Here is a 144,179-nt window from a genome sequence, read left to right on the forward strand (position 1 = left end):
GGTGCACTTGCCTAGTTAGACACTATGAGTCAGCAACTCCAATGTGGCTGTCATACATATAGGGCAATCCTTCTATACATCTTGTGTATATTTTATTTTTTTATTTTTCAAAACAGTTTCAAACTCTCTTTAGAACTTCCCTCATAACACATTTCTCCTTCACTTTTAGCTGATGACCTTGTCTCATATAACTAATCAAACAGAAGCTCTCCAAACTATAATAATCTATACACTTTCCTGGTGGCTCAGACAGTAACAGGTCTGCCTGTAATACAGGAGTTCCATGTTCAATCCCCAGTTTGGGAAGATCCCCTGAAGAAGGGATTGGCAACCCATTCAAGTATTCTTACCTGGAGAATCCCACGGATAGAGGAGCCTGGCAGGCTACAGTCCATGGACTCGCAAAGAGTTGGACATGACTGAGTGACTTTCACTCACACACTTCTGTAGCCAACTCTCTGGCTTGTTACTGTAGATGGAGTGTCCTTGAACATATCAATAGTCAAGCCCCTCAATTCATTGTAGTCTGAATCATAATTTTTCTTAATTAAAAAAAATTATTTATTTTTACAAATATTTATTTATTTTTAATTTATTGATGGTTTACAATATTGGTTTGATTTCTGTCATACATCAACATGAAATAGCCATAGGTGTACATATGTCCCCTCCCTCTTGAATCTCCCTCCCATCTCCCACCCATTCCCACCCCTCTAGGTTATTACAGAGCCCCAGTTTGACTTCCCGAGTCATAGAGCAAATTCCCATTGGCTCTCTATTTACATATGTTAGTGCATATGCATCCATGCTACTCTCTCCATTCATCTCACCCTCTCCCTCTTCTCCTCCACCCTTGTCCATGTGTCTGTTCTCTATGTATGCGTCTCCATCACTTCTCTACAAACAGATTCATTAATACCATCCTTTTAGATTCCACATGTATGTATTAATATAAAATATTTGTTTTTCTCTTTCTGACTTACTTCATTCTGTATAATAGGCTCTAGGGTCATCCCCCTCAGTAGAACTGACTCAAATGCGTTCTTTTTTATGACTGAGTAGTATTTTTAAAAAAATATTTTGGCTCCACCAGTTTTCCCTCTCTGTCTCTTGAATCTTCCGTACCTCTCAACTGGATGATTTCTGTCAAATATTCAGTGAAATTTCCCTTCCATCTTAAATATCCTGTCTCAAAACAGAAGAAAAACTCATTTCTCTGTGGCTATAGTTCCATTTCTCTGTTCACCTTTGGAACAAAATTTCTTCTAAATAGTTTATTTTTTCCACATGATATTTATATTCTCCCTTCAACCAACTCTCATTTGGCTTTTTACCCCTCAACTAAGTTGAGGTGGCTCCAATTAAAATTATGAAATGAACTCTGGGTTACCAATAGAATGGTTATTTCTCTGTTTTTATCTTTGTTGACCTCTCAACAGCATTCAGCATTGGTATGCTCCTAGGAACCTTCTCCTCTCTACTTTTTCTCCCCTGGTAATTTCATGCAGTCCCACTTAAGAAACAAAACAAAACAATCTACACGCCAATGACTCCTAAGTCTATGTCTTGAGTGTTGCTATTTCCCCTTAATTCTAGATTCAGTTATCCAGTAGCTACTGGAACTCTCCACATAGATGTCTAATTGATACTTTCAATTTAATATGACCAAACAGAATTTTTAATTCTGGTATAACTTAACTCCACTAATTTTCCTTTTTTTAGTCTTTCTCATGCTGATAAATGTTGTCACTGTCCCTTCAGTTGCTCAAGTAAAGAAACTAGGAGTTATCTCTAAGCTTATACTTTATCCTGCCTGCTGCATCCATTTTCCTCGTGAGCTTTGTTGATCATATCTCAGGTATATTGACCTCATTCATTTGTTTTCATTTCTACTTTTGCCTTCCTAGTCTAATCTACCATGATTATCATTTTACCTAGTGTATACCCCTGGAGAAGGAAATGGCAACCCGCTCCAGTTTTCATGCCTGGAAAACCCCATGGACCGAGGAGCCTGGGGGGGCTACAGTCCATGGGGTCGCAAAGAGTCGGACACGACTGAGTGACTTCAGCTTCAGCTTCAGCTTCATGAGTCTTCTCTGAGTCTCTGTGTTTCTACGTTTGTCTCCTGGGCTGGTGAACTGTCCTTTTGTTCTCTGAGCTCTTGTTCAGCTCTGTGCCTCAGAGAACTAAGTTTCCCAGCCTCCCTTGACCTCTGGTTTCTGAATAGATTGGGTCAGTGGAAGCCATTGGTGGGAGACTGCTTTTTGTGATCTCTCTCTCACGTTTTCTCTGTGACTCCAAATGCTGTCAGATAGTTCCACCTCCTTCTCTGGAAAGTCTTTCCATGCCAAGGTCAGCCGGGTGACTGCAGCCCCTGGGCCCTGTTCACACTACCCCTGTCCTTGGCTCCCTCAGTCCCAGAGGCGGCAGTGGCTGCACTGAGTCTCACATTGCTTCCTCATACCCTGTTCAAATTCTTAGGTCTTCTGTCAGTTATGTACCCAATTCCTAGAACTAAATATCCTTTGTTTAAAAGACCCTAAAGTGATTTTTAAAGCCTTTCTTTATTTAGCACTAATTAATATACTCCTACACAGTATAATTTCCACACAGCAGCCAGAGAAATAGTTTTAATAATGTAACTTAGATCCTGTCAAAAACATTTAAATCTTTCCAAAAACTTCTTATCACAATGAGAATGAAATGTAAACTTCTCATATTGGATGACAAAGTGTACCATGAGCTGGTTCCAGTTTGCGACTCTTATCTCATTTATACCATTTTAAGTTTCACTCATTAGGTTCCAGCCATGCTGGTCTTTGTTCTGCTCTTTGAATACACCAAGTTGTTCTAGCTTCAGTGATTTTGCACAAAATCATCCCTTTACCTGGAACACTCTTCTCTCTGACTCTCATGCTGTAGCTCTTTATCATTCAGATCTCAGCTTTAACATCAGCTCTTCATTCAAGACTTCTATGAGTCCCATTGTAAAGTGATTCCTCTTTGCTCTCTCACATTAATCTATGTTAATTCTTTGCATATCATTTCTTAATATGTAATCATTTTTATTTTCTCTCTGTCAATTTTCTGATTTATTCAGGCATTCATTTTGTCTCTATCTTCTAGGCAGAGACCCTAATCTGTCTGGTTCCAGTTTTTAGAACAATGTTTGGTACATACCAGGGCTTTCCCTGATAGCTCAGTTGGTAAAGAATCTGCCTGCAATGCAGGAGACCCCAGTCCAATTCCTGGGTCAGGAAGATCCCCTGGAGAAGGGATAGGCTACCCACTCCAGTATTCTTGGGTTTCTCTGTTGGTTCAGCTGGTAAAGAATCCACCCGCAATGCGGGAGACCTGGGTGTGATCCCTGGGTTGGGAAGATCCCCTGGAGAAGGAAAAGGCTACCCACTCACGCATTGTGGCCTGGAGAATTCCATGAACTGTATAGTCCATGGGATCACAAAGAGTCGGATATGACTGAGCAACTTTCACTTTCACTTTTCACTTGGTACATACAAACCACCAATAAATATTTGAATGGATACATGAATGAATGAAAATCAGACAATCTTAAAATCGGACAATCAGACAAAATCAACAAATCTTAGGACAAAGTTTAGGCAATGTTTGCATGGATAATCACTAGAATCCCTAAGTTAGGTAGCTAAATATTCACTTAGTGTTTAGAAGATAAACTGAAGAATGTTGCTAAGGTGCTAAGTACTATGTATAAAAGAAGACTGTAGCCTAATATAAAAGATGGTAAAATACTGTAGTCAAGTTCACTGCTCTGTGTCTGCAGGTGGGGTCACGAATATACTCTCATGCTTTTCATAGCTGAGTGGAAAGAGGTTAAAAAGAGTGGCTGCAGGCTTCATCTGCTAGGGACTTCAACTTCTGGTAATGGCTGATAAGGCAATTCAGTATAACTCTAATATTGAAAATAGCTTTAAAATGTGAAAAAAAATACTGAAAGTACTTGCTTTAAAGCATCGGTGTGCTAATAAGACAGTAAAAAACATTGTAGAGTCAAAATCTAAGGAAAAAGGGAGGTCAAGAGAAGCCAGCCCAGCATTTGGGTCAGTCTTTCCAGTTTTTCTTTAAGTATACCTGATGATTTTGACAGAGGTAGCAGAGAGACTGAAAAACACAGCAGGGCTTTTGACAGCTACATGGGACCAAGGGAACAAACTGGAAAGGTGAGCAAGTAATAGACTGAAAATACATTTACATTCAAAATGTGTAAGTCACTCCCACAAATCAATAAACTAAAGACAGACAATGAAATAGAAGCTGTTAAGACTCGACCAGGCCCTTGCAAAAGAGGATGTACAAATAGCCAACACCATGGAAAGTGTTCAGCTGTTTTAGCAGTAAGTTGACTGTAAAGTAAAACCTTAATGAATACAATTATACAGTCATCAGGAAAGACATAATCAAGTGTTGGTGAGGAGGTGGAGCAACCAGAACTCCCATATAACTGATGAGGCTGTAAATTAACAACAAATCTTAAGACAAAGTTTGACCTTATCTTCCAAAGTTGAAGTTATGCCACTCCCATAGCCGTGCATGACCTTGTGTATTGGGACATTTACAAGAATATTTATTTATGCCAATATATTCGTTACTTCAAATGTTTCTTCTCCTTTCCCTTTCTAGTATTCCAATTATGTATATATTATGCTTTTTGATATTGCCCCACTGTTCCTGCATACTCTATTCTGTTTGTTTTTTTTCTTTCACTGGTCATATCCAGTGCAGTGATGAGCCCATTGAAACAATCCTTCATTTCTGTTACAGTGTTTTCGACTTGTACCATTCTAAAAATTCTTGTAGTTTCCATACCTTTACTCACTTTACCTGTTTGTCCATGCATGCTGCCTAGTTTTTTCTAACATAAAAGGATAGAGTCCTTAAAGTACAGCTATTTTAAATTCCTTATCTGATAACTTTAACATGTATGGACTGCTTTGTCTCTTCAGATTGTTATTTATCCTTCCTTTTCATATATGCTGTAGTTTTTTTTTTTTTTTTTTGGTAGAAAGCAGGACATGTATCAGGTAATAGGAGCTAAGGCAAATGGACCTTTATGTGAAAACTTATGTCAGTCTGGCTAGGAATTGGGCTGTTTTTAACATTTGCTGTAGCTATAGGTGCTGTGCATGCATGCTCAGTCACTCAATCGTGTCTAAATCTTTGTGACCTACCATGGACTCCTCTGTCCATGGGATTCTCCAGGCAAGAATACTGAAGTGGATTGCCAGGTCCTCCTCCAGCTACAGGTTCTAGAGGCTTTGATTTCCTCCAATATCCTTATTCTTATCTCCCTTCTTCACTTTCCTCATTATTCCTTCTCAAAAAGAGACTGTGTCATGCAGCTTTTTCAAGTGTAATCCACTGTTATTATACTAGAGCCCTGTTGGTGAGGTGGTGGCATGTGGCAAAGGGAAAGTGTGATTAAATCTCAGATTTTCAGTGGACTATAGAGTCAGTACAGTAGGCAGACTTCTAGGATGGGTCTTCAACATTTTACACCTCCTAATTCCTGGAACCTGTGAATGTGATGAGCCGCATTTCCTTGACTGTGTAATGTTACATGGTATATTAATTTGCTACAACTGCCACAACAAAGCACCACAAATTATATGGCTTAAAACAACAATGTATTGCCTCACAGCTCTAGAAGCTAGCTATCTGAAAATAAGGTGTTGTCAGGACCATGCTCCCTCTGAGACTCTGGGTAGAATCCTTCCTTGCCTCTTCCTAGCTCCTGATGGGAGTAGATAATCCTTGCTGTTCACTTCCAGTTGCCTTAGTCTATCTCTACCTTTGCCTTTACATCACATGTTCCTTGTGTGTCTTCATATGATTTTCTGTCTGTGCCAGGCTCTATGTACAAATCTTCCCTTTTTATAAGGATGCTGGTTATATTCGATGAGGGGGCTTCCCAGGTGTCCTAGTGTTAAAGAACCCATCTGCCAATGCAGGATATGCAGGTTTGATTGCTGGGTTGAGAAGATACCTTGGAGGAGGAAATGGCAACCCACTATAGTGTTCTTATCTGAAAAAAATCCCATGGACAGAGGAGCCTGGGGAGCTACAGTCCATGGAGTCATAAAGAATCAGAAATGACTGAGTGACTGAACACACACATATATTGGATGAGGGTCTAACTTAATGACCTCATTTCAACTTGATTACCTCTTTAAAGACCCTGTTTCCAAATGAGGTCACATTGTGGGGTACTGTGGGATAGGACTTGAACATGCCTTTTTGGGAAGACACGAAGCCATAATATAAGATATAGTTGACTTTAGAACCTGGAAGATTACCTAGGTGGACCTAATATAATTGCATAAACCTTTAAAAGCAGAGAATTTTCTTTGCTGGGTGGCGGAAGAAGTGAGAGAGATTGAAGCAGAAGGGGAATTTGATGTGTTATTGCTGGTTTGAAGATGGAGAGGGCCAAGAATCAAGGAATATGAGCACCCTCTGAGATCTGTGGGTGGACTCTTGTTGGTAGTCACCAAGGAAAGGGACTTCAGGCATAGAGCTGGAAGGAGATGAGAGTTCTACCAGTAACGTGAAAGTGGATTCTTTTCCTGTGCCTTTAGATTAGTTAGTCAATAACTTGATTTTGGCCCCATGAGAATTTAGCTGAGTCCACTTGAACTTCTGATCTACAGAACAAATGGATATTGTTTTAAGTCACTAAGTTTATGGTAATTTTATATAGCAGTAAAAACTACCACAATAAGGTACAGAGTGCTATGAACTGGTCTCCAGATTTTATGCTAAGAGAGCCACACTGGGATACAGAACCATTATTATTTTTTTTTTAAAGCTTTTTATTTTATATTGAAGTATAGCTGATTAACCGTATTGTGATAGTGTCAATGGACAGCAAAGGGACTCAGCCATACATATACATGTATCCCTTCTCCCCCAAATTCCCCTCCCATCCAGGCTGCCACATAACATTGAGCAGAGTTTCCTGGACTATACAGTAGGTTCTTTTGGCTATCAATTTAAAATATAGCAGTGTATACATGTTGATTCCAAACTCCCTAACTATCCCTTCCCCCTGGCAACCATTCTTAAATGACAGTTTCCCCTTCCCTACAAGAGCTGCTGACACAACTGGATTTGGGGGAAAGACTATGACTAACATTGGAAGCAGATTTTGGAAGTTGTTGGGAGCTAAGGGACAATTCAGAAATTTGCTGTGTTGTTAAAGGGCAGCTGTGGTGACCAATGAACCCCGCTAAAGGCTGCTGGCAGTGCCAGCATAAATATATCAACAACAGCCATCCTTGGAAGTGGTGGAGACCATTTTAATTGGAAATTTCTAGTCTTTTGTATTAGTGGTTACTTCTAGTCTTTTATATTAGAAATGTGAAAGTACCACTGATTAGTTAAGCATAGCCCCAGAAAAGCAGGTGGGAATTAAATTTAAGAGTTAGTGGGGTACTGGGTATACACCCTCAGGAAACCATAGTTGAAAAAGACACGTGTACCATAATGTTCTTTTCAGCACTATTTACAATTTCTGGGAAATGGAAGCAACCTAGATGTCCATTGACAGACACATGGATAAATAAACTGTGCTACATAGATACAATGAAATATTACTCAGCTATTAAAAAGAATGCATTTGAATCAGTTCTAATGAGGTGGATGAACCTGGAGCCTATCATACAGAGTGAAGTAAGTCAGAAAGAGAAAGACAAATATTCTATATTAATGCATCTATATGGAATCTAGAAATAAGGTACTGATGATCCTATTTGCAGGGCAACAAAGGAGATGCAGATATAAAGAGCAGACTTATGGTCATCGTACGGGAAGGAAGAGCTTTGGGATGACCTGAAAAAGTAGAATTGAAACATACATTACTATACGTAAAGTGGATTGCTGGTAGGAGTTTTGCTGTATGATGCAGGGAACCCAAGGCTGGTGCTCTGTGATGACTTAGAGGGATGGGATGAGGAGGAAGGTGGAAGGGCAGCTTAGGAAGGGGGAACATATGTATACCTATGGCTGACTCATGTTGATGTATGGTGGAAATCATCACAATATGGTAGAGCAATTATCCTCCAATTAAAAATAAAAAAGAGTCAGTGGGGGAACTTGAGGAATAACTAGGAACCAGAGAAGTGCTATCACATGAACAGGGCACACACGCTGGGCTCACCCAATAACTGGTGGCTTGAGGATACACATATCTTCAAACACTTGGGAAGGCACACTTGGGACAAACTGGACAACATCCACAAGGCAACCACATTAGGGGTGGAGATAACGTTTCTATACATGGTGGGGTTTGCTGATTGACTAAAGGGCTGGGTTGAGCAAGCAGCATGGATATCTTCAGTCCTCATCCTTTGGCAGGAGTTCAGGCACGTGGGAGCTGACTGGATGTGGTTAGTGACCCAGAAATCCTGATGAAATCTCCCGTGAGTGCAGAATCCTTGAATTGAAACTGATATTCGTATTCTCAGCTTCTTAGGGTATTATTTGGGTTTGGAAAAGGAATACATACATGCCTATTTCCTTAGATCCTCTTATTTCTAAATCACTATTTTCCTTGGAGGATGCATTGTATCCCTTACTTAAGAAGGATCCAGTGTTACTGTTTCAATAGAAACACTTCATATTGAAGTGTTTCAACATGTTCTTTCATGAAATAGAATTTGGCTTTTTGTTTCCATCCAGTTTAAAATTATGCACCAGTAACTTATGAAGTCAACCTAATGTGAAGGAAACAATTTCTCAAGAACTGGGTGGTTTCAGTTTCTGTAATTCTTCATTCTTCTTTCCCTTCACTGGTGTCATTGGTCCCCTCAGCACCATGAGCCTGGTCCTAGCACATGGGCATAGCCTGACTATGGCTGAGTTAGGTTTAAGGGCTGATGACACAACCTCAAGTCACTGTTTCTGCTCAGCTGGCTTTGCCTTTGCTCTCCAGAATCTGCTTTTAGACTGTGTATCACCTCACCTCAGCAGATCAGTCCTGGTCCTGAGTGGCCCCAATCACCTACAGTCATCCAGACCAGGCTCTCTTCAGTTCTTCTGGGTATCTTCCCCTGGCCAGGGTGCAGAGACTGACTCCTACTTTGAATTTCCTTAGTATCCTTGATAACCTTAGTTATTCAACACTTAGCCTGAGCTACTTTGTAAAGTATTCATGTTTTTGCTTAATCTGAACTCATTGATAATTCAGAGGTAAGAGAGCTCCAAGCAAGCATTTATTCTAATATGCTCATTTTCAGAATCTGAAACTCGTCTTGAAGAGATTAAATATTAGGCTAAAATCATACTGAGAAAGAACCAAGACTGGAATGATAAGAAATTACATTCTTTGTCTTGTTATTTTTGCTGTACAATCAAGTAATATTTTATTTTGTATTCTCACCAGAGTATCAAACCCTCAATCGTTAAAGACCAATCTTTGTTTTCTCTACATTTATAGTAGATAAAATATTTTGATGTCATGAATGAGAAAGCTTACTGATAGGTATCTTAGCATCCTCCATGGCTATTTAAAGTTCATAATATTTTTAAATTATAATTTTATTTTTACTTATCTGTTAACTTTTGGCTGTGCTAGGTCTTTGTGGCGAGTAGGGGTTATTTTCTAGGTGCTGTGCTTGGGCTTCTCATTGCAGTGGCTTCTCTTGTTGTAGAACATGAGCTCTAGGGCATGAAGGCTACAGTAGTTACAGCAAGTGGGCACAGTAGTTGGAGCTTCCCAGGCTCTAGAGTAGTCATAATAGTTGTGGTGCATGAGATTTGTTGCTCAGGGTAATGTGGGATCTTCCTGGATCAGGGATCAAACCCATGTCTCTTGCATTGGCAGGCAGATTCTTTAGCATTGAGCCACCAGTGAAACTCCAAAGATTATAATGATTATGCCTGCCTTTATTTATACCATGAGGCTTGACATCAGTTACACAGTTGTTTCCTTTATGGACTTCATGAAGATATGGTCCAAATTTTAGCTTCTCTGTGAGTCAAATAGGAACCAGTCCTGTAGTAAGATTCCATATAGGTAATGAGCTTGACAGAAGAAAAAAAAAAAAACATTAACCCAAATACATTTCTTTAAAAGACAGGAGACACACTTAAAATATTATAAATTAGTCAATTTTATCAGTTTCACTTTCATTGAGAACACAGACATATTTGAACTAGAAAGGTTAACATAGATACTAGTGGTTTCTTGATGGGATATTTTTGTCTTGATATATATTGATTGTGAGGCATTGATGCCACATTTATTGTTGAATATAGTACACCATAATAATGTGCATGTAAAATGTTTTCTTAGTATTCATTAATCTAAAATATATATATTGCTATTTTTTGTAGTCTGCTAGTAAGGCCTAATAAACTCAGTCAGAAATCTAGATTTTATTGGCATACTTCAAATTGCTGGTGTTCCTTGATTAGAAAGGTTATTTCCAGGGTACCGTTGTTAAGATTAAAAAAATAACAAATTTGACATGCACATTTATTTAAAGGAATTTGAGTTACTTGTGCATGAATTGAACAGTTTTCTGGTAAATTATTAGCGTCTGTTCTGCATCAAGAGGCAGAATTTCACTCAGCAGTCCCTTTTCCCTCTTACCTTTTAAAAATGACTTACCTTTTAAAAATGCAACAGCTTACCGTAGGAAACATTGAACAATTGTTTGATATTCTTCACTGAATTTGGCAGCAGACATTCAAATGTTAAAGTGTTTATTTGTGATATTTTTACCAATCATCAGCTGGGACATGGAATGAAAGACTGAATAAAAAATTGCAGTAAATGGTAACCCAAAAGTAGCAGCTTGGATCAACCCTGGTACTTGATGGAGAGTAGGGTATAGTTTATGACGTGTCCTTCAAAGTCCTTGGTGTGTCTAACTGTGGAGTTAGGAGTCACAGGCTTGAAGAGCTAGGAGGAAACTACACAACCATGCCAATGATTCAGACAACTGGTGTGCAGTAGTCAGGATGCCTGCCCTGACCCCATGCCCCTCACCCCACAGCAAAACCACATCAATTGGCAAGTTTGGCAGTGATGCTGGGCAGCAGGATTTTTTTCTACTGATTCTCAACCTAATCTAAATCCACTGCTATTTTTTAATTTCCTGGAATTGACTTAATTAGCTATGTCATTTTTAAGTCAACTTATCCATTGAGTTAAACAGCCTTCAGTGAGGTGCAATAATCTCTTAGAAACTAGATGGCCCTTTCAGGTCTCTGGCCAGTACGCATAGCCAATGCATGCCCCACAGTGGGGTCTGCATATCCCCAAACCAGGATATTCGGGCAGTAGCTGTGGTTACCTCTCACCAGGGCGACCGTGGGGCAGCTTCTCCCTAAAGTCACAAAGGCGTTGGTGTCCCATGCAGCATAATTCTGTGGAAACAAAACCTGAAGTGTAAACATTTTTGGAAACTAGTCCATAACCATACATAAAAAACAGCAGAAGAACAGGAATTTCTTTCTAAGGAGGACACACATTTTTTAATTTTTTCTTTTTTTAGCCCAGTAATTAGGTTGCCCATATGAGAAATCTGTTGCAATTTACAAATGTAATAGTTATAACATGATGCCAAAGATCAAGTTATAAATAAACTCTACTGTTCTAGATAAAAAGAGAAGTGTATGGCTTGAAAGTGATCCATCTAAAGGAAGTTATGTGCTTGAGCTATTTGCTGGGGATTCTCTCAGGCTCCTGGCTTTGCTCTCCTTAGGCAGAATTGACTGCTGAGATTTTTCTTGGATGCGGTTTTGCTGTGACAGGAAGCCCTCCTTCTCGTCTTTAATACCCGTCCAGTCAGGTGAATGTTCAGTGCTGCTCCTTGCTCTTGACCCAGGAAGGCCACTGTGTGACTTAGGTTCTTTGATGGAATGATTGGTGGAGCATGAAGTAGATAACTTGGCAAATCATGACTTACAGCATACCTGTTGGACCTATGCTGGTAACGATAAGATCACTTGGTAACTTGCTTCTGAAAATCCTGGTTGTTTTCCAAATGTGACTCGTCAAAAGCTTGAAAATTAAAAACCCTACCTGTTTCCTTATTTTCTCTTGCTTCAAAAGAAAAAAAAAAAAGAACAAAAATAAAACAAAAAATTCCAACCAAACTTTACTTGAAAGCCTCTATTGAATAGGCCAAAATATTCTATGATGCTAAATAAAATAATTGGTGACAGGTGGCTAGTTAAGTTCAGCAGCTGTAATCATGAAGACAAAGAGAACTTTCATGGTCAAGTCCAGGGTCTTCAGCATACTTTTGATGTGAATGGAAGCTTTGTAAGGCTAAGGAATAAGAATACAACAGAATACTGTATCAGCTGAATGCTGCCAAATGCAAGGAAAACTAAAAAAATGGTCATTAAATTTAAAAAAGCACTTTACATTCCTCATAATAAATTCTTACTTTATTTCCCACTTTTTACTCATACATATAAGGATTTACATAGTTAGAGGAACCATTTTCTTTGCTAATCATGACATGATTGATAGCTAGAGTTAAGGCAAAATTATCTGGGAAAGCATAATTTGTTCTTATTTAAACGAATGATGAGTGTTGTTTAGTTCTTCTGTAATGTTTCTTTGAAAATACTGGATTAATTTTTTAATAAATCTATTTGAAGGCATCATTTACTTCTTAAAACCACATTAGAGACAATGAGGCCAAGTATTGATATTAAACTTGATAAATACTTCATTTACCAAGTTATACAGTTGCAGAGCTGGTGGAAATAGAAAACAGACCTTAAGCAAATCAGGCAGGTAAGTGCTGACTCCATGTTTTAAAATAAAGTCAGAATAGGAGTGCCCATAAGGACTTTGGTGGAATTTCCAAGTATTTAACTTAGTTTCTGTGTTATTAGCTTTCCCTGATAGCTCAGTTGGTAAAGAATCTGCCTGCAATGCAGGAGACCCCAATTTGATTCCTGGATCAGGAAGATCTGCTGGAGAAGGGATAGGCTACCCACTCCAGTATTCTTGGGCTTCCCTTGTGGCTCAGCTGGTAAAGAATCCCCCTGCAATGCAAGAGACCTGGGTTTGATCCCTGGGTTGGGAAGATCCCCTGGAGAAGGGAAAGGCTACCCACTTCAGTATTCTGGCCTGGAGAATTCCATGGGCTATATATTCCATGGGGTCACAAAGAGTCAGATACGACTGAGTGACTTTTACTTTCACTTCTGTGTTACTAGAATTTATGCTATAGCTCTCCATCAATTTCTCATTCTTCTCTTCTGTGCTGAGCATTGTTGTCGGGTGAAATCAAAGGAAAAATGTCTGCACTCATCTTCCTACTTCAGACAGTGCCCTATTTCCCTTCTTCGATGTATTGCTAAGCTTCTTCAGAGATTATTTTATTGTACTATATATGTACTGTTTTCTGAATCCTTCGAATCTTATGATGATAAATCATAACTGCAAATATTTACATAGAGCTGTACCAAGCAGTGGTTTCAACACTTTAAACACATTAACTCATGTGATTCTCATGTCAAGTCTCTGAAGTAGGTGCCTATCATTATCTCCATTTAATAGATATGGACATGGAGGCAGAGAGAGAATAAATAACCTGAGCAGCTTCATAGAGTGAGCAAAAGGTGCAGCTCGGATGCAAATGCAGGCAGTCCCACTGCAGAGTTAGCCAAGCTGCCTCCCATTCAAGGTTTCCGTGATCTCTTAATCACCGTATTGAATGACATTTTTTTTCTTTTTTAGTATCTGGTTGCTTAGCATCTTGATGTCACTCCGCAGTGCTAATCTTCCTCTTTCAATTCTCCCTTGGATTCTGTGACCATGAAGTCTTCTGGTTCTTGTAGTTATTTGCTTTATTTTTTTTTTTGTGGATTTTATTATGTTGTTTACATTTTTGTGGTTCTGTCCTGTATTTGTACACTTAACAAGGCGCTGTCCTCATTCTTGTTTATTTTCCCACTCTACTACCTTTCCTCTGGAAATCTTTTTATCCATCACTGCTTTGTTTGGATGATTCTCATGTATTATTGCCATCCACAACCTCTTGCCTGAAATATATGCTACATGTCTCTCTTCTGAAATGTTTCACAGGTACTGTAAAGACAGCACGTCTCCAGATTCATCATCTCCTAACTATCTTCTTCTTTCCCTTTGTTGCAGAAACAGTATGTATGTGGGGTCCAGCTGCTCGCCTCTCAAAAGCCAATAAACAGGCCAGGTTGGTGGAAAGGAAAGTTTGCCTTATTTTGGATGCTGGCAATCGGGAGTGGGAGAGGGTGGCAGACATCTGTCCAAAGGCCAATTCCTCCCACCCCGACAAGCAGAGGGTGAGAGCCTTTATAGACAGAGTAGGAGGTGCACATGCAGAAACAGCACAGTCATCTCCGACAGTCCTCTTCTAATGGGTTTTCAATGGTCTGACCAGCATCATCTTGATTTTTTTAGGTACAATTAATCTTCAGTTCCAGGATCCACTTGTTTCCATTTCTTTGTGGTCAGTTTTCAGAATTATGGCAGCTCTTGTCATGGGTACAGTCTGGTCATCATGCAGTTAAATTCTCCACTGGTATTTCGGTGGAGATATCTGTAAGATGGTGGTTATATCAGTAAGACAGCTCACTGGATATGGTTCAGAATATTATCTATACCCCTCGAGAAAGAATTAAAGGTCCTTGACTATGCTTAAAGACTATCGTTATTTAGTCCCCTTTGACTGTTTTTCTTTGTTTCAGCATTTCTCATTTTTCTGATTAAACTTATTTTTTGACTCAAGTTTTCCACAGGCCAAAGTCAGGCAGAGGACAAGGCTGGGGGAGCAGGGGCCAGGACCAGTGGTCCCGCTCTGCTTCACCTTCACCCTGTGTCTGCGTCTCAACTCACTTAATGGCACCACTTTCCTTCCCTCCATGTAGATTAGGCAGCATCAGAATTATCCTCAAAAGCTCTCTTCCTGTGACTCTTTTGGGTACAGTTAGTCATAAAGAATTTTCTGTAGAAAGATCACTTTGAGGAGAGGATAGTGATGTGACTATTCTCGGCATGTTAGGGGAATGGTAAGTGGCATAGTAGTTCAAAGGAAGAAAGGGTGAACCTAGGAAAGAAAGAATTAGAAGAGATTGAATGAGTATAGTTTATCAATCTTCAAATAGAAGTGTTCTGTGAGGCCAGAGTGTGTTCTTGATTGACTGGCTTTTCATCAGTAGGCGTCTCTTTTTTAGAGTACCCCAAGGAAGACACTGAGATCAGATCAGATCATTTCTGCAGATCCAGGACCTTGGCATTTACAGTGCTTCTAGAGGCCAAGAGACTCTGAGAGATGGGCTGACACCAAAGAAAACACTATCAGCTAGACATGGGGACTGAAAGTAGAAATTAAGCCTGGGAGAGGAGAACATCCTTTCCAGTGCTCATGTCCCCTATCCAGGACACTACCCCCAAGCATCAAGCCCCTTGGGAAGCCAATCCAGTAAACAAAACACCTTGTGAACCTGGAGAGAGTAAGGATAGAAAAATAGCCCAGAAGCAGGGACTGTGGTTTCTCCTCCATGTCTCTACTCTGAGAATTGATTGCTAGTGAGTAACATCCACTTACAAAGAAGGCAATGGCACCCCACTCCAGTACTCTTGCCTGGAAAATCCCATGGATGAAGGAGCCTGGTGGGCTGCAGTCCGTGGGGTCGCTATGAGTCAGACATGACTGAGCAACTTCACTTTCACTTTTCACTTTCATGCACTGGAGAAGGAAATGGCAACCCACTCCAGTGTTCTTGCCTGAAGAATCCCAGGGATGGGGGAGCCTGGTGGGCTGCCGTCTATGGAGTCACACGCAGTGCGACTGAAGCGACTTAGCAGCAGCAGCAGCATCCACTTAAGGTGGTGCTAGTGGTAAAGAATCCACCTGCCAATGCAGGAGTCACAAGAGGCATGGGTTTGATGCCTGGGTAGGGAAGATCCCTGGAGAAGAAAATGGCAACCCATCACTTCATGACAAATAGATGGGGAAACAGAGAAAACAGTGACTGACTTTACTTTTTTAGGCTCCAAAATCACTGCAGATGATGATTGCAGCCATGAAATTAAAAGACACTTACTCCTTGGAAGGTAAGTCATGACCAACCTAGATACATATTAAAAAGCAGAGACATTACTTTGTCAACAAAGGTCCTTCTAGTCAAGGCTATGGTTTTCCCAGTAGTCATGTGTGGATGTGAGAGTTGGACTATAAAGAAAGCTGAGTGCAGAAGAATTGATGCTTTTGAACTGCAGTGTTGGAGAAGACTCTTGAGAGTCCCTTGGACTGCAAGGAGATCCAACCAGTCCATCCTAAAGGAGACCAGTCCTGGGTGTTCATTGGAAGGTCTGATGTTGAAGCTGAAACTCCAATATTTTGGCCACCTGATGCGAAGAGCTGACTCATTTGAAAAGACCCTGATGTTGGGAAAGATTGAAAGCAGGAGGAGAAGGGGACGACAGAGGATGAGATGGTTAGATGGCATCACTGACTCAATGGACATGAGTTTGGGTAAACTCTGGGAGCTGGTGATGGACAGGGAGGCCTGGCGTGAAGCAGTTCGTGGGGTCACAAAGAGCCGGACATGACTGAGAGACTGAACTTAAGTGAACTGAACAGTATTTTTGCCTGGAAAATTCCATGGGCAGTGGAGCCTTACTGCTATGAATTCTATTCCAAATCTGTACTCCATCCATTGTCTTTCAAGCACACATTCTTAGATAGGTTGAAATAGCTAGAGGCAAGGGGACAATTCCTTAAGATATAGAAATCACTCCATCCCTTGTACTGTAAGATCGAGTCTTTTCTCATTTTAACGGGGTGGGATTTAGGCAGATAAATGATGTTTTAGTGAGTCAGAATAGATGAACCCTTTACCTTGAGCAGAGAATCTATGATCCTCAATTAGGGCAGTGATCTGGCCTCTGTGGGGGCCTCTGACTGATGTCAGACTGAACAGAGGGGAGTCTGGGGGACAGCCATGTCTGAGGAGCTGAAGGAGGGGGAGAGAACCTCAAAGACCCTTGCTTACTAGCTTTGTGAGATTCTGTTTGGGCACTCAGATACTAAGGCAGAATTGGGAGTTTCCTGGGGTTTTCTAATTTATGACATTTTCTTTTCATTTTGATGAAGTCAGAGTAAGAAAATTGTTCTTTAAAAATGCTTAGTAACCTATCAGTTCCTTTGCACTTCTTTCAGGAGACCGGTCTCTTTGTAAATTGAACAATCTCCCTTCACACTCACCGAACAGATACAGAAGACAGAACATCGTAGTAGTCCAGTCACCTCTGAGCCATTCTTGATCCCCTTGAGGTTCCAGGGGTTCACATCACAAAAGTCCAAAACAGATCATATCTCTGTGATGGGAGATAGTTTAATATAATTGTTTCCTTCTTTGGATTTCTTTGTTTTGATTTCCTCATTACAGTTACTTTACACTTAAGTCTGTTTTATAAATTAAGAGTTGGCAATTTGTCAATGAAAAGAAATCATAAACTGCTAAAAAAAAAAATGTAGGGAGAGGAAATAGAATTAGTGAAACATAGAAATCCGAACATATGGTCCCCTATATTCCCCACATGAAATATCATTATATACGGTCTGACAAGTGTGTATCTATTTAGAGACAAGATCACCGTATATATTGCTGTTCAGTTGCTAAGTCATGTCTGACTCTTTGTGGACTGTATATGGACTATATAGTCTATGGAATTCTCCAGGCCAGAATACTGGAATGGGTAGCCTTTCCCTTCTCCATGGGATCTTCCCAACCCAGTGATCAAACCCAGGTCTCCTGTATTGCAGGCAGATTCTTTGCCAGCTGAGCTTCCAGGGAAGTCCTTTGACTATATGGATATTTGTTAAAGTGATTTCTCTGTTTTTAATTCACTGTCTAGGTTTGTCATGGCTCTTCTTCCAAGGAGCAAGTGTCTTTTAATTTCATGGCAGCAGCCACCATCCACAGTGATTTTGGAGCCCAAGAAAATAAAATCTGTCATTGTTTACAGTTTTTCCCTATCCATTTGCCATGAAGTCATGGGACCGGATGCCATGATCTTAGTTTTTTGAATGTTGAGTTTTAAGTCAGCTTTTTCATTCTCCTCCTTCATCCTCGTCAAGAGGCTCTTTAGTTCCTCTTTGCTTCTGTCCGAAAATATATGACTCCACAAGTATTCCTGACAGCTTGGCTTTTATGATTTCTACAAGCCTTAGAATAAGGGATCTAGGTGGGCAGCTCCTGCTGCCAGCTGCAGAGAGCGCAAGTGGGTCCTTAGAGAGGCTCCATTCAAATCCTTTGTCTCCTCTTCTCAAGGCGCTATTGACAGAGGAGGGATATTTATTCCTCCGTTCCCGTGGAAGAGTCAGCAGGCTTTAAGTAGCAAAATCTCTTACCAAAGTTCAAATATTTCCTAGAACTGGCTTTTCTAATGTAAAAACTCCAGGAAAGCATCCATAAGGTTACAAAGCGCTCAAAAGCACATATCCTCTTTACAATGCATTAAAAATTGATTAAAATCAAGCTTGATTCTTAACTGCATCACTGTACTCTTTCTATATGATAAAGATTCATGCCGAGCTATACACTTAAAAGAACATGTGTGCTTTTCCACAAGTAAATTTCCTTTCAACTATAGGTTTACCGTGCCTTTCATGCTTTTGCATATTTGTGTACCTTTTGTGTTCCACTGGTTGAAAACATTTTTTTTGTGACACTAAAAAAGTTCTCCATAAAGAGCAATCTAGTAAAAGGACTCTTTTCTCTACTTTAATTTGCATGACAACTTGAGCTTTTATCCTGTCCATATTGGGTAAGTCTAGAGTGATACTGAATGATTAAGAATTGTGTATACATATATAGTTTAACCACATGCTTATATTCTTACTCAATTTTTGAAGACACTACAAGCTGTTAAAACACAGGAAAATATAGAATACTATGGAGATGGGACGCTTAGGTTTTGTGAATATGAAGTAAAATATTCCTTGATATGTCTTCTGTTGAACTGTCATCTGAAGTTCATTCCTGGGGGGAATGGTTTGGCTTTGATGTTTTAATAGGTCTGGAAGTCATTTTGCAAGTGCCAGCTTCCCCATTTTTTTTCTCCTTGATTGTATACCCTCCTGCAAAGTCATAACACTGATGGAAATTAAAAGACAACGTTGGTCCACGGGGAAGGAAAAGGCCTCTCCCACCCTTTGATCCCTGTCCTTCATTCCCCAATCTTCCTCAATAGGGGAGCGAGCATCTTATTTCTGCCACTTGATCTTATTATAAGGCAAAGAAGGGACATTAGTAATAAGATATAAGTCATCCCAAGCAAAAATGAGAAATTTTAAAGGACATATTGGTCTCCAGGGTGAGAAATTCATTTTACTTTTAACTCAGACAAGCCCCTGAGAGCTATTATAATTGGGAGAAAAGATTCAATTCCCACACCATAAGATGTTCCTGTTTTTAACCAAGATATTTCACATGCTCCCTGTCCCTTCACCCTCTGCCCATGCTTACAAATTCTTGTACCCTAGAAATTCCTTCTAGGTTTGGACCTCTAATGTCAAATACAACCCCAAGATGTGCTTACTGCCAGTAAGTGAATTGGTAGGTTGTAGTGTTCCTACTTCGTTTGTTACCAAGTAGTTAGACTTGTCCCCCCGGAGAAGGAAATAGCAACCTACTCCAGTATTCTTGCCTGGAGAATTCCATGGACAGAGGGAACCTGGCAGGCTATAGTCTATGGAGTTGCAGAGAGTCAGACATGACTGAGCGACTAAGCATACACAGTTAGACTTGGGGGCATTCCCTGGTGGCTCAACGGTAAAGAATCTGCCTGCGATGCAGGAGACATAGGATACGTGGGTTCGAGCCCCAGTTTGGGAAGATGCCCTGGAGGAGGGCATGGCAACCGCCTCCCGCCCAGCATTCTTGTCTGGAGAATCCCATAAACAGGATTTATGGTGGTCTATAGTCTGTACGGTTGCAGAGAGGGGGACACAGCTGAAGACACCGAGCACGCATGTACAAGTGCAGAGAGACTCGGGAGCCTTGTTTTGTTAAGCATCAGTGTCTGGGCTTATCTGAGAGAAGTGTTCTTTACTGTGCTCTGACAACTGTGCTCAAAGGTGAGCAATTGTCACTTTCGAATGGAGAGCTTCCAAAATGCCTCGCTCCCGTGTTGCCCTCTATTGTACTGTCTTCCAATGTCCTTCATAAAAATATTAGGACACAGATTCCCTTGGTCTTGTGTCTATTTTACCACTTTGTATTGCACCCTTGAGAAACTCTCAATGTAAAAATGGGTCTTCTCTTTGACTCAGAGGTTGGACTTATACAAAGAACATTGAGAATTCTGGCTGTGATGGTTAATTTTATGTGTCAAATTGACTTGGCTAAGGAATAAACCCAGGTAAGTGGTAAAACATTGTTTCTGGACGTGACTATGAGGGCATTTCAGGAAAAGATTAGCATATGAACCAGTAGACTGAGTAAAGAAGATGGCCCCTCCCAGTGCAGGCAGGATTTATCCAATTCACTGAGTGAGTAGAATGACAAGGCAGAGGAAGGGTGAATTTGGTCCCTGCTGTAGCTGGGACATCCATCCTCTTCTGCTTTTAGGCATTGGTGCTTCTGGTTCTTCCATCTTCAGACTCAGACTGAGACTTACACCACTGACTCCCCTGGTTCTCAGACCTTCAAGTTTGAACTGAAAACCATACCACTGGCTTCCCTGAGGCTTCAACTTGCAGATGCCAGGGACTTCTCCAGCTTTTATAATTGTGTAAGTCAAGCACTCATAATAAATATCTTTATTGATATTGAATATATATATTCAATATATCCCATTAGTTCTGCATCTCAGGATTACTGTAACTAACACATTTGTTAATGTCATAATGCAAGTTCAAGCTAGTCATGTGATTAAAGACCTGAATGAGCCTGTGTAGGACAGTAGTTAAGACAGGGTTCTGGAGTCAGGCTGCTGGAGTATGAATCTTGCCTTTGCTGCTCACATTACCTGTGTGTATGGGGGAAGTTATTTAACAGCTCTTTGTTTCAAACTTCTCAGCTTTTTTTTTTTTTTCCATTTATTTTTATTAGTTGGAGGCTAATTACTTTACATCATTGCAGTGGTTTTTGTCATACATTGAAATGAATTAGCCATGGATTTACATGTATTCCCCATCCCGGTCCCCCCTCCCACCTCCCTCTCCACCCGATCCCTCTGGGTCTTCCCAGTGCACCAGGCCCGAGCACTTGTCTCATGCACCCAACCTGGGCTGGTGATCTGTTTCACCCTAGATAATATACATGTTTCGATGCTGTTCTCTTGAAACATCCCACCCTCGCCTTCTCCCAGAGTCCACAAGTCTGTTCTATACATCTGGGTCTCTTTTTCTGTTTTGCATATAGGGTTATCGTTACCATCTTTCTAAATTCCATATATATGTGTTAGTATACTGTAATGGTCTTTATCTTTCTGGCTTACTTCACTCTGTATAATGGGCTCCAGTTTCATCCATCTCATTAGAACTGATTCAAATGAGCTTTAAGCTGGGAGCATGATTAATGCTTACCTAATAAAATCATTTGTAAGTACCTATAGGTGCTTACTTGCAAAACCTGCAACCCCAAAGTGTCTCCAGGGCATGCAGATTATTTAGAGATGGAAAGAATCAAGGCCCAGGAAGAAACCTTGACTTTTTCCATAACTATCTAAAATAATTTGTATAGAAGTCCTCTTCCCGGAGTAGAGCTTTGCAGAGATATCTGCCAAATATGGGCTAGGTGTAGTGGGGAAAACTCTGGAGACCAGGGTCCACTCTGTGTTTCATTTTCTCTGCAGGGCCCAGCAAACATTATTGACCAAACATACACTTTTCCATCCTCATGTGAATTGTCTTCTTCCTTTTTGAGATGGCAAACTGCTACCCCTGGCATCTTCCTTTGTCTTTAGTTGAAGATGCTATTAATATTTAAGGTGAGGATTTTGGCCATTTTGACAAATGACTCAGTTCTCTTGGGTCTCATCCATGCATATATGTTATTAAACTTTTGTTTGATTTAATCTGTTTCATGTCAATTTAATTCTTAAACTGGCCAGAAGAACCTGGAAAAGTAAAGGAAAACTTCTTCTTCCCCAACACCACATGAGCTGTACATGCGAGGTTTTTAGACTAGTCCTTATCATGTGTTATCCATTATTTAAAAATTTTCCACCTTCCCACTTGTTGCCATTTTTCCTTTCTGTCTTTGACTACATATGCAGGGCTATGATACTCCTGCCTGGGCAGGTCACATGAAAGTGAAAAGTGAAGTCGCTCAGTTACATTCGACTCTTTGTGACCCTGTGGACTGTAGCCCACCAGGCTTCTCTGTCCATGGGATTCTCCAGGCAAGAATGCTGGAGTGGGTTGCCATTTCCTTCTCCAGGGGAATCTTCCCAACCCAGGGATGGAACCCAGGTCTCCCAATTGCAGGCAGACGCTGTAACCTCTGAGCCACCAGGGAAGTCCATAGATATGTGATAATAAAGCGTTGTTCTCTGGACCCACCATTCCTCTTGCCTGGAGCTGAAAACCGTGTGCAATAGGTTTTCCACTTAATATATGACAAAATAATTACTCTTAAGATGTTAATGACTGAAAATATCTATGCATGTTCTTTCTTCCCTGCCTTTGTATTTAAACAGGGTAGAAGATCTTAATTCAAAGTGTGAATTCCTAAGGGGTAGGCTTTAAGATGAGGTATATTTCCGTTGGTGTTTACTGCTAGAATATTGATGACATCTTTCAAATCATAGATATAAGGCAGTGGTCATCTTTATTTTTTTTTTCCATTTATTTTTATTAGTTGGAGGCTAATTACTTTACATCATTGCAGTGGTTTTTGTCATACATTGAAATGAATTAGCCATGGATTTACATGTACTCCCCATCCTGGTCCCCCCTCCCACCTCCCTCTCCACCCGATCCCTCTGGGTCTTCCCAGTGCACCAGGCCCGAGCACTTGTCTCATGCATCCAACCTGGGCTGGTGATCTGTTTCACCCTAGATATACATGTTTCGATGCTGTTCTCTTGAAACATCCCACCCTCACCTTCTCCCAGAGTCCACAAGTCTGTTCTATACATCTGGGTCTCTTTTTCTGTTTTGCATATAGGGTTATCGTTACCATCTTTCTAAATTCCATATATATGTGTTAGTATACTGTAATGGTCTTTATCTTTCTGGCTTACTTCACTCTGTATAATGGGCTCCAGTTTCATCCATCTCATTACAACTGATTCAAATGAATTCTTTTTAATGCCTGAGTAATATTCCATGGTGTATATGTACCACAGCTTCTTCATCCATTCGTCTGCTGATGGGCATCTAGGTTGCTTCCATGTCCTGGCTATTATAAATAGTGCTGCGATGAACATTGGGGTGCATGTGTCTCTTTCAGATCTGGTTTCCTCAGTGTGTATGCCTAGAAGTGGTATTGCTGGGTCATATGGCAGATCTATTTCCAGCTTTTTAAGGAATCTCCACACTGTTTTCCATAGTGGCTGTACTAATTTGCATTCCCACCAACAGTGTAAGAGGGTTCCCTTTTCTCCACACCCTCTCCAGCATTTATTGCTTGTAGACTTTTGGATAGCAGCCATCCTGACTGGCGTGTAATGGTACCTCATTGTGGTTTTGATTTGCATTTCTCTGATAATGAGTGATGTTGAGCAACTTTTCATGTGTTTTTTTGCCATCTGTATGTCTTCCTTAGAGAAATGTCTGTTTAGTTCTTTGGCCCATTTTTTGATTGGGTCATTTATTTTTCTGGAGTTGAGCTGGAGGAGTTGCTTGTATATTTTTGAGATTAATCCTTTGTCTGTTGCTTCGTTTGCTATTATTTTCTCCCAATCTGAGGGCTGTCTTTTCACCTTGCTTATAGTTTCCTTTGTTGTGCAAAAGCTTTTAAGTTTCATTAGGTCCCATTTGTTTATTTTTGCTTTTGTTTCTAAAATTCTGGGATGTGGGTCATAGAGGATCCTGCTGTGATTTATGTCGGAGAGTGTTTTGCCTATGTTCTCCTCTAGGAGTTTTATAGTTTCTGTTCTTACATTTAGATCTTTAATCCATTTTGAGTTTATTTTTGTGTATGGTGTTAGAAAGTGTTCTAGTTTCATTCTTTTACAGGTGGTTGACCAGTTTTCCCAGCACCACTTGTTAAAGAGTTTGTCTTTTTTCCATTGTATATCCTTGCCTCCTTTGTCGAAGATAAGATGACCATAGGTTTGTGGATCTATCTCTGGGCTTTCTATTCTGTTCCATTGATCTATATTTCTGTTTTTGTGCCAGTACCATACTGTCTTGATGACTGTGGCAGTGGTCATCTTTAGTTGCTTAAAACCTAATAATCAAATTTCTTGCTCATTTGCAACTTGTCACTATCACATCCTCATTATTGTTGTTGTTGTCATTCGAATAAAAATAGTTATTTGAGCACTTTCCTTGGCATTTTACAAGATTATCTGAATCCTAAAAAGTCTATTCTAGGTAGGTATTACTACTCCCTATTTACATATAAGGGGCTTCCTTGGTGGCTCAGTGGTAAAGAATTTGCTGACCAATGCAGGAGACGTGGGTTTGATCCTTGTGTTGGGAAGATACCCTGGAGAAGGAGATGGCAACCCACTCCAGTTTTCTTGCCTGTGAAATCCCATGGACAGAGCAGCCTGGCAGGTTATAGTCCATGGGGTCGCAAAAGAACTGGACATGACAATAACTAAACAACAACAATATACATGTAAGAGGACCAAGATTTAAAGAGATTGACTTGGCAAAGGCACACAAATGGTGAATGCTTGCTGTTTGAGCTCAGTTTGTGCTCCATGCGTTGATCTCATTCTGAAGGTAACACTTTAGTACTGAAATGGACAGTCACCTAGTTTATATTCTTCCTTCTCTTGTGGACATCACAAGACAGCCTGCCTCTTCTCATGATGCCCTCAGAGGGTCCCATTATGTGTTTGTAGGAAGAATAAATAGATGATGTGTGAATGAATTTATAAAATCTGTACATTTTTCAAGGAATGAGATGTAACCAATGATTGTTGGTTGGCTTTGTTATTTTTCTTATAATGAATGGCTTAAGAAGTACCTGGAAAGTAAACTACTGCATCCACTATTCACAGACCATCTTAGTAACATAAGTAAATCAGAAAAACCAGGTATCTGAATCACATTCATTTGCACCTTACACAAACCAAACTGCCTACGGTCACAATATCTGACAATTACATGATTAATTTGACCAATAAGGAGAAGAGTTCCTAGATCCATCTTAAAATGTAAATGAGCTCAGTTAGACAATCCCTCTTGGCCAAGTTAACTGATCTCTCCTATCCTCTACTCTCTTTGTACTTTACCCACCCAACCACAAACAGTGTATTCTACTGTTTTCACTTGTACTGTATTCTGAATACAAGCCGACTAGCATCCATTTCAGCATGGTGGATCGAAACGTATTTCTCACTACCCTGTAAGTCTATTGCAAGTTGCATGGGGACATCTTGTAACGCTTGCTGTGCTGAAAATGTGTCTCATGGTGTCCTATATTTTACTGCCCTGTGAACCAAATTTCTGAGCCATATTGAAAATAGCAGTAACTGGAAGCATAGATCCAATGTCACTACAAATTCCTGCTCCAAGGATCAGCTTTCCACTTTGAAACAAAGAGGTTGCATACAGTGCATATCTAAGACAGTCACCTTAGATTTTTTTGACTTTCAAAATTTTTAAAGAACTCAAAAACATTATATAATATTAGCAATGTTCAACTACAGTGCATAGCTGGGACATTCAAAAAAGAATGCTGTTGTGTGTCTCTTGAGTGATTTCTAACTTCAAAACAATAAAACATATTAAAAAAGTGAAAGTCCCTCAGTTGTATCCAACTCTTTGTGACGCCATGGACTGTAGCCTGCCAGGCTCCTCTGTTCATGGAATTCTCCCGGCAAGAATACTGGAGTGGGGAGCCATTTCCTTCTCCAAGGGATCTTTCTGACCAAGGGATCGAACCCAGGTCTCTTGCATTGTAGTCAGGGTCTTTACCATGTGAGCCACCAGGGAAACCCAATAAAACATGTAACCATGGATTAAAACTTAAGGGTAAAAGCCAAAAATGTTTTATACCATGGCACAGTTTTTTAAAAATAAAGCACTTGTGTGGGATTCAAATAAATTGCAAAAGCAAGACCATAAGCTAATGATTTTTTAAGTCTATTTAGAATTCAAAAATATTTTCATCACTCTGAATTAGAATCGCATAAGAAGCAACTGATAATGTGTTCAATTGCTTAGAGATAAGCAGAAAAATGCAACCAAGTTAAAAAACATTAATATTGTTCAGAATTTGTATGGTATTTTGTTTCTTAGGTCTCTTTTCTTTCAGAAACTTTGTTGTTTTCCCAGTGAAATGATTCAAAAGCTTTTTTAGTAAGTAAGTCTTGTTGCATTCACATAACAAATGAAAATTACTCCGAGAAAAGCAGTTAAAGTCAGATAAATCTATAATCATCCAGTAAAAGTGAACACATTAAAACTGTATTTTCTTTTGCCGAGTGATTGGGAGAAAAAATTGCCATAACTTATTCTTTTTACTCCAAATGGTTAAAAAAAAAGTGCTTACTTTACTGGTCTCTGCTTTTGTGCACTGCTGACTGTGCTGATACACGAATTACTTTCCATATATTGATTTTCTGTTGAAATGAGAATCTGCAAGGTGCTCTAAAATGGATGGACAGGGTCTCAATGTCCATAAAACGGAGTGCTGGTACAGATAGATTCAGGGAAACTTCAGTTTTCAGACTTCATGTGCCACTTGGAAGGAAGTGGGTTTCTACTACACACTGGTGTTGATGGTGCCCAAAGGTTTTTATGAGTAACCTGGACAGCAGGTTACTCAACTTGGGCATTTCTAAGGTGAGGGGACACTACACAGGGGCTATGTATCTGTCACCAGTGTGATTGCTCAGGCCATCGAGATGCTGAGTTTGGTCCATTTATAATCCAACACAGGCACAGGTCACCACGATGTTTCTCATCAGCAAAGTAAAACCTAGGACCTCTTGGGTCAAGCCCTGGAAGAAAATCTCCAAAAAGGAGTTAGCATCCAGTGCCCTAACTGTTCTCGTTTATCTAAGAGTCCTCTCACTCTAATTCCTTGTACCATTAGGGATACACTCAATCTGTTAAAAGGACTTTGATTTTCTCAATGAATAGCAGAGATAGAGCAGACCTTTCAAAAAAGACTTTTTAAAATACCAAGAGTAAACAAAGGTATAAAATACAGTAATTACAGGCAGAAAATTACAGCCAGTATATATAATATTAGGATTTTCCTACTATGGCTAACCTTAGCTTTATTCCTAAAAGGACACTTTTAGCCAAATTCTTCATTTTCTAGCTTCCTGGTTGCATTTCATGTCTTTCTTTCAGAAAAAAAAAAAATGCCTTTATTCACCTGGTCTTTTTGCTACAAAGTCAAGAAAGGGTATTTAACTCCGATTCATTCATGAGGCTATCCAATTATTCCTGTTTTTTAACCTGAGTGACAAAACTTTATCCTAAAAGAATGCCAGTAAAGGACACATTTTTTAGGTGAAAATTGGCTGTATGTATAGGAAGTGGCTTTGTCTCTAGAGCCTCAAGCTACGATATTCCCTTAAACCCGCATCAAGTCGTATATATCACTTAGTTTCCTTTTGGTCAAGAGTTATAGAAACTTGACTTAACTGATTTAAATTTTGAGGAAATGTATAGGGTTATTTAACAGAAGCAGGGCAGGCATGAGGTTTAGTTAAGCCAGCATCTCAGGGTGCCATAAAGGATCCAGATTCTTTCCATTTCATCTGCTGCTCACAATGTAGACTTCATGCTAAACCTGGATCCTTGATAACCATAGAGGAACTACTAGTAGCAAATGAAGCTACCTTCTTATTTGGCCATTTTGGCACAAAAAAGAGAAAGAATTTCTTCCTGGAAATTGGCCTCTGATGTCTCATTGACCTGACTTGAGTCAGATGCCTATTCCTGAACTGATGTCTGTTTCCTGAAAAAGTACTGTGATTCATTGGCCTAGGCATGGCTTCTTGATGCTTGTGTGAATGAAGAAATTCCCATGATTGATATAGACTTAGTATCCACCCTGGAGTAGGGTCAGTTCCCTACATTACACTGATGATTCCCAGTGAGTAGTGGTAGAATTAACATGGGACAGTCAATTATGTGTGTATCTGCCTATAAAAATGAATTATCAACAAAGGATGATCAAGAGGTCACTCCATTATGCTCTATCTTTTTGAATGATAAAATTCTTGGCATCTTACCTTATTACTTACTCTTTATTGAGGGATTCAGTGAGCATTATAAATGACTGAGACATTGTGGAAATCTCTTTGGTCTAATGTCTCTCTTGGAACTCTGGGATGTTCAAGGATAGTTGGAGAAGAATCAGTTCAGTCACTCAATCATGTCTGACTCTTTGCAACTGCATGGACTGCAGCATGCCAAACTTCCCTGTCCATCACTAACTCATGGAGCTTGCTCAAACTCATTTCTATGGAGTTGGTGATGGCATCCAACCATCTCATCCTCTGTCGTCCCCCTTTCCTCTTGCTTTCAGTCTTTCCCAGCATCAGGGTCTTTTCCAATGAGTCAGTTCTTCGCATCAGGTGGCCAAAGTATGGGAATTTCAGCTTCAGTATCAGTCCTTCCAATGAATATTCAGGACTGATTTCCTTTAGGATTGACTGGTTTGATCTTCTTACTGTCCAAGGGACTCTCAAGAGTATTCTCCAACACCACAGTTCAAAAGCATCAAATCTCCAGCCCTCAGCTTTGTTTATGGTCCAACTCTCACATCCATACATGACTACTGGAAAATCCCTAGTTTTGCCTCTATGGACCTTTGTCAGTAAAGTAATGTCTCTGCTTTTTAATATGCTGTCTAGGAGGAGAATAGGGGTTCTATTTTTTCTCTCCTTAGTTTTACATACCTGTGTACCTGGAGTGGGAGCTCTTCAGCTGGATATGTTCTCTTTCAGCTAATATGTGTGCTTTCCGTTGCACCTTGACCACTTTACCAGATGTTGCATTTCTCAGACCCATGCTGTTCTGGCCTTATGAGTTTCTTGGGACAAGAGGATTTTACATAGATGTGAGGTCGATACAGACTGGGCAGAGCCTTGGAGCTCTGATGGATGTTGTTCATGCTGGCTGGTCAATAGCCACTGAACAATTCTAGCTGCTGTCAGGGCGCCATTCTACCTGAACTCCATCAAAGAGGATATTAGCTCTTTGGTGTAAGAACCACTCACAAGAGTGGAGACTGGGTGGTTTATGGGTTCTGTTTCTGAACATGTGTTAGCAATAGCCTGGACTTCTGGCTGGAGGCAGGGCCATCTCTGCATCCTGACTGGGCTCTGATCTGTGATCTCTTCACAGTGGAATCTCTTGTCCCAAGCTTCACCAATTCCCACACAATCTCTTTCTGCCTCCTCAACACAGACAAATGAATTCCATTTAGACATTGCTTATTACATGTTCCTTCAAGTCTATTGTTTATTTCTTGAGTTGTTCTTTCCTTCCTTAAGAGTTTTGTACTTTAAAAGCCAGGAACAGGCTCCTACTTTCAGCTCTCTGTTAATATATGCATATTGATTGAACTATTTGTCTAACCCTCTTCTCAGAATCTCACCAATTTCTGTGCCTTTAATTTCAAGTTAGTCTCACTATTTATTCTTCTTTAAAATTATATGCTCTCAGAGTCCTGAAGATTGGAATATCTTTTATAGGGTGAAGTAATAAATCACTATGATACTGTGGATCATTTATTTTACATTAATGGCTTTGAGCCAACTAGATAGTAGATGAGATGACTCTTGGAGAATCTATTTAACTTTCTGGAGATAAACATCTTATATAAACTTGCTTTAATGTTTAGAGAATTTCTAGAAATCAAAACCTTCTATGCCTAATTTGCAAGGATTATCTAATATAATCAGTTTATTTTTTATATCAGTAACCTTATTTCTAAGACATTATTGATGAACTTTTAATTCATAACATAATATTTATATATGTAATAATAATGTTAACTAGTATTGAGTACTTTGAAAGATTACAGGGTGCTTTCTTATTTTTTTAGCTCAATTGTTTTGAACCTATGATAGCAGATATAAACACTATTTCTATTTTACAGAAAGTTTAAGCAATAAGCTCAAGGTCATGTGTGTAAAGTGATGGAGCTGATATTTAGACAACTACAATCTAACTTCAAAACCTGCACTCTTTCTATTGGACCAAACTACTTGTATTTACCACTGGGAAAGCCCCTCTACTAAAATCAAAATGTTTCCTTAGCCTCTGTGACCTTGGAAAGAATCCATGGACACTAAGAAAACATTTTGATGCATCTGGATAACATAAAAAGTGATTTTATAATCTCAATGACAAGGAAGAAGGCTAAAAGGAATTAAAAAAAATTTTTTTTTGAAAGGACACCCACTGCTACCTAATATATAGCTTGTTGACTCAGGGAGTGATATAACTCATTTTTGTTAAAGGACAGCACTATTTCCTTAAACTTATAGGCTAATTAGTTTCTTAGCTGCTCCTTTTGAAAAGCAGCTCAATGCCAATTACCTAATTGACATACTGCAGACTTCGTTTTCCTAGGTCTATATTTTATGAGGAGAGAAGGAAAGGTTTAAATTGAGAAAGGAAAAAGTAGCCTTTGATACCTAGGACGTGGCCTGATACTATCGGCTAGGTGTTGGTGTTTTTAAAAGCCAACCTTAGGAAACTCACAGCAAGACCTTGTTGTCTGTTTCACAAAGTCCCAGCATTGTGCAAAGCCTCTCTGTGACCAATAAAGGACAGGAGACACAAAAGGAGACCACTCTGCAACGTCTATACACAAACAAACCAGGGCTATATACCAGCCACAAAACCCCACACAATCCCCATTCTTGCATAATCTGAGTGACTGCTGCTTCTTTCCTGACTCCAGCCTCACTCTACACTCCCTTTCTTCCCTAGAAGATAGGTTCTAGAATTTCTCCTTTTTCCTAAAACAATTGCTTTGCTTCCTGAAACTTCCCCAAAGTCACCTAACCCAAGTCTGATACCTGCAGTAAGTTCTTTCTGATATCCTCTTATTGAGACATCCCATGGTTCTTCGTGGTGTACGTCTCCCTTATTACAACAAGCAATAAATCCAGCTTGTTTAAATAGAGGTGTTCCTCCTGGTAGTTTTTAGCTGGAGGCCATTGATAAAGTTTAGTTATTCAGTAAGAGGAAAGATGTAAGGAAAGCGTATTCCATTAACCTCTTTAGTTACACATTTTATTACCTCAGAGAACTCTCCTGGGGGTAATAGAAGGTTATTTGTGGTTGTTCTCATACGAATAGTTTTTGGATTGTCAATATGGTCTCCATAGACACCATTCCCGCCCAGTTATTGACAGTTATTTAGAATTTGCACCTTAATGCAAGATCAGTATTGAAGATTTTGGATAGTTCTTATGCCCATGTCAATGGGTAAACCAGAGATATACCTTGAAGCTATTTTTAGTAGTCCACTTACTATTATTCCAGGAGACAGTGGAGGACAGGGAAACTTGGCATGCTATAGTCCATGGGGTTGCAGAGACACATGACTGAGCGACTGAACAACTAGCTGGGTGACTTTGGAAAAGGTGTTTGTTTAACTATGTGTGAGATGGAGATAATGATAGTATCAAATTCACAGGGATGTTGTGAGGATTGAGTGAGATAATTTGTCATGTATTAATCACTCAATGTATTTTAGCAATTATAATAATTTCACTATTGTCATGACTTAGGAGTGGTATGTTAGTTTGCTCAGGTTGACATAAAACAATACCGCAGACTGGGTGGCTTAAACAGCAGAAATTTATTTCTCAGTCTGGAGACTGAAAGTCTAAGATTAACATGCCAACGCAGTTGAGTTCTGGTGAGAATCCTCTTCCTGGCTTCCTTCTTGCTGAGTCCTCACATTGGGGTTTGTGAGGCAGAGGAAAGGAGAGAGACACAGAGGGATTGAAAGGGAGGGGGGGGAAATGTGAAGGAGCACAAGCTCCCTGGTCTCTTCTTACAAGGGCACTAATCCTATCATGGAGGTCCTACCCTCATGACTTCACCTAAACCTATTTATCTTCCAAAGGTCCATCTCCAAATACCATCACAATGGGGGTTAGGTCACCAGCATATGAATTTTGGGGGTACATAATTCAGTCCACTGCTAGTGGTCTTGTCTTTTAGCTCATGAAAGAGCTGCAAAATAACTATATTAAAACCTAAATAATAATTTTTGGTGGTCAATTCCCTCAATATTGATTTAGGGTTAATCATTCGCCATAGTAAAATCTGTAGGATATATCAAAAATTTATATGGCTCAAAGTTATGCTTTCTATGAGTCCTTGATGGAAATTTTTCATGACCTTTCCCATCTGTACCTCCTCCATCCTCTCTGGACTGAGGAAGAGTGGCTTTCTATTAGGACTGAAACACTTATCAGACTTCTCAGCTTTAGTTAGAGAGTGGCAGTTCCACCCACAGATAGACTGACTCAGAAAAAAAGTGGCTCTGGATTTAACTGAAAAGATAGAATATTGTACTCTAGGTACTCATGGGGTATTATCTCAAACTCTCTGACACTCTTACTGCGTATTAAAAGCTCAGTTTAAGAAACTAATACTTACATATTGTGATCCATTTATTCCTCCATGCTTTCTAAAATCCATGCTAAATTTAAGTCAGAGCTGAGGATAGTTGAGTCACTGTGCTGTATTATTTTGGCTCATGTAGGATTGCTTTTACAAATTGGATTTAGTTATTGTGCTGTTAGCCTGCATTACATGTCTCAAACTAAGATCTTTTGATTTTGATACTTACTGCTAAATCTGGTGAATGGCAGAGTGTCTAGAAAACTAGTTAAGTGTTCAGTGAATGAATGAAGAAACAAATATATAAACGATTACATTGGTATTTGGTATTCATTACTCTTCATTACCACTGGTTCAATCCCTGGGTTGGGAAGATCCCTTGGAGGAGGACGTGGAAACACACTCCAGTTTTCTTGCCTGGAGAATCCCATGGACAGAGCAGCCTGGCAGGCTACAGTCCAGAGGGCCACACAGAGTTGGACACAACTAAGGCGACTTACCACACATGCATGCTATATTAATCATTACACAACAATCATTAGAATGGGAGAAATTTCTCATGAAATTTAGTACCAAGACTAGAGGTATTTTACAAGTATTTTAAGAGCTTTTATTTTTAAATTAGCATATAGTAAAATTAACTTTTTGGGGAACATAGTCAGTAGAATGTAGTCAGTAGGTATACAGTAGAATTTTAAAATATATCTACTTTCAGGTAACCATCACCACAATAGGATACAGAACAGTTTAATCATCCACAAAAAATTCCCCTGTGCTTTCATTTTCATCGGGCTTCCCTAGAGGCTCAGATGGTAAACAATCTGCCTGCAATGTAGGAGACCTGGGTTCAATCCCTGGGTTGGGAAGATCCCCTGGAGGAGGGAATGACAACCCACTCCAGTTGCCATGGAAAATCCCATGGACAAAGAAGCCTGGCAGGCTAGAGTCATGAAGAATCACAAAGAGCGGTCACAAAGAGTTGGACACTACTGAGCAACTAACACTTTCCCTTCAGTTTGTAGTCAGACATCCCCCTCCCCCTAACCCCTAGTCACTGATTTATTGCCAATCACTACAGTTTTGTCTTTTTGACAATATCATAAAAATAGAATCATACAATATGTAACCTTATAAGACTGGCTTCTTTCGTTTAGCAGAATGCCTTTGAGGTCATCCAAGATGTCGTATCATTATGTCATTTTATTACTGGGTAGTATTCTATCATATGAATATAACATTATCTTCTCACCCACTGCAAAGTGTTTGGGTTATTTCAGATTTTAGTTATTATAAATAAAGTTGTTATGATCATCCATGTACTGTTGTGTGTGTGTGTGTGTATGTAAGTTTTTGTTACTCAGGGGAAATAACTAAAAGTAAGAATGTGGGATCATATGGTAAGTGTATGTCCAACTTTGTAATGACTTCCCCACTGGCACAGTGGTAAAGAATTCACCCACCAATGCAGGAGACACAAGAGACATGGGTTTGTTTCTTGGGTCTGGAAGATCTCCTGGAATAGGAAATGGCAACCCATTCCAGTATTCCTGCCTGGAAAATTCCATGGACAAAGGAGCCTGGAAGGCTATAGTCCAAGGGCTTGTAAAGAGCCGGAAGTGACTGAGCACATACACCTAAGGCAATAAACTGCCAAACTGCTTTCTAGAGCAACTGTACTGTTTTACATTCTCACGAGCCATGTATGAGAGTTCTGGTTACTCTGCATGCTTGCCAACACTTACTATTGTCCATAATTGTTGTTTTGGACATTCTAATAGTTATGCTATAGCATCTCATCAAAGCTTTAATTTGCATTTCCCTAATGGCTGAAGTGACTTAGCAGCAGCAACAGCAATGGCCAATGGTATTGTATATCTTTTCAGATGCTTAATTGCCTTCTGTATATACTCTTGCGAAGTGTTCAAAACTCTTGCTCACTTTTTAAAGACTCAGTTATTTTCTTACTGTTGAGGTTTGAGATTTCTTTGTGATTTTAGCTAAAAGTTCCTTGTTGAACATGTGGTTTGTAAGTACTCTCTCTCAGTCATTCTTTCTCTTAAGTCTTTCACAGAATAAACTCAGGTCTAATTTAAGATCTGATTAGGTCTGATTTGTTAATATTTAAAATTAACTTATTATTTTGTATTATATCCATGAATTTTGCCTATTTTTTGCCTTCACCACAGGAAATGTATGTCAGATATTTTCTCTGGTTTGTCTCTGAAGGTTTTATAATTTTGCATCTCTATTTAGGTCTGAGATTCATTTTCAGTTAATTTTTGCATAAGATTTAGGATAAAGTTTAGGATCTTCTTTCTTTCTTTTTATTTGCTTATGGAAGACCAATTGCTCTGTACCAATTGAAAAGGCTATTCCTTATTAAGTCGCTTTGAATACGAACTGGTAGTATTTACTATATTTGTGTGAATCTATTTCTGCACTGTCTATTCTGTTCTATTAATCTATGTGTCTATACTTTTTCCAATATTATACTGTCTTGATACCATACTTTATTTTTTTTTTAAAAAACTTGTTATCTGGGTTCAATAACAAAATGGATATGACAGAGGAAAGATTCACTGAACTTGAAAATAGATTAATATAATTTATCCAATCTGAAGAATGCAGAAGAACATTGTTTGTTTTTAATGAACAGAGCTTCAGGGACCTATGAAATAATACCAGAAGATCTAATTTATATTGTTGGAAGCCAAGAATAAAAGAAAAGAACATAATACAAACAAAATATTTGAAAAAATGGATGAAAACTTCCTAAATTTGATGGAATACACAAAGTGCCGTGAATCTCAAATATAACAAATATGAAGTAGCTATGTATCAAGATGTAGTAGATGTAGCATAATCAAACTACTGGAAACTAAACACAAAGAAAGTATCTTGAAAACATCCAGAGAAAAATGATACACTGTGCAAAAACAATGATTTTAATTACTATGTATTTCTCACTAGAAACCATAGAGACCAGAAGAAAGCAGAACATCATTTATAGAATACTCCACCCAACAATAGTGGAATACACATTATTTTCAAATATGCACAGATATACCGAGATAGAACATACCCTGGGCCATTAAAAAAATCTTTAACAAATTTAAAAATTTAATTCCAGAAAATGAGTCTTCAGGTTTAAATGGTTGCACTGGTAAATTCTACCAAACATTTTAAAAAGAAATAGGATCAATTCTGCACAATCTTTTCCAGATAACATAAGAAAAAGAAATACCTCCAAGTCATTTTATATAGTCAGCATTACCCTCATACCATAACTAAAGACTGAACAAGGAAGACAACCACAGAACAAATGCAAAAACCTTTAATAAAGTATCAGCAAATCAAACCCAGCAATATATAAAAAGTGTGACCTATCACAACAAACACAAATCTGGTTTAATATATAAAAATCTGTCAATGTATCTGCCATTATTTTAACACTCTAAAGAAAAAAAAGTCACATGATTATAACTGATGCGGAGACAACATTTGACAGATTCAGAATCTACTCACGGTAAAAACTCTCAGTAACCTAGGCACAGAATTTCCTCAGTTTGATAAAGGGTATCTACAACCCACAGTTAACATCACACTGAAGAGCAAAAGACTGAATATTTTCCTCCTAAGATAAGGAACAACAAAGAAAGTCCATCTCACTTCTCCAATTGAAAATTGTAATTGTTCTGAGAGAATAGCATTGAAACAACTATACTATCAAGGGTGAAACAGATCACCAGCCCAGGTTGGATGCATGAGACAAGTGGTCAGGGCTGGTGCACTGGGGAGACCCAGAGGGATGGGATGGGGAGGGAGGCGGGAGTGGGGACCGGGATGGGGAACACATGTAAATTCATGGCTGATTCATGTCAATGTATGGCAAAAACCACTACAATATTGTGAAGTAATTAGCCTACAAATAATAAAAATAAATTTTAAAAAAAAGTGAGAACACAATGTAAAAAAAAAAAAGAAAATTAAAAAAAAGAAAGAAAATTGTACTGGAATTCTTAGTTGGAACAGTAAGGCAAGAAAAACAACAACAAAATGCATACACATGGGAAAGGGAGAAATAGAAGTCTCTTTTTTGATAGATGGGATGATTGTCTGCTTAGAAAATCCTATGTAATTCACAGTAAATCTCCTAAGACAAATAACTCAGTTTGGCAAGAATGAAGGATGCAAAGTCAACACACCAAAATCAATTATATTTATATCACCAATGAACAATTAAAAACTAAAAAATTTTAAAAATACCACTTTATATTAGTTCCAAAAGATAAAATATTAGGTATGTATCTAAATAAACACATGCAGAACTAGTATGCTGAAAACTACAAAATGTTATGAAAGAAGACCTTGATAAATGGAGTCACCTCGCTTTTGGGGATTTAAAGATACAGTATTACTAAGATGCCAATTCTTCCTGATCTATAGATTTAACTCAAGTTCAGTTCAGTTGCTTAGTCATGTCTGACTCTTTGTGACCCCATGGACTGCAGCATGCCAGGCTTCCCTGTCTATCACCAACTCATGGAGCTTGCTCAAACTCATGTCCATCTAGTTGATGATGCCATCCAACCATCTTATCCTCTGTCGTCCCTTTCTCCTCCTGCCTTCAATTTTTCCCAGCGTCAGAGTTTTTTCCAATGAGTCAGTTCTTCACAACAACTGGCCAAACTATTGGAATTTCAGCTTCAGAATCAGTCCTTCCAATGAATATTCAGGACTGATTTCCTTTAGGATTGACTGGTTTGGTCTCCTTTCAGTCCAAGGGACTCTCTACATTCTTATCCAATATCATAGTTCAAAAGCATCATTTCTTTGGGGTTAAGCTTTCTTTATAGTCCAACTGTCACATTCATACATGAATATTGGAGAAACTATAACTTTGACTAGACGGACCTTTGTTAGTAAAGTAATGTCTCTGCTTTTTAATATGCTGTCTAGGTTGGTCATAGCTTTTCTTGCAAGAAGCAAGCATCTTCTAATTTCATGGTTGCAGTCACCATCTGCAGTGATTTTGGAGCCCAAGAAAATAAAGTCTGCCACTATTTCCATTGTTTCCCCATCTATTTGCCATGAAGTGATAGGACTAGATGACATGATCAGTTTTTTTGCAGTCTACAGGATTTTCAGTAAATACAGAAAACTAATTCTAAAGTTTATATGAAAGGCAAAGGCATTGAAATAAGGCAATTCTAAAAATAAGAATAAAGTGGGAGTAATCTCACCATTCAATTTTAAGTCTTACAATAAAGTTTTTTGGTCAGGTCTTACAGAAAAACCCGAACGAAAATTTTGCTCAACCAATCTTTTCTTTTTCCACGTGCGTTAAGGGTTTCCTGATTTTTCATATACTGAGTTAATTTGGATTGTATTCTGGTCACTTGAACATTATGAAACTGTGTGTATTGTTTAAATCCAAAGGAGAGTGTTGATATTTTTCTTTCTACAGGCAATCAGTTAACATGGGTTCAGCCTGTGCATTTCCACCAACCCTTGGTTGGCTGTGGTTTCAGCGTTCCTTCATCTTCAAAGCCTTCTCAGTGTTACTCAGATCTGTTTCATGTGTGTATCACCCAGTGGCCAGTGCTGGGACCAGGGTGCTGGTCTGTCCTGGGTGGTGTTCTATACCTTGGTTCAGTTCTCAAAGTCCTTACTATGCTGTTTAGCTTTATTTCCACACATGTGTGGTCAAAGTGAGTCCCAGTGGTCATATACTAATTTATGGGATCAGTTTCCTGAGTACTTCCCTCTCAGTGGTCTCCTTTGTAATTTCCAATTCTTTGGAGATAACTCTTATCAATCTTTGGGCCAGAAACTTGAAGACTTTATTTACTTCACATTGCCATGTATTCTGATGACTGTGCCCACTCTGTGGCCAAGAGGAGATAGGACAAAAAGAGAGCAAAAGCATGAAGGGCTCACCTGTTCTCTTGAGATCAAAGCTCCTACAATCAGGGAAGAAGTTTCCCCTTCTAGAGGGTTTTAGGGGTCTGCTGTTCTGGGTGCTGCTGCTGTTGAGGCTAGCAGATTCTTTCTCATTCCTTGATCCCCAGTCATGGGCTTCTTCTGGGGCTACCCCAGTCCTCATTAATGCCCTTGCCTCTGTTTCTTCTAAGTCCTGGCTGGAGCTACTGGAGAAAAACTTACTAACAGTTCACCAATACTTTGAATTTTGATCTGCTTTCCTAATATACCTGCTACATTTCCGTATCTTCAAAGAGCTCTTCCTTGTATTCAGTCTAAATTTTATGACTGCATTCATATGGCAGAGTCCTAGTGATGAGTGCTTAGTCCTTATTACCTGGAACAAGAACCTTGTTTGGTTTGCTTTTATATTCTGAACCTAGGAGCTCGTGTAACTTAGTTTGCCTCTCACTGCCTTTCAGAAGTTTCAGAGCAAAATTTGAGCTTCCCTGGTGGCTCAGGTGGTTAAGAATCCGCCTGCAATATAGCAGACACAGGTTCCATCACTGGGTTAGGAAAATCCTCTGGGGAAATGAATGGCTACCCACTCCAGTATTCTTGCCTGGAGAATTCCATGGACAGATGAACCTGGTGGTCTACAGTCCACGGGGTCACAAAGAGTCAGACATGATTGAGTGACTGACTCTTTTAGCTGACCTATGCCCAAGATACTCTGTGGTATTTCAAACCTTTAGCCATTATGTCATATCTCAGAGATTCGAGAAAGGTCTAGGAAATCTAGGTAAACATCATCTCCTAAATGTTAATATTTCTCTGTGCTGCACCCTTGGATCTTGCGTGCATTTCTGTGTGTGTGTGTGTGTGTGTTTGTGTTTTATACTCTGTAGAATCTTATGATCTAGCTAAGGTGAAAGGAAGACGTTTGTAAAACAAATGTGATTCATTCTTGGAAGATTATTCACAATTTTCTGAATGTAAGATGCTCGTTAATGCTCGTTAATGCCCACAGTATTATTTCTACCTAAAATGCTTTAGCATCCTTTTATAACTGGAAAATTCCTAGTCATTCACAAAAGCCTTTGGAATGTGTTTTTCTCTCTCTCAGCCTCTTTAATTGATCTGCTGCAGGCAAAACTAGTTGTTTTTTTACACTTCAAGGACACTTCATTCACATAGGAATATTTTGACATTTGTGGTATGTTGCATTATTGTTTCCAGTTGTCTGCTCCTTCTTCTTAAGAGTGGGTTTCCGTTGTGGCTCAGACAGAATCTTCCTGCAGTGCAGGAGACCTGGATTTGATCCCTGCGTCAGGAAGTTCCCCTGGAGAAGCGCATGGCTACCCATGCCAATATTCTTGCCTGGAGAACTCCATGGACAGAGGAGCCTGGTGGGGTCGCAAAGAGTTGGACTCGACTGAGTGACTAACACTTTCACTTTCGCTCCTCTTAAGAGTATAACGCACCCCCACCCTTGCCATGATGCCAGTAGTCATATTTTCTTATTCCATAGTCAGGATGGGCTATGTGACTTTCCTTGGCTGAGAGAATATAAGTGGACATGTGTCCTTTCCAACAGTAACTTATACATGCTGTGTGATTTACTTCAGCCCTTTGCTCTCACTGTCTACCATGAGAATGATAGTTCTAGGTGGGGTGGTGGTGGTGGGGGGGGGGGGAGGTCACACTTTCAGCCAGCGTCCAGAATGAGAAGACATGTGGAGCAGAGATAAGCAGAGTTCCAGACGACCTGCAGACCAAAGTGAGAAATACATAATTTTTTAAAAAAATAAGCCATTAGGATTTTCAGGTTTATTATTATTATTGTTACAATATCTGACTAAGAGAGTGTCTGAATCTACAGCTGGGCTGGGCAGAGTTTAAAATGGGAGAGGTGCTTGTGGAAGGCTGTTGGATACAAAAGACCAAGGAAGACACTGGGACTACGGATTTCACACACAGGAGTCCCTGGGGCCTCTAGCACTTCCAGCCTGAACCTCCTGGGGCAAATTCAGACCAAATGGACCATGAATGGATTGCCCCAGTCTGAGTATATACTTTGGAACGGCACTGGTTTTCTGATTCTGTTTGAGTCCAGGGGTAGCCCAGTATATAGTTCACAAAGGCATATATATAATTCATACCTCAGTGGGATTCAATCTAGGAATCAGATGGTTTCAATTAATTCCAATACTGATAAACTGGATGACAAGTCACTAATTACTTTTCTCAATCTCATTTTTTTAATCATCCATAAAAATGAAGAAGCATAAGGGTAGATAAGAGTTAGTCTAGCCATTTTGAAAGTTCCTTTTTAGTCTTCTTTTATTCTTTGATCTTTTGTTTAAACATTTTTACTTTAGTTCTTTGTATGCCTGTGTAATTTAGATGTATCCATAAAAGGGACCAAGTTTCTGCGTAAAAATACCATTTCAATTATTTGGGATTTTATTAAAGTAAATAACTGCAGGTTGCATCACTAAACAGGGAAGGGGGCTCAGTTAGTCAGTTGTGTCTGACTCTTTGCAGCTCTTTGGGCTGTAGCCTTCCAGGCTCTGCTGTCCATAGGATTTTTTCAGGTAAGCACACTTGAGTGGGTTGCCATTTCCTCCTCCTGGGGATCTTTGCAATCCAGGGACAGAATCTGTGTCTCCTGCAACTCCTGCTTTGCAGGTGGATTCTTTACCCACCAAGACATCAGGGAAGCCCATCACTAAACAGTACCATCAGCAAAGCAACCATGTCTGGTGCCATTTGTGTTGGGAGTATGTAGGCTTTCCTGAGCATCTCAGTATATTTCCTTCTCCCCCATCAACTCTGCTTCAAACCACTCTCAACTCCCAACCCAATGGCTTCTTTGCCCTGACGCGGTGCTGTGCTGTGTTGTGCTTAATCACTCAGTCATGTCCCACTCTTAGAAACCTCATGGACTGTAGCCCTCTATGTTCTTCTATCCACGGGGATCTCCAGGCAAGAACACTGGAGTGGTTGTCATTGCCCTCCTCCAGGGGATCTTCCCAATGCAGTGATCAAACCCAGGTCTCCCACATGGCAGGTGGTTTTTTTTTTTTTTTTTTTTTTTTTTACCATCTGAGCCACCAGGGAAGCTCATGAATACTGGAATGGGTAGCCTATCTCTTCTCCAGGGGATCTTCCCCACCCAGGAATCAAACTGGATCTCCTGCATTGCAGGCCGATGGATTCTTTACCAGCTGAGCTACCAGGCAAGCCCTTGGCCGGGCAAAGACAAAGAGCGACTTGCCCTTCTTGACTGTCTCTGAAGTTTCTACTCAGAAAGAAAGATAAAGGGTCTGTATTTGGGGCTTCTCATGGGTCCCTGATGGAAAGTGCAGTTGGTTCAGAGTCCTAGGAGTTGTACATAAAGACTTACAGAAAAATTGAGCTGGAAAAGAGATTCAGTTCAGTTCAGTTCAGTTCAGTTCTGTCGCTCAGTCAAGTCCGACTCTTTGCGACCCCATGAATCACAGCACACCAGGCCTCCCTGTCCATCACCAACTCCTGGAGATTACTCAAACTTGTGTCCATCGAGTCAGTGATGCCATCCAGCCATCTCATCCTCTGTCGTCCCCTTCTCCTCCTGCCCCTGGTCCCTCCCAGCAGCAGGGTCTTTTCCAATGAGTCAATTCTTTGCATGAGGAGGCCAAAGTATTGGAGTCTCAGCTTCAGCATCAGTCCTTCCAATGAACACCCAGGACTGATCGCCTTTAGGATGGACTGGTTGGATCTCCTTGCAGTCCAAGGGACTCTCAAGAGTCTTCTCCAACACCACAGTTCAAAAGCAGCAAGTTTTCAGTGCTCAGCTTTCTTCACAGTCCAACTCTCACATCCATACATGACCACTGGAAAAGCGATTACCTAATTCCTAATTTAGAGATGAGACATCAAAACCCAGAGATTTTGACTTACTTAACTCAGCAAAGCTGACTAGTGGGAAGTTTGGGGATAGACATTGGGTCTGTGACTCTCCTCGTCAAAGCTAAAGATTAAAGCTTTAGGAATCTAAGGAAAAATAAACTACATAATAAAATGCAAAATGATCTCTAAATTATACCACGTTAGAAGCAGAAAAGGGATTTGATAGTTCAGCTGCAGTCTCCTTGATTCTTATCCTTTTCTCCCATTAAACATGCCATTTTGGTCAGCCCACTTGGTGACAACCCACTTTTTAAAATTAAATTTATTTTTTTATTGAAGGATATTTGTTTACAGAATTTCATTGTTTTCTGTCAAGCCTCAATATGAATCAGCCATAGGTATACATATATCCCCCTACTTTTGAAACTCCCTCCCATTTCTCTCCCCATCCCACCCCTCTAGGTTGATACAGAGCCCCTGTTCGAGTTTTCTGAACCATACAGCAAATTCCCATTGGCTATCTATTTTACATATGTAATGTAAGTTTCTGTGTTACTCTTTCTATACACCTCACCCTCTCCTCCCCTCTCTCCATGTCCATAAGTCTGTTCTCTATGTCTTATTCTTCATCGCTGCCCTGTAATAAATTCTTCAGTACTACTTTTCAAGATTCCATATATGTGCATTAGGATACAATATTTATCTTTCTCTTTCTGACTTACTTCACCCTGTATAATAGGTTCTAGGCTCATCCACCTCATTAGAACTGACTCAAATGCGTTCTGCCTTATGGCTGAGTAATATTCCATTGTGTATATGTACCATTACTTCTTTATCCATTCATCTGTTGATGGACATCTAGGTTGCTTCCATGTTCTAACTATTGTAAATAGCGCTGAAAAGAACAGTGGGATACATGTGTCTTTTTCAACCCTGGTTTCCTCAGGGTATATGCCTAGGAGTGGGATTGCTGGGTCATATGGTGGTTTTATTCCTAGTTTTTTAAGGAATCTCCCATACCGTCTTCCATAGTGGCTGTATACATTGCTACCAACAGTGCAAGAGTGTTCCCTTTTCTCCACACCCTCTCCAGCATTTATTGTTTGTAGACTTCTTGATGATGGCCATTCTGACTGGTGTGAAGTGATATCTCATTGTAGTTTTGATTTGCATTTCTCTCATAATGAGTGATGTTGAGCATCTTTTCATGTGTTTGTTGGCTATCTTTGTCCTCTTCGGAGTCCTCTTTGTTGTCGTCTTTGGAGAAATGTCTGTTTAGGTCTTTCCCCCACATTTTGACTGAGTTGTTCATTTTTCTGGTATTGAGTTGTATGAGCTGCTTGTATATTTTGGAAATTAATCCATTGTCAGTTGTTTCACTTGCTATTATTTTCTCCCAATCTGAAGGTTGTCTTTCCACCTTGCTTATAGTTTCCTTTACTGTGGAAAAGCTTTTAGGTTTAATCAGGTCCCACTTGTTTACTTTTATTTTTATTTCCATTGCTCTATGAGGTGGGCCATAAAGGATCTTGGTTTGATTTATGTCATCGAGTGTTCTTCCTATGTTTTCCTCCAAGAGTTTTACAGTTTCTGGTCTTACATTTAGGTCTTTACTCCATTTTGAGCTTATCATTGTGTATGGTGTTAGGAGATGTTCTAATTTCATTCTTTTACATGTACCTGTCCAATTTCCCCAGCACCATTTATTGAAGAGGCTGTCTTTACCCCATTGTGTATTCTTGCCTTCTTTGTCAACAATAAGGTACACATAGGTGCATGGGTTTATTTCTGGGCTTTCTATCTTGCTCCATTGGTCTATATTTCTGTTTTTGTGCCAGTACAATACTGTCTTGATGACTGTAGCTTTGTAGTATAATCTGAAGTCAGGAAGGTTGATTCCTCCAGCTCCATTCTTCTTTCTCAAGGCTGCTTTGCCTATTGGGGGTCTTTTGTGTTTCCATATTAATTGTGAAATTTTTTGTTCTAGTTCTGTGAAAAATGCCATTAGTAATTTGATAGGGATCTCATTGAATCTGTAGATTGCACTTGGTAGTATAGTCATTTTTACAATATTGATTCTTCCTGCCCAGGAACATGGGATATCTTTCCATCTGTTTATGTCATCTTTGATTTCTTTCATCAGTGTCTTATAACTTTCTGTGTACAGTTCTTTTGTTTCCTTAGGTAATTTTATTCCTAGATATTTAATTCTTTTTGCTGCAATGGTGAAGAGGATTGATTCCTTAATTTTTCTTTCTGTTTTTTCACTGTTAATATATAAAAATGCAAGTGATTTCTGTGTATTGATTTTGTATCCTGTAACTTTGCTAAATTCACTGATTAGCTCTAGTAATTTTCTGATACTATTTTTAGGGTTTTCTATGTACAGTATCATGTCATTTGAAAACAGTGAGAGCTTTACATCTTTTCTGGTCTGGATTCCTTTAATTTCATTTTCTTCTCTGATTGCTGTAGCTAGGACTTCCAGAACTATGTTGAATAATAGTGGTGAAAGTGGACACCCTTGTTTGTTCCTTATCTTAGGGGGGATGCATTCAGTTTTCCACCATTCAGAATAATGTTTGCTGTAGGCTTATCATATATGGCCTTTGTTGAGGTAGGTTCCTTCTATGCCGATTTTTTGAAGAGTTTTCATCATAAATGGGTGCTAGATTTTTCAAAGGCTTTTTCTGCATCCATTGAGATGATCATATGGTTTTTATCTTTCAATTTGTTAATATGGTGTATCACATTGATTCATTTGTGTATATTGAAGAACACTAGTATTCCTGGAATAAACCCAGCTTGATCATGGTGTATGAGCTTTTTGATGTGTTGCTGAATTCTGTTTGCTAAAATTTTGTTCAGGATTTTTGCATCTATGTTCATCATTGATACTGGCTTGTAGTTTTCTTTTTTGTGTGTTGCCTTGTCTGGTTTTGGTATCAGGGTGATGGTGCCCTCATATAATGAGTTTGGAGGTGTTCCTTCCTCCGCAACTTTTTGAAAGTGTTTTAGAAGTATAGGCATTACCTCATCTCTAAGTGTTTGACAGAATTCTCCTGTGAAGCCATTTGGTCCTGGGCTTTTGTTTTTTTGGGAGATTTTTGATCACAGCTTCAATTTCAGGGCTTGTAATTGGGTTGTTCATAATTTTTATTTCTTCTTCATTCAGTCTTGGAAGATTGAACTTTTCTAAGAATCTGTCCATTTCGTCCTAGTTATTCATTTTATTGCCATATAGTTGTTCACAATAGTCTCTTATAATCCTTTGTATTTCTGCATTGTCTGTTGTAACCTCTCCTTTTTTCATATGTAATTTTGTTGATTTGATTCTTCTCTCTTTTTTTCTTGATGAGTCTGGCTAAAGGTTTGTAAATTTTGTTAAACTTCTCAAAGAACCAGCTTTTAGTTTTATTAGTTTTTACTATTCTTTCATTTCCTTTTCATTTACTTCTGCTTGGATCTTTATGATTTCTTCCCTTCTACTAATTTTGGGGTTTTTTGGTTTTTCTTTTTCTTAGGTGTAAAGTTAGGTTGTTTGTTCAATGTTTTTCTTGTTTCTTGAAGTAGGATTGTATTGGTATAAATTTCCCTCTTAGAATTGCTTTTGTTGCTTCCCATAGGTTTTGAGTTGTTGTGTTTTCATTGTCATTTGTTTCTAGAATTTTTTTGATTTCCTTTTTGATTTCTTCAGTAGCCTGTTGGTTATTAAGAAAGGTGTTGTTTAATCTCCACGTGTTTGTATTTCTTACAGTTTTTTTTCCTTGTAATTTATATCTAGCCTCATAGCATTGTGGTCAGAGAAGATGCTTGATATGATTTCAATTTTCTTAAATTTACTGAGGTTTGATTTGTGACCTAAGATGTGGATCTATCCTGGAGAATGTTCCATGTGCACTTGAGAAGAAGGTGTATTCTGCATTTGGATGGAATTTCCTGAAAATATCAATGAGACCCATCTGATCTAATGTATCATTTAAGACTTGTGTTTCCTTATTAATTTGCTGTTTTGATGATCTGTCTATTGGTGTGAGTGGGTGTTAAAGTCTCCTACTATTATTGTGTTACTGTCAATTTCTCCTTTTATGTTTGTTATAGTGTTTTATGTCTGTTGTAAGTGTTTGTCTTATGTATTGAGCTACTCCTATGTTGGGTGCATAGATATTTACAATTGTTATGTCTTCCTCTTGGATTGATCCCTTGATCATTATGTAGTGTTCTTCCTTATCTTTTGTAATCTACTTTATTTTAAGGTCTATTTTTTCTGATATGAGGAATGTACTCCAGCTTTTTTTTTTTTGCTTCCCATTCGCATGGAATATGTTTTTCCATCCTCTCACTTTCAGTCTGCATGTGTCTTTAGGTCTGAAGCGGGTTTCTTGTAGACAGTATATATATATATATATATATATATATATATATATATATATATACACACACATACATACACATATGGGTCTTGTTTTTGTGTTCATTCAGCCAGTTTTTTGGTTGGAGCATTTAATCCGTTTACATTTAAAGTAACTGTTTATATGCATCTTCCTATTGCCATTTTCTTAATTGCTTGGGGTTGATTTTGTAGATCTTTTTTCTTCTCTTGTATTTCTTGACTATATAAGTCCCTTTAACGTTTGTTGTGAAGCTGGTTTGGTGGTACTGAATTCTCTTAACTTTTGCTTGTCTGAAAAGCTTTTAATTTCCCCATCAATTTTGAATGAGATCCTTGCCGGGTACAGTAATCTTGAGTGTAGATTTTTCCCTTTTTAGTACTTTAAATATACCCTGCCATTCCCTTCTGGCCTGCAGAGTTTCTGCTGAAAGATCAGCTGTTAAATGTATGGGGTTTTTCTTGTATGTTACTTGTTGCTTCTCCCTTGCTGCTTTTATTATTCTTTTTTGTGTTTAGTCTTTGTTATTTTGATTAGTAATGTGTCTTGGTGTGTTTCTCCTTAGGTTTATCCCATATTGGACTCTCCGTGCCTCTTGGACTTGATTGACTATTTCTTTCTCCATGTTGGGGAAATTTTCAACTATAATCTCTTCAAAAACATTGAAGGCAGGAGGAGAAGGGGACGACAGAGGATGAGATGGTTAGATGGCATCACTGACTCAATGGACATGAGTTTGGGTAAAGTTCGGGAGTTGGTGACGGACAGGGAGGCCTGGCGTGCTGCGGTTCATGCGGTCGCAAAGAGTCAGACATGACTGAGCAAATGAACTGAACTGAACTGAACTTTCCCAGGCTTCAAGGTTGAATTATTTCTTCCTTTTGGTTTCTGCCCTCCTAAGTTGGTCCAGTGGTTTGTGTTAGCTTTGTATAGGGTGAGATTTGTGCTGAGTTTTTATTTGCTTGTTTTTCCTCTCTTGGTCAAAGCTGAGTGAGGTGGTAACCCTGTCTGCTGATGATTGGGTTTGTATTTTGTTTTGTTTGTTGTTTAGATGAGGCATCCTGCACAGGGTGCTACTGGTGGTTGGGTGATGCCTGGTCTTGTATTCCAGTAGTTACCTTTGTGTGTGTTGTCACTATTTGATACCCCATAGGGTTAGTTCCAGAGAAGGCAATGGCAGCCCACTCCAGTGCTCTTGCCTGGAAAATCCCATGGACGGAGGAGCCTGGTGGGCTGCAGTCCATGGGGTCGTGAAGAGTCGGACACGACTAAGCGACTTCACTTTCACTTTTCACTTTCATGCATTGGAGAAGGAAATGGCAACCCACTCCAGTGTTCTTGCCTGGAGGATCCCAGGGACGGGGGAGCCTGGTGGGCTGCCGTCTACGGGGTCGCACAGAGTTGCACATGACTGAAGTGACTTGGCAGCAGCACCAGCAGCAGGGTTGGTTCTCTGCTAGTCTAGGATCTTGGAGTCAGTGCTCCCACTCCAAAGGCTCAGGGCTTGACCTCTGGTCAGAAGAGAAGATTCCACAAGTAGTTTGTTATGGCATTAAGTGAGATCAAAGCAAATAGCCAAAAATGAGAAACCAAAGATGAACCACAGACAAATGGTAGTTACAATATCAGGCAAATAATAATTAAAATAATGGAATATGCTGCTGCTGCTGCTGCTAAGTCACTTCAGTCGTGTCCAACTCTGTGTGATCCCATAGACGCCAGTCCACCAGGCTCCTCCATCCCTGGGATTCTCCAGGCAAGAACACTGGAGTGGGCTGCCATTTCCTTCTCCGATGTATGCATGCATGCTTAGTCGCTTCAGTTGTGTCCGAATCTATGCAATCACACAGACAGCAGCCCACCAGGTTCCTCTGTCCATGGGATTCTCCAGGCAAGAATCCTAGATTGGGTTGCCATTGCCTTCTCTAATGGAATATACACATATACATATACAACCAGAAGCAAAGTCAAAACAGTCCAACAAAAATAAAGTACAATAGATTGACTTGATGAACAAAGGAAATAAAAAATTAAATGTACCAGTTAAGAACAAAACTGACTAAAGCACAAATTGGAAAACAAAACTAAAGTAAGGTGCCAACTGGGGAATAAAGCAATGAAAAAAAAGTAACAAATATGTTGAGAAGAAAGCAAAGAAAGAAAAGAAAGAAAGAATAGATATGCAAAGTTAAATAGAGGTAGATAAAGAAGATGTATATGTATTAAAGATTAACTGCAAGGGAAAAAGAACAGTAGGAAAAGCAAACAAGGAATAAATGTAGAAAAAATAATATGTTTAAAAATTAAAGTTATAAAAAGAGAGGGAAAAAAAGGAAAACTCTCCAGAACTGCAAAAGCCCAATGTAGAGGCAGAGGTTTTTAACAACAATAAAAAATGTGACAGAAAAAAAGATTAAAAAAAAGGTCAAAAGCTTAATTAGATATCATAGTGCCAATAAAATCAACAACTACGACAGAGGAGGGGGGAGGAAAAAAATACAAAAGATTCTACAGAACAAGTCAAAACAAAAATAATAATAAATGTTTTTCTTGAGTCACCTCTGTCAGAGTCCTTTCCTTTGCTGGGAGTCACAGTCCACCTCACCTCCTGAGGATGCCTTCTACCACTGTCCTGATCTCTGGACCTGCTGTGGGGGCAGCTCAGGTTCTAATCCAGTCCTACTCCTGTGTGTTCTTGTTTCCAATGTCCACAGCTCTTTCGTTTTGTGGGAGGTTTCAATGACCTTTTATATATTCCATAGACACAGACTCTGCCTAGCTGATCACGTGGATTTAATCTGCAGCTTATACAGCTGGTGGGAGGGTTTTGGGTCTTCTTCCTTAGCCACACTGCCCCTGGGTTTCCATTGTGGTTTTATTTCCACCTCTGCATGTGGGTCGTCCACTGGAGTTTGCTCCTGAGGCTGCCCTGGAGGATCTGGGTTTGCTCCTGTGAGGGCCAGGTGTGGAGGTGGTGCAGCTGCTTGGGTCACGGGGGTTCTGGCAGCACCAGGTACTCAGCGGGGTTGGCGGCCAGGGCAGCAGGAAATATAGTGCTCTAGAAGGGTATGGCAACCAGTATTGGCCAATACGCTCCAGTATCCTTGCCTGGAGAACCCCCCTCCCTGACAGAGAAGCCTGGCAGGCCACAGACTTCAGGGTCACAGAGTCAGTCACACCCAAGCAACCCTGCGCGCACAGGCGCAAAACTTTTTTGCCTGTGGCAGCTTTGCCCCAGTGAGAGTTGAGTGTGAAGGTGGCGCGCCGCTTGGCTTGCAGGGACCCTGGCAGAGCCAAGTGTGCAGGGACACGGAGAGCCTCCACCACAGCACTTATGGCCCTATCAGAGTCTTTTTTCGAACCACTTGTAGCTGGCGATTAGAAGGCGTCTTTGGCCAGTCTTTCTCTGTAGCTCCACCCATTCAGGCACTTAGAGGGCTTCCTGCCTGGGCTTCTTCTCTGCTGTTTGGCGTGTCAGACACGTAGAGGGCCCCCCCTGGCTGGGGTCCCACTCTGCAGATCAGCACATCAGGCTCTTAAAGGGCACCTGGGTGGGGTCATACTCTGTAGTTTAGTGCATCAGGATTCGGTGGGCCAGCCTCTCTATTGTTCAGCTGCTGATGCTGCTGTGTGGGGAGAGAGGCTGTGGTGATGGCTCCACCCCCTACAGATGACTCAGCAGTATTGCCTTCCTTCCATGGCTGCCCCGGCTTTCCTCTACATGCATTTCCCACCACAGTCTCCTCCCTCACATCCCCTCGATCTGTCTCTCCACAGTCAACAGCAGCCCTAGCCCTGGGATTTCTCCAGCTCCCAGCCGCTGAGCCTTCCAGGGGACCTGCATCCCTGTCTGAGGAATATATGGCTGCGGCAAGGACAGTCTGATTCTCCTCCCATTTAGGCTACCACAGATCAGCTGTTTCACTCTCAGCCTTAAATGTGTCTCCTCTGATTCAGAAAATTGCCCCGATGTGGGGATCAGACCCCTGCTTCAGTTCCCCCACCCACTGAGGCCAGGTCCAGTCCTACTAACACTCCTGTTTTTCCCCCTAGTTCCTTCATCTTACAGAGTTATGTGGTGCACTGGAGAAGGGAATGGCAAACCACTTCAGTATTCTTGCCTTGAGAACCCCATGAACAGTATGAGAAGGCAAAATGATAGGATACTAAAAGAGAAACTCCCCAGGTTGGTAGGTGCCCAATATGTTGCTGGAGATCAGTGGAGAAATAATTCCAGAAGGAATGAAGGGATGGAGCCAAAGCAAAAACAGTACCCAGTGGTGGATGGGACTGGTGATAGAAGCAAGGTCCGATGCTGTAAAGAGCAATGTTGCATAGGAACCTGGAATGTTAGGTCTATGAATCAAGGCAAACTGGAAGTGGTCAAACAGGAGATGGCAAGAGTGAATGTCAACATTCTAGGAATCAGCAAACTAAAATGGACTGGAATGGGTGAATTTAACTCAGATGACCATTATATCTACTACTGTGGGCAGGAATCCCTTAGAAGAAATGGAGTAGTCATCATAGTCAACAAAAGAGTCTGAAATGCAGTACTTGGGTGCAATCTCAAAAACGACAGAATGATCTCTGTTCATTTCCAGGGTAAACCATTCAATATCACGGTAATCCAAGCCTTTGCCTCAACCAGTATCACTGAAGAAGGCGAAGTTGAAAGGTTCTATGAAGACCTACAAGACCTTTTAGAACTAACACCCCAAAAAGATGTCCTTTTCATTATAGGGGACTGGAATGCAAAAGTACGAAGTCAAGAAACACCTGGAGTAACAGGCAAACTTGGCCTTGGAGTACGGAATGAAGCAGGGCAAAGGCTAACAGAGTTTTGCCAATAGAACGCACTGGTCATAGCAAACACCCTCTTCCAACAACACAAGAGAAGACTTTACACATGGACATCACCAGATGACCAACACAGAAATAAGATTGATTATATTCTTTGCAGTCAAAGATGGAGAAGCTCTATATAGTCAGCAAAAACAAGACCTGGAGCTGACTGTGGCTCAGATCATGAACTCCTTATTGCCAAATTCAGACTTACACTGAAGGAGTAGGGATAACCACTAGACCATTCAGTTATGACCTAAATCAAATCCCTTATGAATATACAGTGGAAGTGAGAAATAGATTTAAGGGACTAGATCTGATAGACAAGAGCCTGATGAACTATGGATGGAGGTTCATGACATTGTACAGGAGACAGGGATCAAGACCATCCCCATGGAAAAGAAATGCAAAAAGGCAAAATGGTTGTCTGAGGAGGCCTTACAAATAGCTGTGAAAAGAAGAGGAGCAAAAAGCAAAGGAGAAAAGGAAAGATATTCCCTTTTGAATGCAGAGTTCCAAAGAATAGCCAGGAGAGATAAGAAAGACTTCCTCAGTGATCAATGCAAAGAAATAGAGGAAAACAACAGAATGGGAAAGACTAGAGATCTCTTCAAGAAATTAGAGATACCAAGGGAACATTTCATGCAAAAATGGGCTCAATAAAGGACAGAAATGGTATGGACCTAACAGAAGCGGAAGATATTAAGAAGAGGTGGCAAGAATACACAGAAGAACTGTATAAAAAAAGATCTTCATGACCCAGATAATCACAATGGTGTGATCACTGACCTAGAGCCAGACATCCTAGAATGTGAAGTCAAGTGGGCCTTAGCAAGCATCACTACAAACAAAGCTAATGGATGTGATGGAATTCCAGTTGAGCTATTTCAAAACCTGAAAGATGATGCTGTGAAAGTGCTGCACTCAAGATGCCAGCAAATTTGGAAAACTCAGCAGAGGCCACAGGACTTTCCAGTCAGTTTTCATTCCAATCGCTAAGAAAGGCAATGCCAAAGAATGCTCAAACGACCGCACAATTGCACTCATCTCACACGCTAGTAAAGTAATGCTCAAAGTTCTCCAAGCCAGGCTTCAGCAATACGTGAACTGGGAACTTCCAGATGTTCAAGCTGGTTTTAGAAAAGGCAGAGGAACCAGAGATCAAATTGCCAATATCCGTTGGATCATCGAAAAAGCTAGAGAGTTCCAGAAAAACATCTATTTCTGCTTTATTGACTACGCCAAAGCCTTCGACTGTGTGGATCACAATAAACTGGAAAATTCTGAAGGAGATGGGAATACCAGACCACCTGACCTGCCTCTTGAGAAACATGTATGCAGGAGGAAGCAACAATTAGAACTGGACATGGAACAACAGACTGGTTCCAAATAGGAAAAGGAGTACGTCAAGGCTGTATATTGTCACCCTGCTTATTTAACTTATATGCAGAGTACATCATGAGAAACACTGGGCTGGAAGAAGCACAAGCTGGAATCAAGATTGCTGGGAGAATATCAATAACCTCAGATATGCAGATGACACCACCCTTATGGCAGAAAGTGAAGAGGAACTAAAAAGCCTCTTGATGAAAGTGAAAGAGGAGAGTCAAAATGTTGGCTTAAAGCTTAACATTCAGATAACTAAGATCATGGCATCTGGTCCCATCACCTCATGGGAAATAGATGGGGAGACAGTGGAAACAGTGTCAGACTTTATTTTTTTGGGCTCCAAAATCACTGCAGATGGTGACTGCAGCCATGAAATTAAAAGATGTGGAAGGAAAGTTATGACCAACCTAGATAGCATGTTAAAAAGCAGAGACATTACTTTGCCAACAAAGGTCCATCTGGTCAAGGCTATGGTTTTTCCAGTGGTCATGTATGGATGTGAGAGTTGGACTGTGAAGAAACCTGAGCACTGAAAAATTGATGTGTTTGAACTGTGGTGTTGGAGAAGATTCTTGAGAGTCCCTTGGACTGCAAGGAGATCCAACCAGTCCATCCTAAAGGAGATCAGTCCTGGGCGTTCATTGGAAGGACTGATGCTGAAGCTGAAACTCCAGTACTTTGGCCACCTGATGCGAAGAGCTGACTCATTGGAAAAGACCCTGATGCTTGGAGGGATTGGGGGCATGAGGAGAAGGGGACGACAGAGGATGAGATGGCTGGATGGCATCACCGACTGGATGGGCATGAGTTTGAGTAAACTCCGGGAGTTGGTGATAGACAGGGAGGCCTGGAGTGCTGCGATTCATGGGGTCGCAAAAAGTCAGACACGACTGAGCGACTGAACTGAACTGAACTGAACTGATATATTCTTTTCTGCTGGTCAGGTACTCTTGTCCCCTCCCAGCTGATGTTCTGCCTGCACCTCTGTGTCTGAAGGTGTATTCCTGATCTATCCGTGGAAAGAAAGGTACTCCACATCCATGTACTCCTCTGCCATCTTGTTCTCTCTTGACAACCTATTTTTAAAAAGTGCGTTGCACCTGCTTTTAAAGAGCAACAACTAAAACAGTGAAAAAAAAAAAAAAAGAGAAAAGCATAGCAAAGAAAGAAAGAAAGAAAGAAAGAAAGAAAGAAAAAACTCAGTAGGCTGCTGGTATTTTGAGAATCACAAGAAGATTGACAAATCACTCAACCTGTAAGCCTCAGTTACTCCAGTTATCAATTATGTATCATAATTCTTGCTTATAAACTCCTTTGAAATATTCAGATGGAAAACTCCAAAGGGACAAAGTAATTAAGATGATTAGTTACAGCAGAAAAATGTTTAAATCAATGTTCCATGTAGTGTCCTTCATATTACATTATTCTTGGTTCTTAACCCCCTTGTTGTAGATACAGGAGATGAGCTAAGAGACACAGAAAGATTGGAATTCACTGGGTGGGGGAAACTAGTCTTGGCTCAGCGTCTGTTGAGCAGGAAGTTGCCTTTTTCATACTGCCTCATTAAATGTTTCTAAGAAGCCCCTACAAAGAAAGAAAGGAAGAAAATTGAAGTTCAGAGTAGATACATTTCCCAAGATCACATAACACCTAGACTTGAATGGTGACCTTTATAACTCCAAATCCATACTCTTAACATAGGTGGTCTCCTTCCTTGCTGTGTGTGTGTATCCTAAAAGGAAGTAGGACAGTTGGACAAGGGGTAGGTATGGGGTGAGAAGAAATATATGAACAAGATTAACTGGTTCTCTGTGTGCATTTATTAATTCATTGTTTTGTATATTGCTTGCTGACTATTCTCGAGACACTGTGAGATAGACAAGCTATCTATTTTACAGTCTCCATCTTCAAGGACCTTTGGGTCTCATAAGGAGAGGAATAATCACAACATGATCACAAGAAAGTGTTTTAAGTACTCAGATAGATGTGTAACAGCAGAGGTATTCTAAAATTTCTACATAGGAGGGCGATCTGATGTGGTCAGTTGGCTCTAAATATCCATTCCCACCTCTTTTTGTGTGCTGTCTTGTGTTGAAAAAGGCTAGAAAGCAAAAGTCTAGTTTTTCTGGATTCCCTTGCAGCTGATGTTCTCAGTGTAAAATAACTTCCAGTAAATAGGTGCATGAGTCCTGGAAAGCAGAAGAGAGGCTGAGGTCTTCTTTCTGACACTCCTGCTGAGAAGCTGGGCTCAGAGTTGTGAATGCTGGCAGGTAGTAACAGCAGCTGAAACCTTGCTTGCCTTGTGAGAGTTTTAAGACAGCTATGGTTGTTACCCCAACTGGGTTGCCCCGACCCTGCCTGGGTTGATGGCCGGGTCTTCTTGATTATGATGCTGGTGTTTTCTTGAATCCAATAGTTCCAGTCACCCCTGGCTCCTTCTCCTTCAGCCCTTCCAACAATTTTATAAGCAGTTAATCCTTGTAATCAATCTCTTTCTATTTATATATGTAGAATAGGATCTATTTCCTGCCCAAATGCCTGATGGATATAAAGGTGCTTAGGGAGATGGATTCACTGGAAGAGGGAGGGAGTAAGAAACTTTCCTTAGGAAGTCATTTGCATGGTGAGCATCTTGTGTCTCTTAATTGTGTATTTAGTTTGATTGGCTTAAGGCAATAAATGGCTTTAATGGATAGGTTTTCTTCTAACAAAAAACACTGACATTTTTGTCCTTTTTTCCCCTTTCTTTCTGCTATTATGTTCTAGTTTAAATCAACTATGTATCCTTTCTAACTTCTCCACTGAGTTTGTTGTTTAGTCGCTAAGTTGTGTCTGATTCCTTGTGACCCTATGGACTGCAGCACACCAGGCTTCCCTATCCTTCACCATCACACGGAGATTGCTCAAACTCATGTCCATTGAGTCAGTGATGTCACCCAACCATCTCATCCTCTGTCGCCCCTTTCTCCTCTTGCACACAATCTTTCCCAGAGTCTTTTCCAATGAGTTGGCTCTTAGGCGAGACTGTCAGGCAAAGCTGATTAAACTGTCCCCTTTATATTTTGTTGCTCTAACCAATATCAGTTGGAATGATCCTCACCCACTCCTGATCAATAATCTGTGAGACATGAGACTGAAATATTAAATTAAACTTACTTTGAAACCAAAACTAATCTTTAAACTGAGAAGTGTGATATATAGTGATATGATACAGAAAAAAACATGGACTTTTAAAGATTATATTAGACTATGTTAGTTTTGAAACTGGATGTCTGTATTGAATAATGAAGCCTATTTCAGCATGGAGATAGCTTGTTTTTCTCTTTTATGGACTAAGATAAAGAAATAACTTGTGGTTTGTTACCTCTTATATGGATTTGCTTGCTTCTATTAGTAATTACTTAGGCGCCGTTTGCAACAAATGTGGACCTAGAGGTCATCATGCTAAAATGAAATAAGTCAGAGAAAGACAAGTGCTGTATGATTCCGCTTATATGTGAAATTCAAAAACCAAAACAAATGAACAATCAAGACAAAACAGAAATAGACTCAGAGATGCAGAGAACACATTGGTGGTCCTGGGGGTGGGTTGTGGGAGGGGGAGAGCTGGGTGAAATAGATGCAGAGGATTTAGAAGCACAAACTTCCAATTATAAAATATACATCATGAGAGTCTAATGCTGTAATGCATCACATAAGGAGTATAGTCAATGATATTGTAAGAACTTCATATAGTGACAGATGGTCTCCATATGGTCACTAGATTTATTGGGGTGATCAATTTCTAATGTATGTAAATGTTGAATTTGTGGTATACCTGAAAGTAGTATAATCTTACATGTCAACTGTAGTTCAGTAAAACAACGAAAAGGAAAAAAATAATTATTTTGGTGCCTTAAGATGTAGGGGTTTCCCAGGTGGCTCAGTGGTAAAGAATCTGCCTGTCAGTGCAGGAGACAGGCTCAATCCTTGGGCTGGGAAGATCCACTGGAGGAGAGAATGGCAACCCACTCCAGTAGTCTTGCATGGGAAATCTCATGGAAGAGGAGCATATTGGGCTGCAGTCCATGGGGTTGGAAAGAGTCAGACAAGACTTAGCAGCTAATTAAGATATAAAAACTTAATATCTGTAAGTATAAAAAATATTTTACTTATTTCTACAATGCATTTTATAGTCATTTCTATGAAATGTAATTTGTTTAATATGATAAGGTAATAAGTGCATTAGTTACTTCATTTGTATTGTTTAGCCTACCAGACAAGAAATGTGCCTGGTGCACTTCTGAACTTTTAATAGACAAAATGCCCTGATTTTTAAAAAAAAAATATTGAGAGAGTATAAATTCCATCTCAAACAATCCCTTGTACTGTCTCTCTAGTTTTTACAGTCTAGAGAGAATAATATAGGTATGAAAAGTAATAATAAGGCTGGTCCATAGGATGTGCATTAAGAAGTAGAATGGCTAGTCAACAAAGCCTCCAAAAGGCAGGCAACCTGTGTGCTGAGTCTTGAAAGATGCAGTCCCTTTGCCTGGTAGATATAGGGAAGGTCGGTGTATTCCAGGTGGAGGAGCATAAGGATCAAAAGCCTGAAAGTAAAAGAAAGCAGTAGGAATCCACAGAACTGCAAGTTGCTCAGTGTGATTAAAGCACAGGAGGTTGGCAGAGGGAAACCTAGAGAGGCCCTCACTGGTCCAAGCCTTCAAGGTAAGGCCCACGTCATCAGAGGGTTTGCAGGGGGGCAATGGGGAGAGTTTGATGTGCTTTAAGCCAGGAAACAACATGACTGCTTTGGATTTTCGAAAGAACACTGGCTACAGCAATGAGGATGGAGAATAATACTGGACGCAGGAGGACACTTGGGAAACTCAGGGAGAGAAGATGTAAGATGACAGAAGGCCGATTCCAGTGGGCTGTAGAGTGAAATTCTGTGTTACCAGAAGTGTAGATTAGTCCCCAGATAAGATGAATTGGGGAGCAGAGATGGGGAGACACTAACTTGAGAGAGCTACAAAGTCAAAAGAGCTTTTTATTTATCTAGCTTGTTTGTCCAATGTGTGAGACTTCAACAAGCTTATTGGTTAAATGGAAAAATCAAGGAAAGAAAAGTACTAGAAATATGAGAGAGGCAAATTTTTTATAAGGCTTAAATAAATATAATGGTACACTGAAATACAGTCCAGATCTTTCTAAATATAAAATCAATAATACACAATATATTAGAAGATGATATAGATAATGATGCTTATAAACTTTTGATGAAAAAGTATGGTAGATGAAACAGTGGCTCAGATGTCCAGGCCCTACTTCTTGAGGCTTGTTATTATGTTACCTTACACAGCTGAAGGAACTTTGAAAGTGTATTAGATTAAGGGTGTTGAGATGAGAGATTATTCTGAATTATTTGGGTAAATACAATGTAATCATATAAGAATCTTCTTAAGAGGAAAGTAAGAGGGTTCCGAGTCAGAGATGAAGATGGGAGATGTGATGAAGGAAGCAGAGTTGTGTGTGTGTGTCAGAGAGAGAGAGAGATTTGAAGATACCACGCTGCTAGACTTAAACACATGGAAGGAAGGGACGATGAGTCGAGGTATGTAAGTAGCCTTTAGAAGGTGAAAAAAGAAAGGAAATGGATCCTTCTCTAGAGCCCCCAGAAGGAACGCAGCCCTGACAACTCCTTGATTGCCAGACTTCTGACCTCCTGAACTGCAAGCTAACAATTTTGTGCTGTCTTAATCCACAAGTTTGGGGTGATTTGTTACAGTAGCATAGAAAGCTAATACAATATGAGATGGGAACCAAAAAGCAAAGGGGAAATGGATATTCTTGATGACAAAGTTTTAGACTTTTTGTATTAGTTCCAAATTATAAACGTGACAATAGACAATTCAAAACTGAGGAAAAAACCTGAGAAAGGTTATACAAAAAGCAATATGTGTGCAGATAAAAATAGTTAACAACAGTGCTGATATGAAGCACACTACAATCAACACAAGGGCTTCCCCGGTGGTGCTGGTGTCAAAGAATCCACCTGCCAAGGCACGAGACACAAGAGACACGGGTTCAACCCCTGGGTTAAGAAGATCCACGGGAGCTGGAAGTGGCTCCCCACTCTAGTATTCTTGCCTGGAAAATTCCATGGACAGATACGCCCTGCAGGCTGCAGTCCATGAGATCACAAAAAGTCAGACATGACTGAACGACTGAACACACAAAACCAACATAAAAAGACTAACCTAATAAGTGAAAAAAGAATAATAAATTGATAATGTCAGAAGAAATAAAAAAATAGGTAAAAATGTGTTGCTGAGAAATGCAAATTAGAACATTGAAATAACCCTTTAAAAAAATTCTGGGGATGTTTCAAGAGAACAGCATCGAAACATGTATATTATCTAGGGTGAAACAGATCACCAGCCCAGGTTGGATGCATGAGACAAGTGCTCGGGCCTGGTGCACTGGGAAGACCCAGAGGGATGGGGTGGAGAGGGAGGTGGGAGGGGGGATCGGGATGGGGAATACATGTAAATCCATGGCTAATTCATTTCAATGTATGACAAAAACCACTGCAATGTTGTAAAGTAATTAGCCTCCAACTAATAAAAATAAATGGAAAAAAAAAATTCTGGACAAGCAGCAATGATTTACTTGATACCCAGTGCTGGCCATAGTATAGGGTACAGACATTGCTATAAACTCTAGGTGAGGTTATAATTTGGTAAAATCTTTCTAGATAGCAATTAGCATTTATTATTTAAATAATAATTGTTTATACTCTTTGATTTAGCAATTTGATTTCTAGGATTTCATTCTTTAAAAAATGCAGATTCAAGTGAACAATGATATACACATAAGAGTGTTCATAGTAGCATTGTCTATATAGAAAAAACAGAAATAAGTTAAAATGAGTATTATTAGAATGTTAGAAAGACATTTGCCATATTTGAATACTGGACTACTATGTTCCGTTTATAGAAATGAGGTAGATAAACTGTAATACATTGATAAGTGACCAAAGATAGTTGAAGAAAATATGCCTGCTATGATTCTATCCAAAAAATGTATATGTGTCATGTGCATTTATATATTTGTGAATTGCATGCACATGTAGTTTGTATCTGTATATACTTGGAAAAGATCTGAGAATTTACAAGCAAAGGGTTAACAGAGGAAATGTGATTATAGGAGATTTTACCTTCTGATTTATTTCTCTATCATTCATACTTTTTTGACAACGCATGTTTTTTTATCCAGGAATGAAAAACATAAAATGGTGAAAATGTATTTATGCTGGAGGTTTAATGACTCTTCAGTGACTCTTAATTGAGCCCGGTGGAGAATATTTTTCTCTTGATAACAAATACCTCTCTGACTACATGTGGAAGAAAGATTCTAGGAAATTATTATTTTTGCAGCATAGACAAAAAATAGCTACTTGTTGAGAGGATAAATGAGTAAATAGAAGAAAATTGACATGTTTCATAGCTAAGAAAGGAAAGGCTCTATAAATCTCCTATTGGAACCAACACTCATTTCTTTGACGCTACTTGAGGAAAGATGTGTTCAAATATCTCTGGCAACTTCTTTCCTCCCTCTTGCAATTTTCTGAAACTATTTCAGTGTCCTGACATCAGTTTGGAATCTTCATTTAATACAAGGTATAAATATAACCTATTGGAAAACTTAAGTACAATGTTTCCTGTTGATTTAGAGTAAACTGGCCCAAGAAAAAATTCCAGAGCAAAGCATCTGTGGAGTCCAGTGTTCTGAATCATGTGAGTAATATGTTGCCACATAGTGGTAACAACTATGTTTAGTAAGATTTTGAACTGGCATTTAAAGACCTCTCATTTTAAATGTGATTATGTTTAATTGCATAGCACTAGTTTAAGATGATATCAACCTTGACAATTTAAAAAATATTTCAGCCATTAGCTACATCATGATGGTGAGTGAGGTTGGGCAGTCACATAACCAATTTCAAATGGATAAATGAGACACAGTAATTGAAATTGACTTTACATCTGAGGAGAGCTTAGAAAGATTAGGTCTTACAGTTGAAGTTTTAGAACTGTATTCTCTTCACATGCACCCAAGGGACCCTCTTCCCCTAGCTTTTTTGTTTTCAAGTTGGACCAGATGTAGACACCTGGACCTTTCAGTGTCTCTCCCCACATGGATTGCAAGTGGATTCAGGAGGCCAGTTCTCTAGATATGGGGAGATGTGGCCTGGAAAGTCAGGAGTGCTGGTAGCTTCATATTTCTCTGTGTGGATAGACAGTAGAGAAAACCCACTGGGAGGGAAAGGGAAGGATGGGAGAAGAGGGAGGGGAATGGGAAAAGGAGTAGGAAAAAGGATAAAGGATGAAAAGAAAGAGGAGAGGAATGGGAGAAACCAGGTGTGCAGAAAGAAGCAGAGGCAAGAGACAGTAAGAGAAAGAGCGTACCACCTGGGTTCCTGAGAGATTCACAGCTCCGGTGCTTTTCTAGGTCCAGACTATATTCCTATAATTATTTGCACCTCTTTCCTCGAGCTACATTGGTATGACTTCTACTATTCACTACGTTAGAGTCCTAATTAACACCAGAGGAGAAGGAAGTGTGCCTTTTGTCCAGAATTATTTCAAGCAAGTCTTGAAATCAAGCTGTCCAGATGGCCAGAGCCCCCTGCACCTGCTGAGGTCCGTGTCTCATTTCAGTTACTCCAGAGCTGAGTAACCCCACCCTCAGCCCCTGATCACTTCCATTTTCCATTTCTCCCAACACTTGGGTTTCCACTGGAAGCAGGGGGCAGTTGGTTGCTTTGGAGAAATTACATATTTCCCAAGCTTTACCCTCTTCTTCCTTCATTACTGACCATAGAGCCACAGCATTATGTGACAAATCAGAAGGAGACCTGGGTTCAATCACTGGGTCGGGAAGATCCCCTGGAGGAGGGCAGGACAACCCACTCCAGTATTCTTGCCTGGAGAATCCCCATGGACAGAAGAGCCTCATAGGTTATAGTCCATAGGGTTGCAAAGAGTCCGACATGACTTAGCAGCTAAGCACTGCACATTCAGCGTTATGTGACAAATCAGAAGCAAAGCCAGGACCAGAACCTTCCAATATTAGAGTCTCTTCCCTGTGTACTGCCAGCTGAAGTGAGCTCCATGTTTGGCTACACTCAAGCAAACAAAGCCGATGCTTTGGGGAAATGGTGATGAACTTCATGAAAAGCAGCAATTTCCCTCAGCTCTCAACATTTTCAGAGGCAGCTTAGAATTCTTGTTCCCTCTTGCAGAGCAGCGCCCAGCTCCCACAGCAAGAAAAGCATTCAACTTTTCACAGCCTTCATTTTCAGGGTCAGTATAGTAAATAAGAGAAAAGCTCTGAGCTTAATTGGAACTTCTTTTGTAAAGCACAAGGTAAGGGTCACTTAAATGTCAAAACATTTTCCAGTGATCTGAGCAACTTACCTTTCCCTAATGTAATTGCCAAATTTTTCAACATGACATTTGCATTATAGAAAGACTTGCAGGGAATTAGAAATCTCACCAGGCCACTTTTTTTATCCTCTGCAATGATGGAAATAGGGAATTCCCACAGAGGTTTTGCAAATATTTTGTTGTGGTTTCTTTCAATTATTATTATTTTTTTTTTGCTGAACGTTGGTTTTGAAGCTTTTTTCCTTCTACTTCCATGAACTATGCTTTCTTTTCCAATGTAGAAATTGGTATCATCAGAGTCCAAATTTCAACAAATTACAGAATCAAGTTTTTTATCTTAAATTAATATTCACCATGGCTCAGAGGGTAAAGAATCTGCCTGCAATGCAGGAGACCTGAGTTTGATCCCTGGGTTTGGAAGATCCCCTGGAGAAGGGAATGGCAACACACTCCAGTATTCTTGCCTGGAGAATTCCATCAACAGAAGCCTGGTAAGCTATAGTCCACGGGGCTGCAAAGAGTTGGGCACAACTGAGTGATTAACACACACACATTCAATAAAATTAATAACCAAACTGACATCAAGGTGATATTCATGGAGATATTTTAATGGATGGTAACATAAGCACTATTTGTTTTGCTATGTTAATTAATGATTATTTGTATGCCTTTTAAATTAATCATCCCTTACCTTGTGTATTGAAAGAGGACAGTGAGTTAAGCCAAACTTTACAGTTTCAGGTCTTGATCATTCAAAGTAGTGCTATTTTGAAGTCTTAAATTTTAGCTTGCTTGGTAAAAATACTTTTCATAAAGTAAATTTATAGTACAAACATAGTGTCAGGGAAAATGGTTAAAACGCTTAATTTGTTTCTCATTTCCTTGTCAGAGCAACCCTATAAGATAGGCATTAGTACCCACTGTAAACTTTTACAGTTGAGATAAGAGGTTGGCAGAGAGGTTGAGAACTTAAGATTGCACAGTTACTGTTTGGCTCAGCTGGAAAGTGAACCCCAATTTTTCTGACTGCACGCCTGTGTTATTTTCTTTGCCAAGATGCATCCAACAACATCAACAGTTTATTTATTAATTAATTTACTCATCAAGCATTTATCGAGTCCCTATAACACAGACAGGCTCTGGCAGTATCAAAATGAGCAAGATCCAGTCCCTTGCTGGGGCTTAGGTGATGATTACGGAATAACGTGGCCACCTCTGTCACAAAGTTCTGGACACGAGGTAACCACAAAAAACACACTTATTTACTAATAATGAATTTCATTTATTGCTCTACCGAAGTCATATTGTTAGCATTCTTTGAGTTGCTTTGTGTGATTCAAATAGAAGAACTAACTGCATTTCTTTAATAGCTGTTAGTAGCTCAGATTATACTATTTAAGGCTGGCCATTCACCAAGAAGCCTAACATTTTACCTTATTTACTTTGATGATTTCTGAGAGAGAGATATTGTAAAAGATACAGCAAGCCAGGCTGACATTTCATCCAAAGAATGACTTAGGTTCTGACTATGAGTAAAAAAAAACTTTTGTCTCTTCCAGAAAACTAGGAAAGTAACAGCCTTGCTGTGTCAGTATTTCATCATATGCATTATTCTTGTAAACACTCTTCTTTGAGATTCCTCAAGATGTAACTTTAAATGTGAATATTTTCTTTAGTTTTATATTTTTCTAGAAACATTTATAGAACTTTTTGTAGCTTTCAGGTACTGCTTTCATATACATTGGTATATGCAAAGGAGGAAGATTTATTTGAAGAAAAAAAACACCTGTTTTTACACATTATAGCAAATTATTTCACTACCTATAAACTGGATAAAAGAGTTGCACTGAATACTCAGGGTTGTAAATAGGATAAAATTAGATAACATATGCAAAATTATTTGGGAAGCTCTATCAGATAAATGTTATGGCTCCAGTAAAAGTAAACTTATGTGCTATAAAGTATGTAGTGCAAAATTGCAAAGTATGTGGAGTGGTTTAGATATCCTAAAGGATTTTATTTTTGAAACAAATTCTAACTGATTAAACATCTTAGTGCTGCAAATGGCTTCCTCTAAAATATTTGTTTTATGGGCCCAGGTGTTGAAATTTCTCATAGCAGGACACACTTGCCCTTCCTTTATGAAGCACATCTATTTTAATGGGCTCTTGTTTTGGGTAATACCTCTGGGCTTCCGTGGTGGCTCAGACGGGAAAAAAAACAAAACAAAACAACACCCGCCTGCCAATGCAGGAAACCCAGGTTCAATCCCTGGGTTGGGAAGATCCCCTGGAGAAGGAAATGGCTACCCACTCCAGCATTCCTGCCTGGAGAATTCCATGGACAAAGGAGACTGGCGGGCTATAGTCCATGGGGTCACAAAGTCAGATATGGCTGAGTAGCTAACACCTTCACTTTCTTTTCTCTTTCAGCGCAATATAAGCCAGTTTGATCCTTGTGTATGTTTGTGCTAGAAGTCCAGTGTTTCTCAGATGACAGCAAAAACAAGTGAAAGCTTTTAGCTCAACCAGAGTCAAAAATCTGAAAGCTTTTTAAAATTAAGTCTTGAAGTTTCCACAAAGCTGGACCCCTGGCCATGAGAATAACACTGATCAACAGTGTTGTCATAGTCCCAGATCTGTCATAATGTACTTAAATGCTTTTACAATTTGCTACAGAAGTGCATCATAATCAAATGATGAAGTTTGAGTTCTGCCTGCTGCAGGCGTTTCAGACAAGCACACAAAAGGTGACAGGCTCGTGTTGTCAGCACCTACAAGTGCAGCGTGAAGGTGCTGCACGGGTGGGTAGTTATTGATCTTGGAGAGACTGGAGGGCTGATCGAAAACTGTTTGAGGGTGAGATGGTATCTGTAGGCGGAACTGGCTGGTGTTAGCAAAAGTTACTGCCGGAGCTGTTGTTTGCCTCTGGGAGCATATCAATACTTCTTCCTAATTCGAATTACTATTTCCAAATGCTATAAAAAGAGAGTCAATTTTGTGCAGGCTGTCTGGGAAAAAGAATGTAAAACACCCTATGGGTGATTAGGATTATAAAATTACTACACAGAATACATTAAAGAATGAGGGGGGAGTTGGGGGACAGGGGAAAGCTATTCTTCTATTTCCAGATAAATGGCAGAGTTTGGCAATAAAATTTCATTGCTCATGAAGTTAGAGTGCCTTGCTATAACAGTTCTAAGAGAGGCTTAGAATGCCCCAGCTGAAGTCTTTAAACCATAGTCACCATCCAAGAAAATATATTGGAAGCAGACATTGATGGAAGGCAGGAAGAGAAAATACTGGAAACTCAGGTTTGAGAGTCATACCTCTCACCCTGCAGGGGTTAACTCTGCTTCCAAAATGTTTTTTGAGATCTTCATTTTGCTATCATATTATTTCTTAAGTTTGAAGATTTTCTTTTTTTCTCTCCCAGTATTCTTAGATGTATAGAATTGTGTTTTACTTTGTGGATTGAGTACAGTACTATCATACCTCCCTGACAGCTCCAAGTATAGTTACTCAAAGTTCATCTCTGCTCAGTGCAATATTTTTGTTTGTCCTGAGTTATTATTACTTTTATTTTTAATGGACAAGTTATTTAATTAGGTTCTTTGCATGAAGTTCAGAATACTACTTTGTGAGGGTAAATTCCATTTGTGAGAGCAAACACAGAGCGGAGATAGCCCTAGAGCTGAGGGACAGCTTTGATTCTTCGCAGAATTTGTGAGTCCACAGCTTTCTGATCAACCTTGCGCTGCTCTGTGATCTCGTATTTCTCTCTCTCTGTGTCGAAGATCTCACCCTCTTGGTGTCTCGGCTTACGCAGCTTCTTCTTTTTTGAAGTAAGTGTCAGTGAGATGTTCTGGGATTTTCACACCACTGATATCGATTTTGGTGGAGGTGGCAATGACAAATTTCTGGTGTGTTCTACGCAGAGGAACTCGATTGAGGGAGAGAGGCCCAGTCACAAGTAGCAAGCCACTGCCCAGCTGCTTCAGGAAAACGACCCTCTTGCCTCCGTGGCGCCCCGTGAGGATGATCAGAACGGTCCCAGGAGTGATGCTGGGCGCAGCTTCCTCACATGCTTACTGAACGGTTTCTTGCCACGACTCAACAGTTTCCGAGGCACATCTTCAGTAGGGTAATACCTAGGCATTTTGCGAAGTTTGACCACTCGGGTACCACCATTCTTGTCGCCACCAATTGGTTTCGTGACAGTAGCAAGAACCCGAACTTTCTTTTTCTTTTCGACCTTGGATTTAGCTGCTGAATACTTTCTCTTGTACAAGGCCTTTCTGGAGAACATGGCTGGTCGGGAATATCTGCCAATTCCTCTGACCAGGACAGGGTTTCGGCTGCAGTGGGGCTTCCCCTTCTTAACTTTCTTCGCCACTTTCACCTTTTTAGCCTTGTTGACAGCATCAGCCTTCCTGGCTTCACGTTTTTTCTCCTTAGTACCTGGCTTCTCAGCCTTTTCACCCCCCATCGTAAACCCGAGAGAGAGAAATGAAGCGTCCGGGAGGCGTCTCAGTACGCCCCGAGCGTGCCTGACCCCTGCAGATGTCGACTTGATACCCTCTCAGCTAGGATGGCGAAGGATTGGGATCTTGAAACCTAGTCCTGCAAAGAGATACTGCCATTTTTACCTTGCAAGATGGGAAAGAGAACTAAGGTCCCTTTTTTATTATTATTATTATTTTTTACTGTTTATCTTATCTCTTTCACATTGAAAACTTTCCTCAAATGACTAATGATTCTTGACTTCCACTCATTTTAAAGAATGAGGCAATAAAAGGTCGGTCAGTCACTATGCATAAATGGGAAGGGTTTATTAATGAATGGCTTCTTTATTGACAGACCCCACACCACCTCTTTTCTTTGGCCATTTTCCCATTTGAAAGGTATGAACCTTTCCATCAGCATTCTGGAGGAAGTGAGCAGGGTGCTCACTGTTCACTTAATGCCCATATTTTAACATAATACACTGGCCCTCAGTTCTGCTTTTGTGTTGAGCTCAGAATCTCTCTAGTTCACTCTTTTTAGAGAATAAACCTCTCTCTTCTGTTGGGGTGGGAGAGACTCCAGGGGTTTTAAATGCATATTGTGCAGATTTTCAATTTATTCTCTTGTTTTTATAGCCCGTCTCACAAAACAAGGTACTTCAATTCCTGAGCTTTTCTGTGGATCATCCTGGCTTTTTCCTGCTACTGGTGGTGGGTTACTTTTCTCAGCTCTATGTCATTACTTCTTAGCCAATACCTTTCTAGTTTCCAAAGTGGTTTTGCTATTGTCTTCTTTCTTGTTCTCTTTTTCTTTGTGGATTTATACCCTTAAAAAAAAAAAAAAAAAAAAACCTCTCTGTACTGTTCTCTAGTGTGGCTTGGGGAAGGAACTAATGAACACTATGTGTAAGTGGTCTCTGCTTTTAAAAGAAATCCACTTTTAATATTGCTTAAAAAAATCTGGTTGTAAAAGTAACATGTGTTGCTTTGGACAACTTTTATAATTATAAAATATAATCAAAATAATCCAGGATCCTACTTTCTGTGGGTAGTTAACATTTTGGTTATTTCCTTGAAGTCGTTTTTTTGGGGAATTATTTTTTACATAATTGAGACCATTTTGTGGTTATAATTTTATATCTTCTTTTTATATTTACTCAAAATTATAAAGATTTTCTATGTTATTAAAACAATTTGTAAACATTATTTTTATAAGCTCCATTATGTTGATTTTAACATACCACAGTTTATATAGACATGTCTGTTACTGGGCATTTGGGATGTTTCCCTTTTTATAATATTTTAAAAATATTAAGGAATGAAAATTTGCATATGAAGATTTTTCTGTATTTGGAAATATTTTCAAGGACAAAATTCCTGGAAGAGAAATTATAGTAAAAAAAATATAGACATTATTAAAGCCATTAACATACTGAGCCAGGCATCATGTATTTTTAGCATTTAGTGGAAGTTAAATCAGCAGAATAGTGATCTGGCTATTCACAATTATCGGTTATTTTCTTGTCTCTTACCATGTCATGAAGAAGCCAAAGGGTGGCTCATAACTATGCCTGGCTTTGCATCAGTCTACATTCTCACTGCAAGATCCACCTCTGATGTTGTTTATAGGCCTTGGGTCAATGAATGAGTAGAAGCTCTAAACCCATAGACTCTCACCTTCACTTCCCACACCTGACTCTGGCTTGGAATGCATGTGTGTAGATGTCCAGCCTCTTCATTTGAAAGAATTCACACTTTCATTAGCTTCATCTTGGGAATTTCTCAGGACTAGAGGTGTCAATACTGGCAGAGCAGTTCATCTTCAGAAGGAAAGACGGGTTTTCTTTGGGCAGGAAATGTCAAGATTTCAGATGCCTGGAATGTGGTCTAGAATGTGAAAAGGAGGGTGTGAGCTCTTCATAGGTGCTTCTCCCTGATCCATGAGCTCGCTGCCTCGTGGAGAGGAGGTGAAGCAACAGTGAGGCCTCCAAATTGCAGGACCCATGGCAGGGGCCCTAGGAACCCCAGTCTAATGGCAGTGTTACTGACAACCTGCGGCTCACTTACTCCAGGAGCAGTTCCCTCTAAACATGATCCAATTTAGCAAGAGATGAAAGTGGGGTGGGGCACACTAGGGAATGGGGAGTGTGGTAGGAATATGGGGAGAAAAGAGTAGTATCTTGTTCATTCTTTTCTGAAGAAGCAAAGCTAGACTGTGGCTTTCCTGGTAACTCAGTTGGTAAAGAATCCACCTGCAATGTGGGAGACCTGGGTTTGATCCCTGGGTTGGGAAGATCCCCTGGAGAAGGGAATTCTCCAGTATTCTTGCCTGGAGAATTCCAGGGACAGAAGGGTCGGGTGGGCTACTGTCCATTGGGTCACAAAGACTCAGACATGACTGAGCAACTTTTGCTTCAAAGATAGACCAATAATCTAACTCTACTCCTGTATGTGAGTAAAAAAGAGATCCCACTTTGAGATCCCATGGACAGTAGCCTGCCAGGCTCCTCTGTCCATGGGATTCTCCAGGCAAGAATACTGGAGAATGCCCTTCTCCAGGAGATCTTCCCAACCCAGGGGTTGAACCCAGATCTCCTGCATTGCAGGTAGATTCTTTACCGCCTAAGCCATCAGGAAAGCCCAGATATAATACTACAGTGGGTTTAATAATAGTGACACAAAGACATTAAGTATCAATCCTTGGAAGTTGTAAATAGTAACTTAAATGATAAGAGGATCCTTGTAGATGAAATTTAATTAAGACTCTTGAGATAAGGAGATTACCTGAATTGTCTGGGTGGTTCCCTAAATGCCATGACAAATATCCTTGTTAGAGAAGGGCAGAAATAGATAATTCAGACAAGAGGATAACATTATGTTGAGACAGAGCAGAGATGTGGCTACAAGCCAAGGAATGCCAACAGACACCAGGAGCTGGGAAAGCCAAGGAAAGGATTCCTCCCTAGAGCCTTCAGAAGCATGGGGCTGCTGACACCTTGATTTTGGACTTCTGTCTCCAGAACTAAGAAAATGCATTTCTGTTGTTTTAAGTCATACAGTCTGTGATCATCTGTCAAAGCAACCATGGGAAACTTATACAAGTACGATTAAATGAAAACTATCATTACCACTTTCCTTTTAACTTAATACGTGAGTCTCAAGATATAGAAAACAAAATTCTTAGATCAGTCTTTGTCTGGCCAACGGTTTTCACAGAACACTGGTTAACATTTTCGTAGTCTGGAAAAACTAGCATTTAGGAAAAAGACATGCTATACATAATTCCCGGGATTGTTGTCATGTTACCTGAGAAGATTAAGCTTCTCAGTTCTACTCCCCTAAGCAACACAATATAGGATTAAGACTAATGTTTTAAAATTAGATTTGGCTCAACTCTCAGCTCTCCCACTTACTAGATTGTGTGCTTTTAAGCATATTCTTAACCTCTTACCTTGCAACACTGGAGATAAACTTGTTCTGGTACCATCTTCTGAGACACTTCGAAAGAAACGTGGGTCCATGAAGATCTCTCATGATCAAGTCTAAGCTTCATATATGTATTCCTTTATCACAGTCCAGTAAATCTCTGGGCATTCAGAGATTATAGTGTGAAAAATATAACTTTGTTCAGAATTTGAGTAATTTGGTTCGTGTTAAAATTTGAATAGTTTAACATAGCACTTTGTAAAATGAAAGGAATGAATACTAATAGTAGAAATTTAGACATTATGCTGGCTCATGAGAGTGAATTTTTTAGTCAGAATTGCATTTAACGTGTAAATGTCAAGCATCATGTATTGATAAATCAGCCCTTTTATATCAGTTTTTCTTTCTGTCTCATTATCACAAGAGGGCAAATGAGTGCAGTTTTAAAAATAATGAAAAAGTAAGATTCATCTCTTTATATTGTTATGCAGTCTAGAAGGGTTTACACTTAGACCAAGGCTTATTTCCCTTTATGTGAAAGAGAAATCAATGGAAAACCACAATGGATAAACGATCTTTATTACAGATCTTAAAAAGTGGAGTTGTGAATGGTTTCCATGAAGAGCAGCAGACCATCCCTAACTTACCACACTGGATTGAAGCCAACATTCACAGCTGCTCTTACTTCTTGACTCTGCAGAAGCAGCTTATCCAAGGAATTAGTATTTCTTTAGGGGGTTGTGCTCCTTTTGACTGAGTCTGGAATTTTAAAATACTCATTACTAAATGCTCACTTTTACATTTAATCTTTTAAAAGCATTTGATGCCACCTTTTGGAGGAACTGTAGATGTTGGGGTTGGGTCACAGGCTGATGATACTAACAGCTGTCACTCCTGAAGGAGTATCATGAGGGTTTACAAGATGAATTCTCCGATATTGGACCCGATGTGTTCTTGGTGGAGCTATAACAGCCAATTTTTTTTTTCATTGTCATTGTTCCTGGTGGGAGATATAACAGCTGATTTTATTTCATTGTTCTATGGTCAGGGAATGAAGACACTGAGAAGCTGGAACTTGATGATTGAGTGGCTGATCAGTTCAATAAGAACAAAAGACAAGAAAAAAATTTTGGCTGGTGCACTAGGGCACCAGGGCAGGTGCTATTCTGGTAAATGTTTCTCATTCAGCTCTCTGGAGAAAGATCCCCATTTTTAGTATTTGCTAATGTTTATGAAATAAAAAGGCTCCCCAGGTGGTGCTAGTGGTAAGGAGTCTGCCTACCATTGCAGGAGACATGAGAGACAGTTTCGCTCTCTGGGTCAAGAAGAATCCCTGGAGGAGGAAATGGCAACCCACTCCAGTATTCTTGCCTGGAGAATCCCATGGACAGAGGAACCTGGCAGGCTACAGTCCATGGGGTTGCAAAGAGCTGGACATGAATGAAGCGAATTAACGCACATGCACATGAAATGAATTCTTCCACTATGGCTCTACAGTGTGATGTCAATTGGCTCAAAAATTTTCTGAAAATTTGACATTTGTTTCTGACAAGCTGGTAAGAGCCAGATTCAGCACATCATTGGCAAGACAAGGGCAGAAATATGCTGCGTATGTGCGTGTGGTGGAATCACCTATTATAAATGGAAGTGGTTTAGGTTTGGACAGTATAATAGCCAAAGGTCTTCGGGATATTTGGACAGTGGTAGGTCAGAAAACTGTGGGGGATCTCTGTTCAGGCTTTGACCTTACACATGAGTTGTTGCAGGTAGCAACATGCTGAGCATGTGTAGGTGGGTGCAAGGTCATTGTGCATTTCGTTGACCATGTGAATGACTCTGAGGACTGACCAGGGTGGCATCAGGAATTAAGTGTCTCTGTGGCTAGCGACAGTGTATACTGTGTATTGTTCTTATAGAACAAGGCACCAACTTCTTTTTGTGCCTCTAAGAACACCAGTAGGTACTCACATGCATTCTACTGCCATTAAGCATTTGTTCAGTCTGTGGGACTGTAGGCCTGTTTTGGGTTTTGCATCCAGATATGCTCATGGTAAGGATTCCCTCCACTTTACATGCTACTTTTGTTTCTCACAAAAGACATTAGTGTGGCAATCTGTCAATAAAAGGTAAAGTGTGACTGCCATCACACACTAAATTCTGAACATTTCCAGGTTGTTCCAAGTGACAGAGGAAGGTCATAACACATCTTCAAGGAGCACCAGGCCTTGGTACGCCACGAAGCACCAGACACCTATGCCATGAAGGTCCTATCACTGACCGCAGCTGTTCTCCTACACTGGAATTGGCTGTGGCTGAGACCGATTTTTGGAGAAACAGGGAGAGGACAAGATCATTTGAGTCTTCCTGGATAGAATTCCTGGATAGAATGTTATACATGTCCATGCTGAGTGCAAATCAAAGAAGAGCCTCAGCAAAAGCCACCATGAGTGTTTGCACTGATCCTCTAGTTGGCAAACCATGGCCTCCAGGTCAAACACAACCCCCTTTCCTGTTTCTGTAAATTTTGATTGTAATAAGGCTGTGCCCATTTATGTGCATATTGTCTATGGCTGATATGTGCTACAACTTGTGAGAGAGATTGTAGTCTGCAAAGTCAGCAACCTTTCCTATCTGGCTCTTTAAAAAGAATCGTTTCAGAGTTCCTCCTGCTTCTCTGCCAAACACCTTCACTTTCTTGGTTTTTCTACTTCTGTGTTGGTGATTATGCATTGAGATAGAGGTGTTAGCTAACATTCTCATGGGAAATATATTGCAATATGTAAACATATTCACTCAGCAAGTTGTACCCCTTAACTTTCCATGATGTTATATGGCAATTATATTTCAATTTTTAAAAATTGAAGGAAGCAAATAGGATATGTTGGATGGCATATATACCTTTTTATTCCTTGGGCTTTACCATAATGCTAATAAGAACAAAAGACGTCAAAAAATGATGAGTGATGGTCAATGTTAAGTATGGAATTCTTCCTGTATTTAAATTCCCTTTTGAAAAGTATGAGAACTTGAGTAGAGGAAACAAAAAGGAATATTAAAGAAATTTCTAAAACAGTTCCATTTTTAGAAGAAAGAACAGATTTTTCTTACCTTTTGAAAAGTTCCCCTTTCCCTGAAATTGGAGAATAAACCATGTACCTCTGAAAAAAGAACATCCCTTTCCTTCCCCTTTTTTAGAGAAGACCTTTCTCAGCAATAGTTACCAGGTACGTTCTTGACAAGAGACATGGACTTCAGCTACTTACTCTCACAGTTTCAAAGGGAAAAACAGGTCTTTCACAAGTTCAGCCAAAGGGCAAAAGTGTCATTTTTTTGGACATAAAACAGCCTCCAAATATTTGGATTAGGATTGAATAACTGATTGTAGTAGTTTCCTAGAGCGGTTATAATAAAGTACCATGAGCTGAGCAGCTTGAAACAACAGAAATGCATTCTCTCAGTTCCGGAGGCGAGAATCCAAAACTAAGGCATTGGCAGGGAGCCATTAAAGGAATATGTCTCCTTGCCTCTTCCACCTTGTGGTAGCCCCAAGCATGCCATCATTTATGGAAGTGTAGCCTCCATTCCTGCCTCAGTCTTCACTTGGCCAACTTCTCTCTGTGCCTGAGCCCAAACTTCCCTCTTTTTATAAGGACACCGATCATAGTGGATTAAGGGCCCATCCTAAGGATCTCATCTTAACTTGATTACAGCTCAGAGACCCTATTTCCAGATAAGGTCACATTCGTAAGTTTCAGGAGAGTTACGACATCAGCATATCTTTTGGGCAGGACACAATTCAAGCTATAACAGTGACCAAATACTTATGAACCGTGGATACAACAGAATGAATTGAGGCAACCACATTCTCTATCTTGAGAATCTAAAATCTAAGCAAAATAGGAAGGTTTTTTTTTTTTTTTTTTTAAAGGATGTCATGGATCAGGACTGTGACTAGCCAGAGCCTTGTGCAAACTGAAATTGTAAGGAAGTAGGAAAGATATAAAAAGGTGGAGAGAGTAGAAGAGAGATGATGTGTATAGTGAAAGAGGGATGAAGAGAGACAGATGGAAAGTAAAGGAATATTTTGCACAGCAGCTGTGATTCTTCAGCTGAGCATCTTTATATTTAAGTTACACTGTGGTGTTGGAGAAGACTCTTGAGAGTCCCTTGGGCTGCAAGGAGATCCATCCAGTCCATCCTAAAGGAGATCAGTCCTGGGTGTTCATTGGAGGGATTGATGCTGAAGCTGAAGCTCCAGTACTTTGGCCACCTCATGCAAAGAGTTGACTCATTGGAAAAGACCCTAATGCTGGGAGGGATTGGGGGCAGGAGGAGAAGGGGATGACAGAGGATAAGATGGCTGGGTGGCATCACCAACTCGATGGACATGAGTTTGAGTAAGCTCCGGGAGTTGATGATGGACAGGGAGGCCTGGCGTGTTGCAATTCATGGGGTCACAAAGAGTCGGACAGACTGAACGACTGAACTGAACTGAACTGAACTGAACCTCTGCCCTTGGGATAACCCAAGTATTTTTTTTTTTTTTGTTACTTGGAAACAAAAGAATCAAACTCTAAAGTCTACTCATTGTCCACAAGATTCAGACAGGAAGGCTCAGGTTGGTAGGTCACAAGACGGACAAGGAAGGAGAAAGTAAGGAACAAAATCTTCTGATTCCTTCCTTTCCTGTTTTGTTTGTGCCTTGCTGCCTGTCTTTGTTTTCTGCCATGGATTCTCATAGAAGCATTTGTTTGTAAAATCACACTGACCTTCAAATCCAGCTAGAACAAAGGATGAGGAAAAGCTCTTCTTGATATTACATCCCTTTTTATTAAGTCAGGCATTGCTCATTCTCCTGGTCTCAGCTAGACAAATAAAAAGATAAGGCAACACACACACACACATTCCATCCTTTTCATCTCTCAAATTCACTTTTCAGTCTTGACTACAATTTCTCCTTCAATGAATGTTTTGTAAAATATGAATTGTTTGCTGGGTCAGTAAAAGACAAGGTGATGGAAAAATCAGGTTTCATACTTTTAAGAACCATGCTGACAGTTGCTGTGTGGGAAAGCCTTGTCTCAAGTACATCCTAGACTTGCTTTTTGGGGTAGAGAGCCCAGCCAGCTGTGGGCTCAGGGCGTACCCTTCTCTAAACTGCAGACCAGTATCATTCTCTCCTACAGAATCTGAATATGAATATTTTCGATACTCTTGAGTGCAATTCCCTTGCACACTCATAGTGATGGCAAAATAAATTGCGTACAGCCTCAGCTTTTCTTCCTGATCAGTAGAAACAATCCTGTGGTTTTTGAGCTTTCCAAGAAATGGCTTTAATATCCTGTCCAATTAAAGCTTCCTACATCAACCTCCAGAAAAATCAACAAACTTTTTCTAGGAAGAATTTTAGTTCATGTTAAGACATTTGCTTTTTGGCATGTTTAAACAGAAGTGGGAAACGTTTGTATTCTTAAAAGCTTTCATGACGGAAACGTTTATCATTGCTCTCTGAAGATAATGTCTTCATGCCTGCTTTGTGACTATCCTTTTGGGGTACAGAGTCAAGTTGAATCCAAAAGCATGTTAGCTACCTTTGACTTTGGCAAGCAACATTCATCCGAATACCCATATCTCCCGGTCTTTAACAATCGCTATTTCAGGTGGAGATGTGCTCCATTTTATTGAGAAGCCTTCTACAAATTGCCAGAGTTCCTTTTATGTGAACCTTGCCATACATTACTAGTGTGGTTGTAAAATCTTTATGATCATGTTATCTGTCAGGATCTTAGAATGATACATGAACATTGTCAAGTAGAAGATACATCTTGCTGGAAAAAACTGTACTCTGTGGTTACCTGGCACATTTAAATCAGCCATGCTTGTTTTAACTCAAGGAAAATAGTTTCTGTGTTTGATAAAAGCAAAGTACATTTTAAAATTCTGGATAACATATTGTGAAAAGCTCTCTTATGTTCCTGAAAAATTTAGTTTAGTTGACTATTATCAGATAAGGGACAAAAATCAGATATGGCATCACCAGGAAGCATGTGAATAAAATCAACAGAAAAGTAATTGTACCAGTAATGGTCTCCATTTTAGGATATTTGGTTTATTCTTTATACATTTAGGTTTTCATGTATTTCTCTTTTGTTGTTTATTAACTTTAACTTTATCATGCTAAAGGTAAAGAGACATATGGCAAGCCACAGCCCATACTTTTCTTTTGCTGTGTTCCATTTAAGAGATGAAAAATGCAAGTAAAGAGTAAGATGTGATAATCTTCTCTAAAGAAACCTTTCTTGTTTCTTTATTTTTTCTTTTTTTGATGCCCATTGGATGTTACCATATAAAGAGGGAAGAAGTAATTGCTTCATAGTTAAATTTGCTCTCTCCAATACCACTGTCAATTTATTTGTTTATTTTTATATTTTTAAAAGATACTAGAAACATTTATCTAGTACTTTCTTTTGAAAGACCCAGCCTGGATAATAAATCAAGTTCCATACCAAACATTCCTTTCATTACAGGTCTCAAGAACTCTAAGCTTTGTGTGTGTGTGTGTGTGTGTGTGTGTGTTTGTATGTTATTTTACTTTGACTTTGGGGAAAAACCAGGACCTCTACTTAGAAAGTGGATGAGCCCAGATTCTGGAGGCAGATTACCTGGTTTCAAACCTTGGCTCTGCCACCGATTAGCTTTATGGCCCAGGGTCATGCACATAATCTCTAGTTAACACAGCTTCTGTATGTGTAAAATGAGTTAATAATGTTGCCTTTCCCATTGGGTTGGAAGAGTGCCAGGCAGAAGTGGTTACTATGTGAACTTTCGCTCTATATTATTTGCATGATGAATAGGCAGTCTGTTCCACATAACAAACATTTGATCATGCACACTTACCTGGTCAATTCATTTGTCATCTGCCCTCCAGGGGGCCACCACATTGCACAACATAGAATACAATGTGAATGACACCCCCCTCAGGTCCAATGTTGTGTTCTCTGAGAATAATGTCTTCGGGTCTATTGCAATTTGGAGGCCTTGATCCATCTGTTTCCATTTTATACCTGTCAATGTAGACTGCCAGCTTGTTGCAGAACTTCTAAACTGTACTAAGAGGGTGAATTTCTGCATTCCAGAAAAGGAGAGAAAAAAATCCTTCTACTGTAGAAGAAAACAAATCAAACAAATATTTCTATAGAGATGTGACCAAATTAAACTAAGCAATGTAGTCAGTTTGCTACTCTGTGGTTTGTTTAAAATAGGCAAATTATTCTGGGTAGACCTCACAGTACTATGCATGTTGCCAGGTGATGAAAAAGGCAATGCTCTCAGGGAACTGGTATACCAGATATTTCAGTTCTATTATCATGGTAATGTTTACAGTGGATGTTGCCCAATAGATGTTAGTTTCAAAAATGTGTCTTTTATAAGACAAGGAAGGGAAGGATATTCTGTTTCTTTGGCTTTTGGCTAGTGATTTTGAACATGTGATCCATTTCAGAGCACACCATTGGACATCAATACCCAAGAGATACTGATACTCAGTTGAACTGAATTTTGAGATATGAGGATTTGTGTTTATTTTTATTTCAAAACAATAACCACCTGCTGCCTTGCCAGAGTTTTGTTTCTTCCAGTCAAAATAATATAGCTCTTAAACATTCATTTTCTCTACTTTTGAGAAGCAGAGCGTTAGGAGAGAATGTTCTCTTCTATTTCTTTAGTTTTCGTTTGTTCCTCTGGTTGATTACCAAATCCTAGGGGTAATGGAATTTAATTCAATCATCATAAATTTAGCATGAGGCCCATTTAGGAATTTTCTAGTCTGTAATCCAATGCCATCATCTTCTTTTTCTGGCCAAAAAAGAGACTGTTGCCTCAGAGAAGGCATCTGAAATTCCTTTTTTCTAACTTCACATTGATAACTATCACTTGTAAAAATAAACTGTGTTTAAAAGATGAAGTACTTCTTCTTATCCCCTCAAAGAATTGTGAAATTACTATGTGCAAATGTTTATAAAGACTTTAATTAGCACTTTAGGATTTCACATAGAGATCTGTAAATAAACAGAGGACTGAAATTTGAAAAGTACTTTTGAAACCCTTACTGTATACAATACTTTTAATTAAGGCCTAACACCTCATCCTGACTCTATTATTTCTAGGAACTTGTGTAACCCTTTACCCTAGTTTCTGCTATTCCTTTCTGTCTAGGATCTTCTTACTTTCCACTTTTATGACTGTCTTTATCACCTTACCACTTTACCACGGACTTCTCCCTGAGACTGAGTTTTCAACTTATGTTTGAACATGTCATCATCATCCATTTCAATAACACCTTTATATACCTGATGCCCTTGACTTTCTTCCACATTTTTCATTTTTAATGTATTTAATTAGATTTCATTTTGGCCTACAACCTGAATTTTTTACATTCTTCTCTCTTGGGTTGGCTTTCCTGGTGGTTCAGTGGTAAAAAAATCTGCCTGACAATGTAGGCGATGCAGGGTCGATCCCTGGGTCAGGAAGATCCCCTGAAGAAGGAAGTGGCAACCCACTCCAGTATTCTGGCCTGAGAAATCTCATGGAAAAGGAGCCTGGTGTGCTACTGTCCATGGAGTTGCAAAGATTTGGAAATGACTTAGCCACTGAAAAACAAACAGCAACTCTTGGATTGTTGGAGAAAGTCATGTTGATGTAGATGCTTAAAAATTCAAACAAAATGAACTTTGGTGAGCTCCCAGCAAATCCTGCTAGTCGACTGTCATGATGCAGAGCCAGAGTCTTCATAGCTGCCATTCCCTAAATGTTTTGCTGTCTTCAAACCAGGAAACCAATCCATGTCCTCTTTTATTTTCACCAAGGTGAAAACTTTTATTCACACCATCTAAAAAAAGTCAACCTTAATTCCAACTTATATTCTTTCAGGTCAAGTATTTCCCCCCTTGCATTTTCTTTGTATTTTCACCTATCATCTTAATCTTAACTTTTATAAAGTCTTAACAATGGAGAAAGAAGATTCATTTTTCTTCTCAAAGCCAGTGGCTTATACTAAGCTCACAATGCATCCCTTTTGTAGAACTTACTCTATTAATTATTTCCAGTTATTTAACATCTCCAAGAACTTTGTTTCCAATTTCTTTCTTTTCTTCCAATTAACATTTTTGCATCTTCTTTAAATTGCTGCTATGTTTCCTTTTCAGTAGTATTCTATGCCCAGTAGCTCCGTTTTTAATCAATTGCTGATTCCATAAACACAATTTGATGTCTAACATTCCATTGAGAGAAATACTCTGCTGAAGGCACAATTTCCTAATTGCAATGAATTATCTTATATTTAAAATAAATCACATATATTTACATGTTTATTTTCCATCTTCCCAAACAAGAATAAAGGTAATCACCTCATCCAAGAGCCCCTTCTCAAACCAACTTTAATTTTCAGAGACTTCTGATAATAATTCTGCTCAATATTAATTGAGGAAACAATTTGATTGAGGCAATTTACTCTTTAGGGATTATCTTCCTTATCTTTCATTTCCACCAAGATATCCAGTTGGCCCCCAATGCCTTATTCTGCAAGCTCTCCTATGTATTTTTTTTCATCCACTCTCATCTCAGCATTCTGAACTGGAAAAATTTCAGTGGCATATCCTAGCTTCCTTCCATGCCTCTTGTTCAATCCATTCTGCCTTGAGTCACCAGTGTGATCTTCATCTGAAACAAAGTTCTGGCCACACAACTTTTAGCACTTTGGGATTTACACACTAGAATCATAGGAGATCCATGACTTGGCTCTAATTGGTCTTCATTGTCTTATCTCTGAAAAATTTCTTACATGAGATTTGTGTCCCTTTGCATGTTAGAGCATGCAACCATAAAGAAGGCTGAGCACAGAAGAATTGATGCTTTCGAATTATGGTGTTGAAGAAGACTCTTGAGAGTCCCTTGGACAGCAAGGGGATCAAACCAATTAATTCTAAAGGAAATCAACCCTGAATATTCACTGGAAATACTGATGCTGAAGCTGAAGCTCCAATGCTTTGGCCACCTGATTTGAACAACTGACTCACTGGAAAAGACCCTGATGTTGGGAAAGACTGAGGGCAGGAGGAGAAGTGGGCAACAGAGGTTGAGATGGATGGATGGCATCAGTGACTCAATGGACATGAGTTTGAACAAACTCCGGAAGATGGTGATGGACAGGGAAGCATGGAGTGCTGCAGTCCATGGGGGTCACAGAGTCAGACATGACTTAGCGACTGAACAATAAAACATTTTTCAAGTATACTCCATGGGTTTTTATAAACATAAATCAAGATAAAAGTCTTCCTATTTCAGTTCTCCTGAAATTTCTGCTTCCATAAGCTATCTAGCTCATATGTTAGGATTTAATTCACATGTTACCTTCTTTCCATAAGCTCTGTTAAGAGCTCCCCAAATGGAAGTGACCTCTTCCACCTCTAAATCCTCATAAGGTTTTGCACTTGTTTCATGGTGCAACTCATATTATGTATCTATTAAACATATTTATATGTATTTTTCTCTTGTTTACAAAATTATACATTGAGTACAGGGATACAGTTTCTGTATATTTTTATTTCATTAGTACTTAGTGCAGCATCTTTTCCTTCCAGATTTACTAAAGTATAATTACGTACATTGAAATCCATTTTAAGTGGAGTTTGATGTATTTTGGCAGTTACTGGGTTGGCCAAAAGGTTTGTTCAGGTTTTTCCTTAAGATCTTATGAAAAATCAGGATAAACCTTTTGCCCAACTCAATATATACAGTTATCATGCCATAAGCAAGAAACAGAATATTTATAATACTATAAAAATTTCATCATGCATCTTTGAAATCTGTTCTCCTTTAATCTGTAGCCTTAGGTGATTACAGATATTTCTGGAACTAGTTTGCTTTTTTAGAATTTATATGAGAAGGAATGAGGAGGGGCAGGCAGCTGAAGTTTGTCAGTCCAGTAAGTCATAATTCCTTTCTCAGTTCTTGGACTTGAGCCAATTTTCAGACCTGGAACCACTGACTAAAGGGTGGCCTCATTCCTAGGAGAAAGGTCACAGCAACTCCCTGGCAATTGCATATTGTAATGATTTCACTGTGCCTCCCCAGAAGAACCTGTATCATTTACTCAGATGACTACACACACAGGAGAGGGAAATGCTCAGATATTTCAAGGACTATTGGACACAAGTAAGTTGCTTGGAGAATCACGATGGCTCTCCTGAGCATCATGATGGCTGACACCATCCTGCTCTGATCCCAGAGCATCATGATGGCTCCCCTGCTAGAATGCTGGTTTATGAAGGTTAGATAGTAAAAGGAGTTCTAAAATCTACTTTCTAATGGGTCCATTGGTTCCACTGGTCTACTCCGTGGTCATTTCCCAAATGTATAGTAGGATGAACATACTTACAGTTGGGATAATTCTTTTATTGAGTATTTGGCCTATTTGGTAAGCGATCATATACTGAGGACAGCCTCTGAAACTTCCCTGGCTACCATATTCTGGGGCAAGGGTAGAGGGAGCACAGCAGAGATAGTGGGGTGGTGCTCCCTTGTTATTTCCTTACCTCCTTTTGATTTGTCAGTCTGGCCTCTTCAGATACTGATGGACCTGGAGAATAACTTTAGATCACTGCAAGCTCATACATATAGTAGCCCTGTTTGCAGCCTTTGTGCCAGATGTTTCATTTGTTCCTAAAAGAGATATAGAAAGCCTCAGTTAAATGACACTGGGCCATTAATTTGGGGAAAGTGTTTTTTTTTTTTTTTTCTTTCTGTATTCTAATCAGAAAAGAAGATCAGAAGTAGTTCATATTTTCATAGAATGGACAAATATTTATGAATGTGTTTGCCCTACCTAGGGCTTTGCTAACTCATATTCCTTCTCTCATAATCAGGTATGAAGGGATCAGGAGCCCAAAGAATATCACATGCATCCATCACACCAATGATATTATGTTGATTGGGCAGGATGAACAAGAGAAGGCTAATATGCTAGAGGCTCAGGATCCTACATCATGAGCCATTCTGTTCTCCTTTTCTCTTGGTCTCAATAGAAGTCTTTTCTTTAAAGCTAACTCATTTATTTGCCTACTCAAAAACCTTGTGCTATTGATTATACTTTTTTGTCTTGCATTTTTAACATCCTCTCAAATAGCTCTTTCTTATCAATTTTTGATGCTCTCCATTGAAACCAACTCTGACAATCCTTCCTTGATCCCAAATTTCCATCTATACTTGTTTCTATTCCTTTATCTTGTCCCACATTATAATTAAAATTTTCCAATTTAGTTTTAATATCCATTATGTAATAAAATTTGATACTACAGTTCAGCTTTGCAATCCTCTTGAGCTCCAAATTCATATAACTAGCTGCCTACTTAATATTTTTACTTGGATAATTCAAAGTTACCACAAACTCAGCTTATTCAGATTCAAAGTCATTCTCTACTTGCTAATTCTAGTGTTTTCCCTCAGTGGTCCTTGACTCAACAGCTCCAGAAACCCAGGAATTAACCTTACCTTTTCCCTTTCTCTTATTCTCATTACCTGATCTACCACTGAAGTGGACTGTTAGTCACTCAGTCGTGTCCAACTCTTTGTGACCCCATAGACTGCAGTGCACCAGGCTCCTCTATCCATGGGATTCTCCAGGCAAGAATACTGAAGTGGGTTGCCATTCTCTTTTCCATGGGATCTTCCTGATCCGGGAATTGAACCCGGGTCTCCCACATTATAGGCAGATGCTTTATCATCTGAGCCACCAGGAAGCCTGGTCTACCACTAGGTTTATCATTCCTCCTGATGCTTTTCGATGTGTCCCTTTGTTTTCTCTACTGCCTCTGTCCTTGCTCAAGCTACCACACTCTCGCCTAGAATACTGTATCACTTTCTAACAGACTTTCCCTTAGAGTCAACTGTGTTCTTCCAGCCTTTACTCCATAGTCAGAGTAATAATTACTTTTACTCCAAAGAGAAACCTGATCAAGTCACACCTTCTGTATAACACTTTAGTAAACTAAAACCCCAATATTTAATGTGGCCAGACATACCCGCCATTATCTGTCCTTACTTTTCTCCATGTTGCACTTTAACTTTACACAGTTCCCTCAGCCCATGCCCCTCACGTAGGGAGCCCTTACCTCTCAGTCACCGGACATGCAGCAAAGACTTCTCTGGCCATCAACAGTCATTTGTTTCTCCTCATTCAATGCTCTTTACACACATACTTCATTCTGTTCTCTCATTTATGAAACGTTTAACTAGAAGTTGCTATGTGTCAAACATGTAAAATTACATAATCCTATTTCATAGGATTGCTGTAACTATTGATTGAGCTAATATTTTAGTTAGCTCAATAATATTTTAATTAGCCTAATCATTACTTATAACAATCCTATGAAATAGATACTTAAAAAATTTTTTCCATTTTATATATCAGCAAACTGAGGACCTAGAGGTTAAGTAATTTCCCAGGGTCATATAGTTAGTCTGTGATAGAAGGGATCAGTCTCAGGCATCAGACTCCAGAGTTCACGCTTTAAGGACCTTACTTATGCTGTTTCTCTCCTGTGGTGACATTTTTCAGTCACAATTTACATTTATTTGTGTGAATGTCTATTTTCCCATTTTAAGGATAACAATCTGTATAACTCATTATTATTGTACATAATACAACTAGAAATGAAAGGATGAAAACTGAATGAATAAAATATTAAACTATTCATATAAATCTATATTTTAGATATTAATTTCCTCTCACATGTGTCCTGTACTTTGGAGGTTCATATTGCTATGTTAAATTATTTCGCCAAAAATCTGTATGAGCTTTGGCAGAGCTTTTGAAATAGGTAATGAGTATTTTCATGGCCTAACAAGTTAAAAAATGGAGAGTCTTAAGTAGAGAGATCAGCATGTCAGAAATGTTAGAGAATATTCATTTTTCACTCACGTTGAAAGTTTCATGAACCAGAAAGTTTCATGATGTTCCATTTCCCTTCCTCCAATTAATTATGAATTCAAATTCCTTGTCAAGCTAAAGTCAAGAAATGGTAAAAGAAGAGAACATTTTTCTGATTATGAAATAACACATGTTCATTACATGGGGTTTTAGAAATGTAGATTTTTAAGAAGATATTAAGAATCAATTACTGCCAAATCTGCCAAGAAAAGAAAAGTGAGAATATTTTGGTGCATAAATCCTTTAAGACCTCTATGCACTTATAGATATATAAATCATATTTGTACATATATTTTTGTCAAATACAGAGGAATACGTATACACATGTGTATATGAGTATGTACTTTCAAAATTAGCATGTTACTTTAAATGAATGCTTATTTAACCTTATATAAGAAGCAGTGTTGGAGAAGACTCTTGAGAGTCCCTTGGACAGCAATGAGATCAAATCAGTCAATCCTAAAGGAAATCAGCCTTGACTATTCATTGAAAGGACTGATGCTGAAGCCAAAGCACCAACACTTTGGCCACTGGATGCGAAGAGCTGACTCATTGGAAAAGACCCTGATGCTAGGAAAGATTGAGGTCAGGAAGAGAAGGGGATGACAGAGGATGAGTTGTTTGGATGGCATCACTGACTCAATGGACATGAGTTTGGGCAGATTCCAGGAGATGGTGAAGGACAGGGAAACGGTGTGTTGCAGTCCCATGGGGTCACAAAGAGTTGAACATAACTGAACAATGACAACAAGAAGCAAATTTCACTATTATTGCTTTTCAAAAACAAGATATTTATTTAACATCTTGATAATATTCATCCTATGGATAAGCCATAACTTATTTTGCAACTTGTTCTTATTTTCAGTATTTTTAAAAATAATAACAATGTTTTGTTAAGTATAAACCACTATCCACATCTCTAAAATTTTCCTCATAATTGAGTGTCCAAAGTGGAAAGGCTAGATCTTAAAATGTTTTCACCAGAAAAAAGAAATAATAATTATGTGAGGTGATGAAGGTGTTAGCTAATGCTACAGTGGTAATAATATTGCAATATTGTGTACCAAATAAGCATGGTGTACACTTCAAAGTTACATAATGCTGTATAGCAATTATATCTGCATTTTAAAAGTCAATTTAAATTTCTTGATTCATGTTACCCGACTGCTTCCAGAAAGACCGTACATAATTATATAAAAGCATTTAGGGGTACCTATTTTATGATACCTTTACTAACTTTAAATATTGCTCCTGGAAGCAAAATCTTTGATGATCAGAAACTTTGCTGATACTGTGTTAATGAGTCTTTGAGAAACAGACATTCTCATATTTTGTGAATATGTGTAAAAATGGATACAATTTATATGGAGGGAAATTTGGGAACTCATGCTAAAACTACATGTCTCTTTTGATAATAATTTGACTAACTTCTGCAGATATATTCAAGCTTGGTCTCAAAGTCATGTGACCAAGTGAACATGTACAAAAGTATTCATGACCCCTTGTTTGTAAATAGTCAAAGGTTGTAATCAAATCAATTATCCATCTAAACAAGACTGGTTATACAAGTATGGTAGAGTCGCAACATAGACTGGGCTTTCCTGGTGGCTCAGACAGTAAAGAATCTGCCTGCAATGCAGAAGACCTGGGTTCAATTCCTGGGTCAAGAAGAACCTCTTGAGAAGGGAATGGTCCCACTCCAATATCCTTGTTTGGATAATCCCATGAACAGAGGAGCCTGGTGGGCTTCAGTCCATGGGGTCACAAAGAGCAGGACATGACTGAGCAGCTAACACTTTCACACCATAGACTACTGGCTCAATTGGAGCTCTTGATGATAAAAATAACAGAAATCTGACCCAAAGTGACTTACACTCTAAGAAAGTCCATTGATAACTTGACAGTCTGTCAGGAATCCTCTGGCCCTTATTAATTCCTGAATATTCAGGAATTAAGAGGAGAGGCACGCCTTTCCCGGGGCTGAGGAATCCAGGCATTTCCTTTGTTAGTTTCTCATTATGGTGATAAGTACCCTCTTCTCTCTTTAATAGGGATCGCCTTGTGTTTTGTTAAGGCTGGAATTTTAATCTTTATCTTTGCTGAGAATAACTACTTTGTAAGACAATAAATATGCCCACGTCATGTTGATTAAAACACCTTCGCTCCATCAGAGCTTTGGTCCCTGTGTCTTTTTCTTTCTCTCTCTCTCTCTCTCTCTCTCTCTCTCTCTCTATTTCTGGCTGATTCCCTGGGAAGCAGAAGCCAGCTGCATAACCCAGGGAATATTAGCCTCTTTCCTTCTTTTACATTCTCATCATCGACTCAGGACCACCAGGTTCTGGTCCATTAAAGGACCAACAAGAGTCCAGAGACAGAGTGGACTTCAGGCAGCCGTAACCTCCTGACTTTCGCATTCTTAACTCTTATTATCCCCAAAGGCCAAGTTTCTCTGCTCTGCATTCTATGTTATCTGCTACAACACATGCGCTGCAAACAGGTTCTTTACCATCGGTGCCAGCGGGGAAGCTCAGGGCTTCCCAGGCGGCGCTAGTGGTTGGAAATCTGCCTGCCAGTGTAGGAGAGGTAAGAAACGAGGGTTCACTCCCTGGGTTAGGAAGATCCCCTGAAAGAGGGAATGGCGCCCCACTCCAGTATTCTTGCCTGGAGAATTCCTTGGAGAGAAGAGCCCATGTAGTACCCTCACTCCTGTGTGCTTTAAATATCCTAGTCCTAAGTCAACTATACACTGACAAAAAAAGAAAACAATTTCTAATTCAAAAATTCCTAGTTTTAATTTCTAAGATGATAAATATTAACAGATATGACAAACATTAACTAAAGCACTTTTGGTTCCTCAATACATTTTAAGTGTTTAAAGGAGTCCTGAGAAGTTTGAGCCTTATAGTTCTACTTAGATATTGTCCCTTTTTTTTAAATGCAAAGTTTTAATAGTGATTGTAAAAAGATTTTTGTTAATGTTAGTCTTCCCTCTCTCTCTCTCACATATTTTCTTAATAGTCTTATTTTTGTTTTATTCTCTTCTAAAAATTGGGTATGGCAAAAGTCTCTCCATTTGATTGATTTCATTTTTTACCTGACCATAGATATAACTAACCTCATTCTGAACTATTTTATGTTTAGCTGGTTGTTTTCTTTTTTAAAATCTTTTCTAAATATCCAAGGTTTAACATAAAGCTTATTTATTTTTATTCCTTATTGTTTAACATGAAAACATTTAAAGCTATGTTTAAGAACAAAATATTTTGGCCTAAAAGTTTAAAATAAGTCAAGCTAATGCATATGTACTATAGCAATAAGCATATCTTTCTAGATACACAAAAACTCAGGAATTACATCCAGATGTGCTTTATTAAAAAATTACTTGAAAACATAGTCAACCAAAACATTGATCATAAAAATTCAGTAGCATGGAAGGGTGTTATAAAACCAAGCTGTATTCTTCATTAAAACTACTTAAAAAGAGTTTGTTCAATCATATTGCTATAAATAAGTATATTTCCTGAGCCCTTGACTTCCTATTTTTCTATTTCTTTCATCCATTATAAGTAACTTACTAGTTAAATACATCTAAGTCACAACTTTTCCCCTTCAAATGTCTTTATATCATGTATATCAGCATCCTCTTGCTCCTTTAACAAATTACCAGACAGTGGCTTAAAACAACAGTGACATTCTATCTTACAGTTTTTCTTGTGGAGGTCTGAAATCAATTTCACTGGACTAAGATAAAAGTGTCAGCAGGGCTGGTTCTTTTTGGAAACCCCAAGGAATATCTGTCTGCTTGTCTTTTCCATCTTATAGAAGACACTCACATTTAGATTCAGGGTCTCTTCTTTCATCTTCAAAGCCAGCATCATAGCATCTTCTCTTCTTTCTGATCTCTGCTTCCATCATCTCATCTCTTTCTGATTTGGATCTTTCTGCCTTTCTCTTATAAGGGCCCTTATGATTACATTGAGTCCACTTGAGTACTCTAGAATCATCTCACCTCAAAATACTTAACTGATGACATCTGCAAAGTCCCTTATACCTTGGGAGATAATATATCCCCAGGTTCTGAGGGCTGGAATGGGGATGTCTTGTGGCGAGGATATGATTCAACCTACCGGAACATGTTCCATTTGTTCTGGTACTTAGTGTTTCAGAGGAAGAGTAAAGTTATCACTATTTTCAATTTATTAAATCTGTAGTTATTTTCAAACAATTTAAAATCACCTAGCTTTTTTTTTAATTCTTAAAAGGATATGGCAGTGGTAGACTTCACTGGTAAATTTAATTATGGGCCCAGGTCTTTCTCCCTTTCTGTTCCCAAACTCTTTGCCTTGAACTTTGCAGTTCCTGCTGCCAGTGGGGTGGGTGCATTCCCCAGCCCTTGTCTTTGGTCTTGACTAACTGGCTCGCTCTCCAGCCTCATTTTATCACTTCTCATTTGCCCTGGTTCAGCCACATGCACCAGGCCTTCAAATAACACTCCCTTTGCCTCAAAGGTTAATCCGATCTCTTGAACTTGGATGCATTCGCTTCATTCTCTAGGCCACTGTGTTAAGGAAGCCTTCCCTGATTCCTGGACAAAATTTTACTGCTCAGCAGCCATTCATTGCCCTTCAGTCTCATTAAGCCAACTGATGAGACACGAGACTATGTTCAACTGTTATTGGAGACATAATCCATTCAACAGATATTTATTGTGAACCTGATATAATGTCCCTGAGAGGGCTCTTAACCCAAGAAAAATATTGCATCTCCAAAAACAGCTCTTGTTGACTGAGGACCTGCTCAGATAACTTGGCAGATGTAGTCCAAATCTGGCTTTCAGCTTCTTGTACATGTACGCACACATATGTACTTTAATCTACTTTAGAGTCTATAGACTTTGAGGATTGCTGAGGATGTGCCTGGGTGGATAATCTTGACAGGAGGCAGGGCTTGTTAGCAATAGAGACAATTTGGATTATCTTGAGACATATAGCACTTAAATAAAATCAAGACACTCTCTCTTCTATGTGTATAGAGTTTTGCCTTCAGAAAACACTTTTGGTGCTGAACACCCCTCCAGGAACACTCTGGAGTATACCAGGGTTGACTGATGGGCCCAAGAACCAGTGCTCATGCTAAAACTGAATGTGTTATTCTACACCTCATTTCCAAGCCTGCCAGGTAAATTATGATCGCCAGGATGAAAGCTGAAACTATGGGATGGCCGTGAGATTTCATTTACTTATTAAACGAGGCCATGAAACTGCTTAGTTTGATTGAGGGCAGTGTTTCCAATTCTCCTGTGGAAATAGAAAGACACTTCAAGAGGTTATACAAGTCTGTTTTCAGACCTTCAAGTTCTCATTTATGCACTCTACATGACCTTCAGCTTAGCCCATGCTAAGGACACTACCTAAATATAGACCATTCGTTTCCTCCAAACCTGATAGAGAGGGGAATGGAGATGGCTTCTTAGAGAGCTGAATCCCTGGAGAAACATACCGCCTAGCATGTCAACATGGAGCAGGCAATGGCACCCCACTCCAGTACTCTTGCCTGGAAAATCCCATGGATGGAGGAGCCTGGTAGGCTGCAGTCCTTGGGGCTCCTAAGAGTCAGATACGACTGAGTGTCTTCACTTTTACTTTTCACTTTCATACATTGGAGAAGGAAATGGCAAACCACTCCAGTGTTCTTGCCTGGAGAATCCCAGGGACAGGGGAGCCTGGTGGGCTGCCGTCTATGGGGTCTCACAGAGTCAGACACGGCTAATGCGACTTAGCAGCAGCAGCAGCATGTCAACATCCTCCCAATGTCCTTCTTTTGTGTTTCTTTTCATTGAGGTATACCTATTCTTCCTTATCAAGATCTATCATGAGATTCAATGCACTTCTAGGGTTAGTTGATGACTGATCTTTTTGGAAATATCTCTTTTATTATGACACCATACCATCAACTCCTCACCTAACATGTGGCCTGGTTCCACATGCCAGAGGCAGGATTCCAGTACTCACTTTCCAGAGTCTGTGATTATTCCAAACTCCACCCTCAAATTCTTTAGGCTGGAAAGACTGTGGCTTTTTTAAAATCAGAGTTTTAGATGTCCTTCATCCAAATTAAGACCTATATTTGTCTACATTTAAAATCACACTTCCAATCAGATTAATTGATGCTGAAATATTTTAAACATGCTTCCTTTGTAATTGCAAAAAAGAGGCACATTTCTGCAGAGAGTAATAGTATGTAGGAGTTTCCCAAGTAGTGCTAGGGGTAAAGAACCCATCTGCTAGAGACATAAGAGATGCAGTTTCGATCCCTGGGTTGGGAAGCTCACCTGGAGGAGGGCATGGTAGCCAACTCCAGTATTCTTGCTGGAAAATCCCATGGACAGAGGAGCCTAGTAGGCTATGGTCCATAGGGTTGCAAAGAGTTGGACATGACTGAAGTGACTTAGCATGCAGCTTGTAGGAAGTAAAGACATGGGAACTTGAAACTGAAGCCAACAGCACTGTGACTTTAGGCAAACCCCCTCTTTTGTCTGAGGGGTGATTTCCTCATTTGGAACATAAAGTATCAGTCTCAAATTTCTTTTAATGTTTGTATCTCTATAAATTTTAAAGTTCTATGGTTTTCACGGTGGGATGAAAGTTGGAGGGAAGATTCCTTCTTTCCATTTTCCTTTAAAAACTGTGTTGAGATACAATTGGCACACAATAAACTGCATAGATTTAAACAGAATAATTTCATATGTTTTGATTTGTGTATACCCCTGGGAAACCATCACCACAATTAAGATAGTGAACATATCCATTGTTCCCCATTGGTGTCCCATTGTGATCACTCCTGGTCCTCCCCTCAGCTCCTCCTCTGAAAGGAGGAAACCACTCATGAGAAAACCACTCATCTGCTTTTAATCTCTATAAATTACTATGTGGAATGGAAATCCACTCCAGTATTCTTGCCTGGAGAATCCTATGGACAGAGGAGCCTGGTGGGTTACAGTCCACGGGGCTGCAGAGAGTCCAACATGACTGAGCGACCAGCATATACACACAGTGTCATCTCATGGTTTTGACTTACAGAACCCTAACAACTAATGATATTGAGTCCATTTTCATGGGATTCTTTGCCATTCATATATTTTCTCTGGTGTAGTGTCTTTCAAGGTTTGCCTGCTTTTTACGGGACTGTTTGCTTTTTTATTATTGGATTTTCAGAGTTTTTAAAAAAATACGTTCTGGATACAAATGCTGTGCCAGATATATTAGCAGTGTCTTTTAAAGAGCAGAAATTATGTGGGCCCTGAATTTCTGACCCACATAAATATAACGTACCATAAAATGGTGGTGGTTTAAAGTCACTAGGTTTTAGGGTAATTTATTACACAGCAGTATAATATCAGAACATTCACCATGGGGTCTTTAACCTTTAATCACCAAGGAATAAAGAAGGAGAGGAGCAGAAATGAGTCAGGCAGCAGATACAATGATTCAGTCTGCTTTTGCCCCACCCAGTGGCTCTGTTTTCACTCTTGTGGTAAGCACAGGCATGCACGTTAAGTCACTCCAGTCATGTCCAACTCTTTGCGACCCTATGGACTGTAGCCCGCAGGCTCCTCCGTCCATTGGATTCTCCAGCAAGAATACTGGAGTGGGTTGCCATGCCCTCCTCCAGGAGATCTTCCCAACCCAGGGATCAAACCAGCATCTCTTACATCTTCTGCATTGGCAGGCAGGTTCTTTATCTCTAGCGCCACCTGGGAAGCTCTCTGGGAAGCTGAACCTCTCCTTGAATTCTCTAATTTCAAGTCATGATAAAAGAGAAGGAAATTGGTTAGGACTGACTCAAATGTATTATTTTTTAAAGCTGAATAACATTCAATTGTATACATTTACCACAATTTCCATATCCATTCATCTGTTTATGGATATCTAGGCTGCTTCCATGTCCTAGCTATTGTAAAAAAGTGCTGCAGCGGACATTGGAGTGGATGAACTATTGTACACAGTGAAGTAAATAAAATAGAGAAAGACAAATATTGTATATTAAATGCATATGTATGGAATCTAGAAAGATGGTACTGATGAACCTATTTCCAGGGTGGTATGGAGACGCAGACATGGAGAATGGACTTATGGACACAGTGTGGGAGGGAGAAGATGGGGCAAATTGAGAGAGTAGTGACATACAATGGAATGTCACTCAGCTTTAAAAAGAATACATTTGCATCAGTCCTAATGAATTTCCAGACAGTGAGCTTCCGAGAGTGAGCTTCCCCAGTGGCTCAAGTGGTAAAGAATCTTCCTGTAATGCAGGAGACTCAGGAAATGGGGGTTCAATCCCTGAGTTGGGAAGATTCCCCCACAGGTGGAAATGGCAACCCACTCCAGCTTTCTTGCCTGGAGAATCACATGGACAGAGGAGCCAGGTGCGCTACAGTCCATGGGGTTGTAAAGAGTCGGACATGACTGACCATGCATGCATGACCTAACCTGATGACAAGCATCACTGCACATTTTGTATGCCTAGTGCTGAGGACTCAACGGGGCTCACGTTGTAGCATCTGCTCATAGGAAGCTTGTAGAGTGATGTCATTGTTTCTCTGGACAGCAGTGGGTATTAGTTCTTCCTGAAATATCCTTTGTTATCAATCTGGACAATGCCTGGGTCTGGCCATAAAATATTTCCAGTGAACATATACCACTTCTTATAAGAGCATGTCTGAGGGCTACAGAGGTTCTTCCAGTCCAAGGCAGGCATCTCAGGCACCCTCTGCAGGAAATTACACCTTGTTCTTCCACAGAAAGAAGTGGGAGAAGGAGTATTAATTTTCTATATAAGCAGCATTCTCAGACTACAGTTGATGGACAGTTACTTTTCTCGGTAGGCATACCTTTGGTTCCTCAAGATGATAGGTTTTGAAGTCCTAAAATAGCTTCTTCCCTTTCTGAATGTGAAATTTGAAAGGGAATACTTTGATGGATTTCCTGCACTAAATGGTACCTGAACATTTGCAGACACAATATAATTAGAGTATTGCTTGATACTTATAGGGTGTGGGTTGTCAAGACCTAGGGCAATTCAAAATGTGGGAAAAAAGCAATAAAATATACAAGTGAAAAAGGAATTGGGAACAAAACTGTTAATAAAGTGCCTTTTGCTTCTAAATGCAGGATGCAATGTCACACACACACAAAAATGGAGATACCTAAGCAGAATAAAATTCCAAGGGAATTCTGTTCTGAAGTATCAAAGCTACACATAATGGGAAGGACAGTTCTCAAAACCCATATAGACTGTCAGCAGTGAAAGGTGAGAGTCTTTCTCTCTTAAGCTGAAATAGGCTTGTGCTAAAGCTAAGTGTTTTTGTTTGCAGTTGTTTTTAAAAATAATCTTGGGCTCAACAAAGGAAATGCCATAGCTGTGACAATTAAATTATTTGAAGAATCTGAAATGTCTTACATTATGTATGTCTGCAATTAAAATTACTTGAGGCACTTTTTGTTGTAATAGTAACACATATTCATTGTTATAAATCTTGAAAACACATGTAAACAAAAATTGACTATCAGCTGTTAATATTTTGTCATATTGCTTTTTAGCCTTTTTAAAATTTTTATGCATTTGCCTCAATTATTTAAGGAACAAAAACATTAGATTCAAGTTATAAAATACAGCAAAACAGTAGTGCTCAATAGAAGAAAGTGCTTCTTCACCCTGATAATCACTGCCAAGTTCCACTCTTTTTTCTATGCATATATATTAACCAAAAGTAGAATTTTAGTGTACATTCTGCTTTATTTGTTTGTCTGATCACATATTAATTTTGTAAAATATTGTTTTATATAATTTTTTATGAAATGGGCTTAGTGATTGAATTACTCAAACTCATTAATATTTAAGTTGTTTTAGTGTTACAATCATCATGATTAGATAAGTATTTATATGTATCCTTAGGATAAATTTCCAGAAGGGGAATGTTGGATCAAATATTTTCTGATCTTTTAAGATTTCTCTTGAGATAAAAACAAAAATTGTCCTCCAGGAGAGATAGAAATTTAGTTTCTTATTGGCAGAGTGTGAGAAAGTGTCTTTCCCTTATGGGTTGTCTATGTTGACTATTATTTTTTAATCTTCTCTAATCTGATCCTAAGAGGATCTAATGATTATAATTTACATTTCTTTCTGGGTGGATGTGAGCATACAATTTCCAGTTTAGAGAAAACAGTAAATTGAATGTGTTTAGTATAGTCCTCAGGGTTTAACTGAGCAACTTGCATCAAAGTGACTCCAAGTGGGAAAGTTGCTGGAAGATGAAGTAAGAAGTGTGGCACTACCTACTTCACAGATCCCATGTTGACAGCCTAAGTCCACAAAAAGTGACATCAGGATGAAATATGCTGGGAGCAAAGACAGAAGCAATGGAGACCCTTGTGGGGCCATGTTTCTTTTTCATTTGGGAGAGTTTTGTAGCTTCAGGGTCTCTAAGGTCTTTACCTTTGACTTTCCATCTTACTTGAAGATAGGAACACCTCTTTGAGTGCCTTTCTTCTTTCTGTAAAAGTTTTTGGAACCAATCCATTTTGGAGAGCTGGTCTACACACCTGGACTTCATTTTGAATGACTATCCTCTCTTCTCTGCCGACTTTAGCCCAGGAAGCCCATTATAACTGTCTGTGGAACTTTCATGACCATTCATATCTCTCTCCCCTCTCCATCCCCTCACAAATTAAATTAGAATCTCTGGGCAATGGGACCTGGACACAGTAGTGCCTTATTTAAACTTCAGATATGACACTAATGTGCCTCCAGGCTAAAAAAACCCCCACTGGATTAGTTTATTTCCACCCTTCATTTGGAAAGCAAATTTTGAAGAGTCATCAGTGGGCACAGGACTGGAAAAGGTCAGTTTTCATTCCAACCCCAAAGAAAGGCAATGCCAAAGAATGTTCAAACTACCTCGCAATTGCACTCATCTCACACACTAACAAAATAATGCTCAAAATTCTCCAAACTGGGCTTCAACAGTACGTGAACCTTGAACTTTCAGAATTTAGAAAGGCAGAAGAAGCTGGATTTAGAAAAGTCAGAGGAATCAGAGATCAAATTGTCAACTGCCATTGGATCATTGAAAAAGCAAGAGATTACCGGAAAAGCATCTACTTCTGCTTTATTGACTATGTCAAAGCCTTTGACTGTGTAGATCTCAACAAACTGTGGAAAATTCTTCAAGAGATGGGAGTACCAAACCACCTTACCTGCCTCCTGAGAAATCTGTATGCAGGTCAAGAAGCAACAGTTAGAACCGTACATGAGGCAAGAGACTGATTCCACACTGGGAAAGGAGTATATCAAGGCTGTATATTGTCACCCTGCTTATTTAACTTATATATGGAGTAAATAATGTTAAATGCCAGGCTGGATGAGATAAAAACAATAAAAACTCCAGCACAAGCTGGAGTCAAGATTGCCAGGAGAAATATCAATAACCTCAGATATGCAAATGACACCACCCTTATGGCAGAAAGCAAAGAAGAAGAGCCTTTTGATGAAAGTGAAAGAGGAAAGTAAAAAAGTTGGCTTAAAACTCAACATTCAAAAAATGAAGATTATGGCACCCAGTCTCATCACTTAATGGCAAATAGATGGGGAAACAATGGAAACAGTGAGAGACTTTATTTTTGGGGCTCCAAAATCACTGCAGATGGTGACTGCAACCATGAAATTAAGACACTTGGAAGAAGAGCTATGACAAACCTAGACAACATATTAAAAAGCAGAGACATTACTTTGCCAACAAAGATCTGTCTAGTCAAAGCTATGGTTTTTCCAATAGTCATGTATGGATGTGAGAGTTGGACTATAAAGAAAGCTGAGCACCGAAGAACTGATACTTTTGAACTGTGGTGTTGGAGAAGACTCTTGAGATTCCCCTGGACAGCAAGGGGTTCAAACCAGTCAATCCTAAAGGAAATCAGTCCTGAATATTCATTGGAAGTACTGATGCTGAAACTGAAACTCCAATAGTTTGGCCACCTGTTGCAAAGAAGTGACTCATTGGAAAAGACCCTGATGCTAGGAAAGATTGAAGGCAGGAGAAGGGAATGACAGAGGATGAAATGGTTGGGTGACATCAACAACTTGATGGATATGAGTTTGAGTAAGCTCTGGGAGTTGGTGCTGCACAGGGAAGCCTGGCATGCTGCAGTCCATGGGGTCACAAAGAGTCAGAAACGACTGAGCAACTGAACTGGACTGATTCTTAATTTATTACCTGGAAACACTTCTCTTCACACAGTTTCCCTCCCTGGGGAAGGACGGAACCTTTTTTTTTTTTCCCCTAGCCACCTTTAACTTTGATTTTACTGACAAGAATCAGAACAATAAAGTGATGAACAGTAAACAGCTTTACTACCTAGGTGCATGTAAGCCTAATGAGTATCACAATGATATTTCTTATTAAATCAACAGTCTCTCCTGTAAGGGAGAGTTCAGTATGTTCTATGCATAGAATCAATTTCATATTGATTCAAATATATATTAGTACCAGCAAATAAGTCATTCCCTTAGCTTCAAGGATGTGAGTCTAGAAGTTCAGCCAGGGGACTAGAAGTAGTTATAGCAGCCTATGAGCCTAGAGAAACTGTCTTATCTGAAATCCAGGAGCTCTGACATCTGGCAACCAGACCACAATCCCAGGTCTGTCTTTATTTCCTTGCTGACACTTCAGGTATAGAAACCACCAAATCACACTGGCTAGCTGGACCCATGGCTCCCACTATGGCTTTTCTTAAATCTTTTTTTTTAGGTTGACTTTGATGCAGGATTTTGTAATTTCCATCTAGTCTGTCAGTCCTGGTCCAAAATGTTTGTCTTTCCCTCATCATTCTGAAGAACCACAGGGAAGAATAGCTCCAAACGAAAGTTGGTTCCTCCAGCAAGAATTGTCTCGTTTTTCTAGGGTCTTCCCCAAATTCCTCTTTGGAAGCTTCCCCATTCTCTACAACAATGGACAAGAGACAAAAGTGCATATTAGAGACTTCCCTGGTGGTCTAGGGGAGAAGACTTCCCCATTTCCAATGCAGGAGGTGTGAGTTCAGTTCTTGGTCAAGGAGCTAAAATCCCACATGCCTTGGGGCCAAAAAAACAAAACATAAAACAGAAGCAATGTTGTAACAAATTCAAAAAAGTCTTTAAAAATGGTCTGCATCAAAAAGTCTTTAAAAAGTGTATATTAGACAGGCAAACACTATACCTAGTACTCAAATAGTGCTATCCTACCAGAAACGTTCTTCTCAGGGCTTTTGAATCCATTAGCTCTTTTTTTATTTGAATACCTACATCTAGTCAAAGCTATGGTTTTTCCAGTAGTCATGTATGGGTATGAGAGTTGAACTACAAAGAAAGCTGAGCATTGAAGAATTGATGCTTTTGAACTGTGGTGTTGGAGAAGACACTTGAGTGTCACTTGGACTGCAAGGAGATCTGACCAGTCCATCCTAAAGGAAATCAGTCCTGAATATTCATTGGAAGGACTGATGCTGAAGCTGAAACTGCAATACTTTGGTCACCTGATGTGAAAAACTGACTCATTGGAAAAGACCTTGATGCTGGGAAAGATTGAAGGTGGGAGGAGAAGGGGATGACAGAGAATGCAATGGTTCTATGGCATCACCAACTCAATGGGCATGAGTTTGAGCAAGCTCCGGGAGTTGGTGATAGACAGGGAAGCCTGGTGTGCTTCAGTCCATGGGGTCGCAAAGAGTCCTCCAACATGACCAAGTGACTGAACTGAACTGAACCGACTTTGATCCCCAGTTACTGCTGTCAGAAGTGTAAAAAAGAATATGAAATCATGGTCAAAGATCTATGGGCATGCAGGAGACTTTATCAATTTGCATCTCTTTGAGGTTTAATGTTCTCATCTGAACAGTTCATAATAACACCTGCCCTGCTGACCTCACAGGGCTGTTGCAAATGGGATAGTATGTAGGAATATATGATTTGAAAACTGTGAAGTGATAAACACCTCATTACTGAAGTCTAATCTATAAGCAATAAAATGCACAAGGTTCAATACATTTTTGCCAAATATATACACCATGTAAAAATATCCACGGAGAGCCATAATATTTCATCATTGCTGTAGAAAGATCTCTTGTTCTTTTATGTTTAATCCATATAAACAAACTTCTGCTGCCACACAGAACACCACCATTCTGATTTTAATAGCCATAGATTAATTTTCCCTGTCATTTAATCTCAGATAAATGGGATCATATAATACATGTTTTGTGTGTGTGTTTGAACTTGTCCTCTAAAATAATGTCCATCAGATGCATGCATGTTTTGTATGTCCTTCCTTTTTACTGAAACTGACAGTCACTCAATCGTGCCTGACTCTTTGAGATCCCGTGCACTATACAGTCTATGGAATTCTCCAGGTCAGAATACTGGAGTGGGTAGCCGTTCCTTTCTTCAGGGGATCTTCCCAACCCAGGGATTGAACCCAGGTCTTCCACTTTGCAGGCAGATTCTTTACCAGCTGAGCCATCAGAGAAGCCCAAGAATACTGGAGTGGGTAGCCAATCCCTTCTCCAGTGGATCTTCCTGACCTAGGAATCAAACTGGGGTTTCCTGCATTGCAGGCAGATTCTTAACCTATTGAGCTACCAGTGAAGCCCTTTTTATTGCTGAGGAGTATTTTGTTGCATGAATATACCACATTTTGTTTATCCATATTCTAGTTGATTGATATTTGGATTATTCTCATTTTTAGCTGTTATGAATCAAACTACTATAAACCTTCTTGTACATGTTATTTGGTATATATACATTTTCTTTTCCCTTAAGTGTGTACTCAGAGTGGAATTGCTGGGTTATGGGGGTGGGTACAACTTTACCTTTGTAAAAAATTGTTAAACTGCTTTCCAAAATCATTTTATAAGAGTCTCAAATGCATATTTGAGATAGTTCAAGCAAATATTTTCAGTCTCTTTAGTTTCAGCCATTCTCATGGGTTTCAGTACCATTTTAACTTGCATTTCCCTAATGACTAATGATGCCAGTCAGCTTTTCATGTGGCTAGAGGTTATTTGTATATACTCTTTGGTGAAGTGTCAAATCTTTTACCTATTTAAAAATTAGGTTATTACTGGATAGTCAAAATCCTTACAGTTAAAAATCCTTCTAATTATATTATTTTATTTCCTTAGCAAACATAACAGAAAACAAATCTTGGAACAGAAATCTAAATCTAACAGTCAGTGATTTTTCAAATTTCAATGTTAATACAAGTTACCTGGATGTCCTGTTGAAAGGTTCATTGTGATTCAATAGACCTTGAGCATGGCCCAAGATTCTGAATTTCTATCAGGGTGCTGAAAAATGTCAGCACTAGTGGTCCAGTTACCACCTTTGAGTAGCAAAGTAATCACTGCATCTTTCATGATGGAGTAATGAAAGGTCATTTTATATAGATACACCTATCAATAACCTCAGATATGCAGATGACACCATCCTTATGGCAGAAAGTGAAGAACTAAAGAGCCTCTTGATGTAAGTGAAGGAGGTGAGTGAAAAAGTTGGGTTAAAACTCAACATTCAGAAAACTAAGATCACAGCATCTGGTCCCATCAGTTTATGGCAAATAGCTGGGGAAACAATGGAAACAGTGAGAGACATTGCTTTTTCAGGCTCCAAAATCACTGCAGATGGTGACTGTACCCATGAAATTAAAAGACACTTGCTCCTTGAAAGATAAATTATGACCAACTGGGACAGAATATTAAAAAGCAGAGACATTACTTTGCCAACAAAGGTCTGTCTAGTCAAAGCTATGGTTTTTCCAGTGGTCATGTATGGATGTGAGAGTTGGACTATAAAGAAAGATGAAAAAAAAAAAAAAGAAAGATGAGCGCCAAAGAATTGATGCTTTTGAACTGTGGTGTTGGAGAAGACTCTTGAGAGTCCCTTGGACTGCAAGGAGGTCTAATCAGTCAATCTTAAAGGAAATCAGTCCTGAATATTCACTGGAAAGACTCTGATGCTGGAAAGGATTGAAGGCAGAAGGAGGAGGGGATGACAGATGAGATGGTTGGATGGCATCACTGATTCACTGGATATGCGTTTGAGTAAACTCCAGGAGTTGGTGATGGACAGGGAAGTCTGGCGTGCTGCAGTCCATGGGGTCGCAAAGAGTCGGACACAACTGAGCGACTGAACTGAACTGAACATTTATTGTAAATCACTATTCTTTTAGTCAAAGCCTGAAAATGCCAAGGGTGAAAAGAGTGTTTAGAAAAAAGATTAAAAGTTAAAGATTCTGGTGTATTGATTTGATTAGTGGGCCCAATTCTCCAACCTCATACTTTCAAATCATTTGCCCTATAACTTTGTTATGCCCTCTCACTTCCACTCTGTGTCAGGCACGTGACTCGCTTTGTCCAGCGAGATGTTAGCAGTTTTCACAAAGCAGAGGCTTAACCTTGTGTCATTGGATTTGCCTGTACTTGTCTCTCTGTGTTTACCCATTCAGCTTCCTGAAGAATGAAAAAGACACGTGGTCATTTATTGGTGAATCTTTCCTTAGTGCCTCCCATTTATTGAGCACGTGCTTTGGATCAGATAACATGTAAATCACTTTAGTTATATTTTCCTAGTACACTTCCCCAAATAACTCCATGCCATAGGTAGTACTGTGGGGGATATTGAAACTTAAGAGAGTTTCAGTGAAGTAATAAGCCCCAGACTAGAATTTAAATTCCTTTTTTTTTTCCTGACTCCAGATGAAATTTAGCAACCAAGTTTAGGCAGACTAAAACAACATCTGATAAGGGAGAGAAGAACTCTAGAATGCTGAGGGGCAGCAGTGGAGAAGTAGAGAGGGATTTTCATTGGTATCCTTATGCCTTTCTTTATGCAGTTCTTTCCTTCCTCAAAAGATCACCCATTGATTGTTGTAGATTTTTTGATGATGGCTGTTCTGACAAATGTGAGGTGATACCTCATTGTAAATTGATCTACATTTCTCTAATGATTAGTGGTGTTGAGCATCTTTTCATGTGTCTCTTGGCCACTTCATGTCTTCTTTGGAGAAATGTCTATTTAGATCTTCCACCCATTTTGTTTTTTGGATTGGGTTTTGGTTGTTGTTGTTATTATTGAGCTGCATGAACTGTTTGTATATTTTGGAGATTAATAGAAGCAACCTAAATGTCCATTGACAGATGAATGGATAAAAATGTGGTACATATATACAATGAAATATTACTCAGCCATAAAAAGGGAGAAATTTGGTTATCTGTAGATATGTGGATGCACCTAGAGTCTGTCATACAGAGTAAAGTAAGTCATAAAGAGAAGAACAAATATCATTTATTAACACATATATTGGAATCTAGAAAAGCGGTGTGGATGAACCAATTTGCGGGGCAGGAAAAGAAACATGTAGAGAATGGACATGTGGGTACGAGGAGGGAAAGGGGGAGTGGGGTGAATTGGGAAGTCGGGACTGACATATATACACTGCCATGAGTAAAATAGATTCTTCGTGGGAAGCTGTTGTGTATAGCACAGGGAGCTCAGCTTGGTGCTCTGTGGCGTGGAGACCTAAATGAGCAGACTGTGGGGTGTGGGAGGGAGGTCCGAGAGGGAAGGGAAGTATGTCTACACATGGTGGATTCGCTTTGTTGTATGGCTAAAACTAACACAACACTGTGAACCAATTATAGTCCAAAAAAAAAGATCATCCATTGTCGGTAGCCCCAATAACTCTGTGTAGCAAACTCCAAAAGGCTCACTGCCTTAAAACAATAAACATCTATTTAATTTAAGAATTTACAAATTCACAAATCAGGTGGGGAAGTTTTTCTTGTATCCATCACCATGCTGCCCCAGCCAGCAGTCAGTGACCCACCAAATACCAGTATGAGAAATTAAAGTTTTTTAATATTTTACCTGGATTTTATATGATTTTATGTATAATTCATATATATTCTATATACATGTGGGGTGATGACAGACATCAACATTTAAGATAATGTGTAAAAAAAATTATTATACTAGAATGCTCAAACTACTACACAATTGCACTCATCTCACACACTAGTAAAGTAATGCTCAAAATTCTCCAAGCCAGGCTTCAGTAATACCTGAACCGTGAACTTCCAGATGTTCAAGTTGGTTTTAGAAAAGGCAGAGGAACCAGAGATCAAATTGCCAACATCAATTGGATCATCAAAAAAGCAAGAGAGTACCAGAAAAACATCTATTTCTGCTTTATTGACTACGCCAAAGTCTTTGACTGTGTGGATCACAATAAACTGGAAAATTCTGAAAGAGATGGGAATACCAGACCACCTGACCTGCGTCTTGAGAAACCTGTATGCAGGTCAGGAAACAGCAGTGAGAACTGGACATGGAACAACAGACTGGTTTTATACAGGAAAAGGAGTACATCAAGGCTGTATATTGTCACCCTGCTTATTTAACTTATATGCAGAGTACATCATGAGAAATGCTGGGCTGGAAGAAGCACAAGCTGGAAACAAGATTGCGGGGAGAAATACCAATAATCTCAGATATGCTGATGACACCACCCTTATGGCAGAAAGTGAAGAGGAACTAAAAAGCCTCTTGATGAAAGTGAAAGAAGAGAGTGAAAATGTTGGCTTAAAACTCAACATTCAGAAAACTAAGATCATGGCATCTGGTCCCATCACTTCATGGCAAATAGATTGGGAAACAGTGGCTGACTTTATTTTGGGGGGCTTCAAAATCACTGCAGATGGTGACTGCAGCCATGAAATTAAAAGACGCTTACTCCTTGGAAGGAAAGTTATGACCAACCTAGACAGCATATTAAAAAGTAGATACATTACTTTGCCAACAAAGGTCCGTCTAGTCAAGGCTATGGTTTTTCCAATGGTCATGTATGGATGTGAGAGTTGGACTATAAAGAAAGCTGAGTGCAGAAGAATTTATGCTTTTGAACTGTGGTGTTGGAGAAGACTCTTGAGAGTCCCTTGGACTGCAAGGAGATCTAACCAGTCCATCCTAAAGGAGATCAGTCCTGGGTGTTCTTTGGAAGGACTGATGTTGAAGCTGAAACTCCAGTACTTTGGCCACGTGATTCAAAGAGCTGACTCGTTCGAAAAGACCCTGATGCTGGGAAAGACTGAGGGCAGGAGGAGAAGAGGATGAGATGGTTGGATGGCATCACCAACTCGATGGACATGGGTTTGGGTGGACTCTGGGAGTTGGTGATGGAAAGGGAGGCCTGGTGTGTTGCGGTTTATGGGGTCGCAAAGGGTAGGACATGACTGAGCGACTGAATTGAACTAGATTCTATTCCAGGCAGAGAATGCTATTCAGACAGTTGTGTAACTTTTACTGAAGTACCAAAATATTTTACTCTTATGGGTAATAATTTTATTTATAATATTGACTTCCTATACTCACTATCTGAGTCTGGGCTGATATTTCTGTTTTTCAAAGATCTTAAATCTTTTCCTAAAAGTTACTTTTATATGTAACATCCTACTCCTGGCAGCTATATCAACTGTACCAAAACTGTTTTCTTTAAGTTGAACCACAGTTTATTTCAGTTAAAAAAAAACGTAGCAGCAATACTCATTTCAAAATGCCATTTGGAAGATCGCTTAACTTGGTAAGTAAGATAGACTTCCAGTGATTTTGGTCAGTAGCTGAGTAAACCAGGATGATTACAATGATGCACACTCTGTGTTACTAGAATCGATTTTCTTGTGGGCTCCCTTTATCTCGTGACCTTTATTCTTTTTTTTTTTTTTTCTGGGCTGTTGGGTAATATATGTTTCATGGTTTGGAGAAAACAATTACTTGTCTGTGGTTCTCCCAGTACTAAATATAAGAACCTTAGAAGGAAAACATGTTACTTTATTAGCAATAGTAAAAGGAAGAAAGTGTTCTTTGTGGTTGGAATTATAAAGGAGAGTTCTGTGTCTTGAATTTGATTTTGTTGCTGTATATTGGGAATGCCTGGAACAATAAAGATTACTATGAGCCAAGAGAGCTAGAAAGCAGTTAGCCTAATGTTTCATTTATTATTTTCTATCTAGAATAACTCATTCAGACAGTAAGATCCTGGAGAGATCAGAAACAAGAGTAGTTTATATATGAATTGCCACAAATGACATAGACTTAGACATTTTAAGCTCAAAGTTGGGTACTTAAAACAGATTTGTTGTTCAGCTGGTGACTTGAGGCATTATCTCAAATATGCAATATGAGAGTCTTCTCTTGGGCTTCAGTTTTGGATAGACAAAGGGAAAAAGATAATGAGTTTGGACTATAAATATTGCTCACAGCAGTACATAAAGAACAATGTTCCGAGAGGGCAAACAACAATAACAAATAATGGATTGTGAAATGCAAATCTGAAGAGGAGTTTTCTGCTGGGCTTTAATCTTGAACGATTCTTTAAAGAGTTTAAAAAGTATGTAACTTTCTGTAGTTTTGAGTAAGAATGACAATTAGCCTAATTGTCAGTATATGGGGTGCAGAATCCACATAGGAAATAAATAAATGTGATTTAATATGAAATAAGATGGAAACAAAACAAAAGAAAACCACAGGTAGAAACAGAAGCTTCAGGGACTTCCCTGGAGGTCCAGTAGTTAATACTTCCTCCTCCCAATGCAAAGTGTGTAAGTTCAATCCCTGGTCAGGGAGCCACATGCCTCAGGGCCAAAAAATAAAAACATGAAACAGAAGCGAGATTTTAACAAGTTCAATATGGGCTTTAAAAATAGTCCACATCAAAAACAAACAAAACAGAAGGCACAGAGTAGAATGCTCTTTTCTTGACTTGAGCTAAAGTTAAATCAAACAGTTAATAATTTTTGCAAAATAGATAGTGGCCTTTCATTTATGCTAAATATAAGGTGTTTTACTGGAGAGATGGCTGTAGAACTGGCAATTGTTGTATCTCAAGCAATGAAAGTGAAAAAGGGAATTCCCCAGCAAAGTTTTTCTTAATATTTTCTTTTGATTTTTAAAACTATTTATTTCTTAAATAATCTGAGAACATTCAAATATTAGAGGAGTATTTTATGTTACATGCTGAGTATTTCTTCTTTTGCTTCTTTCCTATTTATGAAATCTGAGCTTCTAAAAAGTCTAGCTGGGTTAATTTGTAATAGTAGCAGTATTATACATTTTATTAACTATGGCTTGATGACTCATCTTTTAGCAAATGTTAGAATTCAGATCTCTCAAGAATCAGATAAAAAAAAGAATCATATATATGTAGCACATATGACAGAATGCGTGAAGAGGTAAGTAATACAGTTTCAGGCTGCTGCAATTAGGAATGTTTTAGCATGCTTTTTCTACCCAAAGGGATATTCCTTGCTGACAATACTAATACAGAAAAATTTTTTCCTACCTCAAAAGCCAAGCGTTAAAGAAACAAAAACTTTCCATGTTTTTGTATAACCACCTATGTGACTCCAAACAAAGTATTCAGAAATAAAATTTCAGTGCAAGGCAAATGGGAAGAGGAGTCATTTTCTAAATCGAAGTAAATGACAGTGGCATTTTTCTGAATCGGTTGGAGGAAGCAATCTCCTTAGCAAGAGAGTTAATGAGGACTTTGTTCTTTGAAGTCTGAACCTTGACCAGTTCCAGAGAGACTTAGAATTTGCTCTATTTAGTTCTAAGGGAAAAGAAATATGGGTACAGTTGATTCAGTGCAAAGCAGACTGGGACATGTGGGATTTAGTGCAAAGTGGCTATGAGGGATTTAGTGCAAAGCAGCTTTAGTGCAAAGCCTCATATCTCAGTTGGTATAAAATCTGCCTGCGATGAAGGATACCCCAGTTCAATTCCTAGGTCAGGAAGATCCCCTGGAGAAAGGATAGGCTACCCACTCCAGTATTCTTGGCCTTCCCTTCTGGCTCAGCTGGTAAAGAATCCGCTTGCAATGTGGGAGACCTGGGCTCGATCCCTGATTGCAAAAATCCACTGGAGAAGGGAACAGCTACCCACTCCAGTATTCTGGCTTGGAGAATTCCATGGACTGTATAGTTCATGGGGTCTCAAAGAGTTGGGCATGAATGAGAGACTTTCACTTCACCTCACTTCACCTCACTTCACAGACTGGGACAAGATCAAGGAGGACATGGAGAGATCATCAAGTCAGAAAGATGGAAACAAGAGGGAACACAGAACATTAAAAATAATTGCCCAACACCACAAATCCTTCAATGAGTGTGGGTAAGGGAGAGATTAACAATGGAACAACACTGTGCATCACTTATAGCTTGCTGTGTTCACCTGTACTTCTGTCAATTGTGTACTAAGATGCGTACAGCTCTAAATTTCAGTAGAACATAAATTTAGTCATTCTCAGTTGAATTGTTGGCATCTTTTTTACCATCATGCATTAAAGAACTCCAGGCACTGTTGTGGGTCTGTATCTGAGCCAGTTGGATCCCAGCTGGCAAGATTCTGGTAGCTTACACTAGATAAGCATTCTAAATAAGCAGTGTCCCTTCTACCACGTTACATGCTGAGACTCTCTTCCTCTTTGGAAGCCATATATTGATACATTACACACACATTTCATGAGACACAGTATTTTTACTTCAGAAATGGAAGCTAATGTTGTGCTTCTGGTTGTAAGATGCTTAGCTTTGTAATACTACAGAAAGAATTTAAGTAACTTGCCTATTTATGGTGCTGGTGGCTCAGTGGTAAAGAATCTGCCTACCAATGCAGAAGATGCTGGTTGGATCCCTGGGTGGGAAAATCCCCTGAAGGAGAAAATGGCAACCTACCCCAGTATTCTTGCAGGAAAATCTCAGAGACAGAGGAGCCCTTTGGGCTACAGCCCATGGGGTCACCAAAGAGTCAGACATAACTTAGTGACTGAGCAATAACAGCAATAACTAAGCTACAAGCACCGTTATATCTGTTTGGTTACTTTATTCTTTTTTTTTTCCATTTATTTTTATTAGTTGGAGGCTAATTACTTTATAATATACTTTATTCTATCCTTGTTGGGTAGACATAGATTTTTAAAGATGAGAAATCATGTTGAGATAATTTAAATAACTGACTTGGGTCATGTTTTTTGTCAAAAGACTTATAGTTAAGGTTTTTTTTTTTTTTTTTTTTTTTTAATCTTATAATCCCATCACATTCCCATAGTCTCCAGCATAAACTATTTCCAGATTATAACTGAAGTGTTTCTTAGGAAGGACTTTTTTTTTTAACAGAGCATTCATTTGAACTTCTTTTTCTCATTGCAAAATTTTTTTTGGTCACAATCTTATTTTACGTATAATTTAGTCATTTTTTGTTTAATAAAGGTCATGTTTAAGAATATTATACAGTTTCTTTTTAATGGCTGAGTAATATTCCATGGTGTATATGTACCACAACTTCCTCATCCATTCGTCTGCTGATGGGCATCTGGGTTGCTTCCATGTCCTGGCTATTATAAACAGTGCTGCGATGAACATTGGGGTGCACGTGTCTCTTTCATATCTGGTTTCCTTTGTGTGTATGCCCAGAAGTGGGATTGCTGGGTCATATGGCAGTTCTATTTCCAGCTTGAATCAGTTCTAATGAGATGGATGAAACTGGAGCCCATTATACAGAGCGAAGTAAGCCAGAAAGATAAAGACCATTACAGTATACTAACACATATATATGGAATTTAGAAAGATGGTAATGATAACCCTATATGCAAAACAGAAAAAGAGACTCAGATGTATAGAACTGACTTGTGGACTCTGGGAGAAGGGGAGGGTGGGATGTTTCAAGAGAACAGCATGTATATTACATGCATATAAACATGTATATTATCTAGGGTGAAACAGATCACCAGCCCAGGTTGGGTGCATGAGACAAGTGCTCGGGCCTGGTGCACTGGGAAGACCCAGAGGGATCGGGTGGAGAGGGAGGTGGGAGGGGGGACCGGGATGGGGAATACATGTAAATCCATGGCTAATTCATTTCAATGTATGACAAAAACTACTGTAATGATGTAAAGTAATTAGCCTCCAACTAATAAAAATAAATGGAAAAAAATATTATACAGTTTCTATTATTTAATTAAAAACAATGAATATGTATTCTTTTAGGAGAATTCAAACATGTATTCTATAATTAGAAATGCCAGTTCAAATCTCTCAGTTGCTGACTTCCAATCTGACAGTGGTAAAACAGACAGACTGACTTTATGAAAAAGGGTTTGCAAAGCCCTTAATAAAGGGAATGATGTATAAACAGAAGGCCCTGTAGCTGGGAGGGGCATAGGCTTGACTAAAGTGTGCTTTACTTCCGATAAAAATGAAAGAATTGATACATTTGAACTTTGTCATTCTTCACAAAGGTTTGTTAAATATAATATATCAACTTTTCTAAGGTGATCTTAACTATAAAGAAAAGGATATGTTGTATAAGAGATAAAAGGCAGATATTTCAGTGTTTTTTTTTTTTTTTAAGATTTTTTGTTTGTGTAGTGAATGCTATGGAGAAGTAAAAGTTAGGATACATGATGTTTTTTTCCCAAAGCTACAATAAATACTAATCCCTCACAGCCTGTGTTAAAATGGCTGTTGTATACAAAAAGGATCATTGACCTGACTGTGAAATTATTGAATCTTTACAACTATGGAAAAAAGAAAATACTGTATTCCCAATCTGTAATTTTTTTTAATTTATTTTTTATTGAAAGATAATTGCTTTACAGAATTTTGTTCTTTTCTGTCAAACCTCAACATGAATCAGCCATAGGTATACATATATCTCTTCCCTTTTGAACCTCATTCCCATCTCCCTCACCATCCTACCCCTCTAGGTTGATAAAGAGCCCCTGTTTGAGTTTTCTGAGCCATACAGCAAATTCTCATTGGCTGTATATGTTACATATGGTGATGTAAGTTCCATGTTACTCTTTCCATACATCTCACCCTCTCCTCCCCTCTCCCTATGCCCATAAGTCTATTCTCTTTGTCTGTTTCTCCACTGCTGCCCTGTAAATAAATTCTTCAGAACCATTTTTCAAGATTCCGTATATATGCATTAGAATATGATATTTATCTTTCTCTTTCTAACTCACTTCACTCTGTATAATAGGTTCTAGGTTCATCCACCTCATCAGAACTGACTCAAATGCATTCCTTTTAATAGCTAAGTAATATTCCATTGTGTATATGTACCACTATTTCTTTACCCATTCATCTGTTGATGAGCTTCTAGGTTGCTTCCATGTTCTAGCTATTGTAAATAGTGCTGCAATGAACAATGGGATGCATGTCTCTTTTTTTACCCTGGTTTCCTCAGGGTATATGCCTAGGATGGGATTGTTGGGTCATATTGTGGTTTTTAGTTTTTTAAGGAATCTCCATACCATGTTCCATAGTGGCTACATCAATTTATATTCTCACCAACAGTGCAAGAGTATTCCCTTTATTACACACCCTCTCAAGCATTTATTGCTTGTGGACTATTTGATGATGGTCATTCTGACTTGTGTGAGTATACACAGAAAATTATAAGACACTGATGGAATAAATCAAAGATGATATAAACAGATGGAGAGATATTTCATATTCCTAGGTAGGAAGAATCAATATTGTGAAAATTACTATACTTCTAAATGCAATCTATAGATTCAATGCAATCCCTGTCAAATTACCATTGGCATTTTTCACAGAACTAGAACAAAAAATTTCACAATTCATATGGAAGCATAAAAGACCTCGGACAGCCAAAGCAGTCTTGAGAAAGAATGGAGCTGGAGGAATCAACCTTCCTGACATCAGATTATACTACAAAGCTATAGTTATCAAGACATGGTACTGGCACAAAAACATAAATATAGACCAATGGAACAAGATAAAAAGCCCAGAAATAAACCCATGCACCTATGGGTACCTTATTTTTGACAAAGGAGGCAAGAATATACAATGGGGCAAAGACAGCCTCTTCAATAAATGGTGCTGAGAAAAACACTGGATATCAACACATAAAAGAATGAAATTAGAACACTTCCTAACATCATACACAAGGACAAGCTCAAAATGGATTAAAGACCTAAATGTAAGACCAGAAACTATAAAACTCTCAGAGGAAAATATAGGCAGAATACTTGATGACATAAATCAAAGCAAGATCCTCTATGATCCACCTCCTCAGTTCAGTTCAGTCGCTCAGTCATGTCCGACTCTTTGTGACCCCAAGAATCACAGCACACCAGGCCTCCCTGTCCATCACCAACTCCCAGAATCTACCCAAACCCATGCCCATGGAGTCCGTGATGCCATCCAGCTATTTCATCCTCTGTCGTCCCCTTCTCCTCATGCCCCCAATCCCTCCCAGCATCAGGGTCTTTTCCAATGAATCAGGTGGCCAAAGTACTGGAGTTTCAGCTTCAGTATCAGTCCTTCCAATGAACACCCAGGACTGATCTCCTTTAGGATGGACTGGTTGGATCTCCTTGCAGTCCAAGGGACTCTCAAGAGTCTTCTCCAACACCACAGTTCAAAAGCATCAATTCCTCTGTGCTCAGCTTTCTTCACAGTCCAACTCTCACATCTGCACATAACCACTGGAAAAACCATAGCCTTGACCAGACGGACCTTTGTTGGCAAAGTAATGTCTCTGCTTTGTAATATGCTGTCTAGGTTGGTCATAACTTTCCTTCCAAGGAGTAAGCGTCTTTTAATTTCATGGCTGCAGTCACCATCTGCAGTGATTTTGGAGCCCAAAAAAATAAAGTCTGACACTGTTTCCACTGTCTCCCTATTTATTTCCCATGAAGTGATGGGACCAGATGCCATGATCTTAGCTTTCTGAATGTTAAGCTTTAAGCCAACTTTTTCACTCTCCTCTTTCATTTTCATCAAGAGGCTTTTTAGTTCTTCTTCACTTTCTGCCATAAGGGTGGTGTCATCAGCATATCTGAGGTTATTGGTATTTCTCCCGGCAATCTTGATTCCAGCTTGTGCTTCTTCCAACCCAGCGTTTCTCATGATGTACTCTGCATAGAAGTTAAATAAGCATGGTAACAATATACAGCCTTGATGTACTCCTTTTCCTATTTGGAACCAGTCTGTTGTTCCATGTCCAGTACTAACTGTTGCTTCCTGACCTGCATACAGATTTCTCAAGAGGCAGGTCAGGTGGTCTGATATTCCCATCTCTTTCAGAATTTTCCACAGTTTATTGTGATCCACACATTCGAAGGCTTTGGCATATTCAATAAAGTAGAAATAGGCGTTTTTCTGGAACTCTCTTGCTTTTTTGATGATCCAGTGGATATTAGCAATTCGATCTCTGGTTCCTCTGCCTTTTCTAAAACAAGCTTGAGCATCTGGAAGTTCATGATTCATGAATTGCTGAAGCCTGGCTTGGAGAATTTTGAGCATTACTTTACTAGCGTGTGAGATGAGTGCAATTGTGCGGTCGTTTGAGCATTCTTCGGAATTGCCTTTCTTAGGGACTGGAATGAAAACTGACCTTTTCCAGTCCTGTGGGCTCTGCTGAATTTTCTAAATTTGCTGGCATCTTGAGTGCAGCACTTTCACACCATCATCTTTCAGGATTTGAAATAGCTCAACTGGAATTCCATCATATCCACTAGCTTTGTTCATAGTGATGCTTGCTAAGGCCCACTTGACTTCACCTTCCAGGATGTCTGGCTCTAGGTGAGTGATCACACCATCGTGATTATCTGGGTCATGAAGATCTTTTTTTGTACAGTTCTTCTGTGTATTCTTGCCACCTCTTCTTAATATCTTCTGCTTCTGTTAGGTCCATACTTTTCCTGTCCTTTATCGAACACATCTTTGTGTGAAATGTTCCCTTAGTATCTCTAATTTTCTTGAAGAGATCTCTAGTCTTTCCCATTCTGTTGTTTTCTTCTATTTCTTTGCACTGATCGCTGAGGAAGGCTTTCTTATCTCTCCTGGCTATTCTTTGGAATTCTGCATTCAAATGGAAATATCTTTCCTTTTCTCCTTTGCTTTTTGCTTCTCTTCTTTTCACAGCTATTTGTAAGGGCTCCTCAGACAACCATTTTGCGTTTTTGCATTTCTTTTCCATGGGGATGGTCTTGATCCCTGTCTCCTGTACAATGTCACGAACATCTGTCCATAATTCATCAGGCTCTCTATCAGATCTAGTCCACCTCCTAGAGTAATGGAAATAAAAACAAAAGTAAGCAAGTGGGACCTGATTAAACTTAAAAGCTTTTCTACAACAAAGGAAACTACAAGCAAGGTGAAAAGACAGCCTTCGGAATGGGAGAAAATAATAATAGCAAATGAAACAACTGACAAAGGATTAATTTCCAAAGTATACATGCATCGCATACAACTCAATACCAGAAAGACAAATAACCCAATCAAAAAGTGGGCAAAAGACCTAAAAGGACATTTCTCCAAATAAGACATACCGATAGCTAACAAACACATGGAAAGATGCTCAACATCGCTCATTATTAGAGAAATGCAAAGCAAAACCACAATGAAATATCACCTCCAATCTGCAATTTTATTTTCCATTCTTTCTTTATTTTCAGAGACCCTAAATCCTAAAACTTAGCACCAATTCTATTCTTCTAGTTCCAGACTTTTAGTTTGCTGGCTACATAATTATCTAGGTTATATAGTAATTATCTAGGTTATATAGTAATAATCTGGGTTATATATTAATCTAGGTTTCTCTGGTGGCTCATTTGGTTAAGAATTTGCTTCCAGTGCAGGAGACCTGGGTTCAATCCCTGGCTTGGGAAGTTCCCCTGGAAAAGGAAATGGCAACACACTCCAGTATTCTTACCTGGAAAATTCCATGGGCAGAGGAACCTGACAGGCTACAGTTCTTGGGCTCACAAACAGTTGGACACGACAGAGTGACTAATACTTTCACTATATAATAATATCATACACTTTCTATTCTTAGAAAATATTTTAAAAGAACAGTACAAATAAGTTTATTTACAAAACAGAAATTGATTCACAGACTTAAACAACAAACTTAAGGTTACTGAAGGGGAGGGGGGACTAAAGAAATACACTACTATATATAAAATAGACATAAGCAATAAGAACCTACTATATAGCATGGAGAACTATACTCAGTATCTTGTTTTTAAGCAGTATATGTTTTTAAGAAAATGCAAATTGATATACTATAATATCTGTTTGCGTGCCTGAAGGTTGTTATCCTGAGCATATAAAGCACACATTTCTCATAGCTTTAGCTGAAAGCATGTGTCATTTTCTTCATGGCCCTACATCTCAAGTTGGCATATGGTTTTATGGTTGGAAGACTGGGAGACATTCTAGGTTGTTTGTGGGGAGACAATGGTGTTTTCAGCTAGACTTCCCTTGTCAGAATTACAGCATGATCACAGAGTGTGTCAGATTTCCCATCAGAACTTCACAGGAAAGCCACATGACTCTGGAAAGATTAGATAGCAACTTGACATGTCTGTACTCACAAAGTGTCAAGTTGCGAAGCTACTAAAAAAAAAAAAAGTTGATTCTCCCAAAGAAACAGTCAAAACAGAGGGCAAAAAGGACAAATGAGATGGAAAAGATGTCCAATCAAAGACTCTTCCCTGAGAGGGGAGGTTCTAAATGCAACAGGACACTGAATCCAGCCCTAACTATCGTAACTCGGGGGTAGTCTGAGAAGTATACAAGCCAGCATAAAACAGAGCAAAAACAGGAAATGCTAGGTTTTCTCCTTTTCCTTATAAAATAAAGATTTACTCAATGACTTATCTAGAACCGAAGCTGAAGCTTGGTAACTTGAGGACGTCGAAACAATGACATGACTATTTTTCATTTGTACCCATGCGTGTCTTGATTTTTCCAGGAGCAGAGGTCCATTAATGACCCACCCAGAGGTCAGTGGTTGAAAGACTGTCATGGATCAACATCTGGCAGAGAAAGCCCGGTAATGGACAGTGGGGGGTGACAGGTACAGTGGTGGCAGCCATACAGTATCCTCAGACACCTGTGTTTATATCTGCTTGTGCCAGGACTAGGCCAAGGATGTTTAGCTCAGTAAGGGACTCAGTTTTGAATACTTTTGTCCCTGTCTGCAAAGAGACACTAGGGTTGGAACTGCCAAGTCAAGGAAACTGCTGTCCTTTGGAGCAGTGGTATACTGAATCCTGGGACTGTGTTTCACTAGACTCTTCTCTGAGTGTTCAGTATTGTTCTTCAAGCAATACTGAGTAGCAATGGTACCTGAACCTTAAGAATCACCCTTTATAGGAGGAGAGACTATGTTCTATTTGAAATGTTGCCAGCAAATGAACTCTTTGAGGGCAGGACTCTTTTCTACATTACACCACCAGTATCTGGCAAATAGGACAGGCACAGCATGTGTTTGCTGGCTGAATGAAACAGAGCATAGTTTTGTCAGGTTGAAACCTCTTACAAGTCAATGTTATAACTCTCCTCTGCATTATTTTTATAGGAATTTCAGTAGGATCATGAGTGCTGAAATAGCTAGAGATTTGTCCCTCTACTGGAGCTAATAACTCAGCTAACTGATAACTGATATTGAAGACAACATACAATGAATTTCTTTCCAGTTTATGAATATGGGTTCACTATTTTCTTCTATGAGACTTCTCATATGGGTTAAGTAGAATAGTTGGGGAAACCACTTATACCTGATCGAATTTGTCCTACTGTTTCATGAACTTAGTAGTTGCACGTTTGCTTTACAGGCTGGTACGAGATGCTGATTGTCCTGGCTTTTATGAAATAACTTCCAAAGCAACTAAGTATTTTAGACTCCTATTGTGCAAGATCCTAAGAGGAGGAGAAAGGAGATCACAGGAGCATAATAGTTTGTTTCTGCCAGTAAGTAGCATATATGCTAACTGAGTGGAAGAGACAGGTACATAACTATGTGACTCACATCTTCATTTCATAGAGGACTTTCTCAAATGCTCTATCTCCTTGTGTGCATGAGTGCTAAGTCACTTCAGTCATGTCTAACTCTTTGCAACCCTATGGGCTGTAGCCTGCCAGGCTCCTCTGTCCATGGGATTCCCCCGGCAAGAGTGCTGGAGTGGGCTGCCATGTCCTCCTCCAGGCAATCTTCCCAAACCAGGGATCCTGCTTCTCTTATGTCTCTTGCATTGGCAGTGAGTTCATTACCACGGGCACCACCTTGGGAAGCCTGCTCTATCTCCTTACTTCAACCTATTTTGCATTAGAGTACTTACAACACATTTGTTTGTTATCTGTCTCCTCCCACCAGAATGTAAGCCTATGAAGATAAAAATGCTTTGTTTATTTTGTTCACTGCTGTTTCCAGTTCCCTGGACATTGGTTGGTACCTAGTAACCACGTAATAAATGTTTATTGTTCAGTGAACTGTCAATATGAGGTAACTTTTAATTTCCTCTAAATTTAAGCATAAATTAAAAAAAAAAGCCTAAATAAACTGTGAGGCCTTCAATGATAACATTTGAGAGTAACCTATCAGTTCAGTTCAGTTCATCTATGGTCAAAGACAAATGTCCAGTCAATAAAAAAGAATTATAAGAAAATCTATTCTTATCCTATCCAGTGAATTCCATCTCTTTCTGAATGTATTAAGACATGTTGTTTTCAACAAAGAATTTTTTTTTCTTTTTAGTTTCTGATGTTTTTGCTAGAGTAGATTCTCTACCACTTCCATTGCTGAAGTGACAACAGTGCAGATGGGCCTCAAAAATGTCTGATGGCATTTTGTAGTACACAGAACCTTACACTCACAAAAATAGAATTTATATGGATGTTACAGTCTTTTGGGAAATTAAGACCACAGGATCTGAATTGATTACTTGAGGGGGAAAAAAGAATCAATACATAGCTACTTAATGTCTCCCAGACTCTGAATTACAGAAAAAATTTTGTTGAAACACAGTGAAGTTATATGGTGAAATTCAATTGCAGAGTAAATCACTCAGAGTTGTTTTGGCCTTAAAATCCATCAATAATAGCAATAGTGTTTGGTAGCAAATGCAATTATAAAGACTGATGTGAATTGTCTATTTAAAAAACCGTAACACCAACCAATTAAATTTTTTATAGTCATTTTCATCTTTTTTTTCCCCACACACTGGTATCTTGGAAAACACCTGATGATGACAACTAAGGGCCTGTAATTCTGCTGCCTTAGCTTGACTTATTTTTGCCTTAGGGAATGAATAAGCAAATTAGACATGACTCATTTTAGTGACTTGTCAGTCCAAAAATATTTGAGCAAGGTAGGCCAAAAATGACTGGCTGGGGATTGTAGAATCTATGGATTCATATTGCTTTCTTGAAAATATGTTCAGTTCAGTTCAGTCGCTCAGTAGTGTCCAACTCTGTGCAACTCCATGGACTGCAGCATACCAGGCTTCCCTGTCCATCACCAACTCCTGGAGCTTGCTCAAACTCATGTCCATCAAGTCGGTGATGCCATCCATCCATCTCATCCTCTATCAACTGCTTCTCCTCCTGCCTTCAATCTTTCCTAGCATCAGGGTCTTTTCCAATGACTCAGTTCTTTGCATCAGGTGGCCAAAGTATTGGAGTTTCAAGCTTCAGTATCAGTCCTTCCAATGAACACCCAGGACTGATATCCCTTAGGATGGACTGTTCGGAACTCCTTGCAGTCCAAGGGGCTCTTACGAGTCTTCTCCAACACCACAGTTCAAAAGCATAAATTCTTTGGTGCTCAACTTTCTTTATAGTCCAACTCTCACATCCATACATGACTACTGGAAAAACCATAGCTTTGACTCAATGGACCTTTGTTGACAAAGTAATGTCTCTGCTTTTTAATATGCTGTCTTGGTTGGTCACAGCTTTTCTTCCAAGGAGTAAGCATCTTTTAATTTCATGGCTGCAGTCACCATCTGCAGTGATTTTGGAGCCCAAAAAACAAAGTCATCCACTGTTTCCACTGTTTCCCCATCTATTTGTCATAAACTGATGGGACCAGATGCCATGATCTTAGTTTTCTGAATGTTGAGTTTTAAGCCAACTTTTTCATTCCCCTTTCACTTTCATCAAGAGGCTCTTTAGTTCTTGTTTGCTTTCTGCCATAAAGATGGTGTCATCTGCATATCTGAGGTTATTGATATTTCTGCCAGCAATCTTGATTCCAGCTTGTGCTTCTTCCAGCCCAGCATTTCTCATGATGTACTCAGCATGTTAGTTAAATAAGCAGGGTGACAATATACAGCCTTGCCATACTACTTTCCTGAGTTGGAACCAGTCTGTTGTTCCATTTCCAGTTCTAACTGTTGCTTTCTGACCTGCATACAGATTTCTCAGGAGGCAGGTCAAGTTGTTTGGTGTTCCCATCTCTTTATGAATTTTCCACAGTTTGTTGTGATCCACACAGTTAATGGCTTTGGCGTAGTTGATAAAGCAGAAGTAGATGTTTTTCTGGTATTCTCTTGCTTTTTTGATGATACAATTGATGTTGGCAATTTGACCTCTGGTTCCTCTGCCTTTTCTAAATGCAGATTCATGGTTCATGTACTATTGAAGCCTGGCTTGGAGATTTCTGAGCATTACTTTACTAGCGTGTGAGATGAGTGCAATTGTGTGGTTATTGGAGCATTCTTTGACATTGCCTTTCTTTGGGATTGGGATGAAAACTGACCTTTTCCGGTCCTGTGGCCACTGCTGAATTTTCCAAATTTGCTGGCATATTGAGTGCAGCACTTTCACACCATCATCTTTTAGGATTTGAAATAGCTCAACTGGAATTCTATCACCTCCACTAGCTTTATTATAGTGATGCTTCCTAAGGCCCACTTGACTTCACCTTCCAGAATGTCTGCCTCTACATGAGTGATCACACCATCATGGTTATCTGTGTCATGAAGATCTTTTTTGTATAGTTCTGTGTATTCTTGTCACCTCTTCTTAATATCTTCTCTGTTTCTGTTAGGTCCATACCATTTCTGTCCTTTATTGTGCCCACTTTTGCATGAAATGTTCCCTTGGTATTTCTAAGTTTCTTGAAGAGATCTCTAGTCTTTTTCATTCTATTGTTTTCCTCTATTTCTTTGCACTGATCACTGAGGAAGGCTTTCTTATCTCTCCTTCCTTTTCTTTGGAATTCTGCATTCACATGGGTATATTTTTCCTTTTCTCCTTTGCCTTTAGCGAGGGCCAGGCTAAATTAGAAATCAGGTAATTACTTAAATTTTGGGCAAGATGACCTTTCATTTCCCTTACAACCAGACACAGTTTGATTTCAAGAAATTGTAACCCAACACTAGAAGCCTTCATGCAGCACATGTTTTGCAGAGTAAGAGAAGGAAGTGAAATATCTGTAATAGAGTAGAAAACATAATTAACTAATTTATCAACCTGGATTGTCAGATAGTCTAACTGATATTTTCCAAGATTCTTGGGTCTTTAGATCACCAGATGAGCTTATTAAGAATACTTAGTCTCAAATTCCTCTTCAATCCTGAGCTCTGCAATTTCTGATGAAGTGAGCACAATTTGAACAAAAGAGAAAAACTTCCTATAATTCAACCAGGAATGAAATGAATGTAGCTTTATCTTTTCCTGGTAATTAAATAAAGTTACTGACCCTATATATGATCATTTCTAATTATTTATATGTTTGGCTAATCCAGGGAATTATGAATTTAGATTCCAGTTGATCAGGGACATAAGTTTGATTACATATAAATTAGATTAATATTATATATATATACATACTTAAGAATATTAAAATTATATACATATTCACATAACATTTATATAAAATATTTATTATATATATGCTTGTTTTTGAAAACATTGAATGGGAAAGAGATTGACATTTTCTGCTCCTTGTATGTACTGTAATATCAATTCTCAGGAAGAGAAGACTCGTCAAAATTTTTAAATACTGTGCAATTGCCAATCAGATATTTTAGATTACATTCTTAACACCCTATTCATCATGGACAAAATGATATGAGAGGGATGGGCACACTGATATATGAACAACATCATTAAAAAGGAGAAAAGTTTTATGGCCTCATGTGTATGAACTGAGATGCCACTTAATTATAGACTCAAATAAATGACTCTCTTAAGTAATTTTTGCATATTTGTATGTGGTTACTTTGGGAACAACATTTTATTTTTGATAACTTTAAAAGTTCATTCTGTTCAAAACAGTAAAAAAAAAATGTCCTGGGAATTAGTGTGATATAATCATTAATTAAAATATTTAACTTCATGCTGATATTCTATAATGAAGTTGACACTAGAAAAACATGCATGAGTATTTTTTCCTAATGGAAGTTTCTGCATTAATTATATAGCATGCTCATTGAAGGCATACATGAAGACATTTGTATTCATGAGCTGTGTGGACAAATGGACATATACTACTTGTGCAACTAATTGCTTTTTGCATTCATAGATGAAGAAATAAACTTTCATTACTATATGTTTTGAGTTAATGAGAGACTGACCTTCCTCTTTGACATTTTACAAGTTAAAAGCAATATTAATTTTTTTTTTTTAATTTCAGGGGAAGTTAATATTTCCAGTTTAAGAAAAGACTGAGGACTAGATGGATGGGTTAACACATCAAAAGTTATGACTTGGGTCTCCTGAGGCATGTTCTTCTGTGCTTCACCTTCTTCACTGGGAAAATTACAATACTTTCTGTTAGATTGCAAAGATTCAGTGATTTCACACATGTAAAATGTTTGGAAGAGTATCCGGAAAATACTTATGCCCAACAATAATAGTTATTGTCATCATTTTAGAATAGGAAACACTCTTAAGGGAATCATAAGTCCAGGCAATCCTCTTCTGCAGCATTATAATTTCAGGTCTGAAGATGAGGCAATGAAGAGAAGGTATAGAACCTATCACATGAGCCAATTTTTCTTATGTATATCCATTAAAATGCTTCCCTAACTCTTCTCTGCCTCAAAAATTAATTTTAAAACATTTTCTGAGGCTGTCTATCTTAGGACCTCCTGAGCACCAAGTTGGTTTGGGACCTGGCCTCACCCACCAGAGAGCCTGGGACCTGGGTCTTCCCACCACTATACCTGCACTAGCCCCAGTAGTAGCTCAACCATCAGTGGCTGGCCCTAGATCCAGGACATGACCTCATACACCAGTGGGAGGGCATCATCCAAGATTACCAGAATACACATTCTTTTCAAGTGCAGATGGAGCATTTTCCAAGATACATTACATACTATGTCACAAAAATGTCTCTGTAAATTTGAGAAAATTGAAATTATATCAAGCATCTTTTCCAACCATAAGGCCATGAGACTAGAAATCAACTATAATTAAAAAATTGCAAAAACCACAAATATATGGAGGCTAAACAATATGCTACTAAACAATGAGTGGATCATTGAGGAAATAAAAAAACAAATTAAAAATACCTGGAGACATATGCTCTAAAATCTGTGGAACACAGCAAAAACAGTTCTAAGAAGGAAATTCATAATAATACAAGCTTACCTCAGGAACCTAGAAAAATCTTAAGTAGAGAGTCTAATATTACACCTAAAGGAACTAGAAAAGGAAATAAAAGCAAATTAGTTAGACACAAGTCATAAAGATCATAGCAGAAATAAATGGATTGGAGACTAGAAGAACAATAGAGAAGATTCAGGAGCTGGTTTATTGCAAAGGTACACAAAACTGAAAAACATTTAGCCAGACTCATCAAGAAAAAGTGTGGCCCCAAATCAATAAAATCAGAAGTTGAAAAGAAGTTACAACCGACACCAAAGAAATACAAGACATCATAAGAGGTTACTATGAACAATTACATATTACTAAAATGAACAAACTAGAAGAAATGGATAAATTCCTAGAAATGTACTACTTCTAAGACTGAGTCAGAAAGAAATAGAAAACTGATCAGACAATTACTGTAATGAAATTGGATCAGTAATTTAAAAAACTCCCCCAAACAAAAATCTTGGACCAGACAGTTTCACAGGAGAGTTCTACCAAATATTTAGAGAAGAGTTAACACTTATTCTTCTTAAATTATTCCCAAATTTGCAGAGAAAAGATTGCTTCCAAACTCATTCCACAAGGCCAGTATCACTCAGATACCAAAACCACACAAAGACATCACCTCAAAAGAAAACCACAGGGTAATAGTACTGATGTACATAGATGCAAAAATTTTTTTACCAAAATATGGCTAACCAAACTAAACAATATATTAAAAGGATTATGTGCTCTAATCAAATGGGATTTATCCTAGGAATGTGAGGATGGCTCAATATATGCAACTTTCCCCCTCTATTCTGGAGTCCTTAAACCTTTTTCCTATCTATTTTACTCAACTTTGAATATTGTCAGTGAGCATAGGGTTTTATAATAAAGGCCAGGGAGTCTTTTACTACACTTCTACTTTGTACCTTGCTTCAAATCTATCAATTAATGAACAAAAAGACAACTACTTCCCAAAGAGGATGAAATAAGAAATGAGAAGCAGACACGAGGACAGTCCCATGAATTGTTAATAAAGAATACCATCCATCCATGCTGATTGATTTTCTGTTAAAGCTTTGATTATCCTTCCCAACTTTCCAGACTGTAAGTTTTATGAAAGGAAAACTGTTATCTTTACCAACATGCATCTAGCAACTAGTACAATGTATAGCACAAAGTAGACAATAAAAAATTTGTATTAAATAAATGGAAAAGTAATCAGTTCAGTTCAGTCGCTCAGTTGTGTCCCCAGACTCTGCAACCCCATGGACTGCAGCACACCAGGCTTCCCTGTCCATCAGCAACTACCGGAGCTTGCTCAAACTTATGTCCATCAAGTCAGTGATGCCATCCAACCATCTCATCCTCTGTCGACCCCTTCTCCTCCTGCCTTCAATCTTTCCCAGCATCAGAATCATTTCTTCACATCAGGTGGCTAAGTATTGGAGTTTCAGCTTGAGCATCAGTCCTTCCAATGAACATTAAGGACTGATTTCCTTTAGGATTAACTGGTTTCCTCTCCTTGCCGTCCCAGGGACTCACAACAGTCTTCTTCAACACCACAGTTCAAAAGCATTAATTCTTCGGTGCTCAGCTTTCATTATAGTCCAACTCTCACATCCATACAAGACTACTGGAAAAACCACAGCTTTAACTCAACAGACCTTTGTTGACAAAGTAATGTCTCTGTTTTTTAATATGCTGTCTAGGTTGGTCATAGCTTTTCTTCCAAGGAGCAAGTGTCTTTTAATTCCATGGCTGCAGTCACCATCTCCAGTGATTTTGGAATCCCCAAAAATATAGTCTGTCATTGTTTTCATTGTTTCCTCATCTATTTGTCATAAACTGATGGGACTGGATGCCATGATCTTAGTTTTCTGAATGTTGGGTTTTAAGCCAACTTTCTCACTCTCCTCTTTCCCTTTCATCAAGAGACTCTTTAGTTCTTCTTTGCTTTCTGCCACAAGGGTGGTGTCATCTATGTATCTGAGGTTATTGATATTTCTTCTGGCAATCTTGAGTTCAGCTTGTACTTCATCCAGCCTGGCATTTCACATGATGTACTCTGCATATAAGTTAAATAAGCAGGGTGACGATATACAGCCTTGATGTACTCCTTTCCTGATTTGGAACCAGTCTGTTGTTCCATGTCCAGTTCTAACTGTTGCTTCCTGACCTGCATACAGATTTCTCAGGAGGCAGATAAGATGGTCTGGTGTTCCCATCTCTTGAAGAATTTTCCATGTTTGTTGTGACCCACACAGTCATAGGCTTTGGCGTAACTGATTAAACAGAAGTAGATATTTTTCTGGAATTCTCTTGCTTTTTTGATGATCCAGTGAATGTTGGCAATTTGATCTCTGGTTCCTCTGCCTTTTCTAAATGCAGGTTGAACATCTGCAAAGTCACGGTTCACATACTATTGAAGCCTGGTTTGGGGAATTTTGAGCATTACTTTGCTAGTGTGTGAGGTGAGTGCAATTGTGCAGTGGTTTGAACAGCCTTTGGCATTGCCTTTCTTTGGGATTGGAATGAAAATTGACCTTTTCCAGTCCTATAATGACCACTGAGCTTTCCAACTTTGCTGGCCTATTGAGTGCAGCACTTTCACAGCATCATTTTTTAGGATATGGAAGAGCTTCACTGGAATTCCATCACCTCCAGTAGCTTTTTTCATAGTGATGCTTCCTAAGGCCCACTTGACTTCACCTTCCAGAATGTCTGCCTCTAGGTGAGTGATCACACCATCATGGTTATCTGGGTCATGAAGAGTTTTTTTTTGCATAGATAGTTCTTCCATGTATTCTTGCCACCTCTTCTTAACATCTTCAGCTTCTGTTAAGTCCACACCATTTCTGTCCTTTATTGTGCTCATCTTTTATGAAATGATCCCTTGGTATCTCTCATTTTCTTGAAGAGATCTCCAGTCTTTCCCATTCTATTGTTTTCCTCTATTTGCTTGCATTGATCACTGAGGAAGGCTTTCTTATCTCTCCCTGCTATTTTTTGCAACTCTGCATCCACATGGATATATCTTTCCTTTTCTCCTTTGCCTTTAGCTTCTCTTCTTTTCTCAGCTATTTGTAAGGCCTCCTCAGACAACCATTTTGCCTTTTTGCATTTCTTTTTCTTGGGGATGGTCTTGACCACTGCCTCCTGTACAGTGTCATGAACCTCTGTCCATAGTTCTTCAGGCACTCTGTCTATCAGATCTAATCCATTGAATCTATTCATCACTTCCACTGTAAAATAATAAGGGATTTGATTTAGGTCATACCTGCATGGTGTAGTTGTTTTCCCTAATTTCTTCAATTTAAGTCTGAATTTGGCAATAAGGAGTTAATGATCTGAGGCACACTCAGCTCCTGTTCTTGTTTTTGCTGACTTTATAGAGCTTCTCCATCTTTTGCCGCTAAATATATAATCAATCTGATTGTGGTATTGACCATCTGGTGATGTCCATGTGTAAAGTCTTTTGTTGGAAGAGGGTGTTTGCTATGACCAGTTTGTTCTCTTGGCAAAACTCTGTTGGCCTTTGCCCTGCTTCATTTTGTACCCCAAGGCCAAACTTGCCTGTTAATTCAGGTATCACTTGACTTCCTACTTTTGCATTCCAGTCCCCTATGATGAGAAGGACATCTTTTTTGGGTATTAGTTCTAGAAAGTCTTCTAGGTCTTCACAGAACCATTCAACTTCAGTGTCTTCAGCATTACTGGCCAGGGCATAGACTTGCATTACTCCGATAGTGAATGGTTTGCCTTGGAAACAGAGATCATCTCTCGTTTTTGAGATTGCACCCAAGAACTGCATTTCAGACTCTTTTGTTGACTATGAGGGCTACTCCATTTCTCCTAAGGGATTCTTGCCTACAGTAGTAGATATAATGGTCATCTGAGTTAAATTCACCCATTTCAATCCATTTTAGTTCTCTGATTTCTAAAATGTTGATGTTCACTCTTGCCATCTCCTGTTTGACCACTTCCAATTTGCCTTGATTCATGGACCTAACATTCCAGGTTTTTATGCAATATTGTACTTTACAGCATCAAACTTTAATCTGTCACCACTTAAAAGAAAAAAGGTATATTGGGCATTAAATACATATTTATTCTATTCCTGTTGCTGAATACATTACCTCACAAAGAGAACACAGTCAATAAATACTGAATGAAAATACATAATAGAAGGTTGACAATGCGATGCAGCATCAAAACATTGGAGGTTGTTTCACAGAGCCTTGAGCCAGCTAAGTTGGTGGATGTTGAATGTGTGAGACTAACCTCTGACCTAATCATAGCACCAATAACAAATGAAAATCAGCAAGACTCCTACTCTTCATTATATGTCCCTGAGTCTTCTGGTTCATGTTGACTGCTAAATCTACCAAGACTTTTGCCTTGACTTTTTAGCAGTGGTTCTGGCCTTATGCAAAGTTTCACTTTGAGATTGTGATTAGAAAACAAGTGTGTAGTATGAAACTGGTTTAAAAAAAAAAAATAGTGAGATGAATTGACCTAATAAGCTGAATGCTCCAAACAATTGTATGAACTGAAACAACATGGAACATCTCATCTATTTTATAAAGAAACAACAGAAAGGACTGTTACATTTAATGATAATTCTTTTGAATAAATTATATAATATTAGAGAGAACATGCCTTGTTATTAAATAAATTCATGACCTAGAAAATTCATTTTTAAAATTTCTTTGTGATTTGAACAATTGAAAAGTAAAATAAATTATCTCATGATTCTCCCAGAAAAAGGAATAAGTATGAAGCATTCCTTCTGGCTATAGAGTATTGTGAATATACTGCTATAGTAATTTCATATTACTGACTGTTTATTCATATACATATGAGACAGGATTGAGTCTTAACATTTTATACACAGTCAAACACAGTTCTCAGAACTTTACTGAAATTACAGATTTTTCTTTTAATTTCAAGTAGCTTGGCAAACATGTTCATCCTATCAAATAACATAAAACTTATTATATACCTATTCTAGTGCCTTTCATATACCACCTCCCCAGATGGTGCTAGTGGTAAAGAACCCACCTGCCAGTGCAGAAGACATAAGAGACCTGGGTTCGATCCCTGGGTTTGGAAGATCACTGGAGAAGGGAATAGCATCCCACTTCAGTATTCTTGCCTGGAGAATCCCATCGAGAGAGGAGTCTAGTGGGCTACAATCCATGGGGTCTCAAAGAGTCAGACACAACTGAAGCAACTTAGCATGTTGATGCCAATCGACATCTAGGTTACTTCCATGTCCTAGCTATTGTAAACTGTGTTGAAATGAACATTAGGGTACATGTGTCTCTTTCAAGTCTGGTTTCCTAGGTGTGTATGCCCAGCAGTGGGATTGCTGGGTCATATGGCAGCTCTATTTCCAGTTTTTTAAGGAATCCTAAAACACTGTTCTCCATAGTGGTTGTACTAGTTTGCATTCCTATCAACAGTGTAAGAGGGTTCACTTTTTTCCACACCCTCTCCAGCATTTATTGTTTGTAGACTTTTTGATGGCAGCCATCCTGACCAGCATGAGATGGTACCTCATTGTGGTTTTGATTTGCATTTCTCTGATAATGAGTGATGTTGAGCATCTTTTCATGTGTTTGTTGGCCATCTGTATGTCTTCTTTGGAGAAATATCTGTTTAGTTCTTTGGCCCATTTTTTGACTGGATTGTTTATTTTTCTCGTATTGAGCTGCATGAGCTGCTTGTATCATTTAGAGATTAATTCTTTGTCAGTTGTTTCATTTGCCATTATTTTCTCCCATTCTGAAGGCTGCCTTTTCAACTTGCTTACAGTTTCCTTGGTTGTGCAAAAGCTTCTAAGTTTAATTAGGTCCCATTTGTTTATTTTTGCTTTTATTTCCATTACTCTGAGAGGTGGGTCATAGAGGAACTTGCTGTGATTTATGTCAGAGAGTGTTCTGCCTATGTTTTCCTCTAGGAGTTTTATAGTTTCTGGTCTTACATTTAGATCTTTAATCCATTTTGTGTTTATTTTTGTGTATGGTGTTAGAAAGTGTTCTAGTTTCATCCTTTTATGGGTGGTTGACCAGTTTTCCCAGCACCAGTTGTTAAAGAGATTATCTTTTCTCCATTTTATATTTTTGCTTCCTTTGTCAAACATTTAATCTTATCACTTATATTTCTTTCATTTTATTCATGCTGAATCAAACTTGAGATTCATGTTGTTCTCTTATAGTATGAGCTTGCAGAGGTTTGATAGTGTTCAGCAAGTAAGTAAATCAATGCCCACTGAATGCACAATAACCATAAAATGTTTGTGACTTTTACCTTTGCAGATTTTATAATACTTTCTATTGTGCTAAGTCATCTCAGTCATGTCTGACTCTTTGTGATCCTATGGACACTGTGGACTACAGCCCCCCGGGCTTCTCTGTCCATGGGTTTCTCCAGGCAAGAATACTGGAGTGGGTTGCCATGTCCTCTTTCAGGGGATCTTCCTGACCCCAGGATCAAACCCTGAGTATCTTATGTCTCCTGCATTGGCAGGCAGGTTCCTTACCACTAGCGCTACCCAGGAAGTCCACAATATTTTCTATTTCTAAGTATAATGACACAACTTTCCTCACCTTAAAATAAGCTGTACATTACATCTGAGTATATGACAGGAAAAATATAAATGTATACAGGAAAGAAAAGCATAACTCCATTAGCCTTATATTAGAGTGCTATCTCTCCTTATTTATTCTCACTTTTTAATTTACTTTTGACCATTTCTCTGTCCAGTTTTTGATCATTATCCAGGACCATTATCTCAGAATCCTGCTGCTTATTACAGTTCAGTTACAGTTCAGTCACTCAGTTGTGTCTGACTCTTTGGGACCCCATGAACTGCAGCACACCAGACTTTCCTGTCCATCACCAACTCCTGGGGTTTACTGAAACTCGTGTCCATTGAGTCAGTGATGCCATCCAACTATCTCATCCTTTGTTGTCCCCTTCTCCTACTGCCTATAATCTTTCCCAGCATCAAGGTCTTTTCCAATGAGTCAGTTCTTCGCATCAGGTGGCCAAAATACTGGAATTTCAGCTTCAGCATCAGTCCTTCCAATGAATATTCTCATTGGTTGCCAACAAATTGCAACTAGTCTTGTGAGAGAAGTTAGCACTCCAAGTGACTGAGGCTGTAACACCTGCTATAGAGCTAGAGAGGAGTTAAGTATAAGCCTTTGTTTTTAATCAGAGACAACTAGTAAGAACCTGGCATACTGCCTGGGAAAAGGTGGATTAATGAGAAGGGGATGTAATCTTGAATATAATGTTACCTATTTCAGCATTCACATGTAGATAACTCTTCAGGTACATATGGCATTATATATCCCCTTGAAATGTTTGAGAATGTCCAGTGTGGAAAAAAAAAAGAGCATTTATTTACTTTTATCTTTAAGCCATATATATTGAAGTCTAATTTTTTTTCAGTAAAATTTATCCTTTTTAGGTATACAATTTATTTTTGACAAGTGTGTACAATAGCATAACCACCATGACAACCATGAGATAGAACATTTTTATCATCTCAGAGAGTCTTTAGTGCCTGCTTTAGGTGTGGTATTCTCCACTTCCTCCCCCAACCTTCTGGTAACTATTGATGTGATTTCTGTATTTATAGTTTTGCCTTTTCCATAATTCCATAGTAGATTATACTTTATGTAGCTTTTAGCACTTCACTTACTGCATCTCACCTAATGCCCTTGAGGTTAATGTTGATGCAGTATGAGTTGATGCCAGGGCTTCCTGGCGGCTCAGACAGTAGAGTCTGCCTGCAATGCAGGAGACCCAGGTTTGACCCTGGATTGGGAAGATCCCCTGGAGAAAGGAGTGACTACCCACTCCAGTATACTTGCCTGGAGAATTCCATGGACAGAGGAGGTATACAAGTTTCTTTCTATTGATAAGTACTATTTATTTGTATCATATATCACACTTTCTTCACATATCCACCAATTTTAGGACATCTGGGTTATTTCCAATTTTTGGAAATTTGAGTAAGCTGGTATGTTTGCTTGATTGCTCAGTCATGTCAGACTCTTTGCAGTCCCATGGATTGTAGGCCACCAGGCTCCTCTGTCCATGGGACTCTTCAGGCAAGACTACTGAAGTGGGTGTCCATTCCCTTCTCCAGGGGATCTTCCCAACCCAGGGACCAAACCCTGGGTCTCCTGCATTGCAGGTGGGTTCTTTACCATCTGAGTCACCAGACAAGCCCAATTAAAACTGTGTAAACTCCCATGTATAGTACTTTTTGTGCACACATATGTTATTTCTCTTGGATAAATACTTAGGAGTGGCATTGTTGGATTGTGAGGTGAATATATGTTTAATGTTACTTTGTCAACAAAGGTCCATCTAGTCAAGGTTATGGTTTTTCCAGTAGTCTCGTATGGATGTGAGAGTTGAACTATAAAGAAGCTGAGTACCAAAGAATTAATGCTTTTGAACTGTGATGTTGGAAAAGACCCTTGAGAGTCCCTTGGACTGCAAGGAGATCCAACCAGCCCATCCTAAAAGAGGTCAGTCCTGGGTGTTCATTGGAAGGACTGATGTTGAAGCTGGAACTCCAGTACTTTGGCCACTTGATGCAAAGAGCTGACTCATTTGAAAAGACCCTGATGCTGGGAAAGATTGAGGGTAGGAGGAGAAGAGGACAACAGAGGATGAGATGGTTGGATGGCATCACCGACTCAACGGACTTGAGTTTGAGTAAACTCCGGGAGTTGGTGATGGACAGGGAGGCCTGGCATGCTGCGGTTCATGGGGTTTCAAAGAGTTGGACACGACTGAGCGACTGAACTGAACTGAACTGATAGTTAAGTTATGGAAAATTATTATCTTAACAATAGTAGTTATTTCAATCTGTGGATGTCATAAAAATCCCATTTGTTAAAATTTTATTAATTTTTATAATTTCCAACAGGTTTTACATTTATTGTTAAAGATTGTATCCAGGAATTTCTTGTTATATAGTTCTATTGTAAGTGATACTATTTAAAAAAAATTCGATTTCTTGTTGTGCACTGGTGACCTGGGTTTGATCCCTGGGTCAGGAAGATTTCCCTAGAGAAGGAAATGTCAACCCACTCCAGTATGCTTGGCTGAAAAATCCCATGGACGAAGGAGCCTGGCAGGCTACAGTCCCTGGGGTCGCAAAGAGTCTGACGTGACTGTACAACTTCACTTTTTTTTCACTTTCAGTATATGGAAAACATTTGATGTTTGCATAATGACAGCGATCATTCAGCCTTGCTAAATTAGCATATTAGTTCTAGTTCTTTTCTTCTTTTATAGATTATTTGGGACTTCCTACTTAGATGATTTTTCATCTGCGACTAAAAACTGTTTTATTTCTTCCTTTGAATTTCTATGCCTTTTTTTATCTTGCCATAATGCAAAGATTAGGATCTCTAGCACAATGCTGAATAGAAGTGGTAAGAGCAGAGATATTTGCCTTATCTCCTTCTTTTAATATATTCAATTAAAAATATGAGTGATGTCAGAAACTAAGTTCTAGTTCCAGATCTATCTTTAACTGTCAATTGAGATACTATTTCCTTCTTTGTTCTAATGAATATCCTCAAGCAAGAAAAGTATTTAACACCAAATTAAAAATCTATTTATGGTATTAAACTATCAGATTAGTTGATAGTATTTTGTATTTATATGAAAGAAATAGAAAAATTCCTGAGACCTGATTAAACTTCCTAATACACAGACAATAACATTTAAGGGTACATCCATATAGTTATACACACTACTCAACAGTACTAGAGCTTAGTCATATACTGTATCCCTATCAAGTATTCAAATAGTTATAATGTTAAAATAGGCTACAATGGTATATTATATAATACAGGAAATATAGCCAATATTTTATAATAAACATAAATGAAATATAACCTTAAAAATTGTAAATCATCATGTTGTACTCCTGAAACTTATATAATATTGTACATCAACTATTTATGTCAAAAAAAGTAACCCAGATTTTGTTGAAAATCAAATAAAAAGTTATTTACTTTCAGTTTGGACCTTGCCTTGCCTTCTGTGATTATAATTGGTGGATGACAAATAAAACATATATCACATTATAAGATATGCCATTAGTTTTATCATTTTGAAATTAGCTTATTTTGGGTTTAGATTGTGAAAATTAATTAATTAGGCATGCATACTTTGGGGGTAAATATGATTAAATTTTTCCTTAATTTCTAGAGTGGCTAGAAGCAGTATTTAAATGATGGTGACTTTACTCAGAATGTGTATCTAATCTTCATTGTTTTTTAATAAAATATTTCTAAAACATCAATTCAGGAAGGAAATTTTTTGAAAATATACAGTTGTGCTCTTTATTTTTATACTTATTCAAATTTGACCTCTTTTTCCCTTTCAGTCAAAAGTATGCATTATCTTAGGAAGATATGGATCATAATAACTTAGAATGTAAAATATTAATTTTGGCTTTTGACTGACAAAATGCGATAGTACAGCCCATAGACAGATGATAGTTCTGAAAGCCTTTGCATATCAAGAGTAAGACTTCGGGTTCTGAGCTGAGATTTTAAACCATAGGTAGGGGCTTTCCAGGTGGCATTAGTGGTAAAGAAGCTGCCTAGCAATGCAAGAGATCTAAGAGAGGCTTCCAGTGCAGCACACATGAGACGCAGGGTTTGATCCCTGGGTCTGGAAGATGCCCCGGGAGGAGGGCATGGCAGCCCACTCCAGTGTTCTTGCCTGGAGAATCCCACGGACAGAGGAACTTGGTGAGCTATGTTCCATAGGGTAGCAAAGAGTGAGACACGACCGAAGCAATTTAGCATAGTACACACACACAGTAAGAACTCAAGATATGCCCAGGCTAAAAGTTAAGTCTTTAAATTTTTTTAATTAAAAAATTTTTGATTATCGGTGAGAACATTTTAATTTCTACTCTCTAAGCCAATTTTTATGGAGATTCTTGTATGGCGAAGGCAGAGACTCAGGGCTCTGCTCTCCCTTCTCCAGGCTTTATCCTCAGGTTTTGCCTTGGGTGTTAACCCTAAGAAGGAAGACAGTCCAGGTGGGGACTTCGGGATATCAGAGCAATTACCACTCAAGGACCCCTCTCCACCATCCAACACAGAGCAGGTAGAGATGAAGGGAACAGTGCTGTGGTATGTTTAGGAGGAAGGATGAGCTAAGATAATACAATGTTCCTGAGTAAAACTCAGCTCCCAAGTGGAGTTGTATGGGTTCCACAGATTCCTTGGTAACCTGAGAGGGTTATAGATGGTCAGTGAGCGTGAAACTATAGCTGCAGTGTGGCCGCACAGAACAGTTCTGGCTACACATAAGGAACTCTGCAGTGCTCACAACAGGTAGACCGGCCAACAGTAAAAAGTGGTTGATGTCTTTTGGAAACAATGAGCATGCCTTGCCCAGGCTGAGAAAGCAGTTCACACTTATATAAACTGATACACTGCCATGGACATGTCCACATTAGAGGCTGTGAGCAGATGTCCAAAGACAAATGGGACAAGGCATTCATTTAGGGGATAGTGTTTGAATCTCTGGTAATCCAATGCTATGAGAAGATTAACTTTCTTTTCTCTGGGTGCTCAGTCACTTCAGTCATGTCTGACTCTTTGCGACTCTATAGACTACAGCCTGCTAGGCTCTTCTGTCCACGGAATTCTCCAGGCAAGAATTCTGGAGTGGGTTGCCCTGCCCTCCTCCAGGGAATCTTTCTAGCCAAAAGGGATCAAAGCTGGGTCTCCTGCATTTTCTAAATCACAGGCAGTTTCTTTACCCCTGAGCCACCTGGGAAGCCCCTTCTTTTCTCCATACCCAGGCGCTATCTTGGGAGGAGGCAGGGGTGGGAGACCCCCTTCATGGGGGAGAAAGCCTAGCAGGGAGATGAAACTTTGATTGTGACCTGGCTCCATTTATATCCAAAAGAGAATGACTTCCCTTTAGTTAGAAAGTTAAAATTATTCTTCTAAGCCTGTTATCAGAGGAAAAGACATTTAAGAACAAATTGAAGTCTGTCTTAAACAATTAAGGAAATTTTTGTTTCATGCACTTGGGGAGTATCATGTGTAATTTCTCATCTTATTCTACCCTGACAGATAAAAATAATTTTTCAGGACAGAAAATTTGCTTCATGCATATGGCATGTGGCTGCTGACCCTTTCAGTGATGATATTAAGCTGAATGCTTGACATTCTGGCAACCCTACCTCCTAGCTTCATCTTAACAAGTTTGGCGTTAGAAACACCGAGAAAGCTTTGATATTTTTCTCTACTTTGATGAAAAATGTATTTTGTGTATCATGACAAATCAATTACAGCTTAAATTTTTGAATAGTAAAATGTTCTTTACAAGAAAGTAATTTGTCTGTTACTGAAACATTTTAAAAATAAATACACAATGGAATTTATATGGCTTTAATTTAGATAATCAGCCTGAGACAATCCAATTGCACCTGCCAACATCAGTTAAAATACTAACAAATTTAGTGCTAATGTTCTTGAAAGGATGTATTGTCTATCCAGAACAAAGTAGGACTGTTTCCTCTGGACTGTAAAGGGTTTCTTATTTCCCCTGATGCTCAAAATTTATGTCGTGGGACTATTTATAAGTGAGTATGTATCTTCCATATTTTGAAAGTAAGAGTTGTCATCTGAGTTTAAAGATTGTCTTAATATCCATGCTGATTTTAGTTTCAATATTTCAAGTGAAATTAGAGAGTATGTATACAAGAGTAATTCAAATGTATTATACTATTTATTCTTAGATTAAGTTTGGAGCATGAATCAGATGGACTTAATAGAAGTAAGGGTGAATTTCTCGCCTCCTGAAAATCACAGAAATATAGCAATGATTCTTAAATTACTGCCACTAGACCAGCAGCTTCAGGTGGGACCATGTTACGGGAATGTATTAAATTTCAAGCCCCACACTAGAACTACTGAATCAGAAACTCTGGTTATGTGGCTTGTAGTTTAACAAAAACTTGTGTGATTCCAATGCATGCTAAAGATTGAAAGCACTATTGGCTTCTCAGGTGGCTCAGAGGTAAAGAATCTGCCTGCCAGTGCAGGAGACATAGGAGACAGGGGTTCGATCCCTGGGTCAGGAAGATCCCCTGGAGGAGGAAATCACAACCCACTCCAGTATTCTTGCTTGGGAAATCCCACGGACAGAGGAGTCTGGTGGGCTACAGTCCATGGGGTCGCAGAATAGTCTGACACGATTTAGTGACTAAACAAGAGCAACAAAAAGCACTGCTTTTCCTGAAATCCCTCTAAAATGAGACCACTTGCATATATGGAATGTTTTGGTAAAAATATTTCCAAGAAGTAACTGTATCAAAAATCTATGTGGTATTTTATTTAATGTAGTAAAATAATTATAAATTTTTCAAAATGGTATACATGGTCACTTTTGACTGTAAACATATGTAATATACAAAAGATAAGAAAAGTTCATTTATATAAATATTTAGAACAGTGCTTAGAAATGTGCTTGGCCACTAAATGCCATAAAAAGTGATAACACTTAAGGAGCATCTACATTTAGCTAGTTATATATATATTATTTCATGCAAATATCTAATATTTATAACAAATGTAAAATATTTTCCCAAGTGTCACCCAGTTAGGAGGTGATAAGTCAAACGCAAGTCAACTCTTCAGTGATAGGCTTACCTCCCTAAGTTACGAAAGTGCTGCTGCTCTAGATATGGGATTCATTAATGACTATCATAAGACATTATTTTGAGATACTAGTCTCTTAGTAATAACAGTGTGCTGATAATAGCATGTATTTTATTAATATAGTAATACACTGGAATAAAGCCATGGAGGCATAGGTCCACAGTAGAAGCCTTGTTATACTTATGATGTGCTTAAATATCTCTTCTAACATTTATCTTTGATATTCTCTTTGTAAGGTGAGCACTTCAGTGTTACTACTTTTCCCACGACGCTACTTTATATATTACTACTTAAAAAATAGTTTTCATAACTAGACTAAGACAAAAGTATGCAACAAGAATGGGATTTATATCAGTAATTTGCTATATCAAAATTTTAGTTCATTATTTTAAAACTGTCCTTTCTCTGAAAACTTGGACTCTATGCTACATTATTGCTATTTCAAAGATTTTTGGAAAGGATAGTGATAAATTAAGTTTGAAAAATACCTTATCACTCTGTTATGTTTCTTGTTATTCCACTCTGTATAAGTACATGAGTTTCGTGTTAAGTTTCTCAGTATGTCTGATTGTTTGTGACCTCCTGGACTATAGCCCAGCAAGCTCTTCTGTTCATGGAATTCTCCAGGCAAGAATACTGGAGTAGGTTGCCATGCCCTCCTCTGGGGATCTTCCTGGCCCAGAAACTGAACCCTTTGCCTGTAGAATCTGATATCATCTCCAGGTAGAGAGTGTCCGAACTGAATCGAATTCTCAGAGGTGCTGCAAGTATCCAAGAATTGCATGTTGGTGGGGGAACCTCCACACACATATGTTAGAATCGGGTCCAGGAGTTTTTGTACTTCAGACACCAGCGGCAAGCGCAGGTTACCTGGTCTTCTGACTGACTGATTACAAATTGGAGGTTCTAACAAACCCCTCCAACTCAAGATGCCAGTCACAAGTCCAGGTTGTTACTTGTACAACTGACTGGCTATAGATCAAAAATTTCTAAGACTCCCTCTTTGGGCTCAATTAATTTGCTATAATAGCTCATGGAACTCAGGAAATTGTTTGCTCACCAGATTATCAATTTATTACAGAGGATATGAGTCAATAGCCAGATGATAAGATAGATACTTTCAGTGAGGTCTGAAACAAAGGGGCTTCTGTCTTCATGGAGCTTAGGGCCTGGCAAGGTGGCTTATAGAAGTGTTCTCTTTCCTTGACCTGGAAGCCTCCAAATACCCTCCTTTGGGATGTTTATGGAGACTTTATTACATTGGCATGATTAACTCGTTGACCACTGGTGATCGATTTAACCTTTAGCCTCTCTTCTCATCCTGGAAATCAGGGGATGCGACTGAAAGTTTCAAACCACTATTAAGTTGGTTTCCCTGGCAACCAGCCCCCATCCTTAAGTACTTTGAAGTCACCTTCACTAAAAAAATGTTGTGGTGGGAAGGGCTTATTATGAATAATAAAAGCACCCATTTCACCTTTATGGCTCTGAAGCATTTCCGTGAATTGTAGACGAAAGACTAAATATTGTACCAAAAGATGCTCCCACTGATTTCATTGCTTAGGAAATCCCAAGGGTTATGGGAACTGTGAACCAGGAATTGTGAAGGAAGACTGACTATAAGGGACAGATATATTTTGATCATCTGAGAGACTAAATATATGTATTTTTAATAAATCATAATATCACAATGTGGAAGCAGAGATGAGGGAGAGTGGGAGCTGAAGGGTATGTGGGTAGGGACAGAATCAAGCAGGACGCAATGGTAGAGAAGCCCTGTGGGCTTCTAAATAGGAAGTGATGAAGATCTTGGAGAATCTTTCTGGGATTCCGGAATATAGAAGCTGGTATTTTTACATATTATAGCCCAAGACATCTAAACCAAGAGTGGGAGGGAGTTTTGAAGAGTGCTGAGTTAGCATGGGCAGATCTCTTCATATTTTAAATTTTTAATGGTGTGACAACAACTTAAAAATGGGGCAAGGTGGAAAGAAAGACAAGCTGGTCAACAATGACATTACAGAAATAGTTATACCTTGGCAAGAGAGTGATTTGACAGGACTTAAAGAAAGTGAAGTCAAATTGGAAGAATTTAGGTTCCATGTCAATTTTTTTTTTTTTTGGTTTAGAATTAGTTTTTAGGGAGAAGAACACCCAATAAACCCTCATTATTGAGGAATGGGGGTTTCCCAGGTGGTAAAGTGATAAAGAATCTGCCCATCAATGCAGGAGATGCAAAAGACACAGATTTGATCTCTGGGTTGGGAAGACTGGAATAGGAAATGGAAACTCACTGTAGTATTTTTTCCTGGAAAATTCCATGGAAAGAGGAGCCTGATGGATTACAGCCCATGGGGTCACAAAGAGTCACACACGACTGAGCTACTGAGGTGGACATGGCATCAAGGAACAGGGAGATTAAGGACAGTAACACTTGGCTACAACCAAGGAACTGCCAGTTAGTTCTCTTTAAGGTTGTAGAAAAAGGGTCACCATATTCTACCTAAAAATGCAAAGCCTTTGAAATCTAATTTTAGGTATGAAAATCTATTAGCAGTTTATTAAAGATATAATTTTTCTCCTTTGTCATAAATTTCTAAGTGACGTGGTGTTTTGCTTTTAAACATGTTGTAAAATCCACTTTATACTTAAATTCTTTTTAATGAAATATTAGTTTAACGAATCACTTTTCATTTGAAAAATAATCGGTAATCCTGCAGTTTTTCTACCTAAAGTTTGAAAGACATTGACCCTAACAGTAGCCGTAAAATGAATGAATGCACATTTTTGGGTGTTGTTGGGGAGGTGAAAATTTCCTTTCACCCCTTGTGTGTTTTTATGGCTGAACTAATAGCAAAATCCATACACGAGAGATTAATAAGATAAAAATGAACAGATTTTAATTCATGCACATGGAGTATCATAGAAATGGGACCTACAAGTGGCCAAAACAGGCCGCACTTATAGTTTTTTAAGAAAAAGAAACAATACATTTGTGAGGAATTGATAGGACAAAGAAACCTAGGTTTTGTGTGCTTAATTAGTGAAGAATCTAAACAGAATGTGGGTTTGAGGTAGTAAATTAAAGTAACAAGGTTTGTTTACATAGGTTTCTCAGCCTAAATTGGCCATATTCAGTGAGTGAACCTTTCACATGAGAAATTTACTTCCTGCTTTCAGGGAAATATGTGTGTGTGTGTGTGTGTGTGTGTGTGTGTGTGTGAAATGGTTTAAATAGACAATGCTTATATAATTTAAGCTTGACATTACATTTTACAAAGCCAAAGGAGTTCATTTTAGCTGGGAAGTGTGGCATTAAATAAAGGACTGGGAATGATGTAAAACAGAGCACTTCTGGTTAAGTTGTAGCTGGTGAGGTTGCCCACCAACAGTGCATCCTGAGAGGAATTAAGGATGAAAAACAGAATGAGGTACCCTGTACTTTGGATAAACAGCCAAAACAGTTAGATCCATATCACAAGATGAATTTCAGTGACACCAGATGTTTGCTTCTCCCTGTATATAGAAAAGCACTAACATTATTAACTTGAGAAAAGATCTCTGTTCTTTGTAATTAGCAGCAATCTTTTACCATGATATATGATTGACTGCATGTATTTCCTAGTCAAAAAAAGTCATACATAAACTGGCTTCTCCTGAGCCACTGAGGGGCTGTCTCCCAGGCCACAGTCTTAAGTCCATGAATAAAACTTAAAGTCACGACTCTTACGTTGTGCATTTTTCTTTAAGATAACATATCTTGCATTTTGAAGAATTGGCACATGGGGGAAAAGATCAAATCAATTTGGGGGACGTTAATGTTTCTTTTAGAAAATAGTTCTAATGCTGACTCTTTTGGTTCTTAATGTCCCATTTTCAAACTGTGTAGTTTTAAAAAGTGGATTTAGGTCAAGGGCTATTTTGAAAATCAAATAGGGTCACTAATGCCCTTAGAGATTTATAACTAGTTGTGAAGTGAACCAGTTTTCTTAAATGCTGACTGGATGGTATGTATTACTTTAATTCAGGTATTGTAACATTAAAGCCTCTTTCAGTTGTGGGTTATGTATCTTTCAGAAAAGTAGCATTACTTCGCTACCTAATTTAATGTTGACTTTCTTTTTATGACCTTCTCAAGAGGCTAGGCTATATTAATCAGAAACTTAGATGGTAGTTTCTTCAAAAATTATTCAGTTAAATAAAAATTTTAAGCTGCAAACAATTTAGTTTCAAAAATATGATGAATACTTATTCTATTGAAAAAATAATGATTACTGTGACATACACCAAGCTGATGCAAATAGATAATTATTTGTGTAAATACAAAAACCTGATGCATTACAAAAAAGAAGAAAAATATCAACTTTTCTATCACCAGACTTAAAAGTTAAAATTGTTTACAAAAAATAATTCCTGTGAAGATAACTGCTCCAAAGAATTTAATTGTTTTAATTCTCACTTGTCAAATTCTCTGCTCATCAAATACAAACACAGACATGGAATTTTTGCAAATACAAGTAATCCACTGTCACAAATAGATTTTTTTTTTTTTAGAAATGTGGCCCCATTTATTTTGATCAATTTTCACATTCTCATTGAGGCTAATCAACTGTTCCTTATGATCAATGTTTCCTGGTGAAATATCTGGAATTAAGTAGGCATCATATATGTGCAAATAATAATATTTAGCACTTCTATAGTGCTTACTGTGTGTCAGGCTCTTTGAAGCTCTTTATACATATTAATTCAGTAAATTCTCAGAACAACCCAACAAGATGTATACTAGTATACTCCATCTATCACAGAGAGATTAGCTAACTTGTCCAAGGTTTTAGGCTTTGTGCTCAGTTGCTCATTTGTGTCCAACTCTTTTGTGACCCTGTGGACTATAGCCCTCCAGGCTTCTCTATCTGTGGGATTTTCCAGGCAAGAATACTGGAGTCGGTTGTCATTTCCTCCCCTAGAGGAATCTTCCTGATCCAGGAATGGAACATGAATTTCCTGAGTCTCCTGCACTGATAGGCAGCTTCTTTACCACCCCACCACCACAACTGTTAGGCAGAACCTAGGTCTGGGTAGTCTGATCCTGGAGATTACACCTTAGACATAATACTATAGCTCAAGATTTTATAGTAATAACTCTATGGAGTTATTCACTCACAGACTCATCATTAAAAATATTGATTATGCTAAATTGAGATCAGTATGGAAGAGACAGGCTGAAGTTAATCTGATGAGGTGTGTGACTAAGGGGATTTATCTTATTCATGGTCTGGTATTCATAGAACTCATCTAAGGGCCTGCCCTATCATTTCTGGAACATTGACAATTGTTAAAAAAAAAATGGAGTACCTGGAAACAGTCTCCTAAGAGCCATTATTTAAACCATTAAGTGTTTAGAGTCACAACAGAAGAAAAAAATTCTTGGTCCTGTTTTGATCTTGATCATGGAGGCATTTGGAGTAAATCCTACAGGGCTTCCTTGGTGGCTCAGATGGTAACAAATCTGCCTGCAATGCTGGAGACCCAGTTCGATCCCTGAGTGGGGAAGATCCCCTGGACAAGGGAATAGCTACCCACTAAAGTATTCTTGACTGGAGAATTCCTTGGGCAGAGGAGCCTGGCGGGCTACAGTCCACAAAGAGAAGACACGACTAAGTGACTAACACGACTAAGTGACTAACACTTTCACTTTCATACAGGTTATTTCTGACAGTTCCCTCGATTCAGTTGCTTTTGGATCCCTCAGAGCAATTAAAATATGAACATTAGGGACAAGGGTATATATATATATATATATATATATATATATACATATATATATATATATATATATATATATATATATATATAAACACACACACATATATATATACACACACACACCAGAGGCTGGCTAAGGCCGCTCAGGTGCCCTGGAGAGTTCTGAGGCTGCATGCAGACACCAAAGGGAAACATGCTCTGAGTTTATCAGCTCTTTTGAGGGTATTTGTCGTCTTGGCTGAGAGGGGTAAAAGTCAAAGTATTAGTCGCTCAGTCATGATGGACTCTTTGCAACCTGTGAACTGTAACCATCAGGCTCTTCTGTCCATGGGATTTTCCAGGCAAGAATATTGAAGTGGGTAGCCATTTCCTTCTCCAGGGAATCTTCCTGACCCAGGGATTGAACCCAGGTCTCCTGCATTGCGGGTGGATTATTTACTGTCTGAGCTATCAGGAAAGCCCCTAAAGTGAAAGTGTTAGTTGCTCAGTCATGTCCAACTCTGAGACCCCATGGACGTAGCCTGCCAGGCTCCTCTTGCCCATGGAGTTCTCTAGGCAAGAATACTGGAGTGGGTAGCAGAGGGGTAAAATGTCTTAATTTCAGCAATTATGAAGAGTCCTCCAATTCAATGTGTGTAGCACTAATCAAATTCTCCCTTTACCTCAGTCTGCTTGTCAGAGTTGGTAATCATTTACTTGTACCACTTTGCCTCTGTAGTTTGGCAGAACACAATATGTTTCTGATTTAAAGTCTTTTAAATGAAGGTATTATGGAAGTATAAAACATCTTAATTCACTTGCTTAAGGTAGCATCATAAACCCAGTGAGAAGGATAAACAAATAAGGAAATATACCTCAAAAACATTATTGCTTTTTACTAGCTGTTCTGAAGAAGTTTTAGTTCTGGAGCAAATTATTTATTTTTCCCAAGAAGCAAAGCGTTGCTTATAATATGAGTGCTCCTGGTACAAATACTTGAGAAATAATCACCTGTTGGCAATAAAAGAACTGAATCAGATTTCACTATGTATACATAATAGTCAGGGTGATCACAAGTCCTCCTGCACACAGCTACTTCTGCTGCATCTATGTGGATTTAGTAAGGCAGTAAGTATCCTGTGAGCAGATTTCATGGTCACAGATTGCTTCCAAAGTGTTAGTAGGAGAATACCATTAGTAATGAGTTCACTGTTAAAAATTGTTCAGCATCTGGACCTTGGGGTTGCCAAGAACTGTGGTGTGTTCTTGATTGTTGGCTGAAATTCTGGAGCAGATGAAGGAGAACGAGGAAGAAGAGCAGAATTCTGTGTTGACATCGGATGAGGCAGGTGCTAAAATGACTAATGGGATGCAGTCACAGACAGTGCCTTTCACTCTGCACACGTTCCTGTTCCCTAATGATAACTAAAAAGGCGGGGGGGAACACAGCAAAGTTTGAAGTCTAATCTTTAAAGGTTCAACTGTACACAGTTTAGGCTAGAAATTCAGAGGTTTCCTTATCTCAATATTGATAATGCAGTTTTGTGAGCATTGAGGTTGGTGCACTTTTATTAATAGTCAAGAGGAAGTTGCCTGATTTGAATGTAAGGACAGGTCTTGAATTTTTCTGATTATCACAGGCCAGCACAACAGCTTGGCTCAAATTATGTTAATTCTTCAGTTGCCACAGTTTGCACATAGGTTTACAAATCACTCTGCTGTGGCATAAATGTATAGCCATTTCTCCCAGAGCACCCTGGGGCTGGTGCTGGGCATTAAACTGGGTGACTGACTCCTGGGCCTCTTTCCAGCAGAGTGGACTGTGTTGTTACCATCCTCATTTATATCCTTGAGTTCAACCTACCCTCTCATGGTTCTGGGCCTTTGTATGGAATTTCCTATCCTGAAATACCCCTCTTCCTTTCTTTACAGTAAAAATCTTATTAATCATTCAAAATATGCTCAGTCGCTTCAGTCATATCTGACTCTTTGCAACCTATGGACTGTAACCCACCAGGCTTCTCTGTCCATGGGGTTCTCCAGGCAAGAATACTGGAGTGGGTTGCCATGCCCTCCTCAATCATTCAAAATAAAGTGTAACATTTCAAAGACAACTGAAATAGAGATTTTTTCTTCTAACAACCAGCCTTAGCATTCACATTTCTCATAACTGTCATGCAAACTGTATATAGATTAATTGTATTTACTTAAACATGGATCTGGTAATTGGAAACTAATTTGTTCCAAAGTAAAAAAGGCAAAACAGAAGAATTAAACAGTAGCATCTTTATGTGGAATCTTGAAAAATGGTAGAGATAAACTTATTTGCAAAGCAGAAATAGTGTCACAAATGTAGAGAACAAACATATGGCTACCAAGGGGACAAGGAGGAATGGGATGAGTTGGGGATTGGGATTAACATATATACACTGTGTGCATGCTGGGACACTTCAGTCATGTCTGACTCTTTGTGGCCCCATGGACTGTAGCTTGTTGGGCTCCTTTGTCCATGGGATTCTCCAGGCAGGAATACTGGAGTAGGTTGTCATGCCCTCCTCCAGGGGATCTTCCTGACCCAGGGATCGAACCGCAGGTTTTTACTATTAGCAGCACCTGGGAAGCACTACTCTGTATAAAATAAATAACTAATGAGAGCCTGCTAAATAGCACAGAGAACTTCACTCAGTGAACTGTAGTGACCTCAATGGGAAGGAAATCCAAAAAAGAGGGGATATATATGTATATACACATATAAACACAAAAGGCTAATTCACTTTGTTGTTCAACAGAAACAAACACAAAATTGTAAAGCAATAAATTAATTAAAATTAATTAAGTTAATTTTAAAGTAATTAAAGAAGCATATTTACCAGATATGTAATATGAGTCTACCATTTACATGAAAAGTTTCATTACAAACAAGTTGTGAAACCTATGCTTACCAGTTTTCATTAGCAGGTGAGCTAAGATGAAAACTCAATTCTAAACCAATCTGTTTCCATATTTAATAGTTGCATCAGGTTGGAGTTTTTCTTTCTTATTGGAGAAGGGTGAGAAGGACATTTCAGGGTGCTCTTCAGCATTCGGTAAGGCTAGAGTTCTTTTTCTACGAAACCATCTTGAAAATATAGGACAAAATTTCAGCCTCACATTACAAGGCATGACACACTTTTGTTAAGTATGCCCTTGCCTCAGTGTCCTTCAGAGCATTGTTTAGAAAATGACTTTTACTGGCATATTTCCTCTGTCATAGCACCTGTGGGAATATTGCTGCATGGAAATGGGAGGGTAATGACCGAAAGTCTTCTTAGAACTCTTAGGAAATGATTTTCAAAGACATTTAATTGCAAAGAATTGCAGTTCATACACACAAGTATTTCCTCAGTAAGCATTATTGCCATTGGCTTATGTTTATATCATTCTGAGACTTTCGAGAGGACTCAAAGTAGACAGTGGTGTACTCAGCTAGGAGGAGGGTCACTGAGCCATCATCTTCCTTCTGGGCCAGTGGAGTAGACTCCTGGGGGCTCTTCATTTTCAAACTTTCGGTAGCTAGCAATTTGCTCTTAAGTCACAAGGATTTAGAGAAAAGAAGTTTCACTTCCCACCCCCACTCCCCGGAAAAAATCAGTATTTTTTTCTCCCCTGAAATCTTTTTCTGAGCTTTTTTTTTTGGTGAAAATTTA

At 39.0% G+C, this 144,179-nt stretch overlaps 1 pseudogene; it reads right to left on the reverse strand.

Moving 5' to 3' along the window:
* Positions 1-66,206: 66,206 nt before the first annotated feature.
* On the reverse strand, positions 66,207-67,113 carry LOC110139972 (large ribosomal subunit protein eL6 pseudogene; annotated as a pseudogene).
* Positions 67,114-144,179: the final 77,066 nt, after the last annotated feature.

Source organism: Odocoileus virginianus, chromosome 8 (assembly GCF_023699985.2).
Source record: "Odocoileus virginianus isolate 20LAN1187 ecotype Illinois chromosome 8, Ovbor_1.2, whole genome shotgun sequence".
In the NCBI taxonomy this organism is placed as follows: Eukaryota; Metazoa; Chordata; class Mammalia; order Artiodactyla; family Cervidae; genus Odocoileus; species Odocoileus virginianus.